The following is a 124,796-nucleotide window of genomic DNA, read 5'->3' as shown; positions in this document are numbered from 1 at the left end:
GGATATTTGACCATTGCGGAAGAGCTTGTCAGTGTCTGTTTGACTTGAATAGGAGATGAAACAGAGCTGTTTGCACCATTATTGAAGTTATCTGCCTTCCAATTTTCTTCAGCATCATAAACTCCAGGTTTACTTGAATGGCCAAATACAGCGTCGTATAATTTCTTACTCACCATTGGCTGGGGTGAGAAAGGAGCAGCCGGACTAGCTGGTCCTGAAGAATGATCTTGCGAAACTCCCTGCTGTGAAATGAAAGGGATGTTGACTGAGGGAATAGAAGGAGCTTCCGCCCCCTCTGTGAGCCAATCCTTGTAGTAAAATGCAAATTGGTAAGTAGAAGAATCCAGGACTTCATTATAAACTTTGTCAAGAAACTTAAGTTTCGTAATCTTGCTTGCCGTGTTTAATAAAGGATCTGCCTCTTGTTTGTACCAAGTCTTCAAATGTGAAAGATGAGGGAAGAATAGATAGTCCCACAGTTCTGACAACAGAAGTGTTCTTGCCAGAAGAGGAGAATCACAAAACACTTGCAAAAGATGCTTAGCTGAAACCTTATCCTTCTTCCGTAGCTTGTATATCACACTGAGGTAGATGTGAGCACAAGCTGACAACCTAGAATTTGGAGTTCCTGATGTGTAGTCATCTTTCAGATCATTTGAGTTCAAACTCGTGATCACACTAAGTAGCAAAGCAGTTGTTTTCAAATCCTTTGTCCCTGCAGCTGCCTCAACAGCCTTTTCCACTGTTTCAATAGCACGTTCAAGATTGGCCTTGGCCTTGATCTCAATGCTGTTGCCTTCTTCTATTTCGATAGAAGCAAGTGAAGAGAAACAATTATGGCGAAGCGTGGTTCGGAATTCTGCATCTTTGAAAAAACGCTTGATATAGCCATTTAAGATGGAGATTACAGCTTTAACAGCAACTTCATCAAGAGCAATTTCAGGAACTGCTGGTGCCCTTTTCTGATTCTTTGGTCTCTGGTGATCTTCAAAGCCATTGCCGATCTTTGAGCCTCTAACCGAACTTTCATAAACCGCCTCAGACTGGTCCACACTTCTCTTGTTGTCATTGCTAAATTCTGAGTGTTTTTCTAAATTTTCATTAGAAATGCTGTGATGCCTCTCAGGAACTTTCTTATCCTTTCCTTTCCCCTCTCTCTGCCTCTCCTTGCTCCCATTACCTTTCGATGATCGTTCAGTTCTCTCTGAATAATATGCTATATCAGAGTGTATATCCTTAAACGTCTCATTTTCTTCTACACCAACCTCAACAATCTCACTACCCTTGACATCTTCCAATGTTTCAACTTTCAGGGTCTTGTCTTCCTTCACATCTTTCGAACCTCTGCCGCGATGTTCTGCCTTCAATCTTGAATCTAATTTTTCTCTATTAATCAGATCATCCCTAGGTCTCCTACTCAAACTACTATTACCTCCTGGTGATTCACCTCTCAAGGTATACCGAGTGACATCAGACCTTGTCCTTTCTGTCTTGATTCTCCGCACAGATGGACCAGATGGAGAGTCTCTTTTGCCTTGGTCACCAAAAGGGTGACGAGGCATACTTGCAGCTTCTGCTTTGAATGAAGGTCTTGCCCTTGTCCCTGATCTCCCTCCTCTAAACCCTTCCTTTGCAAGAAGCTCCTCCAAAGATGTTGCCATTTTCTTGATAATATGATCCCCTCCCTGCACAGAACTTCTTAGAAAAAAATAAATAAGGATAGAAAACAAAGTAGAGTCCATCACAGATATCAAGAGAAAAGAAAAAATCAGTGTTTATCTTACCTCCAAAATCCAACTTGCTCGAAATCTAGAAGCACAACATTTCTATCAAGAATTAAAGTCCAGGCTCAATTACTTTACGATGATAACTGAGAAATAAGTGGAATATTGCAGGAATCTTGGGGAATCTTGGGGGGAGAAAAAAAGGGGAGATAAAGAAGATGCTTGACAAGCAAAAGCCACGAAGAGTTTCTGGATTGTCTAATATAAAGGACAGCAATAGCAAGTAAAAAACAAGGAAAAGAATAAACATGGAGCTTGGAGGGGTCATTGCAATAGGCAACAAGGGAAAGAAGCAAGGCTGAAGAATGACAAATGCAAGATGACAAATGTGAAAGTTGTTGTTCCTTGTGAAATGGAGGTTTGTGATTCAATCCCATGAACATATACATGTGATTAATGTAATGTGAGTTCTAGATGCTATAAGACTGATTCAAGATGGTTTCGTCTATTATGAATTAACTAATATATAAAAAGACTAAAATCATAAGTGGTCACTTTACTATGCACATCTATTTAAATCAGACCTTCTACTTTAAATTTAGACAATTTCATATTATTTTGCAAATCTTGTCATTCTTTCGAAGTGAACTTCGCAATGATGTTGATAAATGCATAATTATCAAATCTAATTTCTATTTTGACTCGGTGAAGACAGGTCATTGGATCAACGCTTAAACATCAATTCAATTTATTTTTTAATTAATTTTTAAATAAAAACTTTAAGCAATATCGTTTTATTTATTCTTTTAGATCTGACTAATTGAGTTTAATTGGATATACTCTTTGTTTGGTTTAACTTTTAAATTAGTGTTGGATTCTAGTTTAACCTATCGAGTCAAACTTTGTCTTGACAAATATGGACAAAAGAGCTCTAGCAACAATTTAATGGGATGGAAGAGGGACTGATTTGAACAAATTTAAAGTATAAATCTGGTTTGATGAGACTTGAAAACTATAGGGACAACATAAATAAGGTAAACTATGTTGTGGCTGTACTTGCAGGCGCGAGGTTGACAGGCTTTTCATTATCTCAACTGTTTCAACGGCCGCCCTCTCGCTCTCTTCTTCTCCGGTTGGCTATTGGCCGCTTGGTTTCCATTTGTTTTTTTTTTAAAAAAAAAGAAAGGGAACGCTTTTTTATTTAGGAGTACAATTGTATTCATAGTAAAGAGACCTTGTAACTCACAAAAGGTCATAATTATTTATTTAATAGATTAAACTTTTAAGTTAAATTTTTTTTAATATGGTATTAGATTTTGAATAAGAGACACAGTTTATACTAATCTTGAATTATAAATCTAATTTCAATATAATAAAATTATTAAAATATATAATTTAATGGTAATTTTTCTTAATATAGTTGGAATAATTAGATTACTTGAAAATTTCTTCTTATGAATTGATGATCATTCATCAAGTTCTATAATAAGTGTCTTTAGTATTATAGTAGTTTTTGTGATTATAATTTTAAAAAATTATAAACTATAGTTTTTTCTTAATCAATATTTTAAGAGAGGATTTTCAACAAGATTCATGCAAAACTATGATATATATATATATATATTAACCGAATACTTTTAATTCTAGAATTTGAATAAAACCACGTTTCACCGTATAAAGGAACCTATACACCATGCAAGAAGTAGAAAAGGTGAGGCCACTGCATGAACATTTAACTTTCAAGTGTAGGTGAGGTGTTTCTTGCCACTGATCATGAACTTGGCAATTTAATTTCCTTTTCCTTTTTTTTTTTCAGAAACTCAAAAGTTCACCGTGTCTGCAACTACTATGTTATGTTACTGCTAGGGATGTTCTTGGTCAAATTCCTAATAATCTCTGCATTTTCAAAAAGACAAAGGCTTGATGGGAAATGCCAATTTCTTTGGTTTTAGTGGCACTTTCCTTGTGAAGAGAGAGTCTTTGAGGCCTATAAGGACAAGAAAAGGGGGAAGTGGACTCAAGCCTGGATCAGCGTGGAGGGAAGAGGGGATGAAATTGCCGCACAACCAGATCCAGCTGCAATCCTTGGCCCTTGAAGAGATCAAAATTCAGAACCATGCCAAAACATGCAAAATATAATAAAAATAAAAGAATAAATTTGGATCTATATATATATCTGTGTGTGTGTATCATGGACACATTTCTAAACACCACTCAGATATAAATAGTTATTCTCAAGAGCCAAACCTACAAGGGAAAAAATTCACCAACTCGAGATTTTATTAGCGATTATATACTTACATGTGAGTTAAGATGTATAATGATTTTTATGAAATTATTTATTATAGTAATTCAATCACGTTTTTAACTTTAAGATTCTTACGGGATATAAAAAAAATTATGGAATTGGAAAAGTTTCTATATAAAAATTTCTATTATTTTGGACAAGAACAAATTTCATGTCATCAAGGTGAAGTGAGAGAGATGAGCATGTAAGCTCATGGAATTGGGAAAGTTTCTATATATATAAAAAAATATATATATATATAGAGAAAAGAAGGTAAAGGTTTGAGAGAAAATGAAATGGACCAAACTAACAATTAAAGTAAACTAATTCGAAATGTTTTTGATTTGTAAGAAGTTGTGGAATCCTTTAAACTAACCTATTATCTTGTTTTGTGGTTTCATGGTGAATTCTATGTTGGATTCAATTAATGGATGGGTTTTTTTAAAAAAATCTTTGAACTAGTAATCAAGGTTAACTTATGGATTAAGTTTTAATATTATGTTTGAGATATTTTTAAAATATTTCTTGTTTCAAAAAACTTATTGAATTGATTTTTTAAGTATTTTTCAAGTGTGTTGACATAATAAAAAAAATAAAAATACATTAAAAAAATTCTTATATCAAAATAGTATAATATAAGAACACCCTCGTGTTAAGATTATATATATATAAACATCTAAGAAATCTATCAAAATTATAAAAAATCAATTGATTTTTTTAGATGAAAAATATTTAAAAAAAAAACACCTTAAAAATACCATCTTATTAGAATCAAATTATATCATCCTATTAAAACCATAGAAAATTATCTAGTATTTTTTTAGACTAAAATCATTTTGATAAAAAAAAAAACACCCTTCCTTTTATCAAAACTATAAAAAATAATTTAAAAATTTATTTTTGCAATAAATAATATTTTAAAATGATAATTCCAATATCGTTATTATAAATGAATTTTTTTTTCCAATATATTTCAGAACAAACAAGATTAGAGGGTTTTTTTTTTTTTTCATTCAACATTGGAGATTTTTGTCCTGTTGTGTGAAACACAAACAAAATGGGCTTGCAATGCTGCTGCGTGCAATGGACCTTGGCATGAGTCTTACTGTCCACTAACTATGCTGAACAGGCCTTCAGTTCAAAATATCTAAGCCTGCATTACAACTAGCAACCGGGTATTGAATCTCACAGAGTCACAGGCCGATCCTTCCATCATCTGTCAAAGATTCAATTAATATTTTTTAACTACTGTTGAATATATTTTATTTAGTATCTGATTCAACAAAATGTCTTATTTTCTGATTTTTTTTTCCATTTTTCTATTTATATAAAAATAAAAAATAGCTAAAAAACATAAAATAGATGAAACAAATTACATTATAAATGGACCTGAAACATAGGCATAAAGTATATAATTTTTAAAACTATAAGAACCAATTAATTAGTTTTGATAAATTATAAAAATTAAATTACAATTAAGTCATTTTCCTAATAAGATAACATTTAAAAAAAACATGAAAAATACAATGTAGTGGCTGCTTTTTAATATGCATTTTATTCAAAAACACATTAAATAATATTTTTTATTTTTTAAAAAATATTTTTAATATTAACATATCAAAATAATCTGAAAATATCAAAAATATATTAATTTCAAGTGAATAATAAAATGAAAAATTTTTAAATTCTTTAAAAAACGCTATTTAAAAGCAATATCAAACACATATAAATAAATTATGATTGAAAAGTCATTATTATCTTTGTTTTTCATTTAAACTAAAAACTTAATTTAGATTAGATTTTGAGTTATAAATTTTTAAATTAATTTAACTAGTGAATCTAAATTTAATAAATATAAATTTAGCTAGACTATCATATATTGATGAGATTCTAGTTGTAGATATTCAAGATTCCAAGTAATTATATGAAGATTTACTTCAATTAGATCATATAGAAGGTTTAGCATATGTTTTCATGAACTGCTGGGATAATGACTATTTACATCAAAACATGATAGCAACTTTAAACAGCAACTATAGCAAAACCGATTGTTAAATCAAGCCTGTGTTTCTGCATAATATCCTACGAGCTGTTTTCCTGTTAAAAGCAATATTTTTGCTAATCAAATCATTTCATCTCCCGAAACTAGATCTATAAATTGCTATTTAAGCTAATTTTGTTATTTTTCTTAGGTCTTTTTTAGATTTATCATTTATTTTCAAATCTTGTGTTAATTTCCCTTACATGTTTGAGTTTTGATTTTGTTTCCGAGTATAAATCGATTTTTTAAACCTATAAAGAACGCTGTAAGTCTTTTTAGAAAACACTAGATTAAGTTTTAATATTATGTTTGAGATATTTTTAAAATATTTCTTGTTTGGAAAAACTTATTGAATTGATTTTTTAAGTATTTTTCAAGTGTGTTGACATAATAAAAAAATAAAAATACATTAAAAAAATTCTTATATCAAAATAGTATAATATAAGAACACCCTTGTGTTAAGATTATATATATATATATATACACATCTAAGAAATCTATTAAAATTATAAAAAATCAATTGATTTTTTATAATTTTAATAGATTTCTTAGATGTGTATATATATATATATATATACACATCTAAGAAATCTATTAAAATTATAAAAAATCAATTGATTTTTTTAGATGAAAAATATTTAAAACAAAAACACCTTAAAAATATCATCTTATTAGAATCAAATTATATCATCCTATTAAAACCATAGAAAATTATCTAGTATTTTTTTAGACTAAAATCATTTTGATAAAAAAAAAAACACCCTTCCTTTTATCAAAACTATCAAAAATAATTTAAAAATTTATTTTTGTAATAAATAATATTTTAAAATGATAATTCCAATATCGTTATTATAAATGAATTTTTTTCCAATATTTTTCAGAAAAACAGGATTAAAGGGTTTTTTAAAAAAAAAAAACATTCAACGTTGGAGATTTTTGTCCTGTTGTGTGAAACACAAACAAAATGGGCTTGCAATGGACCTTGGCATGAGTCTTACTGTCCACTAGCTATGCTGAACAGCCCTTCAGTTCAAAATATCTAAGCCTGCACTACAACTAACAACCCGGTATTGAATCTCACAGAGTCACAGGCCGATCCTTCCATCATCTGTCAAAGATTCAATTAATATTTTTTAACTACTGTTGAATATATTTTATTTAGTATCTGATTCAACAAAATGTCTTATTTTCTGATTTTTTTTTCCATTTTTCTATTTATATAAAAATAAAAAATAGCTAAAAAACATAAAATAGATGAAACAAATTACATTATAAATGGACCTGAAACATAGGCATAGAGTATATAATTTTTAAAACTATAAGAACCAATTAATTAGTTTTGATAAATTATAAAAATTAAATTACAATTAACTCATTTTCCTAATAAGATAACATTTAAAAAAAACATGAAAAATACAATGTAATGGTTGCTTTTTAATGTGCATTTTATTCAAAAACATATTAAATAATATTTTTTATTTTTTAAAAATTATTTTTAATATTAACATATCAAAATAATTTGAAAATATCAAAAATATATTAATTTCAAGTGAATAATAAAATGAAAATTTTTTAAATTCTTTCAAAAACACTATTAAAAACAATATCAAACACATATAAATAAATTATGATTGAAAAATCATCATTGTCTTTGTTTTTTATTTAAACTAAAAACTTAATTTAGATTAGATTTTGAGTTATAAATTTTTAAATTAATTTAACTAGTGAATCTAAATTTAATAAATATAAATTTAGCTAGACTATCATATATTGATGAGATTCTAGTTGTAGATATTCAAGATTCCAAGTAATTATATGAAGATTTACTTCAATTAGATCATATAGAAGGTTTAGCATATGTTTTCATGAACTGCTGGGATAATGACTATTTACATCAAAACATGATAGCAACTTTAAACAGCAACCATAGCAAAACCGATCGTTAAATCAAGCCTGTGTTTCTGCATAATATCCTACGAGCTGTTTTCCTGTTAAAAGCAATATTTTTGCTAATCAAATCATTTCATCTCCCGAAACTAGATCTATAAATTGCTATTTAAGCTAATTTTGTTATTTTTCTTAGGTCTTTTTTAGATTTATCATTTATTTTCAAATCTTGTGTTAATTTCCCTTACATGTTTGAGTTTTGATTTTGTTTCCGAGTATAAATCGATTTTTTAAACCTACAAAGAACGCTGTAAGCCTTTTGTAGAAAACACACCTGGTTACATTATTGTTTCAAAAATAAAATAATTTTTAATTTTTTTTTTAATATTCTAACGCTAAACCAATTTATTTTCTGTCTTTATGGAATTGCTGTTCTTTTATGCTTCCGTGTACATCACATGTTTAGGGCAATTTGGTGGAATGTTGTCTTTAATTATTTTCCCTCTCTCTTACTTTTTTTTTTCCCTCTGAGCGAAGGAATGACATGTCAACGACCTTAATTCTTTTTTTTATTTTTTTTCGGGGAAGAGAGATGGAATATTGAACATGGAATCTACAGGGACTACCCACCATTCTGTCAATGCCACGTCACGCGGGGGTCTTTCTACGGATTCCGGAAGAATGAATTAATACCCTTGTCAGTGGTGGGCAGCGACTGTGTAGGTCCCACTAAAAAAGCGGATGGAGACTTCGGACAGAACAAACTGGCATTCGTCCTAGGATTATTAAGTCGCCTAAAGTCTGTATTACCCTCAATTTTCCTAAAATGACTAAACGGCCCTCGTTGCACGTTAATTTCCTGTTAATTTACTGATATCGCCCGTGTTAAATGAATCTGGCGAGGGCATGGTGGCTCTTTCATGTCTACAGAACGGCTACTTTATGGCTCGATATACCCATCTTTTAGATCACCACGAATCCTGCCTTTTTGAATTTCGAATAGCTTTCCTAGAACGCCCACGTTTCCCACCGCCTTTAGACGCTGGGACGGATATACCCCTTGACACAAAGGATATCACCATTTTAATATATTCTAATTAATGGAGATTCATATGCTTAATACTTATTATCATGACAGGTATTCATGGTGGTCATGAACTCATTATACTCTATGATTGTGTTGCAAGGACTGTCACCTTATTTACATCTTGTAAGTTGTCATGGCAATTTTCACAACGATATAATTGATGTTTGAGATAGCTGTAATGAAGTGATATTAAAATATTTTTTTATTAAAAATTAATTAACTTGATTTTTAAAGTGAAATATACTTTTAAAATATATTTAAAATTAGAAGCTACCACACTCTTGAATATTCAAGAAATATGATCACTTAATTTTATTTGATATTATAAATTTAAAAAATTTAATACTAAATCACATTTCATGAAAATAATATAAATCTATTTATCAACGGAAAAGACTCATAGTTGAAATAATAATAACAACGTTATTATTGTGATTTTGGTTGAGAAACGATACCTAATACTTACAATTATAAATCAAAAGATTCATTCCATAAAATTTAAGGATATGATATTTTTTTTAAGTCTATCTATAATTTCAATTAAACATGAACAATCATAAAATTTACTCATTATCATATCTATTAATATTAAAAATATTAATAGTTTAATGGTGCTAAGTCATTTACTTCACAAAATCTTATTATAAAACAAAAACAATTTATCAAAAACAATTTCAGAAAAACTATTATGATCTCAATTTAAATCTTTATTTTATCAAATAAATTTATTTTAAGATATTTATTTTATTTTTATTATATAGTTTTTAAATTTAACCCGGTGATCAACTCGATATAAGATTAGATTTATTTTTTAAATAAAATAATATTATTATGATAAAAATATTAAAAATAATTAATGTATTAATAATAAGTTCTATGTGGTTAGTCTGAATTAACCGAGTAAGAGATTAATTAAAAATTTATTTATTTTTTACTATCTTTTTCCCTCCCTGAACCACTCTAAATCTAAGATAATTCAAGTTATGGATTGATGCACTCAGCTGATCCAGATTTTGATGGATCGCAAAACCTTCTGTAGGAAAAGGGGGGCTGGAGTCAGGCAGAAACTTAATCTTTTGCGAGGGGTACTCTGGTAATCAAACCAATCCCAGCTCAAAAACAAGAATGGCAATCTCGTAATAACCCAAAAACACGAACCCCGTTTCCCACAAACAAACCTCGAGTCCCTCGCGAAACAATAGAAGTAAAAAAACGGTTACGTTCTCTCTCTTTTTTCTACCAACCCTTCCATCTCTCCAGGAGCTCGCTCACTAAAAAAACACTTCTTCTTTAGCTTCCTTCCTTGCTAAGCAGCTTCCACTTTTTAGTGTCTCTCTCTCTCTCTCTAACTTCCTCGCTCTAAACTTTTCCATTTTCTCTATCTTAGGGTTTCTTGTAAGCTTCCTCATCTCTCACATTATTAAAAACCACTGAGTTTTATTTTTATTTTCCATAATAATGCACTTTCTATTTTTATTGTTCTTCCAGATATGCTAGATTCATAGTTATTGCTCACTTCTCTTAAATCTTCTGGTAAATTGCTTTCCTTTTTTGAATTTCTTTCCGTTTTTGGGTTTTTGATTCTTATTTATTGTTTTGAGGGAAGGAGAGAGATGGCGTCGACGTCGAGAGGAGGAGGAATGGGGATGGATCAGGCGGCGGCAGGGGTAGGGACTGGGGCGACACCACCGTCGACGCAGGCAGGGGTAGGGACTGGGGCGACACCACCGCCGACGCAACGGAAGATAACGAGGACGCAGACTGCGGGGAATCTGGGAGAGTCGGTATTTGATAGCGAAATAGTGCCTTCTTCGCTTGTTCAGATAGCGCCGATTCTTCGTGTTGCAAATGAAGTTGAAACTAGCAATCCTAGAGTTGCTTATCTTTGTATGTTGTTAGAAAATTAAGTTTCAATTTTTTTTGTGAATTTTCTATTATTTTTAAGTTATAGATTTTTATTTTTTATAAAATTTAGGCTTGATTATATTTTATTTTTATTCGTATCTATTGTTTTTTGAAATTAATGTAGGTCGATTTTATGCCTTTGAGAAGGCTCATAGGTTGGATCCTACTTCGAGTGGACGAGGTGTTCGTCAATTTAAAACCGCGCTTCTTCAGCGTTTGGAACGGGTAAGAGTCATGATACTTTAATGTTTCGATGCTATGGACAAAGATGGGTAGAAAAATCACAAAGTGGATGTCTCCTAGGATGAGCGTGCCATGAGAAACTCCCCTGTCAAGTTGTGAATTGTAATGTTTAGTTTCATATTTTTTTTATAAATTTGACCTGAAGTTTTAGTGATACTGTGATAGCTTGTTTTCCTACATAACCATTTATGAGTAAATCTTCACACTGCAACAACCGTTTGTAAGAAAATAAGGGAGGAGACTTAGTTTCAGCTAACGCAGAAGTTGGCTTGAGGACACCTCATACCATCCAACAAAAAAAAAAAAAAGGGGATAAAAATGCCACCTACCGCTAAAAATGCTCCCAGGATTTGCTCACACACACAGTACGCATAGTTTAGGAGAAAGTTTGTATGAAGAGGTGGCAAAACAAGCCTGACTTATAGAAAACATAAATAATATGGAAGTTAGATGTTCTCGTCTCAAATAAGCCCTCCAATCCTTCAAAACTCGGTGTAGCATTCAGAGATTGGGCATCAAGATAAGCTTTCCACACTAAATATGCATCTTTTACTAAAAGTATTAATGCCAAAATGATGAAAAAGGGTCTGCATGGAGTTACATACTGAAAGACTTCTACGCGGGCCTATTTTTGTTTCAAAGTGGAGAAAAGATCTAGGTATCTCTTGGAGCAGGCTGAGATAGGCCTTTGGGACTCTGGAATGGGCACTTCAATTCCACCACAAAATTCTTCAGTGCCCTGGTTAGGGAGAGGAGAGTGTACAATGTAGTTTTCTCCTCAAGTATTCTAGGTCAAACATGTTTAATTTGTTACTTTGTATCAACAACAATGTTGTTTTCCTTTAGGAAACCTTGTGGCAGTTGTTGCCTTCAGTTTATGCATTTGGTCTTTTCCTTTAATGCTTTTGCGTTTGCTCTTGGCATTTTGATAAAGAAGCTTTGTTTACATTGTTCAGGAGAACGATCCAACCTTGATGGGAAGGGTTAAAAAAAGTGATGCACGAGAAATGAAGAGTTTTTATCAGCTTTACCACAAAAAATACATCCAAGCATTGCACAATGCTGCTGATAAAGCTGACCGGTAAATTCTTTTGAAATGAGAGATTTTTTGAAGCTATATCCTATACCAAGTTTCTTTAGATCATACACTTTGAAGTTGCTGCTTGACTGATGCTATTGTGTTTAAATGCAGCGCCCAGCTTACCAAGGCTTATCAGACTGCCAATGTGCTCTTTGAGGTTTTAAAGGCTGTTAATATGACACAATCCATTGAAGTTGATCGTGAGGTGAAACCATATGACATTTGTAATCTTCTTTCTAGTCACAGTAGCACAGTGTGAACGTGCAATCTGACAATATCTGATCGTAAATTCTGTTTGCTAATTGAATTAAGAACTTACATTGCTCGATGCTTGTTATTAGCACTATATTATTTGTAATCGTGTATCGACTTTGTTCACAGATATTAGAAGCTCAAGATAAAGTTGCAGAAAAAACTCAGATCTATCTCCCTTACAATATTCTGCCACTTGATCCAGATAGTGCAGATCAAGCGATTATGAGATATCCTGAAGTATCTTTCCTCTATATATACTTTATCTTTTGTCCTACAACTTAGCTGTTTCTCTTCTATCACTTTAGCATATACGATTTTTGTGTTGATTCACAGATCCAAGCTGCTGTTTTGGCTTTGCGTAACACAAGGGGTCTTCCATGGCCCAAGGACTACAAGAAGAAAACGGATGAAGATGTTTTGGATTGGCTTCAAGCGATGTTTGGGTTTCAGGTGAAACAAATTGATAAGAATTATTTTCTTTTCTTCATTTGGCTCTTGCAATCTTTCCAGTGATGTGGAACTGTTTTATCGGAATATAATTAATTTAAGTGCCATTTAATGATTTTGCAGAAGGATAATGTGGCAAATCAAAGAGAGCACTTAATCTTATTACTTGCGAATGTGCACATGCGACAATTTGTCAAGCCAGATCAACAACCGAAGGTTTGTTAATTGACTCAATTTTAGCGAAAACAGGGTTTTCTCCCTATAAAAAGTGACTGGTTAAAGATTAAATTACCACTTTTCCCAGAAAAAGGATACGCTGTTGGGTATTGTGTCAGCATATTTCTTAATAATAACTTAAACCAATCATAAATGCAGAGGATATACTTTGTTGTGTTTTTGTTCCCCTTTTCTTTCTGTCAATAGTTGCTTTTAGTTGCATTTGTCTTAAATTCTTTCTGAAGCTGAAAATCCTCTTTGCATGTTTCTTTGTTAGTTGGATGACCGTGCATTGACTGAAGTGATGAAGAAACTTTTTAAGAACTACAAAAAGTGGTGCAAGTACTTGGACAGAAAAAGTAGCCTTTGGTAAGTGGCCCAATTCTGTTTCATGTGAAGAACATGGTAGCTTTGCATCTTCCAGTTGGTTAAATGATTTTAGTAATTTGTTCAAGGAAGGATCCAAAATCTTTTAAGAAAAGTGATTAAGAAAACCATGGAAAAGATTGAACTGCTAGCATTGTCATAAATATACAAACCACAACATTGACATGATTATGATTTTAATATCACGGAAATAAGTTGGCTGATACATCATGCACTAAACTCTTTTTGGTTCATTGTGGGTTGCCAAAAAATGAGGGGAAGAGGACAGTTCCAGGAAAAAAAAAAAAAAGAAGAGGATCACAGATTTCCATTCTATGCTCATATTAATGTTGCTATTCTTTGCGGGTTTCTGAATTTGTAGGTTACCAACCATACAGCAGGAGGTGCAGCAGCGTAAATTATTGTACATGGGTTTGTATCTTTTGATATGGGGGGAAGCCGCAAACCTCAGATTCATGCCGGAATGCCTTTGCTATATCTATCATCATGTATGTTTTAAGATAGCTCCATTTTTATCTCATTACTTTTGTTTGGCATTTCTTTCCCTTGAGGGAAACTGGAAACATGGTTTTAGATTTTTACTCTCTATCTTTAACCTTGTCAGATAAACACCTGATGCCAAGAAATTCTGATAAATTGATTGACTCTGGTAGAAATAGTGCAGAGGGAGGAATGGGTCTAGTTATGGTTTCAACCTGTATACTGTATTTTCTCATGATAACTCATCCAATGCTCTGCCTACCTTTTATCTTTGGGGCAAGGACACTGACTATAGAAGGGTTGTCATTAAAATTCTTAGTTCCAAACTGGCTTTGATGTGCATATTTTATACATTCGTGGACACACACCCATGAGTGCATGACAATCTCTTAAAGTGACTGTTTTTCATCCTTATTTCAGAGCTTTTTACCTTTGCAATTTCACTACAGATTTGCAAATATGTAATTTCATGAACTTGGTCTTGTTTGTTGGCTGTTATGTGTAACTGGGTGCTTAATTATTTTGCTATTTCCAGATGGCATTTGAGTTATATGGCATGCTAGCTGGAAATGTCAGTCCTATGACAGGAGAAAATGTAAAGCCAGCCTATGGAGGTGAAGAAGAGGCTTTCTTGAGGAAAGTTGTTACTCCTATATACAATGTGATTGCAAAGGTGCTGCATGCAAAAACTTTCCTTTTATTTTCTAGTCTTGTTAATTTGAGTGCTATAATTTATTTTTGGTTTAACACCTGTCAATATAATTGCCCCACTTGTCAGGAAGCTGAAAGGAGTAAAAAAGGGAAGTCAAAGCATTCTCAATGGAGGAACTATGACGATATAAATGAGTACTTCTGGTATTTTTCTTATGGTTTAATGCTGTTCCTTTGAGCTATGTCTGTGTATATCATTCTTTTTAAAAAATTTCATGATCAGTATACTCGTGCATAATTCTCAAAAAAAAAAAACTTGCATAATTTGTAGGTCAGTTGATTGTTTCCGCTTAGGCTGGCCAATGCGTGCAGATGCTGATTTCTTTTGCCTGTCTTCTGAACAGCTCCGTTTTGGACAAAATGGGGTAAGCAATGAATTACTAGCTTCGCTTGGTTTTCTTTCACCTTTCTTAGAGCTGGTAGCCTAACAATTAAATATGAAAATTGTTGTCACTTTCCACATGTTACTTGTACAGACCTGCATGAAATTACCAGACATGATGATATGACCAAATGCTCCTTATCTAATTGAGGGTACAAGTTATTATATGCTGCATGCACTAGAAGTGTATGGAATGGCAGTTGGATTTCTCTTGCGTGGTTACTGTAATTGGGTTCTTAGCAAAAGGGACATTATGTTGACATGTTAAGCTGTTATGATTTGTAGGATGATAAACCAGCCTATAGAGATCGATGGGTAGGAAAAGTTAATTTCGTGGAGATACGAACATTCTGGCATGTCTTTAGAAGCTTCGATCGAATGTGGAGCTTTTTTATTCTGTGCTTACAGGTACATGTTCTTTCCTTAAATGCACCTGATTTGCTTTATCTTTCTTTATTAACTTTATGCTGATGTCATGCTGTTGCTGATGCTGCCTCATGTGAAGGCTATGATTATTGTTGCTTGGAATGGTTCGGGGAAACTGAGTGCTATCTTTAGTGGTGATGTATTTAAGAAAGTATTGAGTGTCTTCATCACTGCTGCCATATTAAAGCTTGGGCAAGGTAAGAAAGAATGGATCTGTACTTCTCTTCATTGTCCTTCCAGTCTAAGTTACATCAATCTTCTGTTTGTATCTGTTTAAAATGTTAATCTAAGTTCTTCAATTTGGCAATGGATGTACTCTTTTATTTTATTCTTTAATGGTTTTTAATTTCATCTAATCACTTTGTCTTTGTTTTCTCACGTTTAACATGAGTATGAGTTCAAATTCTGTGACCTTTATTCGGCATGTCCAGAACATTCTCAATTCAATGATTTGTTTGCTGAATGAATAGTGTAATCTACATCATGCTCTCCATTTGATGAAATTTCTGAGGAATCTACTTTCTTTTTTCAAGCTATTCCTTCTAGTCATGCTGTATTTGCTGGATTTCTATGAATTGGAAGTTATTAAGTGATATATGTTCTGAGATCTGTTTTAACTGATGCAGCTATCCTTGATGTCATCCTTAGTTGGAAAGCACGGCAGATGATGTCATTCCATGTCAAGTTGAGATATATTTTGAAGGTTGTTTCAGCTGCTGCATGGGTGGTTGTTTTACCAGTAACTTATGCTTACACTTGGAATGAGAATCCCCCAGGATTTGCTCAAACCATCAAAGGTTGGTTTGGCAACAGTTCAAGCTCGTCTTCCTTGTTTGTATTGGCTGTAGTTATCTACTTGGCACCAAATATGCTGGCAGCAGTATTGTTTCTTTTTCCCTTCATACGTCGATTCCTTGAGAGGTCCAACTATAGGATTGTGATGTTTATGATGTGGTGGTCGCAGGTAAAGAAACATTTTTTGTTCTTCATCTTTTCCTTTACTTTTTAAAGGTCATGCAAGGTTATTGCTGTGGATATTTTAACTATTATTCATATAAATCATACTTAGCTTTCATGCCTGCATCTGACACATTGCAGCCTCGGCTATATGTTGGGAGGGGAATGCATGAGAGTACAATTTCTCTCTTCAAGTAAGGGACACTATTTGAAAGATAAATTAGTGTACTTTAACTTTGCAACTTTTATGACTAATGCCTTTATTGAATGTTCAGGTATACAATGTTTTGGGTTCTTCTTATAGTAACAAAGTTGGCATTTAGTTATTACATAGAGGTGTGTCTTTCTCTCATTTTTAATCTCCTGGTGCTTATTGAATAACACTGAATACGAAGGCAGAGAAAATGAGGCTGTCCTATGCATGATAAATTCATCTGAATCTTGATCTGTCATGTTAGAAAGAAATTCTTTACCCTTTTACTTCTAACTGTCATTTCTTGGTTGCAGATTAAGCCTTTAGTTGATCCAACAAAAGCCATAATGGATGTCCATATAACAGCTTTCCAGTGGCATGAATTCTTTCCACAAGGTAATAAACTTGAAGACTGTGGTAATGCCAGATTTTGTTGCGCTTACATTATGTTGTTTATAAGAAAATTCATGATGTACCTGTTTATTTGCAGCAAAGAACAATATTGGTGTGGTGATTGCACTTTGGGCTCCAATCATTCTTGTACGAGTTGTTCCTTTTCATCTCTAAATTCTATCTGATTCTATTTCAGCTAAATATGATTCTAATGTAGCAAATTTTGCAGGTGTATTTTATGGATGCCCAGATTTGGTATGCAATATTTTCCACATTATTTGGAGGAATTTATGGTGCATTTCGACGTCTTGGAGAGGTTAGCAACATCTTTTTCTTTGTTCTCTTGATAATGGTCTGCAATGAAAATCATGTTTGTTTCTCATTTTCCCAATGAACTAAGAATCTTGTTGTAAATCTTGGTGCTGAACATATTCCTGGATGTCAACAATGTTATCTTCTTCAATATAATCATATGCAGGGTACCCTTTTGCTTAGTGAACATAACGATCTGATTTTGCTTTATGGTTAACTTCTAGAACTAGTATGGCTGCCATTTTTATGCTTTCTACTTTCAATATCTTTAAGACCAATTGACATCTTGTTTTTTGAGTTTTTGTTGTTAGTCCTTGACTTATTTGGTTTCTTTTAGATTCGAACATTGGGAATGCTTAGATCTTGTTTCCAATTATTGACTTATTTTGTTGATGTCAACCATGTTGGCTATCTTCTTCAATATAATCAAGCAGGGTAGTGCCCTTTTGCTTAGTGAACATAACAATCTGATTTTGCTTTATGCTTAACTTCTAGAACTAGTATGGCTGCCATTTTTATGCTTTCCACTTTTGATATCTTTAAGACCAATTGACATCTTGGTTTTTGAGTTTTTGTTGTCCAGTCCTTGACTTATTTTGTTTCTTATAGATTCGAACATTGGGAATGCTTAGATCTCGTTTCCAATCATTACCTGGTGCTTTCAATGCCTGTTTAATTCCAGATGAAAAGAGTGAGCGAAAGAAGAAAAGCTTGAAGGCAAGGTTTTCTCGCAATTTTAATGAGGTTAGATTTCACAACAAGTATTTTTGGGTCAAATATTTCTGACCTTTGTAAATTTTGTAATGCAATCATTACAAAAGATGATCCTCATCTGGAGGTACCAATCTGGGCTGATCACTGCAGAACCCCCCCAACAAAGATACAGAGGCACCAAGGTTTGCACAGCTTTGGAATAAAATCATCAGTAGTTTTAGAGAAGAAGATCTTATAAGCAACAGGTAAGGATGCTGCTCTGAAGAATCTAGTGTTTTTTCTAGTTCCTTACTGACCTTTCCATTCTTACCGTTTCATTTTACTTGATCTGTATATCTCATTCCAGGGAAATGGATTTGTTGCTTGTTCCATATTGGGCTGACCGTGATTTGGGTGTTTTGGGCCTTACACAATGGCCTCCATTTTTGCTCGCTAGCAAGGTGTCTTTTAGCCCATTTTTGTAAATTTGTATAACCTGCGTGTCGAGGTATTTAACTCTGTCTCCTTTTAGATCCCAATTGCACTAGATATGGCCAAGGACAGTAATGGTAAGGATAAAGAGCTGAAAAAGAGAATCGAGGCTGACAACTACATGTCTTGTGCTGTTTGTGAATGCTATGCTTCTTTTAAGAACATCATCAAGTTTTTGGTTCGAGGGGAACTTGAGACAAAGTGAGTTCCAGTGAATTGTGATGGTTTAGGAAATTTTATATGAAAATCCAACTGTTTGCCACTGTTTACTTTCACTAGGATTTGACATTAGTAACTTCATGAGCATTTTGTTGATGTGTCTTGATGCATTCCTGATAATTATTTTTTCAGGGTGATTGATTCCATATTTGTTGATGTTGAGAAACACATAAAGCAAGGTGATCTGATACGTGAATACAAAATGAGTGCTCTTCCTTTACTATACGATCACCTTGTGAAGCTTATCAAATGCTTGGTAATATTCCACATCCTTTCTAGACCAAAATGTTGACACAACTATGAATAACCAGAAGCCCTAACCTATGCTCATGAGATTTGCAGGTGGATAATAGGCCAGAGGACAGGGATCAAGTTGTGATTCTCTTCCAGGACATGCTGGAGGTTGTGACAAGAGACATAATGGAGGATCAAATATCCAGGTGTGGACATAGAATTAATTGTCTCTTCAAATTTGCATCAAAGTTTCTAAGTTATTGTCTTGAAAACATTATATAGCCATGTCTTTTTTACATGTTTGCATCCAAGTTTCTAATTTATTTGTTTTTTCCTTGTAAGCCTGTTGGACTCTATCCCTGATGGATCTGGATATGAGGGAATGAAACCCCTTGAACAACAACATCAGTTATTTGCAGCTACTGGAGCTATCGAGTTTCCAGTTGAGCCAGAAACAGAAGCATGGAAAGAGAAGGTTTGTGTCTTCAATTGGAATATATTATCATGAAATTGGATGAGCACGCTAATTTATGTACCTCTTCTTACCTGTCTTTGCAGATCAAGAGGCTTTTTCTTTTGCTTACCACAAAAGAATCTGCTATGGATGTGCCATCCAATTTAGAAGCTAGGAGGCGCATTTCTTTCTTCTCAAACTCATTGTTTATGGACATGCCTGCGGCACCTAAAGTTCGCAATATGCTTTCTTTCTCGTAAGGCTTTTATGTCATCATATTTATGATTTCATGTTTTACTGTTCTTGAACTGACAACAATCCAAAACCAAATTTGATGTTGCTTCTTACTCCAATCTGCTATTGATCACATGCAATCCTTGATGAATCTGTCGTTCCTCACAATCGACATGTATGATTTGGGCAGTGTATCTAAGATAGTAAGACACAAAATAAAAGTGATTAGGATATAGTACTTGTCTAAAATAAAGGTTTGACAGAGTTGTCAAAACTTTTGTGGGCAACTTAAGAAAGGCCATGAAATGCTGCATATATAATTTGGGCAGTGTAACTAAGATAGTGACACAAAATAAAAGTGATTAGGATATAGTACTTGTCTAAAATAAAGGTTTGACAGAGTTGTCAAAACATTTGTGGGCAACTTAAGAAGGCCATGAAATGTTGCATACCCTTCCTTTTTTTACCCATATTACTTACTATTTAAGTAAAATGCAATGGACAGGGAATTGATCGTGATAAAATTACCTAGGAAAAAGTTTTTTGACAGTCGTACTCTTTCAGAGGCTTGCTTTTGATACCCCATTTTTTGTAGAAATTTTCTTCCAGAACCCAGGACAGTTAATGAAAAAATTAACACTCTGCTGACAACTACACAGAATCAAACTCTTTTTCCTAATGTGATAACTTATCTTGCAGTGTTTTAACTCCCTACTATACAGAGGAGGTACTTTTCTCCTTGCATGATTTGGAAGTGCCAAATGAAGATGGTGTTTCCATCCTCTTTTACTTGCAAAAGATCTTTCCAGGTAATCTTCTTTCCTTTTCTTTTCTGCCAATTGGTGCTGTATCTAATTCCAGATTTATGTATCTATGTTTTAACCTTATATCTTCCGCTGGTACCTAATAGTCATACATTAATGGACAGATGAGTGGAACTACTTTCTTGAACGAGTGAACTGCACTGGTGAAGAAGAACTTAAAGAAAGAGATGACTTGGAAGAACTTCGATTATGGGCATCATATAGGGGCCAGACTTTGACTAGAACAGGTACTCACTAAATTCCTCTGTTCAGTATTTCTGTTCTGTTTGTTCGCTTTTCCCATTTTATTTATTAATTTATCCTTCGACTATAACATTATCAATGACAGTGAGAGGTATGATGTACTATCGGCATGCTTTGGAGCTTCAGGCATTCCTTGATATAGCCAAACATGAAGGTGACTCTTGAAAATCTTGGAGTCATTGATTGTTAATGATAAGATATTATAATTATAACCTACATATGATTTTCTTTGTCCTCTTATTACTCTTTTTCAGATTTGATGGAGGGATATAAGGCAATTGAATTAAATACTGAAGATCAGTCAAAGGGGGGGAGCTCACTGTTGGCAGAGTGTCAAGCAGTAGCTGATATGAAATTTACATATGTAGTATCATGCCAGCAATATGGGATTCACAAGCGTTCTGGTGATCCTCGTGCACAGGATATTCTGAGGCTCATGACTACGTAAGCATTCATGTTTAGCTTTGTTGTTGAGCTTCAGATTTTAACTCTTTTACATGCTGATAATATTTCCAAATGGTAGATATCCGTCTCTTCGTGTGGCATACATTGATGAGGTTGAAGAAACTAATCCAGACAAATCCAAGAAGTTCATCCAAAAAGTTTACTATTCATCTCTAGTGAAAGCTGCCTTGCCCAAGTCCATTGATTCATCTGAGCCAGTGCAAAACTTGGACCAGGTAAAGTTAACTTTTTCAAAAGTTAGGCATATCTTAAGAAGTTAGGGATGGATTCTCATTGTGTGCGCTGTAGCAATTATCAACCAAAACAATAATACATCACTGTAGCAATTATGAACAAAAAACAATAATACATCACTGTTATTCTAAAGGGTAGCATAAATTTGAGAGGAGTATGCTATCTTGAAGCATTTGTTGCACAATTGCTTTCGATAACCTGGACAAACTGCACTCAACAAAGTGATGTCTACTAAGATACATGTCTACTTTCACTGAATAAGTATATTGCCAAAGCTTGTATAGATGCTTTTTGCCTGAAAAGGACTCTGGTATCTTCATTAATGATGCTTCTCCTGGAAAGCAGATATCATGGTTGCTCCTCGATTTCTCAGTGAGCACAAGAATTTTAAAAATTAATGAATTAATAATGATAAAAGTGAACTTGGGCAATCTCTTGATTAGACTGAATGAGTATCATAATACTTGCATTGGATTATATTGCTGTCCAAATGCAGGTCATTTACCGGATAAAACTTCCAGGACCAGCTATCTTGGGTGAAGGAAAACCTGAAAACCAGAACCATGCTATTATCTTTACACGTGGAGAAGGCTTGCAAACAATAGATATGAACCAGGTATAATAATGGTGAAATCTAAATAAACATTACCATTAACTTCTGGTTTTGTCCATCGGTTGATGTTTTCACTTCTAAAGGATAACTACATGGAAGAAGCCTTAAAAATGAGGAATTTGCTGCAAGAATTTCTTAAAAAGCCTGATGGTGTAAGGCATCCTTCGATACTTGGACTTAGAGAGCATGTATTTACTGGAAGGTAATGTGTTGTTCTTTGTGCTTGGTGCCTTCTCCAGATTATTTTACTGTGATTATGATCACTGGATTTTCTTTCATTGCTTGGTGCAGTGTGTCATCTCTTGCTTGGTTTATGTCAAATCAGGAAACCAGTTTTGTGACTATTGGTCAGAGGCTACTGGCCAACCCTCTGAAGTAAGTTAGAATTGCTTGGAATTACTGTACTCCAAAACTCTCATTTTCCTGTTTCAAGAGAGAGTTAATTAAAAGCTTGAATTCATCACCACATAATCTGGCTTCAATTTTCTGAAAGGAAATTAGCAATGTAGGATAACTAATTGAAGAACATGGCAAAGTTTTTATGGTCATCAACTGCAGTTCACATTAGCATGTATTATGATGGGCATGGCAATTTTGGAATTTCTCTAGACTTTATTCCGTAGCACTTTTAATGATAGAAACAGGAATTAAGATGGGTTTTTTATTCAGTGAATGATGTATAATATATTTATGGAATAGGATATTTATGGAATAGGATAGATGACATCATGTGAGCAAAAATTCTTGGAGTGGCGCTGTTTCCAAGTTAAATTTTACAGAAACTCCTACTTGATTTTGCAATGAGCATGTCAAGAATAAAATTAATTTGGTTCATTTAGATGAACCGATGAAGGATTGGATAATTGGATTTGTTGGCTGCTGACGTTGTTGATAAACAGCCACCACAATTTTGACCTGTGAAACACGTCTTGATCCAGCTGAAGAATTTTCTTTGCTACCCTTACAGGCCTTGGCTGCATATTTGTAATTTATATTCGTCTATTTTGTTTCTTGTTCAACATGGATATCATTCCTTTTTTACTGTTTATTAAATTTCCTTCATGTCTGTTTTCTTTTCACACAAGGGTGCGGTTCCACTATGGTCATCCAGATGTATTTGATAGGCTTTTCCATCTCACTAGAGGGGGTGTTAGTAAAGCATCTAAGGTTATCAATCTGAGTGAAGATATATTTGCTGGTTTGTATTTGCTTTGGACTTTCTGTTGTCATCTTGGTTTTTGCATGTAATCAATGCTTTTACTGATTAATGTTTTCAATATGCAACTGCAGGCTTCAATTCCACACTACGTGAAGGGAATGTTACCCATCATGAATATATACAAGTTGGGAAGGGGAGAGATGTGGGCCTTAATCAAATTTCCATGTTTGAGGCCAAAATAGCTAATGGCAATGGAGAGCAGACTCTGAGTCGTGATATCTACCGGCTTGGACACCGTTTTGACTTCTTCCGAATGTTGTCTTGCTATTTCACCACAGTTGGTTTCTACTTCAGTACTCTGGTATGTTACAAATTTCTGTTCGTTTGTTCAAAGATGTTATCATGTTATTTTTATATGGGAAACACTGAAGGTACTAAGCATCTTTTCTCACAGATTACAGTGCTCACAGTGTATGTATTCCTTTACGGCCGCCTATACCTTGTTCTCAGTGGGCTTGAAGAAGGTTTGAGTACTCAGAAAGCAATTCGAGACAACAAACCTCTTCAAGTGGCTCTTGCTTCTCAATCTTTTGTTCAAATAGGATTTTTGATGGCATTGCCTATGTTGATGGAAATTGGCTTGGAAAGGGGTTTCCGCACTGCACTAAGTGAATTTATATTGATGCAATTACAACTAGCGCCTGTATTTTTCACATTTTCTCTTGGCACAAAGACCCACTACTATGGAAGGACATTGCTGCATGGTGGTGCAAAATATAGGCCCACTGGTAGAGGTTTTGTGGTCTTCCATGCCAAATTTGCTGACAACTACAGGCTTTATTCCCGCAGTCACTTTGTCAAGGGTATTGAGATGATGATTTTGCTTGTTGTTTATCAAATATTTGGTAAGCCATACAGAAGTGCAGTCGCCTATGTCCTAATAACTATATCTATGTGGTTTATGGTTGGTACCTGGCTTTTTGCTCCATTCCTCTTCAATCCTTCTGGTTTTGAGTGGCAGAAGATTGTTGATGATTGGACTGATTGGAACAAGTGGATAAGTAACCGTGGAGGAATAGGCGTTCCACCAGAAAAGAGTTGGGAATCATGGTGGGAAGAAGAACAGGAGCATCTTCATCACTCGGGAAAGCGTGGTATTGTAGCAGAGATACTGTTATCTCTACGATTCTTTATCTATCAATATGGTTTAGTATATCATTTAACGATTACAAAGAAGATGAAAGACAGAAGTTTTTTGGTATGTCCTCAGCTGATCATATTTACTTCTCTTTCCACATTTTCTCTCTCTCATAAGAACTTAAACTGGATGTTGCTAAATCAATTTGCTACCCTTTTTTGCTTGTTCATAGATCTATGGGATATCATGGCTGGTGATTTTTCTAATATTGTTTGTGATGAAGGTGAGCCACTTATCTCTCATATTTTTCTGCTTATTTTTCTTAAATGCATTTGTAGCTATTGACTGCTATGTACTGATCTCACTTTATTGGCAATCTGGTTGAAAACCATCAATGCTTCTAATTCTTCTTCCTTTTCTTCTCCAGTCTTTCACTATGAACAACATTAGGTGCTCAAGAAATCTCACTTTATTTACCAATTCTTTTAGAAGTGAATTTGATTCTTCCAACTTGTAACTACTTTCTGGGAAGGAAAGAAATATTAATAAAAAAAAAAGTAAACAAAAAGTTAAATCTGTTTCTGCATCTGCTTAATGGAATTGATTACCATCACATGTGAGAATGAATGTTTTGTTTTCCTTGATATAACATGAACTTCGAGTTGTTGTTATGTGTGGATTTTGTGTATGATTTGACTTCTCTCTTTTTTACCCAGACTGTATCTGTTGGACGACGAAAGTTCAGTGCTAACTTCCAGCTTGTGTTTCGTCTAATCAAGGGAATGATATTCCTGACTTTTGTGTCCATTCTTGTCACTTTGATTGCACTGCCTCATATGACGGTGCAGGATGTCATTGTATGCATTCTCGCGTTCATGCCAACCGGTTGGGGAATGCTCTTGGTAAGTGGCACGTTTATCTGCTTCCGTGCTAATTTATGCCATTGTTCCAGACATCTTCTTCCTCACTTGAGTCTCAACCATGGTGCATACTTATGAAGTTTAAAAAAATGCTTAGTGCACACATGGATGCTGCACTCACCACGGTGCAGATGAGCTCAGCTCTGCCTGTATCTGACTGTCACCCTGTTGAGTTTGTTGATTTAGGTTTAGTTCTGTCAACCACGTACTCAGCAGCTAATTTTTTGTATGGGGTGGGCGGGTTCACCTTTATGGGGTTCACTTGAGTCTCAATCATGGTGCTTAAAGTTTGGCCTGGAAACTTGATAAGGTGAATCTGAGCCAAGCTATATGTATTTATTGCTGTGGCTCATCTGAGCTTGAGCTCAGAGAATTAGGACTCCAACAAAGATGTTATTCGGCTAGGCTTGTTTTCATAGCTGCGTTGATGAGCCCTTTCTTTTCTTTTAGCTATTCAATTATATTTTTTTAAAAAAATCGGCTTCGTATAAAGGTTTTTTTAAAAACTTGAGAGTAGCACTGCTTTGTTGCATTTGGCTTCAGATCTTCAGTTTCCATGCATTATCACACCGATGTTAATTAACCTTCTGTTTATGTTCCCTTCGATTTTTTCCAGATTGCTCAAGCTTGTAAACCTGTTGTTCAACGAGCCGGGTTTTGGGGATCAGTTCGGACACTTGCACGTGGGTATGAAATTGTTATAGGCTTGCTCCTGTTCACTCCAGTTGCATTCCTCGCTTGGTTCCCTTTTGTGTCTGAATTCCAGACTCGTATGCTGTTCAACCAAGCATTCAGTAGAGGTCTGCAAATTTCTCGCATTCTTGGCAGCCATAGGAAGGACCGCTCTTCAAGGAACAAGGAGTAATCTCAGTACCACTTCAACACTAGTGTGTGTGTATCTATTTTGTCAGTCACACTAGCCTGCCTGTGAAAATTCTGTTCATATCTATTCTAACCTTGTAATTATGGAAGAGCCAGGAATAATAGCTGTTGAGTTCTTAGGATATTTATTAAACAATGTAGAGTTTTTTAAAAAATTGTTATTTAAAAATTTGATTTTTTTACTTGAATAATTTTTTAAAATCTAAGTTGTTGGAACTACAAGCTATTTAATTATCCACGTAGTAGTTTTTAGTAGTAATTCACATGAATAAATAAATAACTAATAATAATTCTTTTAAATAGAAACTACTATGAAAAAATTTTAAATCTATGTAAAGAGATTGCAATGCATAGATTGCAGGTTTTTTATTTTGTGATTTTGTAGTATTTTTATCTAACAAATAACCTTAAAAAATAAAAAAAATATAACCTTATATTTATAAAAAATTCTAAAAGCTATATAAATAATATTTATTTATTCTTTAAATAGTATTTATTTAGTATTTAAAGATAATTTTAGAAATTTAATCTATCTGATTATTTTAAAATTAGAATTATAATTACTGGATTAAATATATTTTAGTGTTAAATTCTTTAAATTATTTTTAATTAAATTACACCTGATTAATTATTTTAATTTAATTTTTGAATAATTAATTTAATCTGTGTGATTTATTAGGTTCTTAATATATTGATTCTAATATAACTTATAATTTTAAATAAATTAAATTAAATTAATTAAATAATTTAATTTATTATTAATTCAATAATTGATTAATTTATATTTAAAGATCTATTGTATTATCTAATAATATATTATGATTTTTAAATATTAAGAAAGTCATAAATGGTTTATCTTTACCTTTTAATGGCCGATTGATTTTTGAGTGTAATTATTTTTTTTATCAATAATATTTTTATTTAGATTTTTTAGAATGAAATGTCTACCATATTAAATCATATTTATTCGCAACATTGTAATCATTAATCTTTTGAATAAAATTTGAATTTCTTTTTAAATTTCATTTCACATTACACAAGGATTTAATAATCAATATTATTTGAGAATATATGAAATATTTTTTTTAATTCATTTACAGTGATAAATCCTCTTTTAATCACTCAAATACTTTTATGTAGTTTACGTTATATTCAATGTCTGTCTATTTGTTATATTTACTATGACTACGTACTATAAGATCAAACATATTTTTTATATAAGATAAATTAGTGATATTAAGTCTAAGAATCACTTGCACAATCGTTAAATGATTCTTTTCATATACAAATGATATCTTCATATGAAATTCTCATGTAAATTAGTTCAGTATAAATGTCTCATGAAAAACACTTACATACTAGTTTTAGGTATTTTTTATACCCTAATTTATAAGAACAATTGTTTCCTTTTATAAAGAAAAAAAAGAAAATTAATATATATATTTATTAATTTTCTTTTTTTCCTTTATGAAAATATATATGTTTTTATTCCTTTCACACTATGCTTTTTAATATGTTTTGAACTTATTGAAAGTTATTTTTATGAGTTTAGTATATTTAAGAGACTTTGTGAATTAATTGATAAAATATAAGAATTTTTATATTTTATATTTTAGACTATGTTTTTTGTGATAGGTTTTGCATCAAGTTATAATTTCAGAATGTAAATATTAACTGAATTAAAGTTAGAGTATACATATCAAGCTTTTCATGAAGTAGTTATAAGAAGAAAAAAAATAATATCATTTGGATCTTTAATTACACCTGCAAAATTAGGTCGAAATCCTACTTGCAATAAGATTCTCTATTTTAACATTAAAAACTCAAATGAATTTTTTTAAATCTCATATATTGAAATCATACGATTCAATAACTAAAAATCATCTATACATTTAAAATTACAACTTTTATGAAGGATATCGGGTCAAATCTTTTTAAAAACAACAATTTAGATGCAAGTTGAAGGACAATATTGGTTTTTTAATTTGATAAGGAAATTAATGGTATTTAACATCACATTTCAGCTGAGAATTTGATATAGAAATGATGGACATCCAATAAAAAAAGAAGCAAAATAAATGAATTAAGTTGATTTAACTTTCAAGTTAAAATAATAAGACAAGTAAAATATCCTTAAGCTTTTTAATGATAATTTAGAGTACTTGATTGCTTTTTACTTTTAAAGCTTTCATCACCAAATATAAAAATTTCTTTTTAATCTTTAATTCAATTGATGTTAAGGGATTAATTAGGGGATTTTTTTTTATGTTCCTTGCTTAAATGAATTTAAGTATTTGCTTGAATTAAAAAGAATATTTGTTTTATTTTGATGATCAATCTAATTTGTTAAATAGACAATTCTTTTGTATTGAGAATATAAATACTGAATTATCTTGTCTTATTTTCAAAATTTTATTTTTTTCTAGTTTTCTTATTAATCCCCGATTTTTTATTTCAATTTCTTATAAGAGGAATTAGAATAATTTCTTTTTAAGTTTGATTTAATTTTCATAATCATATTATAAATTTATTTTATTTGTGATAAAAATATATTTTGAAGATTCTTTTAACGCCATTTCCAGGGAAGTTTTTAAAATTGTTTTTGATGCAGAAGTTAAGATCAAAACCACAAGAGCAAATAAAAAGGAAAAAAGATGAGAGGCGAACCTGCCAACTTTAACACTTTGAACCAGCAATTTTGAAAGCAAAAAAGAAGCAGAACTTTCTGAAAACATGGCAAAAAATAAAACATTAATTTCAATTATTCAATAAAATAAAAATACAGGAAAATCTGACATAAAACTTAAGCAGAATCCGACTTAAAAATCACCATAAAATCATAAAAATAAAAGTAAAATTTTTAGAAGAATGGAATTTAGGATCCTGTAAGGAGGTAATTTACGTCGTTTTAATACTCATAGCAAAAGTTATGAACAAAGTATCCCAAAACGAACCCCAGCTAAAATCTATGTGAATTGTGATGATCTGACAAGTCAGTTGCTCCAAAATCTCCTATTATCAGCAAATTTGTGATGAAAAGATGGGATCATGAAAATCCATCCGTTCAATTATCTGACTGCATGGTGCTGGGTTCGGGATGCTGATCTTCATCCCTATAGCATTAATTATTTTCTTTGTTCCCGTTCCTGTCAACCTTCCAAACTCGACTCAGCCGAGGATTGGGCATTCTTGCAGCAGCTCCGAACGAGAACGTAACCAGTTCACTTTCATTTCCCTTTGCATCTTTGTCATCAAACAGCACCTTATTTAGCCCAGTTCAAGCACAATTTCCAATTCTCAGAGGATTCGTTTAATCCAATCGATGTGGTTGGGGCTGCTAGCAGTTGATTGCTGTGATTTTGAATGTGTTTGATAACAATAACACTTTATTTACTATTCACCAGGTAATAATTCAAACAAAAACTGTTCTAAAAAAAGACATATATTTGGATTGGTTTTGAGGGGTATTTGATACAAAAACAGGCAATTTCTTGTTTTCTTCCTTCTCTCACTCTTGTCTTTTTGAAGGAAGATTCCATTCTTTTATGCAACGATGTTCTATCTTATCATGCAAAGTCTCCTACGTGTTGTGATCTGAGCGAAGGTGTTCACGTGAGTGACATTGACAAATCAAAGAGGAAGGTGAGGTTCGATTAGTTACCAATCCGTATGGAGATTCGAGATCACCAGATGGGATCAGGGGCCACTATCATCAACTCCATTTCTCCAATTATCGTACACAGTACCAGTCCATTTTCTGTAAAATAAAACCAATATTCTTGTTCTCTTCTCTCCAGAATCATTCTTTATATGGTAAATTAAACTGTGTTAGAATTGATTAAATGTTCTACAATCATGTTACGTTCTTACATGCGTACAGAATTGGCTGTGAAGTTATATTTCTTGGTATCTTTAACACTCTGATACCATAGTCTAGTACGATTTTTATTCTGAAAACTCAAATTTTATGGTGGATGATTTATTCTCATTCGTTTATATTCATATTATCATTTTATTTTATAATAAAGTTGACGGTATAAGAAAGAAATTTACTAATAGAAAAAAGGTAAATTAATTAAGGTGTGACTGGGAAGTGAAAAGGATGCCAGGAGAGAAAAAGGAAGAGAATCCATGGCTTCCCTTTTTTTTTTAGATGCTGGTATTCGTGTTTTAAAAGGTAGCTCTGTGGTTACAAATGTTGTAAAATGGAATATTCTACCACTTTTTTTTTTTCTTTAACTTGATAGTAAATGTATATTTTTATATTAGTTTATATTGTAAAAAATACATTTTTAATCTCTAGCTCAATATTTTAAAATTATTACCACATATCTAAATCTAGCAAAGTACGAAGTGTCTTTCACTAATGAGTCCATCCTTCACACTCCAACTTCGATGCCCAAGATATAGCTAGATAAAAAAAAAAAAAGAAAAAGATATAGCTAGATAGATACTTTATTATACAAGTTCATAGCATTGCTTTCGAATAGCATGAACATTAATCTTAATCTAGGCTCATTGATTGAAAAGCATATGTTAAAAACTTATAATGATTTAAGATTTAAATCCCACTGTCCACAAAATATACAAAAGTCCTCTTCTTTTAGTTTAGTTTTCATGAGATGCCCAATGCCCACTAGAATTATGAATACTATTCCAACTGAGTTAGCTCCGAGTTGAGTTATTTATCGTAAAAAAGATTTAGCATGATCATTTCCTTGCTCACCATGTCATAGTGTTTTTCTTACATGGAGTCACTTTTCACACTAAGATCTGTTTAATACAAAAATAATTTATATACAAAAATTCCTTTCCTTCTGTTTTACTAGAGGAACAGGTCTTTTGAATGCTACAGCAAAATGGGATAGAACGTTTGGTGATTATTGCATAGATTAGGTTAGATTCTGATTAAGGTTAGGTAGTCATCTATGGTTATATATATATATATACCGAGCAAGAAAACCAAAAAAAAAAAAAAGAGGGCTTAGACCGACAGGTATACCATATGCTCATGGGTTTGTTAAAATGCCTATAACATTCATCACATGAGCTGGATATCACAGAAGAAGTGAGAAAATACTTGCTCCCTTTCCAGCACAATAGATCATTTTAGGAATGCTGTGTTTTTAAATAGTATATGGCTATGGACACACGATAAAAAAGATAAATACAATAAAGATAAATCATATATATATATTTTTATAGATTTTTTATATTGAAAATATATAAATTTACTTTAAAATTATTTTAGAGATAAATTTATTTTATGTTTTTTTCTATGTTTCTTTAACAAAATATATTTATGTTAAGGAAATTTAGATGGAAACATTTATAATTTTTTTTTATTCTGAAACAATAATCAAACACAATCTTAATATTTGTTTTTTCATTTATGTTTTTTTTTCTTATAAAAATATTATAACCACTATCATTTTTCTTATTACTTTCCACCCAAACCACCACCACAACTATATTCTATTTTGATTTTTTAATTTTCACTAATTCTCTATTATTCATTCCATTCTTTTCCTCTTTGCATTCTCCCCTTCCAATTATACTTTGATAATTCTGAACAATAAGAGGTTCACCAATCTACAAGGATGTTGAATGAAAGAACAATATCTATTAATCAATTAAAAAAACCCTATAAAATCAAAATAGAAGAGAGTTGTGTTGGTGTTGTGGGTCCCCCCCCCCCCCCCCCCCCCCCTCTTCCTAGCCTTAATCAAGAGGAATTTCACAAAAAGAATGTATTGTGCGATGGCAGCAAGTTAAAAATAAATTAAATTTTGGTGAAAATGTCTTAATTATATAACAAGGTTTATCGACCACGAAAATACCTTAATCAACAGTACTTTATTTTTCCATCTAACATAGATTAAAAAAAAGTAAATTGAATTTCACTAGGATGCTAATGAGAAATTGTATTTTTTTATTTGACCATAAAGAAAATACTTAGTCCAAAATATGAAAATAATTGATTCTATTTAACCTAAATACTAATTTTAAATAATTTATCAATTCATTTAAATTATTTTGTGCATGTGGATTGTATAACTAATTTTAAATAATTTATCAATTCATTTTAATTATTTTGTGTAGATTGTATGGCTAACTTTAGTTATAGCTGAACTAATTTGAGGATTAATCCAAAAAAATTCAGGGTTATTGGTTGCCGGATTAACACTTAACACTTGAGTCATAAGTTCACTCATATTAATTATTTTTTTATTAAAATAATATAATTTTGTTTTTTAAATAATTTTTCTTGATATTAATTAGGTATATAAAGTCATTAACTAGATCAATTATTAATCGTGATTAACTTGAAATACAACCTAAAACATATTTTAAATCGTGATTGCTTAAATTAACCTGCCAGAGCCTACTTTAACATGATTTTGATCACTCACAAACATAGACAAATAGTCTATGCTCTTTTTTATTGTGCTATGATTTATATTTTTATTTATTTTTTAATTTAAGATTTTAGCCCTAATTTTTTTAATAAAAAAATTATATTTATTTTATTTGTATCTAGAAACATGCACAAAAAGAAAGGTTATTACCACTCCATCAATGATTGATTTTATTAAAAAATAAAAAATCACCTCATTCTTCATAAAACTATTGTTTTAATTGAATATCTACACAACTCTTACCAAACCCGGAAGGACCAAATTGCAATTTCCCCTGAATCCTCCCAAGCAAATACCCAACACATCAACACCTACAGCCTAAATGCACAAAGAATCAGGGCTAACCTGCAATTCTCCCCCTAATCCCCTTCCAGCAGTCAAATCAAAACACCCATGAACCGACACGTTCTCTCATCTCTACCGTCCTTAACGAAATCCCCAAATCCGACAGTCATAAATCCCCCTCAACCCCTATATAAACAGCCCCTAACCCCTACCCTACTTTCTCACTATTAACGGTCCTAAAAAATTAGCCATAAAGACGAAATCTCCAGATCTCTAAAAATAAAAAAAATAAATCAAAAATAAAAAAACCCTAAAAATTCAAATAAAAAATCAACCTTTTTAGGGTTTCTTGACCCGATCTTCAATGTTCGAAATCTGGTTTTGATTGCAATTGTGATCTTTTTAAAAATCAAAATCAAGAATTTTAGGTTTTTTTTTTTTGAATTTTTTGTTAGGGTTTGTCTGAATAATGAACGACCAGCCACCGGCGACGATCATGAACCAGCAGCCACCGCAATTGATGAGTCAGGCACCGCCTATTCCGGTCATGAATCCGGTACAACCTACTCCTCCGCCGATTTCTATTCAGTCACAGATGTTGAGTCACAGTCAAGCCATGAATCAACCACAGCCGTTGATGATGATGAACCAGAGACCGTACAAGAAGTTTCAAAATCAGCAGCAGAATCCGTTGAAGTTCAATAACAATTTTGTCCCTTCGAAGCCTCGAAGCAGCAGCAACAACAACAACTGGAAGGGTAAAAATGTCAACAACAACAAAAGAATGGAGAATTCCAATAATAACCCTGCCTTATCCGGTGGTGGAGGGTATAAGCCGCCGAGCTTGAATGATTTGCAAACACAAAACAGAATGAAAGCGCGGAAATATTATCATCCAAAGAAGAAATTTAATAACCGTTTTGCGCCTTATGCGCCGAGGAATACGACGTCGTTTATTATCCGTGCGAAAAAGTCTGGTGGGATCGCGTCGTTGGTTTCGCCGTGTCCGGTGACTCCGGCGGTGTTGCCGACTCCGATATTTTCGCCGTCGAGGGAGGTGTTGGGGGATATGGCGAAGGAGGAGTGGGGTGTTGATGGGTATGGATCGATGAAGGGGTTGATTAGGTTGAGATCGCCGGGGAACGAAGCCAATGAGGATGAGGAAGATGAAGAGGGAAATGGATCGAGTGAGAGTGATGTAGAGGAGCATGTGGAAGTGGAGAGGAGATTGGATCATGATTTGAGTAGGTTTGAGATGATTTATCCGAGCGGCGGAGGAGGGGAGTATAGTTATAATAATGTTTTGGAGAATAGGGTTGATGATCAGGACACCCACATAGCGCAATTGGAAGAGGAGAATTTGACTTTGAAAGAAAGATTGTTTTTGATGGAGAGGGAGTTGGGGGATTTGAGGAGGAGGTTGCAGTTTTTAGAGAGGCAGCAGCATCATCATCATGGGCAGAGCAGTAGTGCTATGGTTGTGGAGGATGTCAATGAGGAGGTTGTGGAGAATGTTTCGGAGAATGAGAGTGATGGAGTATCTGATATTGGTGGGAATACCGGAGGCGACGGTAACGAGGAGGTGATGGAGTATGTAGGTGGAAATGGAGAGAGAAGGAATGTTAGAGATGGTGGTAAGGAGGAGAGCAATGATGTTTGTATGGAAGAGAATGTACCTGATGATCACGTTATTGTGAAGCATAAGGTTAAGGATGAGAAGGCAACTAGTGGATATGTAGGAGATGATGAAGTTGTAGGAAATGACGCAGTGATTATTAAGGAAAATGAAGTTAAGGGTGGAGAAAGAGGAGACTGGTTTGTACCTACTGATGCGGAAACGGGGAAGGATGATGGAGCAAAGGATGAAGAAAGGGGAATTGAAGTTTTACTAGACAGGCTGGTTGCAAAGGAGGAGGAGGAGCCTGTCCAAGGGTGATTATGATATTGGTGACAACAGGATTGTGCTAGACAATTGTTTCAAAGAAGGAAGTCCATTGATGAACAATTGAACTTAGAGAAGAGCATTGGCGGTGGTGACTAATCCTTTGTCCCGCGTTAATGTAAGTCTCTTCTCTGAAAAAATGGAATATTTTGCTTTTGCCTTTACGCAAAGGAAAAACGTGATCTCTGTAGATGTAGTTTAATTTTCCCTTTACTTTTATGTTTTTATGGTCTGAAAGGAGGAAATAGGGAGAGTTTGTTTGACTCCCTGATTTTTCCTTGTTCAGTTTTAGAAAATGTAGGAAGTAAGTTGCATCTTGTTATCCTTTTTAGGGCTGCGGGTGTTATTTGGGTGGTAAGGTTCAGGGTAATTGAGGGCTATCTGAAGGTTTCGTTCTGTTAAAAGCAAATCTGTATGTTGCGTTTTATGGATTTGGAGATGGATGTAACCTGGAATGTGTAACGTAAATCTTTAACCATGATGTCCATGATGTACTAGCTTTTCTTTTGTCTAATGCCATAATCATTTCCACCATGTTATTTCTTTTTCCATGGAATGCCTTTCTGAATGTTTTATACAAATTATCAGTACTTATATGTCTATTACCTTCTAGTATTATTTCAATTCTTCATTGCATGGAAGGGAGGCCTGCTATTCTGATCTGTGCACATGTACCTTTGTAATTGTTATCACTTTTTTTTATGTTTCTATATTTGGTTAGGGGTATTTTTTTGTATTCTTTATGGCTGTATCTTCATGTTCTTTGTGTGGTTTTGTCAGGAGATCTGAAACTTGTGAGCCTGAAGAGTTCACCCTCCAAAATCCCAGATTGATATGACATTTAGCTATAAAAATTATACATGATTGAGTGATTTCCGTGACTTGATAGTGGATGCTAGTTTTATCTCCTTACGATTCCAGACATGAATAGAAGTAGAATACCAGCTGTTGGAGATTTCAATAAGACTTCCCTATCTGAGAGTACCTGATTAACACTTTACAATTTGAGAATGCTGGCAGATTTCGTTGCAGGGTTGCTCTTGGAACTTTGCTTATCAGTGCTAAACTTTTACCTGTGATGCCTACAACTATTGCTGCTAATTGTGGTCCGGTAACTGTTGGAGTGACAACCAGTGGCCAAAATTGGAAAGTAAATGGTCTCTAAAATGCTCTGTCTCTTGGTATTTCTGTTACAGGATTGTTCAGAGAGGGCTGTAGTGCAACATGTTGCATGAGAACATAAAGTATCTCACCATATCACCATATGCGGTTAATGCAGGTTGATTTGTAATTGCGGACATGAGAACATAAAGTATCTCACCATATCACCGTATGCGGTTAATGCAGGTTGATTTGTACTTAAAATTGCTTTTGAGCTTTGGATGGTCCAATTGATCATAAAAATAACTGTCCTATGTTTGAGCCACTGTAGCCCCTGAGACTCATATGTTACCCATAAATGTGATGCTTGTGTTTAGCATTAATTTTTTTTTGGCTGCCTTTTATAGGTGTGTGAAGTAGCATGCTGATGTTGCTTTCACACAAGTGATTGTGCTGGTGGATGATGCAGAAAATCGTGGACTTGATGATGCTAATGAGCTTGACAGTAAGTTTTGACTTGCAAATGAGGTGGGTTGGAATCTGGTGCATTTGTGGGTGATTTTTGTCTATAAGTTCATTATCTCTTCATATTGCATTTGAATATTGTATTGAAAGAATGGGACGATGACCTTGGATGAATCTTTTCCCAAACTGTCAGTTGTTAGAATGAGTTTCAAAATTTGTTATATTACTTGATTGACTAGGTTTGTTTCCTTTTGAATTTAAAGAATGCGAAACGCACCTAGTGACATTTTAACATATTCTGGCCTGATTATATTTATTTTTTTGGGACTTTTTGTGGAGGTAAATAATTTGACTCTCTAACTGGCCACACAGACCAGCTACCAATCCACCCAACAGTGGATTGATTGCCTGATCAGACCGAGTCATGGCTTATGCATGTCTATCTTTCAGTTGCATAACTTGGTCTTTTGTCTGTCAACGAGGATGATTCCAATCATTGGTGCAAGTGAGAACATTCTTGAGCTGAAACTGATTCATCCCCATGGGATTTTAAAGAGGGGGGTGAGTAGGGGACATGGTGCTCAGCCAAGGAAGCAGAGTGATTGATGGTATCAGTCACTCTGCAGCAGCAGCAGCATCCTATGCAGCGGCCAATTTGCAATAAGCCTTTGTCCGGCGAATGCTGTTATTGACCTGAACACGGAATGGTGAGATGAGAAGTACTCACTTTTGATAGCTTATAAGATACTGTATTAAATTAGTTTTCGTATTCTGCGCATTCTGGCATTCAATTGGTTTTGGTTGCATCGCATGTTTCTGAAATCTTCTCTTCTGTGCTAGCTACCGAGGATATGATTTCAGTGATACGTCGATCAGCATCCAGGAGATGAGGTTTATGAGAACATGACACTTTGGTCTCTCTCCATCTTCCTTATCCCGTGTTCCTGCATTCTCCCGCCCGACATGAAGCTATGCCAACCATTGTTTGTCTGCCGCATTAGGTTTATTATTGATGCAATTCCATTAGTTGAATCTCGACAGAATTCGTTCTCATGGTTCATGGTAATACTTGCACGTGTTTGTAATCTAGTCATGAATTGAGTGAGCATCATTCAAATTACAGGACTAACACTTGTTTCCTGTGTGGTTGACCCCTGAAAGGCAGCCTCCAAGATGGATGTTTGTGGTGGTGGGATTAGCCTTGCTAAATGCTTTAAGCTCATCTCAATTTGTCCTCTAATTTGGATATGAATTTATGTGGGTGACGTTGAAACCGGGTCGATGTCAACTGGCCATGTGGTTCTTGCACATCCTTAAATGGTTAATGGTGATGTCCGAGTGGAAGTCCTCCACTGGTGATGCTGACCATGATCTCCACCCGTGTTAAAGATTGCTGCTGAGGATAAGGCAATGTGTCACGCATGCAACAATGCCTTCAGGGTATGGGTTTTGCCGTCAGCTCACGCGTTGCCTTCCTTGTTGTCATTTGTATTTACGTTTACTTTTTGACAGACGAATTTTCCAAAGTGGAATAGAAACCTATTATTTATTCCTTCCTTCGTATCGCAGCCTCTTTCAATCCTGACGTTTCCTTGGGTCCTGATTTTAATGGCTGGCTTGCTGCTGCTGTAAGCTTTTACGAATATTTAGAACAACTTCATGTTCAAAGATAAAAAGAACATTTAGGATTTTACTTTTTCGATTGCGAAGGTTGTTTCTCGGAGGATTTTCATTTAAACACTTTGGGAATGTAATGTAAATTTTATTTATTTTTTATATATTTTGGATTGGTTTGATGGGTTGATTTTAAAAATAAAAAATTTATTTTAATATACTTTGATATAAAAATTATTTGAAAAAGTAATTGTTATTATATTTTAAACAGGTATTAAACCTCAAAAATCAGGTTGAGTAAACTAATGAATAGTTAAGAAAATCTTACGCAAAATCAATCAATCTGAAAATTGACCTTAGAGAACAAATGAAAAAACTCATTAGAAAGAAAAAAAAACAGAATTGAATTAAAATTTTCAAATAAAGAACCAAAAGTGCACAGAATATCAAAGCCTATCGAAAAGCTAAAAAAAAAAAAACTAAATGAAAAGATCTATGGACTGATTTGGTTTTTCATTTACTATAAACTTGGTTTGGTTTAAATAAAAATATAATTAAGGGAATGAGACCTATAACTAATATAAAAAGACGGGAGGACTTTTTTTTTTATTGTGGCTGGGATAGCGTGAATCTCGAGAAAAAATCCCACTACCGCCATGAACCACCATGCATACAGTATCCCATTAGAAGCGCCTCCACTCAATGGTGCGGGAGACATGGTGGTCGGCCTTCTTAGGCTGCCGGAGAAGGCCTGCAAGTGCTGTTTGAACACTATAGCCCAGCCCATAGACCATCAAAATTGTGCGCTTGATGTTGGAAGCCTGTATGACCTGGAATTTGTGGTCTAAAAGCAAACTGAAATGGTTGTGTTTATGCTTAATCGTGGGCTTAATGGTGGAAGCTTGATCAACATTCATAGGCTATGGCACAGTCCTTGGACCATCAACCCACATTTACTTACCTGTCGATTTGGTTATATTTAGAGCGTAGATAATAAGTTTAATGGTTAAATTTTTTCTAACTTCACTAAATTTAAACCTAGAGACAAACGTTGATGAAGATTTTGCCTTCGAGGCTTTTAAGATCGTCTTGATTCGAGGATAATTTTAGCTTTGGCAAAATTATAAGAACATGTGATGTGGCCGGGTTTATAGACATAAGTTAAAAATTTAATATTACTAAATAAGAATTTAATCCAAATAGGAGGTTATATGCATGACCTGTTCAGGTACAAGAAGAAAAAGAAAGGGTCTAGGACGTTAGGCATGATTAGCTCTTTAAAATTTCAATAACAAAATCAATAATAAAAGATTCAATTGTTGAATCAAGTTTAAATTCTTACAGGTAATTCTATAAAAAAATCTAACTGGAGTAACCATTATACTGTTTATTGTTGAACAGACCATTAAATCTTTTATAATCTTGTTTTGAGACATGATGCTCTTGTTTAGGTTGATTTTATTATTTTTCCAATGTTTCTTTTATTCTAATTTGGATTTTTTTGTTTTGGTTATGTCATTTATGTTTTTGAATTCTTAGTTGTTTTCTAATAGAGATAGCGTTTTCTGACCTTTTTAGAAATCTTGCAGACCTTTTAAGAGGCAACAACTATATATTTTATTTTTCAGAAAATAAAACTGTGAATTGATAATTTATATATTAAACTGTCTTTGCTCATTAAATTTTCTATATTTTTTTTGTGTTGCTTGTGTCCTACTTATCTTCTGCAGACATTGGCATGTTTATTGAAACTTGCATTTCAAATTATAATGGTTTTTTTTAAATAAAAGAAAACCATGTTTCTAATCAAACAAACAATATATTTATTTGAACAGACTTCACTATCCACTGGTAAAAAATTACTGCGATATGGAACCAAAATTGCCAAGTTTTCTTTAACCAATCCGTTTTTGATGTTGTGCAAAAATATGATCCAAATGAAAGGCATAGTGTCATGTACATTCTGAATTATGCGATGATAGAAACTTCAGATTTACTGGGACCAAACATGCCTAAAGTAGGTGCAAGTATGCTACTCGAATTGCCAAATGCCATAGAAATCTGTCTGACAAAGTCACAAGGAGTGAAATCTTGCCTGGATGACCACATTTTCCATAATCATAATATTGATTCCTTATCGTTGGCAATAGATCAAGGCTTTAAGGATGGTCATATGCAGCATACAATGATTTGAATGCCAGATTTTAAACAATCAACATATATAATATTTTCGGTTTAATATGTTGCAAAAATGGAAAATCAACATTTTCCCCTCTTAATCATAGCTAAAGATACTTTTCATCAAGTCCATAGAGCTAAAATATCGAAGGATAACATTTCCAACAAATTCAGTAATATTTTGAAGGTGAAAAACCCTAATAGCATAAGTTGTTGGGGCCAATTCTTCGTGGCTCGTAAAGTTGTACAATTGGCTTAATAGACTTTGCTTCAGAACCACTTTAATGGGATTAGAGACTTTGCTGCGGAACTTTTTGTGATTTACTAGAGGCTGAAACCCAAGACCTCTTGTAAGAGAGCAGGAGGTGCATGTTATCGAACTAGAGGCTCATCGTTGACTTTGCTACAGATTGCTGAATGATGATGATCTGGCCCGAGATGATATGCTGCTAACAATGTGATAGTTTCACTCTTTTTATAGACTCATTTTATATCGTCCTGGCTGCTTAAGGCATAGATTTAGAGCTTGGCAATGATGCCCATGATTGCATCTTTAGTGCCATTTTTCTTATGTGTTATCTTCTTTTCAGGAACTTTATTGATAATCAGGACATATTAATCCCATTTAGTTCAAGAAATGTAAGTTTATCGAAGATGAGTAATGGCTTATATATTAGTATTTGATTACTATTTCGAGATAAAAGATATAAAAATAATGAAGATAAAAATAACATTTTTCTTTTTTTTTGGGAAAAAATATAACTTGACTTTAAAACTATTAAGTAATAGATTGATTTTATGTCAACTAAATATGTTTTTATTATTTATTATTTATCGTTTTTCTAGCTTAACAAGTACGAGTACAATTTGAGCTGCATGGTATTGCAATATAGAAAAGGGGAGAGAAGACAGGTATCCCATCAAAATATATAAAACCCACCTCATTATGAATTTATTCATGGACTAAAACAAGACCTGTAGTGCCTGACTTCACTGACCATACAGCTTCGATAGAGAGCAATAAACTTTTGCACATTCCTTACCTAACAAACCCTACTTTAATGAATTTCGTCTTACGAATTAACCACACTACATTTTTTCCTGATCTCTCCACTAGACCCTGTTAGCGGGCTTATATTCCCCATTCTGATCATGGAATTAGCAAAGTCATTTAAGAAAAGATTTTGATTAGCGCTATAGGCCTGAACCAGAACTTTGGTTGTCAAATTGGTACTTGAAAATAGTTCTTGGTCAGATGAGAGAAGACCCTTACTGTTTAGCAAGTTCTGGAAATAGTGGTTGTCAAATAGATCAGTGGAGTTCCGATCGAGAGCTGTAGTCTTGTTGCCATCATCAGTTAGTGGACACAGATTTTGCAGATCAGACACCATACTTGATTCCATTGTACTGTCCGGAGCACCGGTTCCCGAGAAGTTGAACAATCTGTTGTTGAAGGTGGCACATCTTGCTTGTCCAATTGTGTGAGCACCTACATGAATTTACATGATATCCAATCTTCAGCATAATGCAATTATAGATGAAAGTCACAATTTCTGATGAGAATACACAAGAACTGATGACACGCAATAACGGGGGCATTTCTTATCAAAGTTGACCACAGAGCATCATGCCGTCCATGAATATGTGATGCATTACCCGATAAGGCGACTACGTCTATGATATTTAATCCTACTGCAGCAAACTTGTTGATGATCGTATCCACATCTTCAAACGGGGAAGGAAGTTTAGCATTTGCTCCAGTCTGGTTAGCCACTAGTCCATCTCTTCTTCCGAGCAGAACTCTCCATGATTTCCCCCCACTCTGCAGCAATATTGTCATCCAAAGTCATCTATAAATGCTTCATATTCACTTGATAAACATATTATATTGGACTAACACTTGAATGGTTGTGATAATGCAACTCAAGAAAGAAAGTGAATTAGATATATATGTTATTTCAGGAAGGAAATCTTTTATCAGAGTCAGTCATATATTTGTCATGAGGAAATTCTACAATAAACACTTGCTTTGATATATATTAAGCTCATCATCTGCTGTAAGAAGTTATTAGTCCTCTCTGCAAAATTTATTAAGATCATTAACTCGCAAAATGTTTTATCTCAGGATACCTGATGTGTTCGGAAACGAGCAAGGATCTAAAGAGTAAACTTACTAGGAGGACCGAATCTCGGGCAGCTATGGCTAGTATATCAGCACAAGATACAACACCACTACATTGGCTTTCCACAGCAGTTTTTATTGCATCCACAACTTCAAATCCCCTTGCCGAGTTTATGTTAGGCAAAGCAAACTTCTCACCATCATTTCCATCCAGCAGAACTGATGCATCACAACCCTATCAAGAAGAAGACATTGTTTTTATGTCAATTATGACCTAATGATGCTTTACAGAAGTTGATTGCAAAATATATCTAAAAAAAGAAAAGTAAGTGTGCCTAAAAAGCACAAGGTGCAAGTGGAATAATTCTTAAACTCATCAATCTGAAGTCATAAAAGGCCATAGGAAATCATATTGCAACCACTCAATCCTCCAGAAATAAATCTGTTAGATGCACAGGCTTATAAGCATGGGTCTGCTTAAACTTACATTGACAAAGCAGTCATGAAAATGAAGCCGAATCATGCTTAAACTTACATTGACAAAGCAGTCATGAAAATGAAGCCGAATCAAAGAGGCTGCCATACGTGTTTCGAACTTGATAGCTTTCTGAACTTCTCTACGGACAATTTGGAGAAGGTTAGGACATGTTGTCGAATAGAAATCAGTAGTCAGTTGGGACCTGGCAACTACACATAACATCAACGTTGTCAGAAACAACGAATAACCGTTATAGCAGCTCGACCTCTTCATGGCTACTAGCTACGAAAGTTCTCTCACAAGACGTGTTGAAAGAAAACTTGTTCTAACAAGATTAAGGATCAGATACTTGAGCATTGAAAAAAACTTGAAGTTCTATTTATAACCAACATCATAGACAAATTTAATCTCAACTTGTCTACACTAATACAGCACATGTTTCTATTTAGTATTAGTGCTGGTGATGTATGGCGCCGGCTGCGGCTGGTTCCTGTGCTCAAAAGGCTGCACTAAGCTTCACCATTTGCATAGATTTTACAGACTTGAATATTTAAAATTACCGACAAACAATTTGAATGAAATAAAGTGGGTGCATTGCTATCAGATTCAATGTAGTTTAAGCATTTATTTGCAAGTTCATGAATCAAAGCACACTTAAGAGCACTAGTGTCATATTAAAATCGAAGGTACTGAGATTAAGAAGAATTCTAATTTTGTCAGCACCTGACAGGCTTAGCCACGCGAATACGGACATGTTTTTATAATTTAATGGCAGCAACTAAACATGATAAGGATAATTTCTCAATTCTGATATCTAATTAGAGAGTAGCAGCTGGAAGCTGACTTCTGCTTGATTAAATAACTGGCAATTGCCATGAACATTAAGTGTATGGCAGCTTCACTTCAACTACGGCTATTAATTATGAAGAATAATATGGAAGTGGACTGATGACAGAGCCACCTTACAATCTCTAACATTATCCAGCCACTAGAAACCATAAATTATAGCCTTTCTGCAACACCTTTTTTGGTCTTGGATCAGCTAGCTAGTGCTAGCTAGCCATAACGAGGTACTCCAGCTTATTCCTTTTGATGCAAGAGATGTTTTGCATCATCAGAAACATCTTGACATGATAATGCTAGCTAGCGACATTTCATTGTGCTCTGAAGTGAAAGGTTGGAGCTCTTCTATTTTGCTATCTCGAAAGCAAAAGCAGAAGGCCAGACCCGCAGCAAGTCAACCGGACAAACCATAAAAAGAACAAGCTAAAGTAAGAAGCTGTCTAGCACCAAGCAGTGCACCACAAAGCCAGGCCAACACTTGCATGCTTTAAATGCACAACCATAAGATGAAGATCAATACAAATCTTTGCAGGGAAATCTAAAGAACATCTCAGATTATCAGTGCAGCACAAAGATCAAAATTATAGAATTAAATCCTTAGAATCCAACAACTGAAACTCGAATATTAACGTGCCAGTCCTTAAGGATAGCACCAATGCTTATATTTCCATGTCTGCATTTCCATTCTAAACATCAGCAGCTATCTGATAGTTATTACAGCTTCAACAGAGAAGCTGCTAGTCTTTTTCTTCAAACTATTTATTGATTTTATTTATTAGGTCCCTCATATTTTATCAGTTCCTCAATTGGGTCCCTTCATCAACATCCATCGACTGTCAGTTAATGTTATCTGATCGAGGTAACTGGAACCTAATTGACTGTTCCGTTTTTCCATCCTCACATCAGAATATCATAGGGATCCAAATGGGAAACAATGAAGGATGGTGGAACACGATTGAGAATATCAGTAGTTTGGAAACTCCAATGAGAAAAGCCCTAACAGGGGGACTAATTTGAAGTGTTCCATTAAAAATCAGCATCTTCAAACAGACGACACGTAACAGAATAAGAGCAAACCACGTGTCACAAAACCCATAAAGACATTTTTCTCCTTCTGGTTCCTTAAAGACCACAAACTAACTTAACTGAACCACAACTCAAGCCTTACTTCAGATTCTTGTTCCAACAAAATATCACCAAAAAAATGGTTATAAAACTGAATGCTGCTATTAATTTAAGCTAGCAATTGAGCCCTTCTCCTACGTTATTTTTACCATAATTTTTTAAGCCTCAAAAACTCTTCAAATCATCAGGAAAAAATGCTCATGTTTGTCAATCCTCTCTAGTTGATGAACAACAACAACAATTTTCCAGAAAATCAGCTGATAAATGCCCTTATTGGAATCCAAGGCAGAGGAAAATCAGCATCACCCCAGTAACTCAATGTACATTTGTTTTTACAATCAATATTTTACAATTAAGAATAGCATAAGAACAGGCAAACAAAACGCCAAACAGAAGCTGAAGTAATTATAGAAACGGCCTAATTTTGTCGAAGAAGGCTATGCTTTTGTGTTCCTTGGGCTATTTTTAGTGGACCGTACCATTTTTAATGCGTTCTTGTAGCCTAAACTTAATGCCTTCTGCTGTTTTGCATTAAATTTGGGCCTAATTGTTATACAGAATTGCCTGCACCAAGTCTTCAAATGCCTGCAGCTCCAACGCACACACAGCGACCACACTAAATCTACACAATTCTATGGAATGCAGGCAAAGATATATAGAGCCCTTTTGGCATTACTTTAAACCTACCTGCATCTTAGGCCGTTCTTAGGGTTGAAAATAAATTCATCTTTCACTGTTTTTATTTTTTGGTGTTCCTGGCTATTTTTTGTGGACCGTACCATTTTTAATGCATTCTTGTAGCCTAAACTTATGCCTTATGCTGTTTTGCATTTAAATTTGGGCCTAATTGTTATACAGAATTGCCTGCACCAAGTCTTCAAATGCCCGCAGCTCCAACACACACACAGCGACCACACTAAATCTACACAATTCTATGGAATGTAGGCAAAGATATATAGAGCCCTTTTGGCATTACTTTAAACCTCCCGGCATCTTAGGCCGTTCTTAGGGTTGGAAATAAATCCATCTTTCAGTGTTTTTATTTTTTGGTGTCCTTAGGCTATTTTTAGTGGACCGTACCATTTTTAATGCATTCTTGTAGCCTAAACTTAATGCCTTCTGCTGTTTTGCATTTAAATTTGGGCCTAATTGTTATACAGAATTACCTGCGCCAAGTCTTCAAATGCCCGCAGCTCCAACACACACACAACGACCACACTAAATCTACAGAATTCTATGGAATGTAGGCAAAGATATAGAGCCCTTTTGGCATTGCTTTAAAACTCCCTGCATCTTAGGCCGTTCTTACGGTTGGAAATAAATCCATCTTTCACTTTTCTTTTCCTGGCAAAATAAGTAAGGTTTCTGTTAAGAACTAGCACTTGAATATCAATAGACATGCAGAAAAGCTCAATCAGAATCCAATAACTGTTAATTGTTTTTTGATAGTACCATTTTAAGAGTAGACTGCAAACTTTAAAACATTACCATCGACTTCATATTTAAATATTATTCACTCTTAGACAACGAGTCCTCACTTCTCCCTCCATCCCAGTTAGAACACTAATATAACTGATCTTAATCATGGAAGCTACAAAGCTTTCAATGAAAGCTGTCTGGTTGGCACTGAATTGGTTAACCAGCTCCACTGTATTTGATTTAGGAGTTGAAAACAGCTCCTGGTCACTTTGAAGCAGGCCTGCACTTGTTTGCAGATTGGAGAAGTATCTGTTGTCAAATGTATTCACTGTTGTTGGGTTTAGGTTAGTGAGAACTGTCCCATTTCCACCTCGAGTATCTTCAGTTGTGTTCTGCTCAAAAGTGGGATCAGGCTTCCTGGTGTTGTTGAAATCATAAAGCCGGGGAGTTAAAAACAGACACCGGACCCGGCCAAATGAATGGGCACCTAGCAAAAAAGTTATTAGACACCAGTTATTAAATTCGTTCACGTTATTTGAAAATATATGCTTATATATCAAGATTTAATTACCAGACAACGCCACCAGGTCTCTACTGTCTAGTCCAACAGCAGCAAATTTGGATGCAGTCGCAATGAGGGGATCAAATGGACTTGGAAGGGCCTTATTTGCACCAGTTTGGCTAGCTGTCAGGCCATCCTTTCTTCCTAGAAAGCTCTCCCAAGAAGGGCCTTCAAACTTGCAATTAATAAACAAAGAAGAACGATAAACTTAGATCTTTGTTTTGAAAAAAATTGGCAGAAAATAATAATAATCAAACTAAGCGGTAGTTACATACCAGGGCAACTGATTGTTGGGCTGCAACGGTAGTTCAGGAATTATCCTTGTGATTGGTTTCCCATACGCATATATATGTTACAACATGTAATTATTTCTTTCCGATATGTACACCTTGAATTAATAGTGAAGGGGAAAAAACTCCTAATCGATCACCCATGAGATATATAATTAAGAACAAAATAATTATACACAACCACCAAGCTCAGAATCTTTCCAATTCAGTAATACAAATATGATGGGTTTACACATACACACCCACCCACCCACCCACACCCACACCCCTTATAGTCAATGAAGTTCTTTCTGTTGGAAATAAAAGCGGAAACAAAGGAGGAATTGAAAGGATAAATAATAGAGCTACAGCTCAATACCAGAGGCAAATCTTAGTTATATTTCCTTCTTGTTTTGCTCACCTTTTATAGTACAAGGAAGAGTAAAAGAACTACAAAGGTTAATTAATGAAGTAGAAACACTTCCTTTTAATAAAAGACCATAAAAGTTAATAAAAGGCAACTGAAAAAAACCATAAATGATAATAACATACATTGAACATTACAAATTATATTTAACACCCTCTTTTAATTTGTAATCTTAAAAAATTTCTTGAATTACTGAAACTTCTAAAATGGAACAACTTTGATGAGGATGTCTGCAGGTAGACCATAAACGTTGTTAAATTCTAGCTGGATCTCTTTCTTGCTAACCATCTCTCTAATGAAATGATACCTCAACTCTATATGTTTTGATCTTACATGACAAACAGGATTCTTGGCTATAGTAATAACTAACATATTATCACATAAAATAGTGGAAGGATCAAGAATACTTTACTGTAGATCACACAGGATTCTTCTTAACCAAATTGACTGATAAATAACTTCATTTGTTGCCATATACTCTGCCTTTGCAGAAGATAAGGCTATAAAACTTTGCTTCTTTGAACACCAAGATATTATATTTGTTCCAAGACAAAACACATATCTAGATGTACTCTTTCTATTATTATAGCTTCTTGTCCAATCACTATTAGAATAGCCAATCAACCTATTTTCATCTTGTTATTTATACATGATTCCATGATTTTTGATTTCTTTAAGATATTGTAAGATCCTTTTAGCTATTGCAAGGTAAAGTTTGCTGGGATTCTCCATAAATCTAGAGATAATGCTGACAAAATAAAGTATATTAGGTCTTGAATTTGTGAGGTAGATTAAGGACCCAATAAGGCTTCTAAAATACTTTGAATCAATCTCTGCTGCACCATCATCCTATAGTAACTTCTTATTTGCTACTATTGAAGATGTTATTAGTTTATACTCTAACATATTGAATTTCTTTAAGAGATCTGTAACATACTTGTGAAATAAAATTTTTTCGAGGAGATTGCTTCACTTGAATACTAAGAAAATATCTCATTAAGCCAAGATCTGACATTTCAAATTCTTTCATCATAGCAGTCTTGAATTTTGCAATCATATCCTTACTTGTTCTTGCAAAAATCAGATCATTAATATAGAGACAAATCATTATAAAATCTTCTCCCTTCTTCTTTATATAGAGTGATGGTTTGGATTGAATTCTGCTTAAACTATTATGATGAAGATAAAAATCAATTTTATGATTCCACGTTTTTGGAGCCTGTTTTAATTTATATAAAGCTTTATAAAGTCTATAAACTTTATCTTCTTCTCCTTTTAATTCATATCCAAGAGGCTGCTGAACATAGACTTCCTCTTGCAATTCACCATTAAGAAAGGCTGATTCAACATCAAGCTAAAACACTTATAAATAAAGTTGTGCAGCTAAGGCAAGAACAATTCTAATAGTTTCCATCCTTGCAATACGTGTAAAGATTTCTATAAAATCAACTCTAGGCTGTTGAGAATAACCTTTAGCAACAATTCTAGCCTTATACTTATAAATGCTGCTATCTTCATTGTATTTAATCTTGAACAGCCATTTTAACCCCACTGTTTTCTCTCTTTTTTTATAGCAAATCTACCAACTTCCATGTCTGATTCTTTTTTATACTTATCATCTCTTTATTCATAGTTTTCCTCCATTCTTCCTTTCTTACTGCTTCTTCAAAATTGTGAGGTTCACTTGAAAAGAAAGCAACATGACAAGAGTTGTACATATCAATTAATGAACAAACTCTTGTATGAGGAGTTTTTAAATCTAATTCATCAATATAACTTAATGAGCTTCCTCCATTCTGCAAAATTAAACCAGTTTTGATTTAAAAATTAGAAACGTCAAGCTACTCTAACGCTTGAGGTAACTTCAGACTTGTCTTTTTAGAATTAACAAAATCTTCCCATTTCCAAGTAGTAGTTTCATCAAAGATAACATCCTTGAATAGCAGTAACTGATCTTTTTTAGGATTGAAAAGTCAGAAACCTTTTGATTCATCGTTATAGCCAATAAAGATGAGCTTCTCACTTTTCTCATCAAACTTGTCTATGCTTTAAGAAAGAATAAGAGCATAAACAATGCTGCCAAAAACTTTATGATGGCTAACATCATGCTTTCTCTTGTGCAATGCTTTAAATGAAGTTTCATTATTGATTGCTTTTGTTGGAGAGCGATTGAGAATGTAAGCTGCAGTGTTAACAACTTCTGCCCAAAATTTATTATAAAGTCCTTTTCTTTTTAGCATGCTTCTTGTCATTTCCTCAATAATTCTATTCTTCCTCTCTGTAACTCCATTCTGCTGAGGTGTATGTCTGACTATAAGTTACCTTTGAATGCCATTCTCTTTACAGTAATCAACAAAAGGCTTGTGAATGAAATCTCCTTCATGGTCTGTCCTTAGAGTTTTCATTTGACATCCACTTTGCTTTTCTACAAGAGCTTTGAATTACAGAAAGACAGAGAAAACATTTGATTTCTTTTTAAGAAAATAGATCTAGATCATTCTGGAAAAGTCATCAACAAAAAGTAGAAAATATATCTTATTATTCAGAGATGGTGTATGCATAAAACCATAAATGTTTGCATAAACCAATTCAAATGGTGCTTTAGCTTTCCAGGCTGTCTTTAGAAAGGGAAACCAATGCATTTTTCCATACACAGATCCTTTACAAATCCCAACTTGATTCTAGATAAAAGGCAAACCAGAGACCAAATCCTTCTTCTTTAATAACTGCAAGCCCTTATAATTTAAGTGCCCATATCTTAAGTGCCAAAGTTGAGAATCATCAAGATGTTCACTCCTCGTAGCAACATGATGAAGGGATTTCATGTTAAAAGGAAAGATATTATTAGAACTCATCTTAACCACAAGTACTTTCTGATTTGTGTTCTTATTATAAATCTCACACCGAGCATCATAAAAAAAAAAAAACCAGTCTATAACCTCTTCTCATCATTTGTCCCACACTCAATAGATTCTGACTAATTCTAGGAGAGTAAAACACATCATGAATGCATTTTTTATTACCTTCATTTGAGTGGATTACAACATCACTTCTTCCTTTTATCTCCACCTTTTTGTTGTTGTCAAGTTCAACATAAGAAGAAAATTCTTCATCAAGAGTTTCAAAGCTTAAGTGATCACCAGTAATATGATGACTATAACCACTATCAAGATACCAAACTTTTTCTTCTTTATGTTCTGTATTCATACAGGAACATAATAATTGATCTTCTTCCTATGAAAAATTTGCTGTATTGTTCTCTCCATAGCCACCTTTCTTATCTTTGAGCCAATAATTTCAGACAGAGTGAGTGGAATTTTTATATCAGGTACACTTGAAGAAACAATCTTGAGTTTTATGACCAATTCTCTTGCAAATAGAGCAATATCAATTGTTGCCTACTCTTGGTTAAAAATTCATTCTTCCTCTTCTTCTACCGTGATTCTGACTTTTTCTTGCTCTTCCACATGAGTCCCTTCTATAAAACAATCTTCTTCCTCTATGATGATGAAAACTTGCTCCCTTTCTGTCAGAAAAATTGGCTTTGATTTGAAAAGCCTACTCCATTGGTTGCTTGCTTAATAGTTTACCCTTTGTTCATGCACTTCTAAAGATCTCATCAATTCATGAATTGAAAGTTTTGACATGTCTTTTATTTCTTCAATAACAGCAACTATATTTCCAAATTTTTATGGCAAACTCTTGAGAATCTTCTCTGCAATTCTTTAATATAAAACATTGTTTTCATAACTTTTGATTTGATTGATAATTTTAGTGGTTCTAGAAGAGAAGTCTTTAACCACCTCACTATCTTTCTTTGTAAGATTTTCAAACTCTCTCCATAAATTTTGCAGCCGAATAAATATGGCTTTTTGAGAGCCCTGAAATTCATTTCTTAATATCTCCCATGCTTCTCTTGCCTTCTTAATAGAGAACATCATAGTATAGATGGATTTGCTTACTCCTTGTTGTATTATTCTCAAGGCAATTACATTTCTTTGCATATTCTGCTTGTAATCCTTTACGTCTTCTTCTAACTAGTTCGTATAAGATCCTTCCTAGGGTGGTTCTGCAAACCCCTCGTCAACTAATGTCCATAAGTCCTGTGAAATGAAGATAGTCTCTATTTGAGAACTTCAGTATTTTTAATGATTTCCATCGAAGATAGGAATCTGCGTAGTTGTATAGGAGAAGGCAGAGATGCCAAATGAAGAAGCTATAGAAGAAACCAAATGGCATTGATACTAAATTTATTGGAAATAAAAGCGAAAACTAAAAAGGAGGAATTGAAAGGATAAATGGTAGAGCTATAGCTCAATACCAGAGGCAAATCTTAGTTATATTTCCTTGCTGTTCTGCTCACCTTTTATAGTACAAGGAAGAGTAAAAATACTACAAAGCTTAATTAATGAAGAAGTAGAAACACTTCCTCTTAATAAAAGACCATAAAAGCTAATAAAAGACAACTAAAAAAACCATAAAAGATAATAACATACATTGAATGTTACAAATTGTATTTAACACTTTCTGCCCTAAAATGACTATTGTATAAAATGGTAACGCGTTGAATTCAGTATAGGTAGCAATCAATTTCAGTTTCCTTCTTAAGAGCACACACACACACACACACACACACACATTTTCATCGTCACATACAGTTTTTGGATTGCAACCAGAAATGTTTCCCTTGAAAGGACCAGTACCACAACATGCATGCATGCGACCTTAATCTCCTTGAAACCCTCACAAAATTTAAATGAAATGCTGACAATTAGAACACACGTAGGAAGCTATATGCAAGCTTTAGCAGAGAAACCATGAGGTGTTTATGTGTTTTGGCTGCAATCCAAAAACCGTATGTTACCATTTTATACGGTAGTCATTTTTAGAATGATCCTAGGTAGAAATGTCTAGTATCTTGAATAATTTTTTCTTTTTTAATTTTCCAAAGAAGAGATTCAAAAGAGAACACTAATTTTGATTTGACTACAAATCATCATTTATTTATTGTCTATGATATTTTTATTCAAGAAATTAGCCACCGCTAATTTGCTGAAGGTGGTGATGGGAATGGAACGAGACTCCCATACGATGGTAGATCCTTTTTGTGATTGACACAGCGCGCAACAACCTGAACTAGGAATATGAAGACCATCAAAGACGACACAAGTGCCTGTACTAAACCCATGTAGTCGGCATCTTGAATCGCAATCCGCTGGTACGTAGCAAGCATCAGTGGTAATATGTCCACACTTCTATCCTTCGTTACTGTCGATGCCTAAAAAAAAAAGTCACTAAAAATAACACACACAAATATTAGTAGGGAGTTTATGCAAATTACTAAACACTAGGAAGAGATTGAATATGAGAACTGCCGTAGAAAGTAATTTCTTGGAAACCATTGCCAAGATGACTCTTTGAAAGAATAAAGAACATAATGTTTAGAGAGGCTAGGGATGAGCATTTCCGGTTCGGTCCGGTTTTCACTCAAAAAACTAACCAAACTAATTTATTTATTCATTTTTAAATCAAAACCGGTTCAAACTGACTAGTTTCGGTTTGGTTCGGTTCGGTTAATTGAAAGGAAAAACCGAAAAAAAACCGATTTCATTTTGGCTAAGCATATCGAGCATGTTTTCTAAAATTGAAAATCAGGAAGCCAGAAAGAATAAGAGTCAAACAAAAATTTGAAAAAAATAATTGTTACAACATCCATTACAGTAATCGCAACATGAGCATACTATGACAAATCAACAACCTTGTAAATAAATATAGAAAATGAATACATAATAGATCTACAGAAATAAAAAAAAAAGTAAGCAGAGACAAAAATTAAAAGATAAAGATTGAAGAGAGGAGGGCTCCAGAGCTACTGTTTGGTTGTTAATTCATGAGCTTAGTCGACTATGCTTAAAGAAAAGAATAAAAAAATTGAAAGATAATGATAGTTTGTTCACCAGATCTACTTTGGGGAAGGAGGGGGTGTTGTACTTAAAGCCTTAAAGAAAGGTTGAGAGAGATGAGAGATGAAGATATTGAGGGAGGGCTGTGAGAAAGGTTGAGAGATGAAGATGGAGGGCTGTGAGAACGATTGAGAGATGTGAGAAAGGTTGAGAGATGAGAGACGAGAGATGAAAATGGGAGGGGGGGCCGGTGCTGAGAAATGAAAATTGAGAAACATGGGCGAGAAAGGTTGAGAGTGAAGATGAGGTGGAGGCTGTGTTGAGAGATGAAGATTGTGAAACATGGATGGCGGCTAGGGTTTAGAAAGGAGAAGGGGAAAGTTGAAAAGTAGGTATTTATAGTATTATTGATTTTTTTATTTGAACTAGTTCGGTTCGGTTTGATTTATTTGATTTCAACCTTTTAAAACCAAAACCGAACCGAACTGGCTTGTTTTTTAATTTTTCTAATTAGTTTAATAGGTTTTTTTATAATTCTGTTTTTTCAGTTATTTTTTTCTTGTTTTCTCGGTTTAAGCAGTTTTTTTATTTTTTTGCTCACACCTAAAAAAGGCTATATATTTATATTTGATTTCTCCTTTTTTTTTTGAAGATCCTAATGTTGTTTCTATTTTGAATAATATAAATTTGAATTTGAATAATTTGTTACCATAAAATATTTTTTTACCATAAAATGATTTGAATAAATTATAAGAATTAACATCAAAATCTAATTAAAACCACTCTTTTAAAACTAAACCCAACCTAGTTGGAAAATTTAAGCCATAACTTGGATGATTCAAAACCTAGATTAGGTTAGGATTCAATAATGATAGAAGAAAAATTGATTCAGTATAACCCGATTAAAAATTTAGGTTGACTTACAATTTAGTCAGCTCATAAAAAATATAGTTAAAACCCATTAAATTTTTTATTTTTTTAAATAATAAAATTTTTTATTTTTTTTATTTATAAAATAAAAAAATAGAGTTAACTATGGACTTGTCCTGAGTTGAGCTTATAAACTATAATTAAAACAATCTTGACTAGTTGTATCTATAATAAAATAGTCTTTAAAAAATATTTTAAATAAATTTTTTTCTTAATAAATATAATAAAAAAAAATACCTTTTCAATTGTGTTTATAAAAAGAACAAAATCTATGAGAATTTCATTGATATCTTCCCAAAAATCGCTTTCATTTAACCAATGGATCCCTACATTAACAAAAATGGATCCCATAAGAACTAAATTTATAGTATGAAATCACTTTGATATATTATAAAATTATATAATATACTAAAATAAAACGGTCACACACATTCTAGAAATAGTAATTTTAGTTGGTATTGTAGTAGTGATTTAATTGTAATTTTTTATTTTTTATAATTTTTTTACTGTAACAATGACAAAATTATGATTTTTTTTTCTTATGGAAAATTTATAATTTTCTATTTTTTTGGAAAAAAAAATATTTTTTGTTTTGGCTCCCCCCTCCCTCCTTTCTCTTTATACTTGATATATTTATCACTCTACACCAAATCTATATATCATAATTATTTTTGTTTTTATCTTCATTCTTTTATAGTTTTTTTTAAATTTTTTTATTTCTTAAAATTTATTTTAGAAAGAAATTATTATTTTTTATTCTCAACACTTAAAATATTTATCACTCTACACTTATAAGTCCACATGCTTGGATCTTTTTTCATTTATTTGTTAATGGGATATACAAAATGTCATCTATTTTTTTTTTTCATAACGCGTCAGGCATGTGAACTTGGCTTGCTAGGCCTAGTAAAGTCTGACTTCTTCTTTTTTTTTTAATTTTTTAATTCATATCTTTTTAATATTTATCTTTTTAATTTTTATTTAAATTAATATTCCTTTCCTTTAGTTCTTCATATTGTTCAATTAGATTTTTTGTAATAGTGATTGTTTTCAATTATTTTGTATGTGTTTAATTTTTTGAAGAAATTATTCTAGTTTATCTATATTTTTTATGTTTTATATAAATAATTTTTATTTTTAAAAATTAAAATTATTTATTCTTGGTAAGAAACAATGACCTTTAAGATAAAAAATAAAATAAAATAGTGTGCTTCAAATAAAAATATTGGGGTTAAATAAGGTCAAATAGATTCATTAAAATATTTTTTTATTAGCATAAATGATTCTTGATTTATTTAATTAAATGTATATCCAGGCTTATTGATTTATGATTGAGATTGTTTTACTCAAAATACATGTTGAAAAAGTAAGTAAATCACGGGGACTTGCTAGTTTTAAAGAAGTTTGTATATTTTTTTTCGTTAAAAAAATTATTCAACCTTTGGTGAATTGTTAGTTAAATAGCTAGTATAATCTAATTTAGAATTAGCTGTTATGATAATAAGAAAATTATTTTGGAAAAAGTCTTATTAAACTATTCCTATTTAGTTGATGGGCATAAGAGAAAAAAAAATATGCCCTACCAATTCAAATAAAGATATTGAAAACAATATCCACTGCCAAATCAAATAAAAAAAATATACAATATATCTGTTGCATTTACAGATTTGTACTGCACTTAACTTATAATGTGTGTCAGAATTGTAACACAAACTTTGATAATACATGAATGGAATAGCCATATTGCTTTGCTTCAAGATTGACACATTACTTATTATGCTTGGAAAAGTTGTTAAAATTATGTTTTTTTTTTAATTTAATTTATTTTTTATTAAAAAATATTTTTTATATTTTCAGATTATTTTGATATACTGATATTAAAAATAATTTTTTAAAATAAAAATAATTTATTTTAATATATTTCTAAATAAAAAATACTTGTCCTCACTCTTATTATAATCTCAATCACATCCACCGGCTAGGACTTCAAACGCTCACGCTCGATTACATTTAAAAGTTAATTAAGAAAATATATCTTTAACATAAACAATCTCGCCCGGCCAACAGCTCAATAATATCAATATTCCAGTTAATGGTTAAATAACCAAATTATATGGGCTTTAGGCCCATCTCTGTCCACTTTCAGAGGCTCTTCACAAAACCAAACATGTTGCTGCACTTGATGTGATCTTTGTAAAATTGATTGAAGTTATATTTTGATTTTTAATTCAGATAAATTTAAAAGACAAAGTCTATCTTCTCTGTTCATACAGAAAATCCAACATTTCCATTTGCATACTAAAATTAAATTAAAGGTAGAATTCACCCGACATCGCGACGACCTTAAAAATATAATTCAATGGAAATAATGGATTTCTGGCATTCTATTCTTTGATAGGGGAATGATCTTGTTTAAGGAGTCGTCACCTAGTATTATGGTCACTAGGAACCCTAACTGGTCAATAGAGATTCTATGATTCGGGACTCATTACGTAAATGTCCTGCCTGAGGCAGGCTGCATTGCTAGTTTCTTCTTAAATTGCTATATGTTTATTAGTTTGTGCTATGATAATTTGCTTATAATATCCCTGACTCTAGCGTCAATGAATATTTAACTACAAATATTTCCAACTCTGGCGTTGGTAAATATTACGCAGCTATAGAAATAAAATAAATCTAAATTAATATTTTTTTTTATTCCTGATTCTGGCGTCAGTGAATAAACAAATCAAATAAATTTATTTTTACATATGCACATATTTTTTATTTTTCTAGCTAAATAAAATAAAATACAACGAATAAAAATAATATAAATTTGAACTGGTATTTTTATTCCTGACTCTGGCGTCAGTGAATAAATCAATAAATTTACATTATTTTTATTCATGCATACACATTTTTTATTTTTATATTTTTTATATTTACCAGCAGGAGTGCGTGAAGTGCTCACGCACGTCTGCTACAGGAAGCATGTAATTAAAATGCAAGAAGAGAAAGAGCAACTTACCTGGTGCTGCAATTAAAGATGATAATGACAGTGGAAGGTAGGCCTGCTGATGCTATTTTCTCTTCCTCTATTTTCCTCTCGGTGTCCCTCTAGTCCTCAGTCTCTCGGCCCTCTTTTTCCAAGCACACCCCTGGCAAACACGGACCAGTTAATTATTTTAGCAAGAAAAGAAGGAAACTTATCTAAGCATGTGGCTACTGAAGGCGAAGTCGAGGGAGACTGGGAAGAAAAAGGATTGAGGGGGGCGGCGACTAGTATAGGGTTCGCCGCCCCCTTCTTTTTGTGTGTTTCTCTCTTTTAAGGTTTCTGGTAATGACCTCCTCTTAAGGTTTTTTCTTTTAGGGTTTCTCTCTAATCGCCCTCCCTCCTTCTTTTCTTTCTTTTGCTATGTTTTTCTAGGTTAATTATCTGTTCTCGGGTTCATCCTTCCCCCCCCCCCTAAGATCTATATTCATAGTGCAAGAGTCCCATCACTTGCGAGAAGTAAAGTCTCAATCAAACTCATTCTCTTTTTTGAAGTTCGAATTAGAATCGAATTCGAAAGCAGACAACTAATCATTATCTTGAGGATTATCTTGAAGAAGATAAGGATTATCTTGAAGGTAAGGATTATCTTGAAGAAGATAGGGATTATCTTGAAGGTAAGGATTATCTTGAAGAAGATAAGGATTATCTTGAGGATAAGACTAGAATGACAAAGGTATATTGTAGTCCTCAATTTTCACGGAAGTTGACAAATCACACTTTTCATCGAAATAAATCTCTGATCTTTTAATTTTTCATTTTAAACCCTGTAAAAATTAAATTAAAAGCCAAAGGGCCAAAATTGGATTATGACAATGTTTATTTATATTTGGGAAAACCTTCAAGTTAGTCCCCTAACTAGGAGCTGTATGTTGTCATAGTATCCAAACTATCAATTTTCTTAATTGGGTTACTACGTTTCTCAATGTGTTAAATGCCATTAAGGAGCATCTAATACTTTAGGAACCCAATTAAGAAAAATGATAGCTTAATTATGAACCGAAAGGCTGAAAGCGAATATTTATTAAAAGTTGAGGGACTATTATGATAGCTTAATTATCACCCAATGGATTGGGTCCTTGTCTATGTCGGTAAAAGGCCAATCCATCCTTGTCTTGCCCCATTTTTCCCCTCATCTCCATCACTTTCACCCGAAAGATAAAACAAAATTTCCTCGGATAGCCAGTTCACTACTCACGAGACCTCATCAACAATTCATTTTGAAATTTTTCAATTTTCTTGGTGGGACATGACATTTTATTGTTGATGAGTTTCTTTTTGAATTGTTGCAAGATCCATGATGACAAGAGAGAATTCATTAGGGAGCACTAAACATTATCTAGTAGCAGAGCATCTATAACTCGTGAGGCTATGCTTCTCAAAGCTGAATTGCAACAGACACAGATTTGGAGGCAGCATGCGTAAACTACTGAAATAGAGAACCATATATATATAGATACATAAAAGTATGCCTCCGGCTTGCTTCATGTAGCCCTTTCATTCCAAGATGCTAGCTAGCTGCATATCATACAGACATTTATTTGATCTCAATCTTGTCTTCTCATTTAAATTGAGCTAACCAGAAGAGCATTTGATCCAGTTGAGTTGTTGACTATTCTGCAATTCAATCTGATTTCTCCGTCTGTCCCAGTTAAGGGGCTAATATTCCCCATTCTAATCATGGACACCACAAAGCTTTCAAAGAATGCAGTCTGATTACTACTAAAATTGTTGACAATGGAAATGGTATCGGCACCTGTAGTAGAGAACAACTCTTGATCACTCTGAAGCAGGCCTTCATTGGTTTGAAGATTGGAAAAATAGTTGCCATCGAAAGTATCGGGTGTAGTGCGATCAAGATTTGCTAAAACACTCTGATTTCCACCTTGAGGACATAATTGTTGAAGTGCTGCTAGATACGTTGTGTTCAATGTTGGATCAGGATTGCCACTGCCACTAAAATTATACAATCTACTGATGAAATTTAAACATTGAGCTCTTCCAAATGTGTGAGCACCTGAAAAACGTGCACGTCAAATTAACCTTGCAACAAGAAATAAATGGATCACTAGAATGCTAGCGAAGACATGCCTGAAAGGGCAACCAGGTCACTACTGGTGTTGAGGCCCACGGCTGCAAACTTGGATTTGAGAACAGCAAGGCTCTCGGAGGGAGCCGGAATGGAAGAATTAGCACCACTTCTGTTTGCTGTTAAGCTGTCTCTTCTTCCCAAAAGAACTGTCCATGAGGGCCCTCCTGCCTGTGATCAAACTTTAATTTAAGAAGCAAACAACAATGTATCCAAAAACAAGAAGCTGCAGCAAAGACACGTAGATTAACACATTTTCAATTTTACGTTCAAAGAAATTAGCATATTAGTAGTCCATCATTTGACCAAAAAACACAAATCTCTTTGCTTTCTCCTCTTTCTTCGAATTCACTGAGGTTTGAGAAGTTACAGGAAAGAGAAATCATTAACATACCAAACGAACAGACTCTTCAGCTGCAATGGCGAGAATATCAGCACAAGAAACTATCCCAGTGCAAGCATTCTCCACAGCAGCCTTCATGTTATCAACAACATCAAAACCCCTTGCTGAATTATTATTTGGAGCAGCTTCTTTCTCACTCTCTATACTATCAGTGTTGTCCAAAAGAATCGAGCCATCACATCCCTGAACCAAGCTTGGTAATTAACACTTGAAGTTCAAGAAACAATATGTATGATTATCCAACAACGTTAGAAAAATAACATAATTAGTTATACAGATGGTTACATCAACAAAACAATCATGGAAATGAAGTCGAGTGAGGCTGGCTCCAATCCTGGGATCCGTCTGCATGGCCTGAACAAGGACTCCTCGAATGATGGTGCTCACATTCGGGCATGTTCCATCGTAGAATGTGGGAGTCAGCTGAGCATAGGCACAGGGAAGTGATCCTCCAAACCAGATTACAAAAAAAAGAGATGCAACTAAAGGATGCAAGGCTTTATCTACCATCATTTTGAAGGAAAATACTCTTTCCATCGATCGATTACTAATCAAGTGTTGCTTGGGATCTAAGGGCATTTAAGCTATGGAGCAATAAGAATCTTTGTGACCTAATATATGCCTACAAGTTTCAAACAAAAGTGATGATTAATTATTGATTCTGAAAAAAGACTGCTTTGATGATAAAAGCAAGTGTAACGTATATGATCATTTTTCATGTGAAAAAAGAGAGAAATATTAATTGATAGACATTACAACTTAACAATGTCATGTAGAATTTTTTTTTGGTCTTGGAGTTATTGTAAAATCTATGAAAAATTTTACGTATTCGGACATGCAAGCAAAGAATCTATTTCAACAATTAATTAGCATATCGTAAAATGAGAGTATCTTGATTTTTGAGGGACAAAGTACCGTTTTTCGTGAGTTGTACAGACGATATTTCTTCACTTGGAATTATTCACTATTGTCTATCAATTAATCAATAAAATGAAAGCACATCAGCTTTCATGTTTTGAGACAACATTATTTTGGGTAATGGCAATTTAATTTGAAATACATTTTTAGTTTAATTTTAGAAATGGGGACGTTGGACTTGGACCCCTCTTCAAACCTTACGCACACATGTTTGGATGCTGAGAAAAGCAATGTGATGCAAAATCTTATTTTTTTAATCAAAAGATGACGGGACAGAAATATTGTTGAAGCATCACTAGCTCTCCGGCAAGAGTTAGAAGTAGGTGCAAAGAATTTATCACTTTAAAAAAGATGCAGGTAGGCTTTGACATTTTGCATTAACGTGACCTGCCACTAATTAACGAACGAATTAAATCGACCAAAATTGACAACATTTTCAATATTTCCAAAAGATGATGAATCACATAGTTTAGTGCCTATATAATCACGACGTTGAATGCATATATATAATGTGATTTTTTATAATCGTTTCTAATTGTGATATATATTATTATACACATATATAATAATAGGGAAATCCTATAATTTAATACCAAAAAAAAAAATTATATTATACTATTGTAGTGCGCCTTTATAACAATGCAAAAATTTAATTTAAAGATACGGAGATCAAGAAAGCATGAGGCTCGTGGATTATTCATTGGTTCATACAGAGTAATTTTTTTTTTTTTTTTTAGTTTTTTCGAAAGGAAGAGATTTATAAATAACACTAATTTTGATTGAACAACAACTCATTATTTATTGTCTAACTTGTTGAACATATATATGATGTTTTTTTTTTCAAGAAATTTGCCACTTCGGAGGTGGTGGTGATGGGATTGGAATGAGAGTCCCTAATTGCGGCAGATCCTTTTCAGCATTGGCGCAGCAAGAACCTGTCCTCTAGGAGTGTGATTATCAAAAACTACACAAGTGCCTGTCCTAGATCCATGTGGTGGTCATAGTGTATTATAGCAGCCCCGTGGTGCATAGCAACCATCAGTGGTGGTATATCCGCACTTGTATCCTTCAATATTGTCGATACATACATAAAAAAATATTGTCACCAAAGGCATATCTCATAATTATCAAATAACACACACAAATATTAGCGGGGAGTTTAAGTAGATTACCAATCACGAGAAGGAGAGTACTAAACATGAGAATAGCAGTAGGAAATAATTTCTTGGAAGCCATTTTTAAAATAATACTTTGAAAGAATAAAGAAGAGGGTGTTCAGAGATTCTATATTTATAGTTGATTTCTCCAGTTTTTTCTAGAAGACCCTAATGTTGTTTCTATTTTAAATAGTATAAATCTGAATTTGAATAAATTGTTAATATAAAAAATTTGAATAAATTATAAGTAGTATCAATGATAATCTGATTAAAACCTTTTGTTTTGAGAATCTAATTAAAACATTCTTGATTAGCGGTATCTATTCCCTAGGAAAATATTTTAGATAAAAGATTTTCTAAGCAAATTAATCTGGGTAAAATATTTTTTTTAAGAAATATTTTATTAATTGAAAAATATTTTAAGAAATATTTTAAAAATCTTGGTAAATCTGGTAAAATATAACTATTTTTTCAGTTGTGTTTATAAACGGAAAACAAATCTATATGAAATACCCATGATTAACTTCCCAAAAATCGCATGCAATTAACCGATGGATCCCTACGATAATAATAATATAAAAAAAAAACATTGGATCCATAATACCTATTCTTGAAAATCTTGTGAAATTAATGATGAATAATTCCGGAAATCCAATGTATTTTAGAAGACCCATTGTTTGTATTTTGAATAGTATACATCTGAATTTGAATAATTTGTTACCATAAATTATAATCGTTTTCATATACACGAGCTATGTACACCATGATGAATTGATGGTTACATAATAATAAGTAACGTAACTTTTTGCTAGAAGAGATGGACGTAACTTATAACGTAACCTCCTCTTAGAAAGAAGAAATAAAATAATTATTATTTTTTTCTATATCATTTTAAAATTAAATATACCAACTATTTGAAGAATTATTCTTAAATATATTTTTTCTTCTCTTGTGTATTCGCATTGCATTTAATTATTTCTATATATACACTTACATTACAATGTATGCATACATTAATGAATTCTTTTTCTAGAAAAACTAAAGAAGTCAACTCATTTTAGTTCCATTGGCGCCTTAAAGATCCTAATACCTTACCCAGAAGGAGACAAAGGTCTAACATATGACAAAAAGATAACAGTTTAAAGTAATTCTCTAAAAATGGGGATCCTAAAACTATAATTTGAAAATCTTAGGAATTTATTTTTTTTATTTTAAGAAAAAATCATATAAATAAGCGCTAAGAAACATAAAACAACAATTCACATATAAATAGTTTCCATAATATGCCAGAGAGATTAAAAAGACATTGGGTATTAGGAGTTTCTTTTCTTGCTTTTTTTAATAGGATGTAGAAGTAGCTAGATGAGATAATTTGGAATTTAAATGGATGGTCGCAAATATATTGTTAATAATAAGTTGCATTTATAAATGCCCCCCCCCCCCCCCCCTAGATGAGATAATTTGGAATTTAAATGGATGGTCACAAATATATTGTTAATAATAAGTTGCATTTATAAATGCCCCCCCCCCACACACACACAAACAAAAAAAAAAGAAAAAAGAAGAAGAGAAAGTACAAAATAAAAAGGAAAAAAATTGGATATATATCAAAAATATACCTGAATGCTCAAGAAATTCCTAAAAACTGGTTGAGGAAGATCAAAATATATTAAATTAAAAAATGTAACAGTGTGTTTTTGACCGATAAAAGCTTTATTGAAAAAAAATCAATTTACAGAGAAAAATTCAAAATTGGATATTTAAGAACTAAGTTGAAGTTCTTCAAGATTCAATTGAATTTATTGAGGGCTTAATTGAAAAAAAATATAATTTTTGAAGTCAAATTAAGCTTTAAATGGAGGAAATTAAAGTTTAGGAGTTAAATTGAAGTTTTTAAGAGTTTATAAGGTTAGACTAGGGGCTTAATTATTTAAATATTGAAGTTCGATGGACAATTAAAAACTTAATTAAAGAAATCCAAAATCAAATACAAATTGAAAAAGAGGTGTGAATATAAAGGCTGAAATTGATCAAATTAGGAGTCAAATTAAAAAAAAATTATAAGTTTGTTGGTCAATTAAAAGTTAAAATACTCAAATTTAGAATCATAAATTAAAATGAAAATAATGGTCAACTTTGGGACTGGAAATTGAGTTTGGCAAGAGTCAATTTACAAAAAATTTAAAGTTAGGAGGTGATTAAGAATGCAATTAAAATAAATTAGAAGAACATGGATTCAATTGAAATTTATCAATTCCAAATTAAAACTCCAAATGACGTATTTTTATAAGAATTCAAAAACTATTGATCCTTGCATAATTCTCAACATATATATGATTTTGTTTTGACCAAATTTGGTCTGTTTTGGAACCCATATTGTTGGGTCATGTTTGATATTTTTTTATATTCTTAGTATTCTTTATTTTTTTATGCTTGATTTGTTATGTTTAAAGAATTTTTAGTTTTTTAGTTTTAGTTTTGTTTTTAGGTTGTTTTTAAGTCAAAATAGAATTTTTTTGTTCTGTTTATGATTGAACAAGAAGTTTTAGATCAACATAACTAGGTAAAATTGGGTCAAAGGTTAAGGATCCTATTTGGTTTGTCATATTTTTGTTAAAAAGCTTCTTTTTTTTCTTTTTTCTTTTTTTTTTTGTTAAGGGTGTATTGGGCAAACACTCCTTAGATCTATTTTTTTTTTAAGAAAAATGAGTTTTTGTCAAATAAAACCTAAAAAATAAAAAAAATATATTTTCTTTTCTTATTGCATGTGACTAAAAATCATAAAATTATTTAAGCCTTTTTTTTAAAAAAATATAAAATACTTTGGCATTTTTTTTAATATATTACATGAATCTTACAATAAGTTTGTAATATTATAAAGAGTTTTGACCTACATTTTAAAAATAAAAATTTTATTCTATTTATTTTAATATATGGCATTATAAATATGGATTTTTGATATTAAAAAAAACAGTTTAATTTATTTTTATATTAATATTAGAATGACTGAATTCAGATAAGTTGTTTTGAGTACACTGCTCTGAGCATTTCAGGTTTGAAAATAATTGTTGCCATGAGAGTTAGTTGGAACAATTAAAAATGTGTTTTCCTCTAGTCCCTTTCTTCTCACATTATTTGGGGAAAAGCCCACCTGTTGCAATTAAATTTTCCTCTGACTGTACTTCAATAATTTGGACTCCATTGTTTTTTGACAGGAAGGTTTGCCACTGCCAACTTGTAAACTGATGATAGGATTCCTCACAAAAACACTCTTTGTGGGAAGCAGTTCAACAACATAATCAACCTTTAGAATATCCCTTCTACCATTTCTTGCAGTATTCGTAACATTTTCATCCATAATATCATAATAAGAGACCTTCTTATATCCATATCGTTGTTCTATTGAGCAGTCCCACTCATTACTTCAGTTCTTGCTCCATTTGTTTTATCTTCCATCAGCTCCTCAGAACAGAGTTGTTTAGCAACATCCACTGGTGATTTGATCGAATCATTCAGGGAGGAAATTGAATCACAATTTGAAGGAATCGACCTCTCGGTCCATTTAGCTAGTAAGAACTAACCTCCAAACAAGGCTAACTGTAACTTCTATAGCAAAAACGGAGCCATTAATATTCATAGTTATGATTCTGGAAATAAAATCACGAGACCAAGGAACTATCAAAATTCTGCCCACATCAAATTTCAACTTCTTAAAAGTTGAATGGTCCGACGTTAGGAGGAAAGGTAGCGTTGTGAATCAATTTCACCTCATCTAGCTAGTTAGTTGTTTGCCTACGCATTCCTTAAATCATAAGAATCAAGAAATTAGCCCAATCATAAGGAATTATACGCAACTTAGTTTTCTTTTTCTTGCTAGCTTTTAGTATAAAAACGTGGCTCATATAGATCTTCAAATGGAATAGGAAGTTGAACATTTGCTTAAATTCGTTAGCTACTAATCCATATCTTCTTCCTAGCAAAAAGTTACATAGATTATTACACAAATTGATAACTTCTTTTAATTAAATTTTAAATATAAATATATAATGATAACGCAAATTCAGTAGCTAGCAATCAATCACGAAAATTTGCAAACATAATCAAGGCAAACTTTAATACATTATAATTAAATATTGTTCACATTTTGAAAATCATTTCTAACTTCTGTCTCTATCCCAGTTAGAAAACTTACATGACTCATCTTGATCAGGGAATCTACAAAGCTTTCAAAGAAAGTTGTCTAGTTGGCACCAAATTGATTAACCAGCTCCAATGAAGTTGTCTCTGGAGTTGAAAACAACTCCTGATCACTTTGGAGTAGGCCTGCACTTGCTTAAAGGTTAGAGAAGTATCTGTTGTCGAACTTTTTCGCTATTGTTAGGTCTAGTTTGGTGAGAACGGTGCCATTACCACCTCAAGGACATGATTTCTGGAGAATCTTCAGCTGTGTTCAGCTCAAAGTGGGATCAGGTTTACCGATGTTGTTGAGATGATAAAGTTAGGGTGCCAAAAAAGTCACCGGACCTAGCCAAATGAATGGGAGCCTAGCAAAAAAGTTAAACTTATTTAGACATCAGTAATCAAATTCGTTCATGTCACAAATTTATACATGCATATCAAGACTTGAATACTAGACAATCCCACCAGGTCTCTAGTGTCTTCTAGTTCAACAAAAACAAATTTTGATTCAATCATGACGAGGGGATCAAAGGGACTTGATCTTCTCTTTGATGACATTCAAAGGTATTATACACACGCGATTACATTTAAAGGTCGTCCTTCTCGTCCAGTCCTTTTTTCTTTTTTATAGCTTTGTGTTTACAATTCAACGAATCTAATCTTTTCTTTTTATAGAATATCTTACCTTCAAAAAATGAAATTCTGTTACGTTATATTGATTTCAATCCCTACCTTCTGAATGTGGTTTAGTCCAATTTCCACTTCAATAATTTTATGGAAAATAAACGATACAATATAGAGGGGGAAATGGGGGCATAGACAATATTGTAGTTATTTTAAGATTTAAGAATTTAATTTTTTTGTTTCTCTTCTTTTTAACCAAAATTAACTGCCAAAACGCAGTACTACTACTATATATATGTATATTCTAAAGTCATTTCAATTATAGGAATATCTTGTCACTTTTGTTTACGTAATCTCTTGAGTTCAGCGATCTCTAGTTGACATGGATCAATCCTACTTCATCATCCAAAGAGTCATAAAAAAATAATATATGCACTAAACTACGCGATTTTTCATCTTTTGGAAATATCGAAAATGTATGAAGGATTCAAAATATCATAACTTGTCAATGTTAGTTGATGTCCTACGGTCGTCATTTATTGAGAGAGATGCTTCGACATTTCTGTCCTGTCATCTTTGATAAAGAAAAAAAAAGATCTGCACCTTATTGCTTTTTCTCAGCATCCAAACATGTGTAAAGTTTGAATAGGGGTCCATGTCCAGCTTTAATGGGTCATACGCACACCAACCCTCATAAATAATTACATCCTCAACGACGTGGTTATAAAATAATTTTTAGTCAAATCATAATTTTTTTTTTGTTTGGATCAAATATCAAATCCACCATCCATTGTCCAAGAAGATGACCATACACTGATACACACGTACACTTGATTTTATCAATCAATGAAGTCTTTGAGCATCAATAATCATATCACTGTTGCAATGTGAAACTTGTGGGAACATTTTGTCACTGTGATTTTATTGCTCCATAACTACATGCCCCTAATAGATCCAAAATGATGCATCCTTTAGTTGCATCTCCTTTTCTTGTAATCTGGTTTGGAGGATCATTATCATATGCCTATGCTCAGCTGACTCCCACATTTTACCATGAAACATGCCCTATTGTGGCCATCATAGTTCTGGAGTCCTTGTTCAGGCTTTGCAGACAAATCCCAGGATTGGAGACCACTCGACTTCATTTCAATGATTGTTTTGTTAATGCAACCATCTTTATAACCAATCATGTTCTTTTTTCTAACATTGACACATAATCAAACATGTTGTTTCTGGAATTTCAAGTGTTAATTACTAGCTTTCCTTCAGGGTTGTATATTGGATCAATTTTTTTCAGACAACTCTGATACTATAATTAGTGGTGAATTAAGATTTTATCAATATATTTTTATATATCTTTTTTAAAAAGTATAGGATAAAAAAAACATATAGGTATAATTTTTTTTGCATTCTCGAGCATATTAGGCTGACATGCGTCATCACAAACATGTTGCCGTGAAGGCATGCTAAGTCTAGTGCTTGGCAGACCCAGGTGTTGTTGGGTTTGGCGCCTACTAGACCTAGCGCTTAGGCTTGGCGCACTGCCATGCCAATATGATGGGTCTGTCGCTCATTATTCGAGGGCGTCAAGCCTAAGGAATTTTTTCATCGCTCCTCAGGCATAGCCAATTCGCTACATCCATGGATTCAAACATAATACCTGAATCTAATACTATTAATTTTATAGATTTTTACATAAAATCATAAAGAAATTATTTCTCAACAAATAAATTTAAATAAAAAAATTTACACTACACCAATATTATCAGGTGTATTAAAGTCTTTCACAGTCTACCATGTCTTTATCATTTTGATAAATAAAATAAGTTGAATACAGTTCATAATAAATCTTAAAATATTATAAAGGTGAAAGTTGAAACAAGGTTTATGATTAATTTAGGTGGTTTATGTAATGCAGTAGCCATCTCTAATATTTATATAAGTAGGGCAAAATATAATAATTACTGTGTATTACACAGTATAACTCTATACAAAGAAAATATAATCTTTTCTAAACTACAACACATTCCATAATACACCTCCTTAAGCTGAAGTTGGGTGGTTCACATGAAACTTGGATAGTAAATAGGCAAATGTAGTGTGAGTAAGCGGCTTAGTAAGAACATCAGCTAATTGGTCTTTGAAAGGTATGGAGCGAATCTATATCTCTTTTTTGGCAACTTTATCATGAACAAAGTGATAATCAACCTCAACATGTTGGGCACATGCATGAAACACCAAATTAAAAGACAAATAAGTAGCTCCCAAATTGTCGCACTAAATAGTGGTAACAAAACTAAAAGAAAAGCATAAATCTAAAGCAAATAACAGAGCCAAAGAACCTCAGCAGTACCATCAGCTAAAGCTTTATATTCTGCTTCAGCAAAGGAGCGAGCAATAGTGCGTTGCTTACCAGATTTCTATGAGATGGGAGTGGTGCCAAGAAAGACGATGTAGTCACTAGTAGATTTTCAATGATTAATACTTCCCGCCCAGTCAGCATTAGTAAAACCATGCAATGATAAGGAAGAGCCTCGAGTAAGTTGAAGGCTAAAAGAGGACATACCTTTTACATACCATAAAATATGTTTGACAGTAGCGTAATTGCTTTCAATAGGCACATGCATAAACTAACAGACTTTGTTGACAATATAGCAGATGTTTGGTCTAGTAAATGTCAGATACTAAAGAGCTCTAACAATTTGCTAATAATAAGTGGGATCTGAGTATAAACTACTAGGTTGTAGACTAACCTTTGAAACAGAGGTCGGTGTATCAACCATCTCATAAGATGACATACCAGCCCGATTAAGAATATCAAGAGCATATTTGTGTTGACTAAGCATAAGCCTTATGCTAGTGAGAGTGACCTCAATTCTTAAAAAATGGTGAGCATATCCCATATCTCAAATTTTAAACTCTAAACTTAATAAACTAATAAGGCGACAAAGTAGAGTAGAATTATTACCAGTGAGAAGAATGCCATCTACATAGACAAGAAGATATCATGATTCATAGTCAGAATAAATAAAGAGGTATCATCCTTGGAAGCGTGAAAGCCAATCGACAGAAGAAAGTCACTCAGCATGTGTACCAAGCCCGTGGAGCTTGTTATAAACCATAAAGGGACTTGTGAAAGCAAAAAACATGTATGGGTATAGCAAGGTCAAGAAAACCCGTAGGTTGTTGCATATAAACAACCTCTTGAAGTGAACAATTGAGGAAGGCATTATGTACATCAGGTTGATGAATCTACCAATGATTAGATACAATAATGGCAAGAACAAGCCTAACAATAGTCGATTTAACAATAGAAATGAAGGATTTGGAGTAGTCAATGCCCTCTTGTTGAGTGAAACTACGCGTAACCAAGCACGCCTTGTAGCAATCAATAGCACCATCGGCCTGTTACTTGATTTTGTGAACCTAATAACAGCTCGTAACATTCATGGAAGGTTCAAACGGAACCAAAGACCAAGTGTGATTGGCATGTAAGGCTATAATTTCAAATCTCATAGCAAACTGCAAGCATAAAAACTAGTTAGCATCTTTGAAAAGGTTCGTGATCATAGGAACATATTACTTGTGAGTGTGGCTACAATGAAGGAATAGAGCTTAGGTTGGCAAACCTGTGCTGTCAGGGATGCAACATCATATGGTGCTGGTGAAAGACTACTAGCATAGTAGACCTATCTTGTGTGGGTTGCTGTGGGAGGGAGTAGCTGAAGAGATCAACACAGAGGTATAAAACTGGCAGAGATAGAGTAGGACATTGTGAGGAAGATGAATGCCTAGATAGTGAGTCAGATTGCTTATCAGAAGGTGTAGCTGAAGGCATAATAGAGGGCATAGTAGAGGGAGAAAAAGAAGGCACAACAAACCTAGTGGTTGTGCTGTCTGGAGCTACAGAACGTGAACCTGCAAAATGATCAATATACATAGTGGTGATTGGAGGTAAGGGGACCTATTTAAACAAGGATGAAGGTGTTTTGGTGGATGTAAAGTAGGGGTGTTCATTTTCGGTTCGGTTCGGTTTTTATCAAAAAAAGTAACCAAACCAGAAAAAAAAAATTTGAAAAAAAAAAACCGAAACCGGGTCAAACCGACCGATTTCGGTTCGGTTAGGTTCGGTTTTTAAGGGAAAAACCAGTTCGAATTGGTTTGGCTCGGTTTTTCTCGGTTTTGGCTCGGTTTTCTCGGTTTTGGCTCGGTTTTTCTGGTTTGGCTCGGTTTTTTTTCTGATTTCAGTTCGGTTCGGTTCAGTTTGGTTTTTCCGTTTTTTGGTTATAAAACTGAAACCGAACCGAACCGGCTGGTTTTTTCAAAATTTTAATCGGTTTAATCAATTTTTTTTTCGGTTCGGTTTTTTCGGTTTTCTCGGTTTAATCGGTTTTTCGATTTTTTTGAACACCCCTAATGTAAAGTGTGTTAAGGTAGGAAGATAGGAGAAAAGGGCTGGTTAAGGTTAGAGTCAAAGGTGGCAGAAGCATGTGCAGGTTCAAAAAAGGGAAAAGATTGTTTATGAAAACAGAAATGACGGGATATGTAAACATAATTAGAAGACAAGTTAAGATAGTGATATCCTAGATGACAAGAGCTATACCCTAAAAACACATATGGAGTAAAATGAAAATCTAACTCATGAGCATTATATGGGCGAAGAAAAGGAAAACACAAACATCCAAAAGTGTGTAAGAAACTATAATCAGGTGTTTGATGGAACAAACACTTAAACATATATTTTTTTGGTTAGACTAGTATCGACATACGAGTAATAAAATATACCATGGTTTCAAACCCATAATTTTAGAACTTTAAGGATGCTTTACAATGTCCAAGTAATGTAAAACCAGTTTCAATGATATGAAGGTGATGATGCTCAACAATATCATTCTTCTCATGTGTGTGTGGATATATTATACGATGATGAATACTAACAGTTTTGAAGAAGGAATTTAATTTATGATATTCACCACCCTAGTCAGTTTGAACTGATTTTATTTTGTAAAAGAATTGTTGTTCCACCAAAACTTAAAATTGATTAAACACATCAAACACATTAGATTTTGCACCAAGAGGATAAATCAAAAAAATTATATGTGCGCATCCACAAAGATTACAAAATATTAGAAACCATTAAAAGATGAAATAGGGGCAAGGCCTTAAACATCACTAAAAATTAATTCAACTAGAGCAGATGTTTTATGACCTATAGGTCCTAATAAAAGATGCGATGATTTTCTTAACGAACATGCTTGACACTGAAAATTTAAAGTACAGGGGGTACAAGTGACCTTTTTATTTGACATTAAGAGACTTAAAACCCAAAAGCTGGGGTGACTGAGTTAACGATATCAAACATCAACAAAAGTGGATAGGCTAATAGACAAAAAAGCTTGAGGCAGAAACATGGCCAAAGACTCTAAAAGGTCATAGAAGCCATTTTTACTCTGACCAGAAAGTAGAACTACCCAACATAGAAAATAGAAGAGTGAAATTAAAAAAAAAACACAGTTTTCACAACAAAATTGTTGAACAGATAAGAGTCTTTTTTATTAATTTCCGACACATGCAATATATTAGAAAAGGTAAAGACTCGGTTAGGGGTATATAAGATATAATAGGCTATATTAGATATGGCAAATCCTTTACCATCACCAATACGTAATTGATCATTACCAAGATAGGGTTCTGCGTGTGTCATACCAGCAATATCTATAGTAACATGCTGATTTATATCGATGTCAGGAAACCACATAACATAATTTTTTGTTGCTGAAGAGTTATTGAAAGAGAGATTAGCCGATGCTTGATACCTATTGTGCACAAGCTGAGAGCACTACTGTGCGGAATGTCCAAACATGTTGTAGAGCTAACACTTTAGCTGGAGCTCCCATTGTCCAACATTGGATTTGTTTTACTGCTAATTTCGATGCTACTGCCAGTTATTTTTGTTGTTACCTCCTTTGGAATCATTGCCACTGTACTAGGCAGAGGGGCGGGCATTGCGCCAGCCATTACATCTTCCTTTACCTTGTTGGGAGGAAGAACTATTGCCATTAAATCCTGAAAAAAACCCGTTGGGTAGCAAAGGTAAAAAAAGGTTGTGTAAGTGTTGGTAGCAGCGGTGCAACTATGAAACTGAATGGAAGAGAGCTTCGATGTAAAAATTCATGAGTGGATAAGTGGTTCTAGAGTTCAAAATATGGAAAAGGGTTAGCTTTTGTTAACAAACTTGTAACAAGGTCACGAAATCACTATAGAGACCCCCAAAAACATATAAATTAAAGTTTGTGAGAGAGATGAGGCGACCTGCAACAACAGGTTCATCAAAGAACCACTTAGCTTTCTACATATAAGTGATGACAGAACCATCATCTTGGCAAAGATCCTGAAGACAGCCATGTAATTGCATGATTCGGGAGTTTGACGAAGATGCAAGAGCATGTTCTAATGTGCTCTATACACTTGCAGATGTTGGGCAAGCTACCACAAGATGGAGCACGTATATGGACAAAGAGGAGAGGAGGGTGCTAAGGATGAGTTGATCTTGTTGTTTCCATGCCAAAAAGGCTTGGGAAAAACCAGAATCATTGGCTGCTTCAATGACAGAAAAATCATTGTGTGGAAAAGGACATATTGTCGAGCCATAAAAAAAAAAGAAGACACTTTGACCAATCAGATATGACTTTATCTGTGTAGCATGTTGCAATAGCCATCTCTTATATTTATAATAATTACTATATAGCGTGTTGTGCAATATAATTTTATATAAGAAAAATACAATATTTCCTAAACTACAACACATTTCATAGTAGTGGAAGTCACACTTCAACCACTCATATCCTAAAAAAAAATAACATTTATAATTTATAAATACATTATAAATTTTTTCAAAATAAAAAGTAGTATGTTTGGAAGCTCCTATCAAAATATTAACATAATTCAACACTGAACTAGCTGGAAAGTTTAGAGAATGAATACAGACTTCTCAACTCTCTTCTTCCTTCTTTCTCCTGTGCTCTCTTGGCAAGGCATTCTGCCAGCACTGTGCACTTAAGATCCTTCCTCTCTTATTTATTTCAATTGTGTGGTGGTTCATTATCACATGATGTAGGACCACGTAATACAATATACACTTGCTCTTATCATCAAATCAACGAAGTCTTTCGTCGTCATCAATAATCATATCACTTCTGCGATGTGGGCACATTTTGTGTACGATTTTATTGCTCCTTAACTCCATTCCCCAGCATCACTGGTTTATTAACCGCTAGACACAGTGCCTTTTTTGTTTTCAAAATGATGGTTGATAAAGCAATACATCCGTTAGTTGCTTCTCTTTTTCTTGTAATCTGGTTTGGAGGATCACTTCCCTATGCCTATGCTCAGCTGAGTCCCACTTTTTACGATGAAACATGCCCTAATGTGAACAACATCATTCGTGGAGTCCTTGTTCAGGCTTTGTACACAGATCCCAGGATTGGAGCCAGCCTCACTCGACTTCATTTCCATGATTGTTTTGTTAATGTAACCATCTTTATAACTAATTACGTTCTTTTTCTAACATTGCTAGATAATCAAACATGTTGTTTCTTGAACTTCAAGTGTTAATTACTAGCTTCGTTCAGGGTTGTGATGGATCGATCCTTTTGGACAACACTGATACTATAGAGAGTGAGAAAGAAGCTGCTCCAAATAATAATACAGTAAGGGGTTTTGATGTTGTTGATGACATGAAGGCTGCAGTAGAGAATGCTTGTCCTGGGATCGTATCCTGTGCTGATATTCTCGCCATTGCAGCTGAAGAGTCTGTTTGTTTGGTATGTTAATGATTTCCCTTGCCTGTAACTATTCTCAAACTTTATTGAATTTAAAGAAAGAGTAGAAGGCAAGGAGATTTTTTTTTTTGTGGAATTATGGACTACTAATATGCTAATTTCTTTGAACCTAAAACTGAAAATGTGCTAATCCATGTGTCTTTGCTGCAGCTTCTTGTTTTTGGATACATTGTTGTTTGCTTCTTAAATTAATGTTTGATCACAGGCAGGAGGACCCTCATGGACAGTTCCTTTGGGAAGAAGAGACAGCTTAATAGCAAATAGAAGTGGTGCTAATTCTGCCCTTCCGTCTCCCTTCGCGAGCCTTGATGTTCTCAAATCCAAGTTTGCAGACGTGGGCCTCAACACCAGTAGTGACCTGGTTGCCCTTTCAGGTATGTCTTTATTAGTATTCTGATCCATTTATGTCTTTTTGTAAGGTTTGACATGCATATTTTTCAGGTGCTCACACATTTGGAAGGGCTCAATGTTCAAGTTTCAATCTTAGATTGTATAATTTTAGTGGCAGTGGCAATCCTGATCCAACACTGAACACAACCTATCTAGCAGAACTTCAACAATTATGTCCTCAATCTGGAAATGAGAGTGTTGTAACATATCTTGATTCCACTACACCTGATACTTTCGATGGCAACTATTTCTCCAATCTTCAAACCAATGAAGGCCTGCTTCGTAGTGATCAAGAGTTGTTTTCTACTACAGGTGCCGATACCATTGACATTGTCAACAATTTTAGTAGTAACCAGACTGCATTCTTTGAAAGCTTTGTGGTGTCCATGATTAGAATGGGGAATATTAGCCCCTTAACCGGGACAGATGGAGAGATCAGATTGAATTGCAGAAGAGTCAACGACAAATCAACCGGATCAAATGCTCTTCTGGCTAGCTCAATTTAAATGAGAAGACAAGATTGAGATCAAATAAATGTCTATATGGCATGCTGCTAGCTAGCATCTTGGAAAGAAAAAGCTACATGAAGCAAGCCGGAGGCATACTTTTATGTATCTATATATGGTCCTCTATTTCAGTTTATGCATGCTGCTTCCAAATCTGTGTCTGCTCCAATTCAGCTTTGAGAGACATTGTTTGAGTTGTAGATGCTCCGCTACTAAATAATGTTAAATGCTACCTAATGCATTCTCACTTGTCATCATGGATCTTCAAACCATGACCTTAAAAGTGATTCTGCCATTTCCACTTTGACATCCAAATACATACTTCCGAGATATTAAAATTACGTTTTTGAATTTGAAATGTTCAATATCAAGAGAGAGAGAGAGACGGAGAAGATAAGGAAGGATTGGCCCTGAACTGACACAGACAAGCGCCCAATTTATTGCATCACTTAAAATAAGGCCATCTACCAAAATATAAAGGTAGACCTCAGATTAATGCCCCAACTTTTAATAATTTACGTTCAGCCTCTCAGGTCTTGATTAAGCTATCAATTTTCGTAATTGGGTTCTTAAAGTTGTAGATGTTCCTTAATTGAACCCCCTGTTTATGTTTTTAATTTATTACTTACGTCTAACTTGCACATATTATGCATGGGAAGATTTTAAAAGACAGACCAAATTGAGAAACGTATGATAGAATGGTGATCCAATTAAGAAAATTAATATTCAGATACTATACTGACATGCAGTTCCTAGTTAGGGGGACTAACTCTGAGCTATTCCCAAATATAAATAAACATGACTTCAAAAAAAAAAAAGCATTTATATACACACCTTAGCATGTTATCCGTGATTTGAGGCTTACATTTTGCTGGATTTTAATTAAAAAAAAAACAAAAAACATTTAACTTGGTGTGATTTTGTTACAAAGTTCGGCTAATTAGCAATCTGGCTAACAGGTCAAAATTCATTGATTTTTTTTATTTTTTTAAATGATATTATTTTATTTGCTACCAAACCTATAACCCGGTTTTGTTTTAGGTAAGATTTAAAAAATATAATTATCCATGATTTCTTACATTTCTACCTTTAACTTTAGTATGCAAATGGAAATACAGAATTTTCTGTTATGGGTGGATATATAAACCTCCCAGATTGCGATTCATTCATCTCAACATAGCCACTAGCAAACCCCCGTTTGTAAATGAATTCCTTTTTTTTTAAATGAGCAGATAGGTTCTTATTTTTAAAAATGAACATAGTAATTCATGTCAGATGAAATGCATCGCCAGCAATGAATTTTCTTCTCCAGATTCCAGTGCAAGAAAACGTGTAAATTAAATGGCCTAAAATTACACATTTACATTACTCTCCTCCCTCCAATCCTTCATGACATTGTTGATATTAATTCTTATATAGATAAGGTCAAGTTTCTTAATTTATATGGATGGTCCCTTTGAGGTTGGCAAAAGCCAACACGAGTATGAACTTGATAATATCCTGGTAGGCTTTGTTATGTGACTAGGAAAACATCATCATCATAAAAGCACCATCATCTTCTCTATGAACCAATGCCAATTTGGACATTGCATCTCTCTCTCTCTCTCTCTCTCTCTGCCTTAGTCAAACGCAAGAATTTGCTTACGTACATTCACGCTTGCATTAAAAGAAGAAGAAGAAGAAGAAGAATTAATTCTTTCACTGGATATATATCAAGCTTCCTCTGAAAGCACCAAGTAAAACGTGGATTCCATGGTGCCTAGAATTATTTTTAGAGAGTCGCAAAGTTTAGAAGCCCTATTCTTGCTCCAAGAAATATATTATTCCTTGTCTATATATATATATATAGAATAATACTTGTCGCCTAAGTTTGGAAGAAAATGTTCAATGTAATAGGAGAGAAAAAAAAGTATTTCCGTGAGACTAGCTATTAATATTCACTCCCTGATGAGAGGCACCGAGACCCATCATGTTTTACAATTGTAAATAGATACGAAAATACTTTTTTTTCTTTTTTCCACCTTCTTTTCACGGTTTCTCTCACTTTCTTACATCAATTTCTCTTTATGAAATAACTATTAACAAGTACTCGAGAATCAACATAAAATTTCCCCATGTAGTGATGCTTTTTTCCCCTTAAGTTATGTACTTTCATGTAGACATGTAGAATTCCATTCGTAAAAGCTATGGATAAGGTAAGTTACTAATTATAATGAAACAATGAAATGCTTGGCCTCTTGTCATTAATGTGATGAGATAATTGACTAACGAAACCTTATCTCGAATTAAAAAAAAAATGAAGGAAACAAGAAGTCATGTATTAGATATAATTAAATGAAAAGGTCTACATGTTTGAATCAATAGCTTCTTATAGGAATCCAAATGGCATATATTCCACAAACACAGCTTATTTTAAACCATAGTCATGCGATTAAAACATTTTTAAGTTGATTTAATTACTTACTATCCAAGGAACCTAATTGCTGACAGACGACAACAATATTCTATCACCCAGCCATATCCATCCCCACATACGTAACGCATCCATGTTATCAGGACTGTGACTATAAATTAATTAAATATGTTTAGTTCTATTCTATGGTAATTGTAGGCAGCGTGTCATAGCTTCCAAACCTCTTTGCAACTCTATAAATTAGAACTTCTATGAATCCTCATTCAAGCGGTGAACACTGAAAACATCATTTGTATACAAGAGAAAATGAAGCTTTCCAAACTTATGGTTGTAGCTTTATTCTATGCATTTTTGGTTGGAGGGCCATTAGCCTATGGTCAGCTTACTCCAACATTTTATGATGAAACATGTCCATCTGTGATCAGCATTATCCGTGGAGTCATTGCAGAGACCTTGATTTTCGATCCCCGGATCGGTGCTAGCCTCATTAGGCTTCACTTCCATGACTGTTTTGTTCATGTAAGTTGAACTATGTATTTTGCTGACCATGATATTCTAGCAAAACATTTAAATAGTCCTGACAAGTTGATTTATTTTGCAGGGTTGTGATGGATCTATTTTGTTGGACAAAACTGCTACTATAGACACCGAAAAGGAAGCTTTTGCTAACAATAATTCTGCAAGAGGCTTTGATGTTGTTGATATAATGAAGGAAAGGTTGGAGGGTGTTTGTCCCGGTACTGTGTCCTGTGCTGATATACTAGCCATCGCAGCTGAAGAATCGGTTGTCTTGGTATGCTATCATCACAATTGATTTCATACGAATTCGAAATCAATTGCTCTTTAATTTTAATATTTTTACATTTTGAAACTTAAGTGGCAAGCAAATTAAGGCAAAGGGAACTGAAATCTCAATTCACATAGATCATTTGTATTTTTATAGCCTTTATTTTAACCTTCTTTATGGTTACTGCAGGCAGGAGGTCCATGGTGGCCAATTCCATTAGGAAGAAGAGACAGTCTAACAGCAAACAGAACTGCTGCTAATGCTTTCATCCCAGGTCCCCGTGACACCCTTGAGCGTCTCAGATCCAGATTTACGGTTGTTGGCCTCAACAACAATACCGATCTGGTAGCACTATCTGGTAACAATTGTTTTTTCCCTTCTTCTTGAGAAACATGATCACACAATATTAATCTAAAATGCATTGTACTGAATGCGCGTCTCGTCAAACTAACTACACGTTTTCATAATTTATATGTTTTTAGTGGTAAAAGAACCAATCCAATTCAAAATTTTAAACTGTCATGTTATATTCTAAAAAGATGTTACTTTCTACTACATTCAAGTGAAAGATTCCTTGGTTATTTAAATTATGATACCAAATCAAAAACTAATTCAATCTGAGGCTACAAAAAAATTTATATATTGCTCTCTACAACTCATCATAAGAAAATTATTTATATCATTATTATTTCTTTGATGAAATTTTGGTGCTTTTATTCTTAGGTGCTCACACATTTGGACGAGCTCAATGTAGAACTTTCATTGATCGACTGTACAACTTCAACAACACTGGCCTTCCTGACCCAACATTGGACACCACTTCCCTAGCAACACTTCAGCAATTATGTCCCCAAGGAGGAAATGGGACTGTGCTAGCTGATCTTGATCCCACAACACCTGATTGCTTTGACAATAACTATTTCTCCAATCTTCAAGCTAATAAAGGCCTACTTCAGAGTGATCAAGAACTGTTTTCGACTCCTGGGGCTGATGATATCATTGAACTTGTTAACATATTCAGTACTGATGAAACAGCTTTCTTCGAAAGCTTTGTTGAGTCCATGATAAGAATGGGGAATCTTAGTCCTTTGACAGGGACAGAAGGTGAGATCAGATTGAACTGCAGAGTAGTCAATGCAAACTTGGCTGGAAAAGATAGTGCGCTTGTTAGCTCAGTTTGAAAGCCAGACTATGCCAAGAAAAAATTGAAAATAACCTCATGTATATGTATGTGTGTAATAAAAATAACTTTGATGGAAATGAAATGTAATACTTAAAATTCAGAATAAATATTGAAGTTACAGCTTGGTCTATTTGCCTGGCTGAGCACTCTTCAATGGAATTTCTTTGAACAGGCGTCTGAGAGGCTCAAATTTATTAATATAAATACGTCAATTATACGGCAAGAAGAGAGCACTGCATTTTAAATTGGAATGAGATTGTTACGAAAATACATCGTACTACTTTGGGGGATCTTAGTGAAAGTAACATGGTGTTTTAGGATAAAGATCCGAAATGAAATAATGTTTTCCATCTTATTCCTGAGAAATTGGCTCTTTAGTTAAAGTCTATAAACAATAAAAAAAACTTTTATACCTAGATGTATATAAATCCTAAAGATACCTTACAGTGAACAAATTAGATTTTTAAGAGTCATTTTTTAAGTTTGTTAGTTTGTTATCAAGCTGTCCTTTTTTATCTCTCTTTCTTTTTCTTGTCTATGCACACAATCATAACTTGTTCTTTTTTAGCTAGTCAAGTTCTTTTAGCACTAGATTTATATAAAATCTTGATTATTACCGCACAAAAAAATACTAATATAAATATGTTTTTAACATCAATGATCCAATTTAGTGTTTGGAAAATTCTAGCGTGAGGCTTGATCTATACTTTCTTGTTTTTTTAGCTAGAATATATAATTTATGAGGAACAAGATAATCTTTATTGATGGAATTGTGATATTCAAAGACAGTTTCTCCTTAATTCTTTATCGATTATCAAATTAGCTTAAATCTATAGAGAAGTTCTTCATAATTATTAGCACTGCTTTAATTATGGACCTGAAGGTATTATAGATTAGTCTAACACCAAATCAAAGCTTTAAATGTGGCGTATCAGCTCCTTCAATCCTAATGATTTTTTTTTGTTATGCATCTGCTGGCTTTCTTTTTCTTTCTTTTTGTGTTTGTTTTCTGTTTTTATAATTCTCTTTTCTTTTCTTTTTTTTTTCTTTAATGTATCTTGTTTTTTAATATCTTTTGTTAACCCTTTTAATATATCGATTTCTTTTTAAAATATAAATACTTTTTTAACTAGTTTAGGGATTACTTCATTTTCAATAATGAGCATTCATGATACATCTTAAAACTCTTTGACCAAGTAAGAGATCAACTACTCATTTCTAATGTTCTAAGATCTCTCTACATTTTATATTTAGTTTCTGTTTTGTTTGGTAGGGAGGCAAGGTGTGGTTAGAATTATATTTTGTTTTAATTATAATTTTGAAAGTATTTGATTAATCAATATATATATATAATAATTTTTCGCATGAATTCCACTGGAAACCCTCTTAAAACCTTAATTATGAAAAATCTATTATTTATAGCATTTTTTAAACCTATTTTTTTAAAACTATAATTATAAAAACTACTATAATATCAAATACACGTAGCATCAAGCTGGTCTTCTGAACTTTGAAACACAACTGTAATATATCCTATGTCCTAATTAAACGTACAATGTTTGTGTGTCTATATACAAAGCCTTGTGGAAATGGTTTCCAGAAGATGTATATAACATTGGTATGACAAGTTATTGTTCCCTTGTAGGTGAACAATGACCTACATAGGGGGAAATTTTGAATACCTCTCTTGTTTGAATGATAATTTATTATATACATGGAAGCTTGGCAGCTTATCATCATTAAAAAAAAAAAACAAAGGAAACAATTTTACAAACCTCATGTATGGTGATCACCTGCCATATTCATCACCATCTAACTTAAAAAATAAAATGATTTCATGGCTCAAATGTAATATATTACCATTTAGCTTCCAAAGCTCTTTGTCTCTCTATAAATTAGAACTACGTACAATGAACTAAATTAAACCTTCAATTTTGGATAGTCATACAATTGAAACCGTGTTTAAATGACAACAATAATAATGTTCAGTACTTTATTTATCCCACCTGCTATATGCATTATCACCTAATATATTAAAATAAGATGTAAAATGTCAACCCTCAAAAACTAATTTTACAAATAACTTGTGATCATGTGGAGTGTTTGTTATTGTTTTTAAAGGGTATGTGTTGATCTCCAACAATTAGCATCAAATCTCGAATTTATTTATAAGAGGGAAATATACGTTTTCGATACGAGAAACGGCAACCTAAGAGGGAGTATCAATAGCATTTTCCATCATACTGATGAATTTTATGACACAATACATACATGCATACATACATACATGTGTGTGTGTGTATTAAATTGAACTAACAAGCATAATATTTTGTCCAGTTGAATTTCCATTAACTACACGGCAGTCCAATCTGATTTCCCCTTGTGTTCCTGTCAAAAGGCTGAGATTCCCCATTCTTATCATGGAAACGACAAAGCTTTCAAAGAAAGCTGTTTCATTTGCACTAAAGTTGTTGACAATGTCAACGGTATCTGCCCCAGGAGTCGAAAACAGTAGTTGATCACTCCCAAGTAGGCCTTGGCCAACTAGCAGATTGGAGAAATAGTTACTATCAAAACCATCAGGTGTTTTAGGATCAAGATCAGCAAGCACACTCCCATTCCCATTACAAGGGCACAAGTCCCGGAGTGTTGCTAAATAAGTTGTGTTCAATGTATTATCTGGTGGAGGATTAGTACTGCAATCACTCAAATTATACAACCGGTTTGTGAAAAATTGACATTGAGACCGTCCGAATGTGTGAGCACCTGTCAAGACAAGAGACGTGAAAATGTCAGCAAACATTTTTCTGTTTTTCTTCTCTCTAGGAAGGGGAATATATAATAGTAGTCGTTACCAGATAGAGCAACCAGATCAGTATTGTTATTCAGGCCAACAGCAGTGAACTTGGCTTTGATTTCATCAAGGGTCTCAAAGGGGGACGGAAGGGAAAGATTTGCTAGAGCCCGGTTCGCTGTTGTTCCATCTCTCCTTCCTAGTGGAACTGCCCATGAGGGACCTCCAGCCTATAACCATACATAGGGTAGTCTAGATTAATATAGTACATGCAGTACAAAAACATACACATAAATTGAGGTTACGATCAATTTTCTTCTCCATTTTAACATACCAAAACGACAGATTCTTCAGCTGCAATTGCGAGAATATCAGCACATGAAACTATGCCAGGACAATTTTCAGAGCTCTCCAATCTGGCTTTCATTCTATCAATAACATCAAAACCTCTTGCAGAGTTGTTGTTTGGCAAAGCTTCCTTCTCACTCTCAATTGTATCAGTATTGTCCAACAAAATCGATGCATCACAACCCTGTCCAACAAAATCGATGAATCAAAATCTCAACTCTCTTTTTTTTTTATAAGAAAGCAGAGAAATGGAGACACAAAAATGAAAGATCATAGCAAATTTACATCAACAAAGCAGTCATGGAAGTGAAGCCTAATGAGGCTGGCCCCGATCCGAGCATCGGATAACAAGGTATCTTCAATGATTTCACGTATGATGCTGGTCACATTCGGACACGTTTCATCATAAAATGTTGGAGCAAGCTGACCATAAGCTAATAATGGTGCTACTCCTGCCAAAAACGCATAGAACAAAGCTACAAACATAACTTTAGAAAGATGCATTTTCATTAGCTACGTACTTTCTCCTACAACAATGTTTTAAATTTCAGTGCTCGCAACTTATATGGCCATGGAAGCTCATTGGAGTTCCAATTTATAGAGCAACAAATATCTTCTTTTTTTTTTTAGCCTGACATGACATGTTGTTAATGTTAGGTGGTGATGAATATGGCAGGTGGGGTAAGCAGATTATTCAACACCGGTATTGCTGTCGCTGTATAACTAACCTCGGATTATAGCAAGTAATTCTATTTAAATATGGTTTCAATTGTATAATCATCCAAGATTATATGGTTTATTGTAGTTCATCGTAGCACTTAGTGTGAAGCCAGCCACCAGCCACCCAAGTAGGGACAGCCATCCACAATAATTATAGGCACCAATTTGATGCCATTTACAGCACCAACTGGTGCCACTTGCTTTGCTTTTGTTTTTTTTGTAAGATAAAAGCAATGATGGAAATTAATCTTATAAAATTATAAGGTATTTGTGAGAGAATAAATGAGGTGTTTTCTCCTATTAATAGAGAGATTTCAGTTGTTCTCTTATTAATAAAGAGAGATTGTAATTCTCACATTACTTAGTAAAATCCTTCTATATTTGCCCATGGATGTAACCTAATTTGGGTGAACCACATAAATTTTTATATGTCATTTCTCATTTTATCATGTCCATTACCTTTTGTCTTGTCGAGTTTGCATGTCAATTTCTTAACAGTGGTATCAGAGCCAGATTGGTTGGTGTTGTCAATACATAAAAGTTATTTATATATACAATTCACGTCTACTACACTATTTACCTATACGGTACTGCTCACATACGTTATTGTTGGCATATATAGAAAGTCAGTGCAGTGATTAAATACAGTCTAGAAAGTTCTGCCTAAGGATATTGAGTTTTAAACGGGACCGTTTGTGACCCCTCTAATCTTTTCTAGGAACTTACTCAGTAACTATTATTCACACGATACTATTTCTGTATATATTGCAGATCAATGAAACAGTGATAGTTGAATAGATCTTGGTGAATACAATGACAACAGAGTATAAGATTAAAAGGTTTAATGAGAGCAATTTCTCACTGTGGAAAATGAGAATTAAAGCAATCTTAAGGAAAAAAATTGCTTGGCAGCAATTGGGGATTGGCCTGCGAAGATCATTGATAATGCAAAATAGAATGAGATGGATGGCAATGCTATTGCTAACATACATTTAGCATTAGCCGATGAAGTATTATCAAGTATGGCGGAGAAGAAAACAACTAAAGAGATATGAGAGACTCTAACAAAGCTATACGAGTCCATGTTTTTGCACAATAAGATTTTATTAAAGCGGAGATTTTATACCTTTTGAATGGCAGAAACCACGTCAATGACTGACCACATCAACACAATAAGAACTATATTTTCACAACTCACTACATTGAGTCAGCAAATAGAGGAAAATAAACGTGCAAAGCTTTTACTTCAAAGTTTTCCTGATTCGTATGATTAGTTCATTATCAACTTGACCAATAATATCCTCTCAGACTATTTAGTCTTCGATGATATTGCAGCTGTTATCTTGGAAGAAGAAAATAGGCGTAAAAAAAAGACAGAAATAGTTCAAACCAAGCAAAGACATTGTTAGTGTCAAGAGGAAAATTAACAGAGCATGGCACCAATGGGAGTACAAGGTAGGGGAGGTCCAAATCAAGAAGTAAGAAGACTGTGAAATGCTATAACTATGGCAGAAAAAGGCACTTTGGAAAGGATTGTTGGTTTAAAAAAGATATAAAGAACACTACAGAATCATCAAAACCTCAAGGATGTGTTGCAAGCACCTTAAAAGATGAAGAGGTTTTATATAGTAAAGCAGGGACAATCTCTACAGATAGATAAGAGCTCACTGAGCTCTAGCTAATAGATTCAAGAGCAACATGACATATGACTCCTAATTGAGATTGTTTCTATACATATGAACCCATCTCTAAAGGCACACTGTTCATGGGTGATAATCATGCTTTAGAGATTGCTAGCATTGGCACCATTAAATTGAAGATGTATAATGGCTTAATCCGTACTATTTCAGGAGTGCGACATGTGAAAGACTTAAAGAAGAATATTTTATCCATAGGACAATTTAATAGTCTTGGCTATAAGATTCGAATAGACAATGGAATCATGAAAATTATCAAAATACGCTAGTGGTTTTGAAGGCAAGAAAAATAGTTGCAAATATATTTGTATTAATGGGAGAAACACATCATGGGGCAGAAGCGTCAATTGCATAAGCAGTCCTCCAGAAGGGAAAATGATGATGTGGCACCAAAAACTAGGCCACATGTTAGAGAAAGGTTTGAAAATTCTCTTTAATCAGAAGTTACTCCATGGGCTTACAAAGGTTAACTTACCTTTCTGTGAGCATTGTGTTACAAGTAAACAACACAGGTTAAAGTTTGGCACATCAACAACTAAAAGCAAATTTATTTTAGACCTGATTCACTATGATGTTTGGCAAGCACCGGTTGCATCCTTGGGAGAAGCAAGATACTTTGTATCATTCATAAATGACTTCTCCATGAGATGTTAGGTGTATCCAATTAGAAGAAAGGCAAATGTGTTTTCAGTCTTTAAAACCTTCAAAGCGGTGGTAGAACTTGAACTTGAAAAGAAGATCAAGTGTTTGAGGACTGACAATGAAGAAAAATATACCAATGATGAATTTGATAACTTTTGTCAACATGAAGGTATCAAAAGGTAATTCATAACAGCATACACTCCACAATAAAATGAAGTGGCAGAGCAGATGAACAGAACTCTATTAGAAAGAACAAAAGTAATGTTGAAGGTTGTAGGTCTAGGAAAGTCATTTTGGGCAGAAGTAGTCAATATCGCCTGTTATATGATAAATCGATCTTCATCAACTGTAATTAAGCTGAAGACACAGATGGAAATGTGGACTAGAAAGCAAGCTAATTATTCTCGATTGCATATATTTGAAAGTCTTGTTTACGTGATGTACAATACTCAAAAATTCAGCAAGTTGGATTCAAAATTCAGAAAATATGTATTTTTAGGATATGCTGATGGAGTGAAGGGGTATCGCTTATAGGATCTCATTGCCCACAAGGTAGTCATCAGAAGAGATGTCATATTTGCAAAAGATAAAATACAAATGAAAGAACATAATAGTATTTTAAAAGAGACTACAACAGTATATGTGGAAAATACTCAGAATTGTACTTCTCATAAAGTTGCACTAGTGCATGAAAAATAAGAACAAATAGAGTCTGAAACTCCTGAAGTTCGACAATCGACTCATGAAAGAAGACCACCAGCTTGGCATTCAGAATATATTATTGAGAGCAATATTGCATACGATCTTCTAACAAAGGATAGGGAGCCATCAACTTTCCACAAGGCTATTAAAAGTACAGATGTATCTATGTGATGACAACAAAGCAAGAGGAGAGTAACGTTTTGCACAGGAATAACACTGGGAATCTTGTTTCACTACCACAAGGAAGAAAGGTCATTGGCAACAATAGGTTTACAAGATAAAGCGTGATGGCAATAAGCAAGTAGAGCGGTATCATGCAAGATTGGTGGTAAAAGGAATAGACTTTAATGAGATATTTTTCTTGATGATATGACTTACTACAATCAGAGTAGTCTCAGCGATGTGTGTTATATTTGATCTTCACTTAGAGTAGTTAGATGTGAAAATTGCATTTCTTCATAAAGAACTTGAAGAAGAAATTTATATACTCCAACCAAAGGGTTTTGCTGAAATAGGCAAGAAGAACTTGGTTTGCAAGTTGAATAAATCTCTATATGGTCTCAAATAGGTGCCAAGGTGTTGGTATAAGAGATTTGATTCCTTTATAATTAGCCTTAGGTACAACAGACTTAGTTCAGACCATTGTACGTATTACAAGAGGTTTGAAGAAGATTTCATCATTTTGTTGTTATACATGGATGACATGTTGGTGATAAGTCCCAACAAATATCGAGTCCAAGAATTGAAGGCATAATTGGCTAGGGAGTTTAATATAAAGGACTTGGGATCAACAAATAAGATTCTAAGGATGTAAATTCACCAAGACAGAAGTAAGTGGAAGATTTGGCTTTCTCGAAAGAATTATTTAAAGAAGATCTTGCGATGCTTCAACATGCAAGATTGTAAGCCAATTTCCACCACACTTCCTATTAACTTCAAATTATCCTCAAATATGTCTCCTAGTAGTGAAGAAGAGAGGATAAAGATGTCTCGAGTACCGTACGCATCAACAGTAGGAAGTTTAATGTTTGTCATGATATGTACAAGACCAGACATTACATAAGCAATAGGAGCAACTAGTCGATACATGAAAAATCCTGGTAAAGAGCATTGGAATACTATTAAGAGGATCTTGAGATACATCAAGGGTACCTTAGATGTCGTATTATGTTATGAAGGATCAGAATTTACTGCCAGATGTTTTGTTGACTTAGATTTTGCTAGTGACTTTGAGAAAATAAAATCCACTACAGGCTATGTGTTCATAATTGCGGGAGGAACTGTGAGCTAGGTCTCTAAATTTTAGACTGTTGTAGCGTTATCCACAACAGAAGCTTAGTATATGGCACCTACACAAGCTTGTAAAGAAGCAATATGGATAAAGAAACTTATGGAGGAGCTCGGGCACAAATAAGTGAATATTCTTTTTGTATTGTGATAGTTAAAGTACCTTGCATATTACAAGGAATCCAGCATTTTATTTAAGAATAAAACATGTAGATGTTTAATATCACTTTGTTCGTAAAGTGGTGGAAAATGGAAGTGTGGATTTTCAAAAAGTTCACACAAAGAAAAATCCAGTAGATACGTTGACCAAACCAATCAACACTAACAAGTATATATCGTGCAGATCCTCTTATGGCCTAATTGAAATGCAAGTAGCATGAAAATGGCAAGTATACAAAGGATAGAAGAATTACAAATGATTAAATGTGAAGACTTGATTAAATCATCAAAGTCTTCAAGTGAGAGAATGTAAAACCAACCACCTAAGTCAATAAAGGTGGGAGTAGGTGAAGTCATCCACAATAATTATAAGCACTAATTTGGTGCCACTTGCAGTACCTCTTGGTGCCATTTGCCTTGCTCTTGTCTTTTGTAAGACAAAGGCAAGGATGTTTACCTATAAATAGGTAGTGCATCCAAGCTTTAAATGCATATCACAAGAGAGGAAGAGGAGAGTGAGAGAGAGAAAGTAATACCATAAAATTATGAGGTATTTTGTGAGAGAGTAAGTGAGGTGTTTTCTCCTATTAATAGAGAGATTTCAATTGTTTTCCTATTAGTAAAGAGATATTGTAATTCTCATATTACTTAGTAAAATCCTTCTATACTTGTCCGTGAACATAACCTAATTTAGATGAATCATGTAAATTCTTATGTGTCATTTTTCATTTTATCTTGTTTCTTATCTTTTATCTTATCGGATTTATATTTTAGTTTCTTAACACTAAGTATAAAGAGACAAAGAAGGTTTGAAGTTTGTGATGTATTATATTTGTGCCTTGAAATCATTTTTAAAAAAAAAATTAGATCGTGAAGAACGTGGCAGGTGAGGTCGGTAAAATAGTATTGGCCAACGTTATTTTTGTTACATGTTAGCACATAAGTTTCTTGGATTATAGTAATTAACCAACTCAATTAAGGTTTCAATTGCAATATATTTATTGTTTTAAAGAGCTGTCACTGTGTAATATAATATTGTCATTTGGATTCATCTATCTAATATCAAGTTTCTGGTTTCAAACATGGAGGCTTGATCCTTTGATTTTGATTTACATGAACGTGATATATCTACAACTTGTTTCCTGAAAAAAAAAGATTAACCTGGACTACTTTGGACAGTCGTAATATTATTTTGATAAAAACATTAAAAAAAGTCAATGGGTTTAAAACATGGTTTTCCATCGGGTTATTTTGGTTTTTTGATTGGATTATCTTTTTTTATTATTTTTTTTCTTCGATTGAGATTGATTCAAATCTTGAATTATATGAGTCCAAGATAAATTATGAATTTTAAAACAATGAATTTGATCCGAATTTTAAAACAATGATTTTTGCTATGATCAAACAGCCAACAGTAAAGAGCAACACCTATTTGTTTATTTAACAATCCTCCCCTGTCGAGCTCAGTGTTAAAAAAAAAAAAAAAAAAAAAACTAATCTCTTATTGCCCAGAAAACTTTGACGATGTATCCAGATTACTTACTATTTAAACCATATTTTCTCCACTATATTTTTCTTCGATTAATTCATGGTTAATTAACTTGAATTTTTAAGGATTATACTACGGGGATAGGAAAATATTATTTTAGGAAGGCCTGATTGTTAGGAAAAATAGATATAGAACCTTCATTGATCGATTGTACAACTTCAACAACAGTACAGGCCTTCCAGACCACACATTGGACACGACTTCCCTAGCAACACGCAAGCAATTATGTCCCCAAGCAGGAAATGCGACTGTGCTAGCTGATCTTGATCCCACAACACCTGATAATAACTATTTCTCTAATCTTCAAGCCAATAAAGGCCTACTTCAAAGTAATCAAGAACTAAATCATCAGGGTTACTTTAATTAATAATAAGTGTTTTTAATAATTATAAGTTTGAATTCTTTCAGGATTATTAAAAATTTAAATAATTTTAAAATTTTAAAATTTATAAAATTAATCAAAATATATATAAATTAATTCAAACACTCATGTCTTTTTTCAAAAAAAAAAAACAAACAAACAAAACTATTTTCGACTGCTGAGGCTGATGGTATCATTGAACTCATTAATATATTCAGTACTTATCAATGTATGCCTCCAAAGGCTCTAATTTACACACACACACTCTTAACTGATTTTAGGATTACTTCTACGACCAGGTAAGAAAACAGCTACTGATTTCTAATATTTTAACCTATTAAGCATTTTCTCTTCGATCATGAAGTCATTACTGGTGGTGAGTTTTTTTTTTTTTAAAATCAGTTTGGTTTTTGATTAAAATAAAAACCAAACACATCAAAACTTTTGTGTGTGTATACTAGATATATTTTTTAGTTTCAATTTAGTTTGATTTGTTAAAGAGAAAACTCGACAAAACCTAACTGTTTTTCGGTGGTTTATTTTTTTTTTTTTTGGTGGGGGTGGGGGGTGGGGATAATCAACAATATATATAAATGTAATCACACAAATAGAAAAGAAAAAAGTAGAAGATATGAACTTAACCCAATAAAATATATAAAAATGTAATCACAAAAGTTTATTGCAAATATAACACATTCAAATTAACACTTAACTTTTTCTCTTTTATATTTTATGAACTTCATGTTTTAACAAAATGATGCAAATCTTAAGGGTTTGGAACAAAAACAAAAGTAAATTGCCAATAATATCAAGTTTTTTTTATAAAAAAAATAGGACATGTTCTATATTAATTATTTTGAAACATATTATAACTTATAAGGAATATCTTTTGTATTCATTATTAATGGTTTGATTTGGTTGAATCAATTTTAAAAGCTTTAAATCAAAACCAAACTGAACCCTTTTTTTATCAGTTTTTTTCTTTGTTTGTTTTTTTATTAATTTTTTTATTTTATCAATCTAATTAGTTTTCTATATTTTTCTAATCGTTAGGTTTTTTGGTATTTTTTGTTCTAGAATATAGCGACAGATTTAATTCGTCAATAATATTGTCAATAATTATTTAAAAATATTTTTAAAAAAATCTATTTAATAGAAGTAGAAAATAACTAATATAAATCAACACTCAAAAGATAAATAAATCAACAAAAAACAATTCCACCAAACATAAAAAAACTATTCCATAACCTGTAATCCATCCACAAATAAATTAATTTAAATGAAAATGAACAATAAAATTGATCTCATATGAAAAAAAAAATCTACAACAACATCAATACGATTATTAAGAATAGAAAAATTTTAAAATATAATACAAAAAAAAAGATATTAGCTTAATTTAATTGCAAGTAAAGCTGAGAAGAGAAGAGAGAAGAAAAAATAAATTCATAAAATATGTTAATTAAAAAAATGAGAAGAAAAAAGAAAAAATAAAAAGACATACTTGCACGTGGAGGAGAAGAAAAGAAAAAAAAAGCACATTGGTGTTTTTTACAAGAAAGAAAGAGAGAAGAAGAGGAAGCGTGTCTATTATGAAATGAGGGATTCTAATCTTTTAATTGTAGTATTTTATCGATAGTTTTACTGACTGTAATATTTGATTTAAATTTTTAATTTAATAAATAAATTTAGAAACTCCTCAAATATCACCGACAACTTCTCAATTCATCAATGATTTTGTTAGTAATATTTGATTTAAATTTTTAATTTAATCTAATTTTTTTAGAAACTCTATAAATATCACTGATGACTTTTCAATCTATTAGTGATTTTGTCATTAAAGAAAGGTAATTAATAGTGTAATTGAGAAGTGAATAATTTTAAAGCTCTCTAAAATATACCGACAAAATTAATCTATCGGTAATTTCACATGTAATTGACAATACAAACTATATAATTGAGAAGTAAACAATTCTTAAACTTTCTAGAATTAATCCATTGGCAATATTCTTTGTAATTAACACAATAAATAGTGTCAAGAAGAAGAGAATAGTTTACCGACCAGTTTATAGATAAATTTCTACAATGAGTTTAATCCATGTTCAATAATTTCCTCTATATAAATTATAATTCATTGTACTTTTTGGTTTTTTTCTTTTTTTCTTTTCTTATTATAATTTTATTGATATATATGAAGAGTATATTTTTATTAGGGTTTACATATAAATATAGAGAGGGAATATTTTATTGATAAAATTAACTGTAATTTACTGATAAAAATATTTTATTAATGTTTCCATTTGTATTTTTTATTTTCTAAAAGTAATATAATAGTATTATCTAGTCAATGGATATAGCATCGGTATGACAAGTTATTGATCCCTTGGAGGTAAACAATGACCTATACAGGGGAAAATTTCGAATACCTCTCTTGTTTGAATAATCATTTATTATATACATGGACGGTCGGCTTAACATCATTAAAAAAAAAAAAACGAATCAATTGACTTAGGAAACGTAGTCTAGGTCAAGCCTTTTTTTGTTTTTTTAAGGAAACAAGGGCTTACACATATCTCACGTGTAAATCAAAATCAAATGACAAATGTTTGAAACCAAATGTCAATAACATTGTCCAATACTATTTTGCAAACCTCATGTCGGGGTGATCACCTTTCGTATTCATCACCATATAACTTAGAAAAATAAAATGATTCCATGGCTCAAATATAATATATTACCTATTAGCTTCCAAACCTCTTTGTCTCTTTATAAATTAGAACTACAATGAACTAAATTAAACCTTCAATTTTGGATGGTCATACAATTGAAACCGTGTTTAAATAGAATTAATTACTATAATCCAAGGAAAGTTGATAGTGACAAATATAATAATGTTCAGTACTTTATTTACCCCACCTAACATATATATTAAAATAAGATGTCAAATGTGAACCCACGAAAATTAATATTACTTGTCTTCAATGGAAAATTCTATTAAAATGATAGTACATGACACAAATAAAATGATCTTTGTCACTTTATAAATTTGAATTTACTTCAATGAGCTCCCATGGCCATATAAGTTGTGAACACTGAAATTAAAATTATTCTCGTAGCAAAAATAATATACGAACATTTTGTAACAAATATCTTAATTCATATTTAATAAAATATACATTTATAAAATAAAGTGAAATGCATAACAAAAAATATTATATATAAAAAAAGATGTTTAATGTTCACAACCTTATGACACTGTGATGTCTGCTGTGCTCCCGCAAAATCAAGGTGGAATGTATATATCAAGATAGATTAGGATTTACCACCTAATAATTTCAAGAAATTACAGATCCTAAAATATACAAAGGTTGTAAAGATTCATTTAAGGAGTGAGTCATAGGATAAAATGATGTCATCCTTACGATATCTTTTTTTATGAAAAATTATCTTTATTATACATTTTCTAATAAATTTATGTTTTTATTACCTTTATTATGATATTTCTTAGTTTATTTTCAATTTATTTCTAATTACTTGAGAAAACATTGATGTGGATGCCTCAAAATAAAAGATGCGTTGATTTGGTTATTTGCAAAATTTTAACGTCATTCCTTAAAAAAGGAAATTTCCCTTCACAAAAAAATTTGATATTGACCCTAAACAAAGAGACTTGTCAAAAAATAAAAACAGTTAAACTAAATTTCTAAAAATTTTCTACAAATTTATTTGTAAGGTCCTATTTTTTAAAAACAAAAATTTATTAAAAAACACAAAGTTAGTTTTTTTATTTATTGGGGATGTCGGCTTGATGGTCCTTTTGATTTTGGCCAAGTTATAGTAGGCTAAATGAATTTGTTATTAAGTCTAAATATAGATGTATAAATAAACCTTTTAACAAAAACAAGAACATTTTATTCAGATGCTAACACCAAATAAAAACTTTTTTATTTTAATTTTTTTATGCTAAAATAAATATTATTATTGAACGCTAAAATATTAAAAAAAAAAAATCTTTTCTTATGTTTTTTGCAAACAAAATAACTAGAAAGAATATGCAAAGAGAATTATTTTATTTTTTATTTTTTTGGAAAGACCTGGAGGTGATGCTAAATATATTTTTAGTATATATATTTTTTTATTATTTTTTTTTTCTTGACCATGTATCTACTTAACCAAAAACATGGATACAACCTAAAGAATTTAGCCCAAATTAATAAAGCTATAGCCCAATATTCAATAAAGAAAATCCAAGCTCACAGTCCATCACACAACTAACGGCCCGTGCTAAAATACCTTTGGGCTTTAAAGCCAGCCCGGTTTCTAGAACCCACATAACAAAAACGTACAGGCTTGCCAAAGCAGCCCACTCTTCTTTAAACGATAAACACTGGTTTTTAAAATATTTTTTGTTTAAAAAATATTAAAATAATATTTTATTTTTAAAAAATTATTTTTTATTTTAGTGTATCAAAATATCTAAAAATATTAATTTAAAATAAAAAATAAATAAATAAATTTTTTAAAAGTATTTTTAAAATACAAAAACAGTAAGTAAAAAAATAAATAATTTACATAAAAAGGAAATACGAGATTATAAAGATTAAACCAAATTCTTTGGATGGGAACACAGACAAAGCGAAAAGGAAAGGAGGTTGATCTGGTTTTTTTTTTTTTTTTTAGCAGTCATGGTAAATATTTATTAACAATAAGAAGCATGTGTGCCAAAGTGATTTCTCATTATACTAATAAACAAAAACTTATAAAATATGTTTTTATTTTATAAATATAAACATAAATATTTTGTAGTAATGCTACAAAAATGCTTTATTTTTATCCCTCATCAATTATATAAATAATGTAATTAAATATTTCCTTAACTGACATTTGCTCAAAGGATTTTTAAGGTCTATCCAGAATACTTACTATTTAAACAATAGTTTTTTCCATTGTATTTCCCTTCCATTAATGTATGGTTAATTAACTTGAATTCTAAAGGATTAAATGGGATTAGAAAAATATTATTTTAGGAAGGCGTGGTTGTTACCTAAGGGTGTGTTCACCCCTTAATTATTAGACTTCAAATCTCAAACCAAACTATGAAGCTCTTCAGTGTTCTAGTTTCGGCAGTTAATTTGCCTTTAATAGATCCTTTAATAGATCCTTGCTTGTGGATGTCCTAGACCTTAAAAGAAGTGGGGATTCTGCAAGATGTGGAAGGCAAATATTATTATTATTATTATTATTATTATTATTATTATCTTAATTGTTTGATCTGCCAATGAACTATCTTAATTTAATAGTTTAATATCTTCCACTGTGTTTTGAAGAACACAAACCAGAGATTCCCAGATGTCCCTAATGAGAGAATTATCAACAAAGACTAATCTCTTCCCTCTTAACATCTCCTCCAACATAAGGTGACCACTCAGCCTGCATGGTCTAAATCAATTACGGTCAATTTAATCCAAAAATTTACAAAACTCGGCAACGATGAATCTATCAGAAAAGATAATCAGTGCCAACAACAGAAAGCTCGCTCTGAAGTTAACGAGGTTAACATATATTTCAAGAACTGTTTGATAATTTGATGGCAAAGAAAGCAAAACATCCTTACATTTCTAAACACAATTGGTCCACTATATTTTAACTGGAAATTGTAAAAGCAGGTTCAAAATATACCAGGAGCATTGCAGTGCCTTGGTTGCCTATCTATATTTAGATACTCACTGTCAGGCCTTCCATTCAGAAAACAATTGAAGGATTTCATCAGACCCTGGTGCAAATATAGGGTATGAATCATCCTCTACCATTGGTAACCCAATGCCAGAGCATTGCTTGCCACTCTCTCTTTCTCCACTGCGCTTTTTTTATTCCCTTTTTCTCTCTTCAAAACATATTGCTCCTTACCATGAAAATCATTTCTTGCATCCACCTTTCCTGGTGATACGTTGTCATTTGAACCATCACTTAATAAAGGGTTATTTTGAGACTTTAAGATAAAGAAAGAACCCCATTTTTAGCATCACTATTACCAATAATGGCCCGAGATTCATTGGGAACATGAAAAGGTGTCTGGTTGGTGAGAAAGAGATGAAGAACAGGTGATGAAGTGAGATCTGAGGGAAGAAAAGTGAAAAAGTAAGGCCAGGAAATGATAGGCTAGGGAAAAAGAAAAATGTGCATGATAGCAAGACAAACGTGAAAACAAAAGCGAAGGGAAAACCTTTTCTTGTTGTAAAAAAGAAAGTGACAATAGGCATTCATGCCTCAGGAGATTTAGTGAGTAGTTGGTGTTTTGCTGAAGATACTTCAGAGTCTGCCCTCGTCAAAAACAAGATTTTTTGTGTGGGAATGGAGAGAGATATCAGTCCTATTTAAGAACTTGCGCAAACAACTCATGCATGTAATTCTTTCTTCTGAAATTTGTGAACTCAGAATGCAACGCGTGGTGCCCCGAAGGGTGGAAGGTAACCATCTCGACAAGCATGAGTGTAATCTTCCCTTTCTTCTGCTGATCACTCACTTTGGATTCAAATCCTTCCCCAGACCAAAGCTCTAAAGATAAAGAAAGAATTTAACTAGAAACCTGAAGTATCACGAGCTATGATTGATATCAGACTATTGGATTAAGAGCAGAAAGAAACCAGGAACTTTTATTTTATTCAGTTTATTGTGCATCCAAGTTACATTAAAAATCAAACAGAAGATACACAGAGGCTTTGTAATTATAAAAAGGCAGGCCCCAGAAGCATATGCAGAAGCACATGAAACACAAGTTTAGCTGGCATCAAGAGAGACCAATGACCTTGCCCGTGGCAGTGTCGAGATCAATGTCATAAAAGCAAGGCCTTGTGGGAAGCCCTGGCATTGTACTCATAGTCCCAACCAAAGGATAGATGAAACCAGCACCAATGCTTGCCCTCACATCTCTTATTGGTAAAGAAAATCCAGTGGGGGCTCCTTTCTCAGCCGCGTTATGTGAAAATGAATACTGGGTTTTGGCCATACAGATGGGCAGACCGGAGAACCCTTGCCTACTGTACATCTCAATTTGTTTCTCAGCCTGGTTAGACATAAAGAGATGGTCAAGTCTCTAAACATCCGTCCAAGTTTCATAAATTGCAGCATTGGCAATTTGCAAAGAAATTTTACAATCCCAGATGACTAAAATGAGATAGAGAATGGATTGCTCTGAATTATCTCGCATGGAATATGAGCTTCATACCAGGAAAAATGCACCAAAAATCTCCCACAACGATTTTTCACCACAAGAAAAGCTTAAAACCATACTCCTTTTAACCCTTTCACAATTTGACAAATTGGGTGCAAATGAGCTAATCATTTTTGGGTGAGAAGAGAGAAAACGAAAATTTGAGAGTGAAAATTTGAGATTAGAGGCAACTACCTAGTGCACAACTGTGCACAACATGAATTGATCTTCAGATAAAACTTAAAAGAACCGTTTTGGAAATTGAAAAAAATGAAAGATAATAAGATAACAAGATATGAATGTTATACCTGCTCTGAGTATTCAACACCAGTAGCACCATAGGACCTTGCTATTGCCTCTATTTTCTCTTTAATACTAATATCCAAACGATATAAGAACTTCAATGGCTGTGTCAAATTCTCACAAGCCTTTTGAACTGCAATTCCAAGGTCCACCTGAGGAACACAATAAGTTAACCAATCACTCATTATGCCTAATACAGATACTCAAGAAATTAGGAGTCAGATTTGTGCCACTGTCAAAAGAGGACTATTTATCAGCTTCAATGCAACTAAACGAGACAATAAGTTCATACAAGGCAGTGAACTTTTTATCCAGTGGGACATGTTTTCCATGATCTGGATCCAAGACGTGATTAGAATTTTTTACTTCTTGTAAGGGATGGAAGCAGATGAGGCAGGCTAGAAGTAAGGCAGAGGATGCAAGATTTCACTTGCATAAAAATCTGCCTCCTAACACCTACGGTAAAGGTATATAGCACATGAAATAAAGTGTGATTACATCTTAGTGCTATGATAGAAGGGAACCTGAGGGCCACTACCACTGAAATGATTGAGTAAGATTTAAGAAACAGGGTAACTTTGGTGTTTATATTGAGGGTGAAGTTATAACGAAAAACTTTAAAATGGCTGACAGGGAAATATCTTCTGTAAAGCTCTAAACTCGGTAAGCATGGAGTAGTTCTTTCTAGGGAAAATGCAAGCACCATGCAGCTCTACCTTCACTTATTTGGTTTCACAGAAAGAAGAGCAATGCTGGTTCAATATAGAAATGGACAGACAGGAAGAAGTAACTTACTGCTCCTTTCCCACCATGAGCATGGTGTGTACAGACAACAGCATCATATGCCCCAGCAGCCAAAGCTGCTTTTCTGACTGCATTAAGTTCTGCTTCTGAATCAGTTGCAAACATGTTAACAGCAACAACAACATTTACACCATAAGCCTTTGTATTAGTAATATGCCTAGCTAAATTCACACAACCAGCTTCAACCAAAGACACGTTCTCAGTTGTGTAGGCACCGTCAAGAGGCTTCCCAGCAACCACTTCTGGCCCACCACCATGCATTTTCAGGGCCCTAATTGTTGCAACAATAACAGCACACTGAGGAGTTAAACTGCTATATCGGCACTTTATGTTCATGAATTTTTCAGTTCCAATATCAGAACCAAAACCTGCTTCTGTGACCACAAACCCACCTGGTCCAGCCAGCTTCAGTGCAATCTTATCAGCCACAATGGAAGAATTTCCATGAGCAATGTTCGCAAAGGGACCAGCATGAACAAGAACAGGAGTTCCTTCAAGAGTCTGCATTAAAGTAGGGTTGATAGCATCCTTCATCAGTACAGTCAAGGCACCTCCAACATCAAGATCATCAGCTGTTACAGGGTCACCAGCCTTGCTATTTCCGATCACCATTTTACCAAGCCTCTCTCTCATATCAGCTAGAGATGTTGTAAGGGCCAAAACTGCCATTATCTCACTAGCTACAGAAATATCAAACCCTGTTTCTCTCACCATCCCTTTTTCTTCAGGACCTTGGCCAACAGTAATCTTTCTCAAGAACCTATCATTGACATCCATTACTCTCCTCCATGTTATGGAAGCTGGGTCAATATCAAGCCTAGCAAACTTCTTTACTTCTTGTGGTGTGAGTTCCTCAGGCTTAGTCTTGGAGATACCAAGCTTCTTCAGACGCCGAAACATTATGTCACTAAAGCTTCTTTTTCCTTCCTTGTTTGGTGGGCATAAGCGGTTTAAAAGAGCCTTGTCTGACTGGGTAGACTCATGGAAAATCCGGGTATCAATAGCAGCTGCTAGGAGATTATTTGCAGCTGTTATTGCATGAATATCTCCTGTTAGATGAAGATTGAATTCATCCATTGGAATTACTTGACTATAACCGCCACCTGCTGCACCTCCTTTTATTCCAAAAGTTGGTCCTTGCGATGGTTGACGAAGGCAGGTAACAACCTAGGCTCAGAAACATAAAGAAATCCTATCATAACAACAGAGGCACATCTGGAATTTTGTATCCGTACAATCATTTAAACCAAAGATTAAAAGAAAACAATGATGAAACACCACTGCCTACTGCAAAGAAAAATTCGTATCTAGTTTCCTAAACATCCTCGTGAACAAAAGGAAACAAGAAATGAAATTTTGACTTTGGCACTGCAGACATTTAACTAGAGATCAGTTTCCTGAGTTGTTGACTAAAAAGCAACAGAGGAAATGTGGTAGCTTACAAGATTGCAAATTTTGGACTTATCTTGTTGAGAAATTTGAAAGCTTGAGCCGACTTTACTGCTCTTTTCACCTTTCATTGCAAAGGAATGCAAATAAAACATACCAAATTTCTAACATAGCTTTATATAAGTTCAGTCGTTTAACATAGGTGTGCATATTCCAATTACCAGTAAATTGATACATGTGAAGGTGATTGGATGTAACTAATTGGAACTTTGAATAGCAGAATGCAGGTAGTTTTCAATTTGACATTAAAAAACGTTGTAATCTATGTTTCAAATTCATCCTTGCAAGCAATTCAAGCCAGAATATGTTGAGTATTTCAACAAAAAAGTGTGGCTTTCTCATAATCCTTCTGAAACATATTGTAGTTCATTCACATCTTAGACTGGCAGAATGCAGGTAGTTTTCAATTTGACATTAAAAAACGTTGTAATCTATGTTTCAAATTCATCCTGGCAAGCAATTCAAGCCAGAATATGTTGAGTATTTCAACAAAAAAGTGTGGCTTTCTCATAATCCTTCTGAAACATATTGTAGTTCATTCACATCTTAGACTGGATTAGTTTGTGACACTCTCAGGCTCAGCTCATGAAGGACCTCGCCAATGAAATGGTGCCAACCTTCAGATGCTGATATAACTTCTGCCTCTAGAAAGCCATTGCATGACAATGACACCAGCATGAGCCTCAGTATAAAGCAACCAAAAGAAGCAGCCTTTGATATACTGAAATGAAAGCTGAATTACATCAACAACTGGTCAAGCTTGGCAAATCTACACAAAGGAATCCTTCAACGATTGTTAGCCTGTTTCCCATTCAGACTTGAGTGATTTCAATCACACAAAGGTTTAAGACAATCCAGTAATCATTTCATATCCAGTATGGTCAAATACATTGTGGCCATCCATTTTTAACTTAAACAGGAGTACCGTATAAATTTAAACACGATTAGAGAGTGTGCATAAACACAATATTTAATAACTAGATTGGACGTGGCCAAATGCACAATGACTCAGCAACATCATACCCTTGCAACTACCACTGTGAAAAAATGAATCATGGGAGTACACTCCAATCTTGCAAAAAAGTGAAAAATGGTAGAACTATCTCCACAGTCATCCTTAACTTTTGCAGCTGAATTTTTATCTCCTATCTTATTTCAGCTCCACAGATACTACACGGCACTTTCCTCGTAATCAGCCAGTACAAAACTCAGTATGAATTCTTGACTACATTTAACAAGATTTTAAATCCATACTAGTAGCTTGAAAATAATGGAATACAAGTTCAAAAATTTTATCGCCCAGACAAAACTCAACGACATTGACCGCACAGAACATGGACAGTAAGAAAGAATGGAATGATAACAGTAAAAAAGAAGAAATGGAACAAAACAAAATGCTACCTTTTTATCAAGAAATGTACCCAAAGCTTGACAGAGGCCAACAGTAGTAGTAGACTTTCCTTCTCCAAGTGGTGTAGGAGTAATCCCTCCAACCACCACATAGTACCCATCTCCTGATTCTTCAAGCTCATCAAGCACAGACAACAGTACCTATAAAACAACACAACAAATCAATTTCCTTGGCTTCTTCTATAAAAACACGAAAATCTAATAACCTTAAAAAAAATATTGAATCTTTCAAAGAAAAAATCTAAAACCATCAAAATAATCAACACAAAACTACCACAAGACAGCAAGAAAACAGTCACTTGATAATAAAATGAATTGGGGTATGAAAAAATAATATAAATCCCATCATAAGAAAGGAAAAAGAAATCACCTTGGCCTTGTATTTTCCATAAAGATCATAATGTTTAGGACTAAGATTCAGGTCTTTAGCAATCTCTGATATGTGAAAAGGTTCAACTGAGTTAGCAATGTCTATGTCTGCAGGTACTGGTGACAACACCTCCACCTTCCTCACTGTTTTTGATGCACTCATTGTTTCTTGTGTTCCGGTTTTGTGAATTTGATGCCAGAAATTTCAAATCTGTGTACCTGCAATCTACAGCTTACACTAATATATTTATGACTCTGTTATTTACAGAACATTTGGAGAAAAATCATTTCACTAATGAAAAAATATATTCTAGTCCCTTAAATTTTGGTATAGTTTCACTTTGGATTATATGTTTTTGGTTTCATCAAATTGTGATCTTAAAATTCGTGAAACAAATTCAAATTTGACGCTGAAAAAGTTAAGCAGCAAAGAAAGAAAGTATAAATAATCTTGTAGTTGGATTCTATATCAACTCTATAATAATTTATTTCTTCTTTTTAGTTTTCATTAAATAAAATAAGTTCACTGAAAACTAAACTAGATAATTTTACTTATAATATCTTTAGGCCTAAACCCTGTAAATAATTATGGAGCTAATATAGAATTCAACTAACAATCAAAATTAAGAAAAAACAATTTTTCAAAGAGGCTCTGGCATCATCAATATTTATAACGTGTTATCAAATATAATTTTTCTGCAAATTAAGGGTCAATGAAAAAAATTAAGAGTAGAGTTACTGTATTATGAATGTTTCTTGATTTTAGGGTCTACGATATTACTTTAATAAATAAAATAATCCTTGATTTACGTGTGTTATCTTCCTCTTCTCTGGCTCAGGCTGTGGCTGAAGAAGTGGATTGCCTAGAGAGAGAGAGATGATAAAACCACAGCTTGGTTTAAGGTTGTGAGCGGGATAGGTGCGTTGAATGAGGCGCTATGTGGGTCCCACATCAGGTGGGATTGACTCTTGATTGGAGCAGTGAGGGAAAGTGCTGTGGGTTTAGAGCAGTGTGAATTTAGCGGTTTTCAATGAAAAGGAAATCTAAGGGGAAAAAATAAAAGAATGGAGATGCGGGGTATCGATCCCCGTACCTCTCGCATGCTAAGCGAGCGCTCTACCATCTGAGCTACATCCCCCTCTGTAACCCGCCTTGAAACATTACTAATTATCTCTAATAAACGACTTTGATTTTAACTTCATAGGTTGACGTTATTCATTCTTGTATTTAAAAAGTTTTTGTACATAAAAAATAAGAATATTTGCATATCTATATATAAATCATATTTCTCACACCATCACCTTACAACACATATAGAAAACATTGTGCAGCAGTTTAAACGAGCATAATCAAATATTTGACCATTAATAAAGAAAAAATAAGGGAAAATTTGATGCATTTAGAGTCTGATTGATGGTACTTATAAAAAATGTTTTTTTTTTCACTTTTGAGTCACAATTTAAAACATGTTCTCATAAATAACATGATAAAAATATGTTAAAATGACTTCAAGTTTGAAATATGTTTATTAAAAATTATTCAAATCAATTTTTTTTATAAAAAAAATAGAGAGAATAGATGCAGTGCTGCTTTGGCATCATGAGTTACAAGCTTTAAATTTTGATTAAATTAAGATGTTGACTCAATTTCGTTCAAGCCTTTGATTCAAGTAAAAAAAAATATAATTATTTCTAATCAAATATATTTATGATGTTTTTAATTCTTACTATAATTTATAATTTTTAAAATCATAAAATATACTACAACACTAAATATATTATAAGATTCAATCTGCACCATTAAAATAATTTATTAAATTCATAAAATTATTGTATGAACTTTTGTATTAAGATATTTGAGATAATTATCTTTATCCAAGTTAATTGAAGTATATAGAAATTTAATTTATTTTAATTATTAAAAATATATGTTAATTTAAAACTTTAAATTATTAAATTAAATTTTTTAAAATATAATTTATATTATTTTCTAATAAATTCTCTTTAAAAAAATTTTTTTGAACTTAAAACTTGATCGTGTTTATTATTATTATTTTATATTTAAATATATCAAATAAAAATAAAGTAGTAATATTTAAATTTACGATTACTTTATTAACAAAATTGAGATACCATGGTACTAAATCATCCCTATTCATGAGCTCAAATAATCAAGTTTTAAAGATATAATTTTTGTTAATGGAGCTTAGACTATGTCTAGCATTCCCGTACTGGAAGTGCTAGATTTCTCGTTCACACGTGTAATAATCTAGATTATCAAGTTAGGAGTGACGAGGACTTCAATTTCTTGAAGCATGGGACAAACACAGACAAAGCGAAAAGGAAAGGAGGTTGATCTGGTTTTTTTTTTTTAGCAGTCATGGTAAATATTGATTAACAATAAGCATGGGTGCCAAAGTGATTTCTTATTATACTAATAAACAAAAACTTATAAAATATGCTTTTATTTTATAAATATAAACATAAATCTTTTGTAGTAATAATACAAAAATGCTTTATGTTTATGCCTCAGCAATTATATAAATAATGTAATTATATATGACCTTAACTGACATTTGCTCAAAGGATTTTTAAGGTCTATCCAGAATACTTACTATTTAAACAATAGTTTTTTCCATTGTATTTTCCTTCCATTAATGTATGGTTAATTAACTTGAATTCTAAAGGATTAAATGGGATTAGAAAAATATTATTTTAGGAAGGCGTGGTTGTTACCTAAGGGTGTGTTCACCCCTTAATTATTAGACTTCAAATCTCAAACCAAACTATGAAGCTCTTCAGTGTTCTAGTTTCGGCAGTTAATTTGCCTTTAATAGATCCTTGCTTGTGGATGTCCTAGACCTTAAAAGAAGTGGGGATTCTGCAAGATGTGGAAGGCAAATATTATTATTATTATTATTATTATTATTATTATTATCTTAATTGTTTGATCTGCCAATGAACTATCTTAATTTAATAGTTTAATATCTTCCACTGTGTTTTGAAGAACACAAACCAGAGATTCCCAGATGTCCCTAATGAGAGAATCATCAACAAAGACTAATCTCTTCCCTCTTAACATCTCCTCCAACATAAGGTGACCACTCAGCCTGCAAATAGAAGTGGTCTAAATCAATTACGGTCAATTTAATCCAAAAATTTACAAAACTCGGCAACGATGAATCTATCAGAAAAGATAATCAGTGCCAACAACAGAAAGCTCGCTCTGAAGTTAACGAGGTTAACATATATTTCAAGAACTGTTTGATAATTTGATGGCAAAGAAAGCACAACATCCTTACATTTCTAAACACAATTGGTCCACTGTATTTTAACTGGAAAGTGTAAAAGCAGGTTCAAAATATACCAGGAGCATTGCAGTGCCTTGGTTGCCTATCTATATTTAGATACTCACTGTCAGGCCTTCAATTCAGAAAACAATTGAAGGAGTTCATCAGAACCTGGTGCAAATATAGGGTATGAATCATCCTCTACCATTGGTAACCCAACGCCAGAGCATTGCTTGCCACTCTCTCTTTCTCCACTGCGCTTTGTTTATTCCCTTTTTCTCTCTTCAAAACATATTGCTCCTTACCATGAAAATCATTTCTTGCATCCACCTTTCCTGGTGATACGTTGTCATTTGAACCATCACTTAATAAAGGGTTATTTTGAGACTTTAAGATAAAGAAAGAACCCCATTTTTAGCATCACTATTACCAATAATGGCCCGAGATTCATTGGGAACATGAAAAGGTGTCTGGTTGGTGAGAAAGAGATGAAGAACAGGTAAGGTGTTTGGTTGGTGAGAAAGAGATGAAGAACAGGTGATGAAGTGAGATCTGAGGGAAGAAAAGTGAAAAAGTAAGGCCAGGAAATGATAGGCTAGGGAAAAAGAAAAATGTGCATGATAGCAAGACAAACGTGAAAACAAAAGCGAAGGGAAAACCTTTTCTTGTTGTAAAAAAGAAAGTGACAATAGGCATTCATGCCTCAGGAGATTTAGTGAGTAGTTGGTGTTTTGCTGAAGATACTTCAGAGTCTGCCCTCGTCAAAAACAAGATTTTTTGTGTGGGAATGGAGAGAGATATCAGTCCTATTTAAGAACTTGCGCAAACAACTCATGCATGTAATTCTTTCTTCTGAAATTTGTGAACTCAGAATGCAATGCGTGGTGCCCCGAAGGGTGGAAGGTAACCATCTCGACAAGCATGAGTGTAATCTTCCCTTTCTTCTGCTGATCACTCACTTAGGATTCAAATCCTTCCCCAGACCAAAGCTCTAAAGATAAAGAAAGAATTTAACTAGAAACCTGAAGTATTACGAGCTATGATTGATATCAGACTATTGGATTAAGAGCAGAAAGAAACCAGGAACTTTTATTTTATTCAGTTTATTGTGCATCCAAGTTACATTAAAAATCAAACAGAAGATACACAGAGGCTTTGTAATTATAAAAAGGCAGGCCCCAGAAGCATATGCAGAAGCACATGAAACACAAGTTTAGCTGGCATCAAGAGAGACCAATGACCTTGCCCGTGGCAGTGTCGAGATCAATGTCATAAAAGCAAGGCCTTGTGGGAAGCCCTGGCATTGTACTCATAGTCCCAACCAAAGGATAGATGAAACCAGCACCAATGCTTGCCCTCACATCTCTTATTGGTAAAGAAAATCCAGTGGGGGCTCCTTTCTCAGCCGCGTTATGTGAAAATGAATACTGGGTTTTGGCCATACAGATGGGCAGTCCGGAGAACCCTTGCCTACTGTACATCTCAATTTGTTTCTCAGCCTGGTTAGACATAAAGAGATGGTCAAGTCTCTAAACATCCGTCCAAGTTTCATAAATTGCAGCATTGGCAATTTGCAAAGAAATTTTACAATCCCAGATGACTAAAATGAGATAGAGAATGGATTGCTCTGAATTATCTCGCATGGAATATGAGCTTCATACCAGGAAAAATGCACCAAAAATCTCCCACAACGATTTTTCACCACAAGAAAAGCTTAAAACCATACTCCTTTTAACCCTTTCACAATTTGACAAATTGGGTGCAAATGAGCTAATCATTTTTGGGTGAGAAGAGAGAAAACGAAAATTTGAGAGTGAAAATTTGAGATTAGAGGCAACTACCTAATAGAAAACGAAAATTTGAGATTAGAGGCAACTACCTAGTGCACAACTGTGCACAACATGAAATGATCTTCAGATGAAACTTAAAAGAACCGTTTTGGAAATTGAAAAAAACGAAAGATAATAAGATAACAAGATATGAATGTTATACCTGCTCTGAGTATTCAACACCAGTAGCACCATAGGACCTTGCTATTGCCTCTATTTTCTCTTTAATACTAATATCCAAACGATATAAGAACTTCAATGGCTGTGTCAAATTCTCACAAGCCTTTTGAACTGCAATTCCAAGGTCCACCTGAGGAACACAATAAGTTAACCAATCACTCATTATGCCTAATACAGATACTCAAGAAATTAGGAGTCAGATTTGTGCCACTGTCAAAAGAGGACTATTTACCAGCTTCAATGCAACTAAACGAGACGACAAGTTCATACAAGGCAGTGAACTTTTTATCCAGTGGGACATGTATTCCATGATCTGGATCCAAGACGTGATTAGAATTTTTTACTTCTTGTAAGGGATGGAAGCAGATGAGGCAGGCTAGAAGTAAGGCAGAGGATGCAAGATTTCACTTGCATAAAAATCTGCCTCCTAACACCTACGGTAAAGGTATATAGCACATGAAATAAAGTGTGATTACATCTTAGTGCTATGATAGAAGGGAACCTAAGGGCCACTACCACTGAAATGATTGAGTAAGATTTAAGAAACAGGGTAACTTTGGTGTTTATATTGAGGCTGAAGCTATAACGAAAAACTTTAAAATGGCTGACAGGGAAATATCTTCTGTAAAGCTCTAAACTCGGTAAGCATGGAGTAGTTCTTTCTAGGGAAAATGCAAGCACCATGCAGCTCTACCTTCACTTATTTGGTTTCACAGAAAGAAGAGCAATGCTGGTTCAATATAGAAATGGACAGACAGGAAGAAGTAACTTACTGCTCCTTTCCCACCATGAGCATGGTGTGTACAGACAACAGCATCATATGCCCCAGCAGCCAAAGCTGCTTTTCTGACTGCATTAAGTTCTGCTTCTGAATCAGTTGCAAACATGTTAACAGCAACAACAACATTTACACCATAAGCCTTTGTATTAGTAATATGCCTAGCTAAATTCACACAACCAGCTTCAACCAAAGACACGTTCTCAGTTGTGTAGGCACCGTCAAGAGGCTTCCCAGCAACCACTTCTGGCCCACCACCATGCATTTTCAGGGCCCTAATTGTTGCAACAATAACAGCACACTGAGGAGTTAAACTGCTATATCGGCACTTTATGTTCATGAATTTTTCAGTTCCAATATCAGAACCAAAACCTGCTTCTGTGACCACAAACCCACCTGGTCCAGCCAGCTTCAGTGCAATCTTATCAGCCACAATGGAAGAATTTCCATGAGCAATGTTCGCAAAGGGACCAGCATGAACAAGAACAGGAGTTCCTTCAAGAGTCTGCATTAAAGTAGGGTTGATAGCATCCTTCATCAGTACAGTCAAGGCACCTCCAACATCAAGATCATCAGCTGTTACAGGGTCACCAGCCTTGCTATTTCCGATCACCATTTTACCAAGCCTCTCTCTCATATCAGCTAGAGATGTTGTGAGGGCCAAAACTGCCATTATCTCACTAGCTACAGATATATCAAATCCTGTTTCTCTCACCATCCCTTTTTCTTCAGGACCTTGTCCAACAGTAATCTTTCTCAAAAACCTGTCATTGACATCCATTACTCTCCTCCATGTTATGGAAGCTGGGTCAATATCAAGCCTAGCAAACTTCTTTACTTCTTGTGGTGTGAGTTCCTCAAGCTTAGTCTTGGAGATACCAAGCTTCTTCAGACGCCGAAACATTATGTCACTAAAGCTTCTTTTTCCTTCCTTGTTTGGTGGGCATAAGCGGTTTAAAAGAGCCTTGTCTGACTGGGTAGACTCATGGAAAATCCGGGTATCAATAGCAGCTGCTAGGAGATTATTTGCAGCTGTTATTGCATGAATATCTCCTGTTAGATGAAGATTGAATTCATCCATTGGAATTACTTGACTATAACCGCCACCTGCTGCACCTCCTTTTATTCCAAAAGTTGGTCCTTGCGATGGTTGACGAAGGCAGGTAACAACCTAGGCTCAGAAACATAAAGAAATCCTATCATAACAACAGAGGCACATCTGGAATTTTGTATCCGTACAATCATTTAAACCAAAGATTAAAAGAAAACAATGATGAAACACCACTGCCTACTGCAAAGAAAAATTCGTATCTAGTTTCCTAAACATCCTCGTGAACAAAAGGAAACAAGAAATGAAATTTTGACTTTGGCACTGCAGACATTTAACTAGAGATCAGTTTCCTGAGTTGTTGACTAAAAAGCAACAGAGGAAATGTGGTAGCTTACAAGATTGCAAATTTTGGGCTTATCTTCTTGAGAAATTTGAAAGCTTGAGCCGACTTTACTGCTCTTTTCACCTTTCATTGCAAAGGAATGCAAATAAAACATACCAAATTTCTAACATAGCTTTATATAAGTTCAGTCGTTTAACATAGGTGTGCATATTCCAATTACCAGTAAATTGATACATGTGAAGGTGATTGGATGTAACTAATTGGAACTTTGAATAGCAGAATGCAGGTAGTTTTCAATTTGACATTAAAAAACGTTGTAATCTATGTTTCAAATTCATCCTTGCAAGCAATTCAAGCCAGAATATGTTGAGTATTTCAACAAAAAAGTGTGGCTTTCTCATAATCCTTCTGAAACATATTGTAGTTCATTCACATCTTAGACTGGATTAGTTTGTGACACTCTCAGGCTCAGCTCATGAAGGACCTCGCCAATGAAATGGTGCCAACCTTCAGATGCTGATATAACTTCTGCCTCTAGAAAGCCATTGCATGACAATGACACCAGCATGAGCCTCAGTATAAAGCAACCAAAAGAAGCAGCCTTTGATATACTGAAATGAAAGCTGAATTACATCAACAACTGGTCAAGCTTGGCAAATCTACACAAAGGAATCCTTCAACGATTGTTAGCCTGTTTCCCATTCAGACTTCAGTGATTTCAATCACACGAAGGTTTAAGACAATCCAGTAATCATTTCATATCCAGTATGGTCAAATACATTGTGGCCATCCATTTTTAACTTAAACAGGAGTACCGTATAAATTTAAAAACGATTAGAGAGTGTGCATAAACACAATATTTAATAACTAGATTGGACGTGGCCAAATGCACAATGACTCAGCAACATCGTACCCTTGCAACTACCACTGTGAAAAAATGAATCATGGGAGTACACTCCAATCTTGCAAAAAAGTGAAAAATGGTAGAACTATCTCCACAGTCATCCTTAACTTTTGCAGCTGAATTTTTATCTCCTATCTTATTTCAGCTCCACAGATACTACACGGCACTTTCCTCGTAATCAGCCAGTACAAAACTCAGTATGAATTCTTGACTACATTTAACAAGATTTTAAATGCATACTAGTAGCTTGAAAATAATGGAATACAAGTTCAAAAATTTTATCGCCCAGACAAAACTCAACGACATTGACCGCACAGAACATGGACAGTAAGAAAGAATGGAATGATAACAGTAAAAAAGAAGAAATGGAACAAAACAAAATGCTACCTTTTTATCAAGAAATGCACCCAAAGCCTGACAGAGGCCAACAGTAGTAGTGGACTTCCCTTCTCCAAGTGGTGTAGGAGTAATCCCTCCAACCACCACATAGTACCCATCTCCTGATCCTTCAAGCTCATCAAGCACAGACAACAGTACCTATAAAACAACACAACAAATCAATTTCCTTGGCTTCTTCTATAAAAACACGAAAATCTAATAACCTTAAAAAAAATATTGAATCTTTCAAAGAAAAAATCTAAAACCATCAAAATAATCAACACAAAACTACCACAAGACAGCAAGAAAACAGTCACTTGATAATAAAATGAATTGGGGTATGAAAAAATAATATAAATCCCATCATAAGAAAGGAAAAAGAAATCACCTTGGCCTTGTATTTTCCATAAAGATCATAATGTTTAGGACTAAGATTCAGGTCTTTAGCAATCTCTGATATGTGAAAAGGTTCAACTGAGTTAGCAATGTCTATGTCTGCAGGTACTGGTGACAACACCTCCACCTTCCTCACTGTTTTTGATGCACTCATTGTTTCTTGTGTTCCGGTTTTGTGAATTTGATGCCAGAAATTTCAAATCTGTGTACCTGCAATCTATAGCTTACACTAATATATTTATAACTGTGTTATTTACAGAACCATTTGGAGAAAAATCATTTCACTAATGAAAAAATATATTCTAGTCCCTTAAATTTTGGTATAGTTTCACTTTGGATTATATGTTTTTGGTTTCATCAAATTGTGATCTTAAAATTCGTGAAACAAATTCAAATTTGACGCTGAAAAAGTTAAGCAGCTAAGAAAGAAAGTATAAATAACCTTGAAGTTGGATTCTATATCAACTCTATAATAATTTATTTCTTCTTTTTAGTTTTCATTAAATAAAATAAGTTCACTGAAAACTAAACTAGATAATTTTACTTATAATAACTTTAGGCCTAAACCCTGTAAATAACTATGGAGCTAATATAGAATTCAACTAACAATCAAAATTAAGAAAAAACAATTTTTCAAAGAGGCTCTTGCATCATCAATATTTATAACGTGTTAGAAAATATAATTTTTCTGCAAATTAAGGGCCAATGAAAACAATTAAGAGTAGGGTTACTGTATTGTGAATGTTTCTTGATTTTAGGGTCTACGATATTACTTTAATAAATAAAATAATCCTTGATTTACGTGTGTTATCTTCCTCTTCTCTGGCTCAGGCTGTGGCTGAAGAAGTGGATTGCCTAGAGAGAGAGAGATGATAAAACCACAGCTTGGTTTAAGGTTGTGAGCGGGATAGGTGCGTTGAATGAGGCGCTATGTGGGTCCCACATCAGGTGGGATTGACTCTTGATTGGAGCAGTGAGGGAAAGTGCTGTGGGTTTAGAGCAGTGTGAATTTAGCGGTTTTCAATGAAAAGGAAATCTAAGGGGAAAAAATAAAAGAATGGAGATGCGGGGTATCGATCCCCGTACCTCTCGCATGCTAAGCGAGCGCTCTACCATCTGAGCTACATCCCCCTCTGTAACCCGCCTTGAAACATTACTAATTATCTCTAATAAACGACTTGATTTTAACATCATAGGTTGACGTTATTCACTCTTGTATTTAAAAAGTTTTTGTATATAAAAAATAAGAATATTTGCATATCTATATATAAATCATATTTCTCACACCATCACCTTACAACACATATAGAAAACATTGTACAGCAGTTTAAACGAGCATAATCAAATATTTGACCATTAATAAAGAAAAAATAAGGGAAAATTTGATGCATTTAGAGTCTAATTGGTGTACTTATAAAAAATGTTTTTTTTTTCACTTTTGAGTCACAATTTAAAACATGTTCTATGACAAAAATATGTTAAAATGACTTCAAGTTAGAAATATGTTTATTAAAAATTATTCAAATCAATTTTTTTTTAAAAAAAAAAAAAAGAATAGATGTAGTGCAGGTTAGAATTCATGAGTTAAAAACTTTAAATTTTAATTAAATTAAGATGTTGACTCAATTTTGTTCAAGCCTTTGATTCAAGTAAAAAATATATAATTATTTCTAACCAAATATATTTATAATTTTTTTAACTCTCGCTATAATTTATAATTTTTTTAAATTTAATTTTTAAACAAAAATCAAAAAAATATACTATAACAATAAATATACTATAAGACTGAATCTGCATCATTAAAAGAAATTATTAAATTCATAAAATTATTATATAAACTTTTGTATCAAGGTATTGAGATAATCATCTTTATACATGCTAGTTTATACATACTAGTTGATGTATATTTTAACATAGAAATTTAATTTATTCTAATTATCAAAAAGATATCTCAATCTAAAACTTTAAATTATTAGATGAAATTCTTTAAAATATAATTTGTATTATTTTCTAATAAATTCTCTCAAAAAAAATCTTTTTGAACTTAAAACTTGATCATGTTTATTATTATTATTTTATGTTTAAATATATCAAATAAAAATAAAATAGTAATATTTAAATTTATGATGACTTTATTAACAAAATTGAGATACCATGGTACTAAATCATCCCTATTCATGAGCTCAAATAATCAAGTTTTAAAGATATAATTTTTATTAATGTAGCTTAGACTATGTCTAGCATTCCCGTATTGGATGTGCTAGATTTCTCATTCACACGTGTAATAATCTAGATCATCAAGTAAGGAGTGGCGAGGACTTCAATTTCTTGAAGCAAGGGACAAATAACACGACTTCTTGGGCCAGTTTGATGAAGTGCCCATCTATCATGTGATGAATGAAAAAACACGCGTAATTTTGATAGAAGAAAAGGTCAAACTAAAATTTGGAGATTTAAAAAAAATAAAAAAATAAAACATGGTGAAAAATAAATTACTCTACGAGGGCAGTGCAAATAATTGAAAAATACATAGAGCAATATAAAATGAAGTTCAGTTCAGTTAACGTAGATGTCATATGAGACATTCTACATTGATAGGTTTTGCCCAGCTACCAGTCAAGCCAGAGTGTGGGGTTAGCTGCACCTGTTGCTTGCTTGCTTGGTCTAACTTTGCTACCGGAGGACAGTTCCTTGTGGTTAAGGTTTTAATCGTGTATAGCAGGAGTTTGTAAAGGGATTTTTCTGCATGTCACATAATATCTACCTTGCTATACTCCAAGTTCAAGGAAGATTCAGGCTGCTGCAACTCGATGACAAATCATCGGAATCCGAAGAGGCCTGTTTTACCTATGACCTCCACATCCAATCTGTTCTCTCAAGAGTGTGCGAGCAACGTTGACCGTCGACAAGATGATGCAGAGAACATTTTCTACCAGGACTTATCCAGTGGGAATTTTCCTGTTGATAAGAATGGAGAACAATCAACTCCATGCTCACCAAGGAAGCCTCGGGCTTGTAAGAAGATCCCTGTTACAGTTACCACATTTGTAAGGCATTCTAAGGTAAAAACTCAAAAAAATGAAACAAGCGCAAGTTATTGCCTTTAGTATTTGTGTAGAAAGCATCGATTCGGCTCGATTACTGACCAATTTCGTTTGCTCTTCTGTTTGGAAATTATCAAACATGGTTTACTGAAACTTGTATGGTGAGGATAGCACTCAAATGGAAGAAAGATGATCAACGAGTATGTAAAAGAGAAGAGGATCAACCAAGGAAGCTATGGTAAAGTGGTAAGCATATATACAACATGCAGATTCCCTACTTTCTACTGCTTGCTTTCTATTTAACTTGAGGTAATAACAAAGTTGGTGCAGGTACTCTATCGAAACATTAACAGTGGAACTCCTTATGCTATTAAGGTAAATACACCTCGTTATAGTTAAGGATTACTTGTTAGGATTATCTAGAATTATAATTTTTTTCAAGCTCAATTATGGTTGAAAAATAAACTAACCTCAAAACAGTATCGCTGAAGTACTCATCCTCTCCTCTTCATTGCTATGGATTCACTTTCTGCTAGTACAGGACTTCTGCCCTACGAACAACTAACTAACCAGGAAGTTTCGCGATATATAACAAGATTTGCAATATTGAAAGCAATTCCCTTGCTGAATACATGAAATTGATAGATATATGGCAATATCTTGATGGATTTTCTGTAAATCAAGATGGGATTAGGGATGGAGGTGAAATGGCTATTGGACTTGCTCATTGATACAACCAGGTTCCATTGATCCTGCACTATGGTGCTTCAATTCGTTGCTTTGATTTATCAAACATTAACATACCTATCTTCTATGGTTTGATCCCAACCAAAACATTGACATTGATTCTCTTGATATCTTGAACCATGATGAATGATCTCTTTCTCTTTATTTAACTGCACATCCATCACCAGGATTCCACTGTTCTTGTAGGTTATTTGCAAGTCTCGTTTGCGCAAATTTCGCATCACAGGATCAGAAACAGCCATGGCTGATGTTCTCAGAGAAGTAAGAACCTGTGTTTCATTGATGTTTTTCTTTGTTTTCATCTGTTCTCAAACTCAAGGACTACTTTCTATTTTGATCATGCTGTGATGTTGTTTTATCTCTTGTTTCAAGCAATATCCTTTCAGCTTTTTTATAAGATCGTTTAGGGTTTCATCTACTGTGATTCCACATCTCAGCAGTTACTATCTTGAAGTAGCCAAAGGTTCTGAGTTGTAATAATTCAGTTATGTATTATTCAGACCATCTCTTCAAAGTTCACATCAAACTGACCAAATGACCCTGCACTTTACTTTTTCTTTACAACACACTGCCTGTACAAGGACCATTCTGTGCGATGCTTATAGAATTATGGTCAATAGTGATCTGAAGCTTGCAACAATGGCATCAAACTTAAGGCCTTCCTGTGCCTCTACCATGTAGCAATCATAATTCTTTCTTCTCTTAGTGGCTTTGTTTTTTTTGGCAACTGGCTTGGATAATCAGCTGCGTAAAAGTATTTCCACCATTCAGATTTCTGGGTTCAAGTCCATTATTTCATATCTTTCGTTTTTTCCAATTCTACTGATTCAATGCAGTCCTTTTTCGGTCTGCCACTTGTCCATGCATTGGTACTTACACAAACTGCACTCAGTTGTTCCTCTATCTTCTCAAGATCACATTCTGGATTTGTTACATAAAGATTTCCTCTAGATGCAAGTAGCTTATTTGATGAGCATTTTCATTCTTGGCACTGCAAGTTTTTGACAAATTCTGATTGCGGCCAGAGCTGCTCACTCGGTTTCATACAAGAACAGCTGATCCGCATATGCAATCTTATTCAGCTGGTCTAATCCCCATATAATTGCTGGCCAGTTGATGCATTCTGAATTTGAGTTCATAATTTAGTAGGCTTCTGAAACTGGATCTTTTTATCACCATTCAATCCATATTCTGGATCGCGCCATGGCCAGTTTGTAGTGGGAAAGTTGATGATTTATTTTATTTTTATTTTTTTTCAGGTATCCATATTGAAAACTTTGGAACATCCAAACATAATCAACCTAGTTGAGGTGATTGATGACCAAAAATCAGATTATCTGTATATGGGTACTGATAGCCTCTTCCATTGTTTTGAAGCATTTGTGTCAAGAATGTCACAAGGAGTTCCGTAATGATGCACTTCTATCTCTCTTTTGTCATGTGGTTGCTATTATCCAGTTCTTGAATATGTGGAAAGCAGTACTGTGAGCAACATTTTGGAGACGAAAGGACGGATTGATGAAACAACTGCAAGAAGATATTTCAAGGATGTAATTGCTGGTCTCATTTATTTGCATCATCATGTAAGTTGCTTATTATAGAACACATCTTTCAGTGATGCTCCCTCCCTCTTGAAGACATGTCCCTTTCTAGCAAAAAGCTGAATCATTCTCCTTTATTGGTAACAGAATATTGTGCATGGTGATATTAAGCCAGAAAACATTTTGGTCACTACCAGTGGAGGGGTGAAAATAGTTGATTTCAGCTTTGGCCATGCCTTTGAGGTAATGCTATTCATGATGATTCATCTGCTAATATTTTCGTGATTCTTCATTCTTCTTCTTCTTCTTTTTGTTGTCTGTCTTAAAATCATTTTTCTTACAGTTCAAGAACTCCACTACCACCAAGTATTAATCTAGAAAATTCCTTTGGTGAAACTATTTCTGATGTATTAGACAACAACAACACTAATCTACAGACCTACCAATAAAGAGCTACAGCTACCACATTCCGCGTTTACTGCTATTCATTTTTTAAGCTTTTTGTGCAGACCTACAACAAACTATTCTTATTTAGGAATTATAATCTGCAGGATGACAATGATGAGCTATTGAGATGTCCTGGAACTCCAGCTTTCATTGCACCAGAGTGTTGTTCAGGTATGTTCATTATTTCCACTAGCCCCAAGGGCTCATGCGTTGCATCATTAGTTACAAGCTATGATCATCGCCTATCTTCACGTCTCAACTGCATACGAATATCAGATCGAAAACAACATGTTCACATACTTCCACAGTTTCAGTAGTGTAGGGTTTTGGAATTCAGGAGCTAGATGACGTAGAGAATTTGCGATGTATAACCATAAAACTGGGTGTGAAGTGAAACAGAATAAGTTTTTTATTTTCAACGAAAAGACAGTAATTCAATACTGTAGAATTATAAAGAAGCAAATCAATTACTTTGCTGAGAAACAAGGATTCTTGGATTATACCAGATACAGTTTACCATGGAAAAGCTGCTGATATATGGGCTGTGGGGGTTACCTTATACTCTATGGTGCTCGGTTTCTGCCCTTTTCTTGCTGATAGCGTACCTGAAACTTGCGACAAGGTAATCTCCTCACTTTTTTTTCTTTTTCTCGTGTGTTTCTTTTTCTTTTATGTCTACTGAAATATTAGCTACCTTTCGACAGATTGTTAATAGTCCTTTACCACTTCCAGAAGAATTAGATTCCGAGCTCAAAGATCTTCTGCAAGGTCTTCTCTGCAAAGGTAACACAGGAAAGATCATAAGGACAATCATTCCTAGTTCTTATGTTTTAACTAACTCAATTCTTATGCAGACTTCTTAGCCTCTTAAAAATCTTAAGCAGCAGAATCTTTCCTGCTGTTTATTTTGAATGAATTTGCAGGAATTTCTACAAGTCTTTAAGTGTTAAAACTTTCCAATTTTAATTCTCTCCTTGCTATCTTTTTGTATGCAGATCCAATGCAAAGAATTACCTTGGATGATGTAGCTAAGCATCCATGGGTGGTCAAAGAGGGTGGTCCAGTTCCTGTAGACTGCTTATGCAGCTGCAGGTAGATTAGTTGACAACGAAAAGGACCACAGCAAAAATCATTAGTTCACAAGTCCTGTAAATTTCTGAAATTATTCATTTATTTACAAGCCACAGGCAGGCTGGTTAATCTCTATTATTGTATACAGCAATTTGTTAATTCAATCAAAAAAAAGAAATCCATCATCATAGCATAGCTAATAACAGAGAAATCTTCTAGTAGAAACATAAGTAAATTACAGTGCTACTTTTAGCTAAGCACTGAATTAAGATCCATAATCATCAAAGATAGAATCTTGGGGGGTGGATGATTTTGAACCGCTTCATAATGGTGATGGGTCACTGCTGCCTAGTGGGATGTCAGAAAGAGCATCCAAGAAACTGCGAATGCTAAGAGAACGACCAGGTTTGAAGCTGAATGGTCTTTGTCTTGTTCTCGGAGAAGACATTAGATGACTTAGAAAGTATTAGATACACCAAAACTTGTACAAGCACAAACATGGCCAACTTGATCAAGAAATCAGATAATGATGCCTCCTGCACCTCCATTTCTCAAGTTACAGAATATCCAATGTAGTCTTGTGATATGTGTGATCAGTCTGTGTACGTATGACAATGATGCTCCGCGATGCTAGCTGCTTATATAGAGAAGAACTTGAAGGGTTGCTAGGGAAGCCGCATTTGACTCGTGGTAGCTAGAGATACTATGATTTTAAGTGAATATTTGATTTTATTTCATTGATTGATAAGTTAAAAAGATTAAAATAATATTTTTTGAATTAATATTTGTTTTATATCTTCTTGAGAGTGTTTTTCATATAATTTTATTCAGATAAATCTTGAAATTAGATTAGATTTGGCGAAGCTGATTCAAGCTTATACATATAATTTTTTAAATATATAAGCAAGTAAATTATAAATTAATTCTTTTAATTTAACTATTTAGTTTTAAAAACTAATTAATTAAATTTTTTTTTGTCATTGTTGTTGTTTATATTTAATTTAATTACATGTTATTTTCTCATCAATTATTTTATATAATCTGACATCTTTTATCTTCTATTTTTTCCTTAAAAAAATAATAATTAAGATGTGAAAAGATTAAAAATATAGAGATTAAATGTAATTATGATGCTATAAAACCAATTAATTAATTAGGTGGACCATGGTACTCCTAATATAAACAAAAGCATGCATTTGTTTCCAAAAACACAAAATCCTGTGCCTACTGCCCTCCTTCTTATCATGGTAATAACACGATGATCTCTCCAGGCAAGAACCCTCCTCCTAAAACGAAAGATGCAACTCCCTGGCCTGACGGTGACCGTGCTCAGTTGGACCTTCCCGCCTGAAACTTTTGACTTTGTAGCTGAAAACAAGAAAAGCAAAGGCAAGTAAATCTGGCTTGATGTGATAACACCAAAAACATCGGCTTATACGAGAAGGATTTTTTTGCATTTACAGGATGGATTTCTTTTCCCCTTGTAATCTGGCTTAAGTCTCTTCGAGGGCAGAAAAAGGAAGGAAGAAGAACCACAAATATTTATTGCTTAATTTAACGGTGTGCTTAAAACCATAAATCTTTTCCTATTTACTTTCATTGTTTTGTGACTTTTTTATATAAAAAATATTTTTTTTTTTAACTTTTCTCTTAGCCCCTTAGTAGAGTGTAGTAAGTGGAAAAGACAGATAGGCTTTCATGAGCTTGTATTTCCTCGCAATTCATTGTCGATGCAGTGGCGGGACTGGCTAGATGGCCACGTAATGTGGGGAGTTAGGCTAAACTTTTCTTTACACTAGAAAAAAAAAAAACATTGAAGCGATCTTAATCTATTAACTAAGATACGGTAGATTGAAAAAACTTGTAAAATATAATTATAAGATTTAAGACTTACTCATTTAATGTCATGGATGTAAAAAAAATAAACACTTCAAAAAATACAAAAATACAAAATGAAATAATAAAATTTAGGTTACCTCAGGGTAATTTAACAAACCAGTAACACGCGATATAGAATTAAAATAAAAAAATAATTTTAAAAGAATAACCTAATAAAAAAATCAAAGTTTAATAAAAAAAAATTAAAAAACTTCAGGCTTATTCAAGTTAACTTTACCAACTTGCTCTTGAAATAACCATACATTAAGAAAAGTGAAAAATGACAAAGTTTAAAGGAAAATAATTCAATGCAAAATTATAAAATTATAAAAATTAAAGAAAAAAATTTAAATCAACTCGAGTTAACTCGACTAATTCACTACACATATAACATAAGATCGAGATAAAAAAAAATAGACTTTTAAAAAAAGACCTTGGCAAAAAAGGACAAGTTAAATAAAAAAAATATTGAATAAGAAAATGAAAGTTAACCCTAGTTAACTTGATTAACCCGCACTCAAGATAACCCAATGGAAAAAAAAAAAAACACATAGCTCAAGAGCTAATAATTTAAGATCAAAGTACGAAATTGTTAAAAAAATCAATTTCATAAAAAAAAACTAGGAAAAGAATTATAAAACAACCATGATTAACTTTATTAATCTCTTACAAGAGATATGAGATCATGATAACTCTATAAAAATAGAAACATAAAAAACAATGAAGCTAAGGGTTTAATAACCAAATGTGAAATGATAAATTTGAAAAAAAAAATCAATTTTCAATAAATGATTGTTTTGTTGGAAGACAAAGATGAAAAAATAATAAAAGTAAAATATTCAATCTTAAAACAATTTAAAACCCAAACAATACATCCCAAATATGGTATAAAAAATGAAAGAAAATAATTAGGGGCTAAATTGAAAAATAAAAGGAAGTAACAAAATGAAAAAAAAAATATTGAAAGAATGATGACTAAAAATGGATAAAAAAACCAATTGAAATTAAATGTTGATGGATGAAATTTTTAAAAAAAAAAAGTAAAAAAAGAATAAGAATATAGAAATCAAAAAAATAAAAATAAAAAATGAATTAAAAAACAAATGCAAAAAAAATTAAAGGAATGAAATTACAAAAAAATAATAATCAAGAAAAGTATAAAGCGAAGAAAAAGAGAAACTAAAAGGAGATGGAATAATTTGGATAAAAAATTAAATTAAATTAAATATTTAAAGATAAAATTAAAAAAATTCAAACTTCAAAAAGCATTAAAAACCAAATAAATAGTAATTAGAAGGAGGAGGACCAAAATCGATAAAATTACAAACTGGAGAACACAATTGTTTTTTTGGAAGTTTAGGTGCATTTTTTCTAAGAAATAAGAGAGAAAAGAAAGAAGAAAGAAAAAACTTCTATTGCAGCCCAATCGGATCTCCTCCTTATGCACATGCCATGCCGCAAAAAAAAAAAACAAGATAATGTATCGCTCTTAATACTGTGGTGGAACCAAGACTTTGGTTATCTCATAATCCCTCGTACCCCTCACACGCTACTTAAATGATGTGTTTATGTGTGTGCAATCTTTTTTTAATAATATTTAAAATCTTAAAATTATTAAGCCTTCCCTAACAAAACCTAAAAATAATAACATAATCATTTAAAAAAGATCAAAACACCTTTGTACATAACCTTTATTTTTTTAAATTGTAAGATTAATTATGTCATTTTACTATTTAAAAAAAAAACAGAGAAGCCCCTCTATGCATGTATATATTTTTTTTCAAGGTATGATTGGAACTATATTGTTATTTAAAGGAAAAGACAAAAGTGGCCCTCACCCAAAAATTAATAATTTTTACTTTTAATGGCAAAGTAATTATTACACCATAACAAAAAAAAATATCAGGATTATTTTGCCTCCAGTCAATTTTTTAATGATTAAATGTCCCATAAAAAGCATTTCTAACTTCAATTACAGGCTTAATTAGTTTTTAAAAATTGTTAAAATCATATTTATGTTGTTATAATCCATAATTTTTCAGAGCTACACAAAAAAGTGATATTAATTAGTTTTTTTTTTAATTTATCAAATAAGATTTGTAGCCTAGTATTTCTAAATGCCTAGGGATGATGTGCTATGCTATTTTTCTCAGTAGATTGTAGCTGTACACCGGGGGAGGGTGGTGTGTGCATAACATCATCCACAATATACATATCAAATCAATCAAATCAAACAAAGCCACCTCTATTTTTTTTAAAAAAACTCAATTCTAACTAAATCTGCCAAGTCCTCAATTATCCCTATTTGATTTTCACCTGGTTTAATAAATATGAATAATATATAGCATAATAATAATAATTTCTGATATTCCTAGCTTGGCCTCTCCATGTTAGAACTCATAGTATCACACCAAGTGGAAATTAAACTAGCAATCACCCACTCAACAACCAAATCTCCTTTCAATTTGCATTGGATTCCTTGGATTTTCATCACAAACTTTTATTGCCTCCATAATCACTTAAGCACTAGCCAAGTAGCCAGCAGCCATACATGAATCCAAGAAAGTTGATTTTAATGTCAAAAGCCCAATCAACCTTCTTTCCCCCCCCCTCCTTTTTGACCTTCAACCCACAAACCAATAAATGTTCAATAACCCAATTAAATGTGAAGGAAATGTCACCTTCGCATTGGGAAATCCAAAGCCAAATGGGCCAACACAATCTGTCACTATTTAGAGACCAGACAGACCCCATTAATAAATAAGTAACAGACAACCAAAAACAATCTAAATTAATGTCTTTACATGCAAAGCTGTATGCTTGCTTCTATCACTAGACATACCTGTCACCGAGTGAATCAATGAAATATTTGGATAGCTCCTTTATAGCTTCTTTTTTTTTTTGAACACTTCAAAAAATACAATTTCAAATAAAAAAATTTAAGTTACCTCGGGTTAACTTAACAAACCAGTAACACGCGATATAAAATTAAAATAAAAAAATAATTTTAAAAGAATAACCTACTAAAAAAATCAAAGTTCAATAGAAAAAAGTTAAAAAACTCTGAGTCTATCCGAGTGAACTTTAACAACTTGCTATTGAAATAACCATACATTAATAAAAGTGAAAAATAACAAAGTTCAAAGAAAAATAATTCAATGCAAATTATAAAATTATAAAAAAATTATAAAAACTTAAGAAAAAAAATTTCAATCAACTCGGGTTAACTCGACTAACCTGCCACACACATAACATAAGATCGGGATAAAAAAAGTAGACCTCTGGAAAAAAATCTGGGCAAAAAAGACCAAGTTAAATTAAAAAAAAATTGAGTAAGAAAATGCAAGTTAATCCGAGTTAACTTGATTAACCCACACTCAAGATAATCCAACAAGAAAGAAAAGGTAAAAAAAATCACATAGCTAAAGAGCTAATAATTTAAGATCAAAGTATAAAATTGTTAAAAAAATCAATTTTATAAAAAAAAAAAACAAGGAAAAGAAATCCAAGGTAGCCATCATTAACTTTATTAATTTCTTACAAGAGATATAAGATCACAATAACTCAACGAAAATAAAAACATAAAAAACAATGAAACTAGAGGCTTAATAACCAAATATTAAATAATAAATTAAAAAAAAACAAAAAAAACTAACAAAATGATATAAAAAATTATTGAAAGAATGATGATTAAAACTGGATAAAAAACAATTGAAATTCAATGTTGATAGATAAAATTAAAATAAATAAATGATAAGAATATAGAAATTAAAAGAATAAAAATAAAAAATAAATTATAAAACAAATAAAAAAAATGGATGAAATTGCAAAAAAAAAAATCAAAAAAAGTATAAAGGGAAGAAAAAGAGAAATTAAAAGTAGATGAAACAATTCAGATAAAAAAAATTAAACTAAATTAAATACTCAATAATAAAATTAAAAAATATCCAACCTTCAAAAAGTATTAAAAGCTAAAAAACAGTAATTAAAAGGAGAAGGACCAAAATTGATAAGATTATAAATTGAAGGACATAATTTTTTTTTTTTAAGGTTTAGGTGCATTTTTTTCTAGGAAATGAGAGAGAAAAGAGAAAAGACAAAAAAAACCTCTATCACATCGCAATTGGATCTTCTTCTTATGTACATGCTATACTGTGAAAAAAAAAATGATGTGTCGCTCTTAACACTACGGTGGAAGCAAGACTTTGGTCATCTCATGGTCTCACACACACCACTTAAATGACATGTTAATGCATGCATAATGTTTTCTAATAATATTTAAAATCTTAAAATTATCAAGCCATCCCTAACAAAACCTAAAAATAATAATATAATTAGTTGAAATAGACCAAACACCCTCACACGCAACCTTTGTTTTTTTTTGAATTGTAAGGTTAATTATGTCATTTTACTATTTAAAGAAAATGATAAAGAAGCCCTTCTATACATGTACATTTTTTTTTCTTTCAAGGCATGATTGTAACTATACTGTTATTTAAAAAAAGATAAAAGAATCCCTCACTCAAATATTAATATTTTTTGCTTTTAATAGCAAAATAATTATTACACTATAACAAAAAAAAATATCTGATCATTTTATCCTCAATTAATTTTTTAATGATGAATATATCCCATAAAAAAACATTTCTAACTTCAATTACAGGCTTAATTAGTTTTTAAAAAAATGTTAAAATCATATTTATATTGTTATAATCCATAATTTTTTAGAGCTACACAAAAAAGGGATATCAATTAGTTTTTTTTTTTAATTTGTCAAATAAGGTTTTTAGCCTAGTATTTCTAAATGCCTAGGGATGATGTGCTATGCTATTTTTCTCAGTAGATTGTAGCTGTACACCGGGGGAGGGTGGTGTGTGCATAACATCATCCACAATATACATATCAAATCAATCAAATCAAACAAAACCACCTCTATTTTTTTTTTTTTAACTCAATACTAACTAAATCTGCCAAGTCCTAGATTATCCCTATTTGATTTTCACCTGGTTTAATAAATATGAATAATATATAGCATAATAATAATAATTTCTGATATTCCTAGCTTGGCCTCTCCATGTTAGAACTCATAGTATCACACCAAGTGGAAATTAAACTAGCAATCACCCACTCAACAACCAAATCTCCTTTCAATTTGCATTGGATTCCTTGGATTTTCATCACAAACTTTTATTGCCTCCATAATCACTTAAGCACTAGCCAAGTAGCCAGCAGCCATACATGAATCCAAGAAAGTTGATTTTAATGTCAAAAGCCCAATCAACCTTCTTTCCCCC

At 33.2% G+C, this 124,796-nt stretch overlaps 11 protein-coding genes, 1 long non-coding RNA gene and 2 other non-coding genes across 33 annotated transcripts in view; 4 read left to right on the top strand and 10 right to left on the bottom strand.

Moving 5' to 3' along the window:
• The window catches only part of LOC105126146 (putative E3 ubiquitin-protein ligase LIN-1), a 5,717-nt gene extending 3,582 nt beyond the window's left edge, over positions 1-2,135 (bottom strand). The window contains exons 1-2 of one of the 2 annotated variants that reach the window (XM_011026917.1): positions 1,785-2,135; positions 25-1,695 (exon numbers count right to left, since the gene is read on the bottom strand). In XM_011026917.1, the coding sequence (XP_011025219.1) occupies positions 25-1,661 (1,637 nt within the window). In that variant the 5' untranslated portion in view covers positions 1,662-1,695; positions 1,785-2,135. The remainder of the gene's footprint in view (positions 1-24; positions 1,696-1,784) is intronic. The other variant, XM_011026918.1, reaches the window with a different exon arrangement.
• An 8,121-nt stretch (positions 2,136-10,256) lies between these two features.
• LOC105126144 (callose synthase 3-like) lies at positions 10,257-26,400 on the top strand. Of its 8 annotated transcripts, none has more exons than XM_011026912.1 (45): positions 10,257-10,421; positions 10,515-10,559; positions 10,636-10,687; positions 10,727-10,913; positions 11,056-11,156; positions 12,131-12,255; positions 12,367-12,460; positions 12,637-12,747; positions 12,844-12,960; positions 13,081-13,173; positions 13,451-13,542; positions 13,922-14,048; positions 14,576-14,713; positions 14,819-14,895; positions 15,023-15,116; positions 15,419-15,541; positions 15,639-15,756; positions 16,186-16,523; positions 16,658-16,710; positions 16,792-16,852; positions 17,024-17,105; positions 17,200-17,249; positions 17,332-17,418; positions 18,024-18,158; positions 18,279-18,373; positions 18,475-18,568; positions 18,640-18,800; positions 18,951-19,074; positions 19,161-19,258; positions 19,395-19,527; positions 19,611-19,762; positions 20,440-20,549; positions 20,669-20,791; positions 20,893-20,961; positions 21,062-21,251; positions 21,331-21,487; positions 22,003-22,122; positions 22,203-22,321; positions 22,411-22,494; positions 23,205-23,317; positions 23,410-23,639; positions 23,733-24,536; positions 24,649-24,699; positions 25,133-25,318; positions 25,953-26,400. In XM_011026912.1, exons 3-45 carry the CDS (start codon positions 10,640-10,642, stop codon positions 26,199-26,201), a joined length of 5,913 nt encoding a protein of 1,970 aa, XP_011025214.1. In that variant the 5' UTR covers positions 10,257-10,421; positions 10,515-10,559; positions 10,636-10,639; the 3' UTR covers positions 26,202-26,400. The 8 variants fall into 8 exon arrangements, with proteins under 8 accessions (XP_011025214.1, XP_011025218.1, XP_011025210.1 ...); XM_011026916.1 differs by having other exon boundaries at positions 10,636-10,712; positions 10,752-10,913; XM_011026908.1 differs by having other exon boundaries at positions 10,633-10,687.
• A 6,754-nt stretch (positions 26,401-33,154) lies between these two features.
• Positions 33,155-37,990, top strand: LOC105126142 (uncharacterized). 9 transcript variants are annotated; one of them, XM_011026903.1, is made up of 4 exons: positions 33,155-34,982; positions 36,373-36,493; positions 36,881-37,137; positions 37,271-37,990. In XM_011026903.1, the coding sequence occupies exon 1, from the start codon at positions 33,392-33,394 to the stop codon at positions 34,856-34,858; it is 1,467 nt and encodes a 488-aa protein (XP_011025205.1). In that variant the 5' UTR covers positions 33,155-33,391; the 3' UTR covers positions 34,859-34,982; positions 36,373-36,493; positions 36,881-37,137; positions 37,271-37,990. The 9 variants fall into 9 exon arrangements, 8 of the variants coding, with proteins under 8 accessions (XP_011025205.1, XP_011025207.1, XP_011025209.1 ...); XM_011026905.1 differs by having other exon boundaries at positions 36,373-37,137; positions 37,271-37,431; positions 37,554-37,990; XM_011026907.1 differs by having other exon boundaries at positions 36,373-37,137; positions 37,271-37,492; positions 37,596-37,990.
• Positions 37,991-41,139: 3,149 nt separating this feature from the next.
• LOC105126139 (peroxidase N) lies at positions 41,140-43,210 on the bottom strand. Its single transcript, XM_011026898.1, has 4 exons — positions 42,880-43,210; positions 42,397-42,579; positions 41,879-42,044; positions 41,140-41,711 (listed from the first exon to the last, which is right to left on the bottom strand). Exons 1-4 carry the CDS (start codon positions 43,093-43,095, stop codon positions 41,296-41,298), a joined length of 981 nt encoding a protein of 326 aa, XP_011025200.1. The 5' UTR covers positions 43,096-43,210; the 3' UTR covers positions 41,140-41,295.
• A 3,082-nt stretch (positions 43,211-46,292) lies between these two features.
• On the bottom strand, positions 46,293-47,079 carry LOC105126278 (peroxidase 15-like; the record flags this gene model as incomplete). The annotated part of the gene is made up of 3 exons (XM_011027097.1): positions 46,293-46,696; positions 46,781-46,946; positions 47,047-47,079. Coding segments are annotated over 3 exons (603 nt in total), but the record flags the coding sequence as incomplete, so codon positions are not given.
• Positions 47,080-52,340: 5,261 nt separating this feature from the next.
• On the bottom strand, positions 52,341-53,850 carry LOC105126140 (uncharacterized). Its single transcript, XR_842357.1, has 2 exons — positions 53,425-53,850; positions 52,341-52,761 (listed from the first exon to the last, which is right to left on the bottom strand). It is a non-coding gene; the product is annotated as an uncharacterized LOC105126140 (long non-coding RNA).
• Positions 53,851-58,629: 4,779 nt separating this feature from the next.
• On the bottom strand, positions 58,630-60,568 carry LOC105126141 (peroxidase A2-like). The gene is made up of 4 exons (XM_011026899.1): positions 60,109-60,568; positions 59,815-60,006; positions 59,423-59,591; positions 58,630-59,348 (listed from the first exon to the last, which is right to left on the bottom strand). The coding sequence occupies exons 1-4, from the start codon at positions 60,400-60,402 to the stop codon at positions 58,897-58,899; spliced, it is 1,107 nt and encodes a 368-aa protein (XP_011025201.1). The 5' UTR covers positions 60,403-60,568; the 3' UTR covers positions 58,630-58,896.
• Positions 60,569-73,847: 13,279 nt separating this feature from the next.
• On the top strand, positions 73,848-79,990 carry LOC105126277 (uncharacterized). The gene is made up of 9 exons (XM_011027096.1): positions 73,848-74,231; positions 74,333-74,524; positions 74,748-74,916; positions 74,984-75,432; positions 77,598-77,633; positions 78,116-78,370; positions 78,453-78,644; positions 78,828-78,996; positions 79,362-79,990. The coding sequence occupies exons 1-9, from the start codon at positions 74,004-74,006 to the stop codon at positions 79,817-79,819; spliced, it is 2,148 nt and encodes a 715-aa protein (XP_011025398.1). The 5' UTR covers positions 73,848-74,003; the 3' UTR covers positions 79,820-79,990.
• Positions 79,991-81,988: 1,998 nt separating this feature from the next.
• On the bottom strand, positions 81,989-83,508 carry LOC105126138 (peroxidase A2-like). The gene is made up of 4 exons (XM_011026897.1): positions 83,249-83,508; positions 82,950-83,147; positions 82,677-82,845; positions 81,989-82,587 (listed from the first exon to the last, which is right to left on the bottom strand). Exons 1-4 carry the CDS (start codon positions 83,471-83,473, stop codon positions 82,124-82,126), a joined length of 1,056 nt encoding a protein of 351 aa, XP_011025199.1. The 5' UTR covers positions 83,474-83,508; the 3' UTR covers positions 81,989-82,123.
• Positions 83,509-96,706: 13,198 nt separating this feature from the next.
• Positions 96,707-101,870, bottom strand: LOC105126137 (formate--tetrahydrofolate ligase-like). The gene is made up of 5 exons (XM_011026896.1): positions 101,627-101,870; positions 101,248-101,397; positions 98,389-99,564; positions 97,599-97,745; positions 96,707-97,143 (listed from the first exon to the last, which is right to left on the bottom strand). The coding sequence occupies exons 1-5, from the start codon at positions 101,786-101,788 to the stop codon at positions 96,868-96,870; spliced, it is 1,911 nt and encodes a 636-aa protein (XP_011025198.1). The 5' UTR covers positions 101,789-101,870; the 3' UTR covers positions 96,707-96,867.
• An 821-nt stretch (positions 101,871-102,691) lies between these two features.
• TRNAA-AGC (transfer RNA alanine (anticodon AGC)) lies at positions 102,692-102,764 on the bottom strand. Its single transcript has one exon. It is a non-coding gene; the product is annotated as a tRNA-Ala (tRNA).
• A 3,213-nt stretch (positions 102,765-105,977) lies between these two features.
• On the bottom strand, positions 105,978-111,152 carry LOC105126136 (formate--tetrahydrofolate ligase-like). The gene is made up of 5 exons (XM_011026895.1): positions 110,767-111,152; positions 110,388-110,537; positions 107,698-108,873; positions 106,908-107,054; positions 105,978-106,414 (listed from the first exon to the last, which is right to left on the bottom strand). The coding sequence occupies exons 1-5, from the start codon at positions 110,926-110,928 to the stop codon at positions 106,139-106,141; spliced, it is 1,911 nt and encodes a 636-aa protein (XP_011025197.1). The 5' UTR covers positions 110,929-111,152; the 3' UTR covers positions 105,978-106,138.
• Positions 111,153-111,832: 680 nt separating this feature from the next.
• Positions 111,833-111,905, bottom strand: TRNAA-AGC (transfer RNA alanine (anticodon AGC)). The gene has a single exon. It is a non-coding gene; the product is annotated as a tRNA-Ala (tRNA).
• Positions 111,906-113,476: 1,571 nt separating this feature from the next.
• On the top strand, positions 113,477-117,812 carry LOC105126135 (serine/threonine-protein kinase GRIK1-like). 4 transcript variants are annotated; one of them, XM_011026891.1, is made up of 12 exons: positions 113,477-113,650; positions 113,681-113,836; positions 113,990-114,064; positions 114,149-114,193; positions 114,752-114,826; positions 115,825-115,912; positions 116,024-116,148; positions 116,254-116,349; positions 116,616-116,724; positions 117,060-117,175; positions 117,258-117,336; positions 117,549-117,812. In XM_011026891.1, the coding sequence occupies exons 1-12, from the start codon at positions 113,585-113,587 to the stop codon at positions 117,647-117,649; spliced, it is 1,131 nt and encodes a 376-aa protein (XP_011025193.1). In that variant the 5' UTR covers positions 113,477-113,584; the 3' UTR covers positions 117,650-117,812. The 4 variants fall into 4 exon arrangements, with proteins under 4 accessions (XP_011025193.1, XP_011025194.1, XP_011025196.1 ...); XM_011026892.1 differs by having other exon boundaries at positions 113,477-113,655; positions 113,686-113,836; XM_011026894.1 differs by having other exon boundaries at positions 113,497-113,836; positions 116,658-116,724.
• Positions 117,813-124,796: the final 6,984 nt, after the last annotated feature.

Source organism: Populus euphratica, unplaced genomic scaffold, assembly GCF_000495115.2.
Source record: "Populus euphratica unplaced genomic scaffold, PopEup_1.0 scaffold75.1, whole genome shotgun sequence".
Classification (NCBI taxonomy): domain Eukaryota; kingdom Viridiplantae; phylum Streptophyta; class Magnoliopsida; order Malpighiales; family Salicaceae; genus Populus; species Populus euphratica.
This window is presented reverse-complemented; position numbering and strand designations above follow the sequence as displayed.

Excerpts from the sequence above, each read along its gene's own strand:
- LOC105126277 (XM_011027096.1), top strand. The coding sequence starts at position 74,004 with ATGATGGTTGATAAAGCAATACATCCGTTAGTTGCTTCTCTTTTTCTT. Across the intron at positions 74,917-74,983 it reads TGACCTGGTTGCCCTTTCAG|GTGCTCACACATTTGGAAGG; the intron begins GTATGTCTTTAT and ends CATATTTTTCAG. Across the intron at positions 78,997-79,361 it reads CGATCTGGTAGCACTATCTG|GTGCTCACACATTTGGACGA; the intron begins GTAACAATTGTT and ends TTTTATTCTTAG.
- LOC105126141 (XM_011026899.1), bottom strand. The coding sequence starts at position 60,402 with ATGCCCTTAGATCCCAAGCAACACTTGATTAGTAATCGATCGATGGAA. Across the intron at positions 60,007-60,108 it reads TCCATGATTGTTTTGTTGAT|GGATGTGATGGCTCGATTCT; the intron begins GTAACCATCTGT and ends AGCTTGGTTCAG. Across the intron at positions 59,592-59,814 it reads CTGAAGAGTCTGTTCGTTTG|GCAGGAGGGCCCTCATGGAC; the intron begins GTATGTTAATGA and ends GTTTGATCACAG.
- LOC105126138 (XM_011026897.1), bottom strand. The coding sequence starts at position 83,473 with ATGAAAATGCATCTTTCTAAAGTTATGTTTGTAGCTTTGTTCTATGCG. Across the intron at positions 83,148-83,248 it reads TCCATGACTGCTTTGTTGAT|GGTTGTGATGCATCGATTTT; the intron begins GTAAATTTGCTA and ends TTTGTTGGACAG. Across the intron at positions 82,846-82,949 it reads CTGAAGAATCTGTCGTTTTG|GCTGGAGGTCCCTCATGGGC; the intron begins GTATGTTAAAAT and ends GTATGGTTATAG.
- LOC105126139 (XM_011026898.1), bottom strand. The coding sequence starts at position 43,095 with ATGAAGAGGTCGAGCTGCTATAACGGTTATTCGTTGTTTCTGACAACG. Across the intron at positions 42,580-42,879 it reads TTCATGACTGCTTTGTCAAT|GGTTGTGATGCATCAGTTCT; the intron begins GTAAGTTTAAGC and ends TCTTCTTGATAG. Across the intron at positions 42,045-42,396 it reads CCCGAGATTCGGTCCTCCTA|AGTGGGGGGAAATCATGGAG; the intron begins GTAAGTTTACTC and ends ATATTGCTGCAG.
- LOC105126142 (XM_011026904.1), top strand. The coding sequence starts at position 33,392 with ATGAACGACCAGCCACCGGCGACGATCATGAACCAGCAGCCACCGCAA.
- LOC105126137 (XM_011026896.1), bottom strand. The coding sequence starts at position 101,788 with ATGAGTGCATCAAAAACAGTGAGGAAGGTGGAGGTGTTGTCACCAGTA. Across the intron at positions 101,398-101,626 it reads ATGGAAAATACAAGGCCAAG|GTACTGTTGTCTGTGCTTGA; the intron begins GTGATTTCTTTT and ends GTTGTTTTATAG. Across the intron at positions 99,565-101,247 it reads GTACATTTCTTGATAAAAAG|GTTGTTACCTGCCTTCGTCA; the intron begins GTAGCATTTTGT and ends TTCTGAGCCTAG.
- LOC105126135 (XM_011026890.1), top strand. The coding sequence starts at position 113,585 with ATGACAAATCATCGGAATCCGAAGAGGCCTGTTTTACCTATGACCTCC. Across the intron at positions 114,065-114,148 it reads AAGGAAGCTATGGTAAAGTG|GTACTCTATCGAAACATTAA; the intron begins GTAAGCATATAT and ends AAGTTGGTGCAG. Across the intron at positions 114,827-115,824 it reads TGGCTGATGTTCTCAGAGAA|GTATCCATATTGAAAACTTT; the intron begins GTAAGAACCTGT and ends ATTTTTTTTCAG.
- LOC105126136 (XM_011026895.1), bottom strand. The coding sequence starts at position 110,928 with ATGAGTGCATCAAAAACAGTGAGGAAGGTGGAGGTGTTGTCACCAGTA. Across the intron at positions 110,538-110,766 it reads ATGGAAAATACAAGGCCAAG|GTACTGTTGTCTGTGCTTGA; the intron begins GTGATTTCTTTT and ends GTTGTTTTATAG. Across the intron at positions 107,055-107,697 it reads CTCATGGTGGGAAAGGAGCA|GTGGACCTTGGAATTGCAGT; the intron begins GTAAGTTACTTC and ends TGTGTTCCTCAG.
- LOC105126144 (XM_011026912.1), top strand. The coding sequence starts at position 10,640 with ATGGCGTCGACGTCGAGAGGAGGAGGAATGGGGATGGATCAGGCGGCG. Across the intron at positions 12,461-12,636 it reads CCATTGAAGTTGATCGTGAG|ATATTAGAAGCTCAAGATAA; the intron begins GTGAAACCATAT and ends CTTTGTTCACAG. Across the intron at positions 14,896-15,022 it reads GATATAAATGAGTACTTCTG|GTCAGTTGATTGTTTCCGCT; the intron begins GTATTTTTCTTA and ends CATAATTTGTAG.